General features: G+C 42.7%; 3 protein-coding genes across 4 annotated transcripts in view; 1 reads left to right on the top strand and 2 right to left on the bottom strand.

Moving 5' to 3' along the window:
- Nucleotides 1–13,529: 13,529 nt before the first annotated feature.
- LOC147906061 (uncharacterized) lies at nt 13,530–16,193 on the bottom strand. The gene is made up of 3 exons (XM_087376367.1): nt 14,905–16,193; nt 14,425–14,823; nt 13,530–14,334 (listed from the first exon to the last, which is right to left on the bottom strand). Exons 1-3 carry the CDS (start codon nt 15,622–15,624, stop codon nt 13,873–13,875), a joined length of 1,581 nt encoding a protein of 526 aa, XP_087232493.1. The 5' UTR covers nt 15,625–16,193; the 3' UTR covers nt 13,530–13,872.
- Nucleotides 16,194–37,945: 21,752 nt separating this feature from the next.
- LOC147906060 (DNAse I-like superfamily protein) lies at nt 37,946–112,876 on the top strand. Of its 2 annotated transcripts, none has more exons than XM_087382908.1 (9): nt 37,946–38,314; nt 57,058–57,150; nt 61,135–61,279; nt 69,336–69,540; nt 69,691–69,769; nt 80,362–80,423; nt 82,114–82,200; nt 108,931–109,034; nt 112,508–112,876. In XM_087382908.1, the coding sequence occupies exons 1-9, from the start codon at nt 38,087–38,089 to the stop codon at nt 112,558–112,560; spliced, it is 1,056 nt and encodes a 351-aa protein (XP_087239034.1). In that variant the 5' UTR covers nt 37,946–38,086; the 3' UTR covers nt 112,561–112,876. The 2 variants fall into 2 exon arrangements, with proteins under 2 accessions (XP_087239034.1, XP_087239044.1); XM_087382918.1 differs by lacking the exon at nt 37,946–38,314 and adding an exon at nt 39,034–39,087.
- A 28,747-nt stretch (nt 112,877–141,623) lies between these two features.
- The window catches only part of LOC147906059 (pentatricopeptide repeat-containing protein At1g11290, chloroplastic-like), a 2,932-nt gene continuing 376 nt past the window's right edge, over nt 141,624–144,179 (bottom strand). Inside the window, exons 1-2 of the mRNA XM_087376362.1 lie at nt 144,013–144,179; nt 141,624–143,925 (exon numbers count right to left, since the gene is read on the bottom strand). The exon at nt 144,013–144,179 is cut by the window's right edge and continues 376 nt beyond it. Of these exons, the coding sequence (XP_087232488.1) occupies nt 142,274–143,925; nt 144,013–144,100 (1,740 nt within the window). The 5' untranslated portion in view covers nt 144,101–144,179 and the 3' untranslated portion in view covers nt 141,624–142,273. The remainder of the gene's footprint in view (nt 143,926–144,012) is intronic.

The raw sequence follows: 144,179 nt of genomic DNA, 5'->3' as shown, positions 1-144,179 counted from the left end.
GCTTTCTATTAAAGGCAACATGAGAACATAGATATCAAAGACAAGATCACTTAAATGAAAATGAGTTACTCAAATCAAATGAGAGCAGAGATACCAAAAGACAAGATTACTCAGCTTCATATTCTCATTTGCCTCTAGATCCATGTCCTTCCAAAGGAAGATGCTTCTCTCTACGATATCTTTTGGTCTTCTTTTCTCCTCCTCCCTTTTTTTAATCTGTTCAAACTTAAGGTCTCTTTGAATCTTCATGAATGTCTCGTTATCGATGTCATAGTCTCCCATACATTTCTGTGTTTCTTCAAAACACATGGATAGACATTCATGTGAGTTGAATTTGTCTTCCATGTCATGGAAAGGGTCATCCTCCGCAATAGTCTTAGAATGCAAATGGCAGGCTTGGGTAATCATTGCCAATGCGTAATCCTCCCTAAAGTCAAATATTACTTAAATGTCATGAAGAATAATATACTCTATATCTCCAATTTGGAAAGTGGGAAGCAATGGCAAAGCATGGATGTAGCTTTCAATGTCAAAGCCTTCAATACTTATTGGCCCGTTCAGTGTATCTGACCTTAGTGCCACAAGGTCAAGTGGAGCAGCTTTCTCCAAGGAAAGGACATCATCACATGTCCTTGGAAGGTTCCAAGTCAAGAGAAGAAAGCAAATCATGTGATGAACTGCTTTTTGACTTCCTTCATAAGTGCAATGCCCAGCATGGAGGGCATGGTTTGTACTGCAAATAAGTATTACATCCACATCAAGGATTTAGTGATAGATAACAAGCTAAGGACTTCAATTTATGAAAAAATATGACCGCTTACCAAAGCATGTTAATACAAAGTGAACATTAAAAAGTTCCACCTTCTGGAGGAATGTTTGGTGTTTGTACTGTACTTGAACTATCACCAGGTTGACACTAAGGGAGGCTTGGAGACACTAAGGAAGGCTTGGAGATGCAAGAGGATGAGGAAGCAAAGGAGAGGCCCTGGGATCAAGAGCTAGAAGAGCAGGATAAAGAGGAACTCCAAGAGGAGAAGGAAGTATCAGAGAAGAAGGATGAAGAGGAGGTGATAGATGTAGTCAAGGAGAAATTCCAGCTGCTCTATAGGTGAGCATTGTTTTGCACACCTGGATACTTAGACAGGTCAACAAAAACAATGATTGGCATGCATACATTATTTTTACAATTCTTGTAGCAATTCCTGGACGTAAAGATCGTTGAACTTCTACAAATAGCTTGGCTCTGTATGTCTCTGTCACACTATTATGAGGCATTGGCCAATCTATCATATTGGCAAAATATCTTTTTCCAAAACACATCATGAGGGTTTGCTTTGTCCAACAATTCATAAAAATCGTCATAGAAGAAGGTACCTGTCTGAACTGATTGAGTTACAAATCTACCTTGACATTGTAATTCTCCTATTGCTCCATGTAAGACATACCAATAATCCCAAAATGCACTCCATTGGTTGCCATTCATCACATGATGATAGATACAAAATTGAAAACCAAAACATGTTTTAGTTTACATAGAAAGTAGCAATGTTTCAAAATTCAAAGTTTAAAACTCATAATTGGGCCTGTGCTGTGGAAGATAATCAGGATAATCACACAGCACAAGTTCATTGTACATATATGCATGCTTGACTAGTATTTCCTTAATACGTTTCTTACCATCTATTGTTTTGAAATCTTTGACCCTACCTTTCCAAGAGGCCAAAAATATATTATTTGACCGTGATTTTTTCCTCCTCGTTGGCTACATTAGCACCCAATTTCCTTTCGACAAAACCATATTTTGCCAGCGACCATCTGCATTCACCCTATTGGCAAGCTCTATAGATGATATGCATGTTATAGGTCATCGACAAACAACTCTCACCCTTATGTCAAGGTCTTCTACATTATGAGTTACACACCGATTCGCATTGGGATTCCCTGGGTTGCCTATTGACATGCAGGTTTGTGAAAGAGAACCAAACTTGCAAATGGGTGAAATGCAAGCGAGAGAACTAGGAGGAAAAGCAAGAATGCAAGCAACAAAGTCCGTTTAGGCAAGAAAGACACCCTAGGTTGCCTATTGCCATGGATGGAAAGTGCAAGCAGGAGAACTAGGAGGAAAAGCAAGAGAATCCTAGACTCGAGAAAGAACATTTGAATCTTTGATTTGTAGAATTGGGAAAAATAGTTTAGGAGGGAAATCACATTTGAGTCCGTGATCTTTTTTGAAAATGACTCCTTCTTAGGTTTATACAGCTGTACATCCGTAAAGTTTTGTTTCTTTCTCTTATTATGTGAAATTATTTGGTATTTTCTTAATTTTTCCAACATTAAGTTGGCCCTCTTGTGATTGGTGGAGGGATTTTTCATTTTGGCCAAAAGGTCCCAAAATGAATTCCCCTTTTTCCTAATGCAAGTATTTATGGGTTATGGAAGACACAGTTGAAGAGTCACTCTCAGGTATGCCATGATTATAAAGTATTGGATATAAGCTATTGGTCACATTCGTATGGATAGAATAATGTGAGGCCTTTATTGGAAGGCCTTCCTCCAAGCTATTGGTGGAATTTCTACAGACAGTATAATGTCGGCATGCATGTGAAACCCTCATGTGGAGATAAATCACAGCCCCCATTCTAATAGCCCCAAATTGGGAGATTTAACTCATGAAAACACTTACAGTTCCAAATATGCAATTAAGAGAATACTATGCTAGGCCGGTGAATAGAAGAAGGACTACCCAGTCTATTTTCTAACAAATAGCTAAATGATGCAAAAGTCACCCACACCACCACAAAAATGAAGCGCTAGTAATGGTCTACAATCTAAAGAAATTTAAACATTATATATTGTCCATTGACTTTGTATTCTATATTGACCAATCAAGCCTTGTTATCACCTTTAATTGGACATGCACCATAGGTAGGATAAATATTGGCTTCTATTTTGTAATTTTTTAATTTAAAAATACTAGTGCAAAAGGGATTGCAACACTACATTAGAGCAGGTCAAGTGTGAGGTCAAGTGTGACCATATCAAAAGAGCTAGCTAGACTAGAATATGACTTACCCAATGCTACCTTGTTCCAAATAGATGATGTGCTCGAATGGCATGTAGACATCATTGGATATCTAAGACCTAACGTTGAGAAGAACATCATGCTACATGAGATCATACAAACTGTCTAAGACTTTTGAGAGGGCATGGGCGGTGGATGCTTTGCTAGTGAACTACAATAAGAAAAATCCTCTTGGGTGGTAGGATATTGGTGGACCACCATCACAATGCAAGGACACATATGAGCATGTGAAAAAAGGGATGTATGCCAAACCCTAACACAAAGGTTTTGACCCCCAAACAGTAATAGTAGCAAATAACCGATTTGAAAAATGAGGGATTGACTTTGTGGGACTATGCATCCCAGTGCAGATAAATTTGAGCTTTCAATTCATTCTCCCTAAGACCTTGTAGGGGTGGTTTGACGCTACATGTTGCTAGGTGGTGGCGGCTTTAGGAGCTAAGTCCACATGTGAGCACTATCACCAACATATCCCAAGTGGTACTCGAGCTCACAATGTGTACGAGAAGACCATTTATTAATATCATGAAAATCACAATCCCCATGAATATTGGATATTTATGAGCTTTTATGTGATGACATGCTTCATTTGGGATCAAAATTTGATAGAGTGTGTGAATTACTGCTCATTCTACATCAACTTTTTAGTTTTTCAATACTACTTAGAGATAATATGGCTCCTTAGCTTTGGGAGAATTGCATAAAATGTTTGTGTCCTTGACAATGTGTAAAGCATGCTACCTAAAAGTGGATGATATTGATAAAAGATCCTACAAAGTGAACCTATTGTCATTAAATTGGTGAATCAAAAACTTTCTACATTAAATAAATATAAGTAGATATATTATTTATATGGAATATTTTAAGTGCTACCTAATTTTAAGGATTTAACTAGAGTTTGGTCTCGAGCATCATTTTGCAATTCATATAGCATAAAAACTTTGTTGAGCAAATTTGGATCCTTGAAACAACTTCACATTACAAATAGAATAGGGAACAAGGCATAATATTCAATAATTTTGTCATTTCTATGGAGTGTTATCCTAAAAGGTTCTAGTAGTTTGCATTGTATATTTGAGTCCAATTTACGAACTCCAGTAAGAATTTTGTCTTTGGGTCACAGTTCATTGTATATGGCATCATTAGAGTTACCTATAGATGTTCCACATAATCACAAGGAGACCTATGATGTTCTTTTATAAGACCTCTATAAACATGTATTTTGGTGCTTCAAAGTGCTTTAGAACATCAATGTAAAATATGGTTACACGCTAAATAGATAGTAAGTAGTAGAAACATGCCTTCATCCAACCCAGCATCTCTTCCATCATTAATTTCTACAAAAAAAGCTTCTATTTCATCATCCAAGGCCACTATCTTAGTCACCTCAACTTGCACCATCTTTGTTTCTATTGTCTTTACTATTTCTTACATCACCCTTTTGCCTCCTACATTTTTGTATCTCATCTTCTCTTGTTTACTCCCTCCTACCTTGTGCAAACATGAGTAGTTGCCAATGAGATCTCCCTTTGCATTTTTGAGTTCTCTGATGATGTCTAGCATCTCTATACCTTGGATCTCCAAAACGTTCCACACAATCCCTACCCCATATTGTGTACCCTTTTTTAAGGAGACATAGACGCGAAGATCTGCCATGTCTCCCTAAATGGTCATATGTCTCCATAAACCAAACAAAAGGATTTCGTGTTTTCGTTGCAAGCACCCACCAAATCCACTTTATCTGACAAAGTCAAGCTTGGTGGTGTGTACTTTTTTCTTTGGTGAAGTAGACCACATTAATGAAGCTTACATTTTCTCTTTGGTGAAGTAGACCACATTAATGATGATGAGATGCTTGACGTGCCTACAAATACCACGTAAATCAAAACCTTGTTAGTAAAACATACATGTAGTGCCAACAAACAAATCATAGAGCTTACGTTAAATGCATGCCAAGTGCCTATCAACTATTGAGGGCCCACCACAAACAATCAAGGTATAAATATTTTCTTAATTGTCTTTTAAAAAACAACAATGAATATCTTCTCTCATAGAATAGCTACATGTGATTTCTTGCATACGAATGGAGTTCTTAATTAATAGCACACAAAACTTAACCTCAAGAAGCCGCTTAGAGCATAACAAGAAAAGGTCAAATGGAGAAACACATAAATAGCTTGCAAGGCCTATACCACAAATTACTGGGAGCAATTGATGAGATCAAAACAAAAGTTGAGAAAAGTAGCTCAATTCAATGCATCCTCTACTCGACGTGTGATTGAAGGATCCATTCAATGAATCCTCTACTTACTTTCTCCATACCATTTATCTGGACTGACGTTGGGGTACAATCAAACCAGCAAGATCTATATCCGTCAGCTCATTATGGTATAATATGCTTTCCATGGGACCCAAACCTCTGATCTGGTCCATGGGTGAGGGAGGAAATACGATGTAAGAGTTTCATCAAGGAGTGGCAGACCCCGTTTTTATTCCATTCATATTTCAACTCTACCTAGAGGCTAAAATCTAATGTAGGTCAAGAAAATCAAACAATTGGCCACTACTTAAGATGCTTCTTCATGATGAATGTTAAAACAACTCTAGCAAAAAGTGGAGAGCCCAAGAGTAGTTGCCACTTCCAAAGTGGCCATCAAATAGTTGGATCAAAGATACCATCGATGAAACTACTACAAGTCACCATCAATTTTATGAGCTGCCATACCAAAAAATTACGGGTCAAGATTGATAATTTGACACCACTCATGGGACAATTGAAAGGCCCACAGTTGAAAATTCCCCGAAAGAAAAGGTTTGCAAACCCCATACCTCACCAAGTTTTTTTTATTGGGAAGGTCCTCCCTAGGGCCTTTCGCTCATATCTAGAGTGCAGCCTCTTCGCCCACCCAAATGTAAGGCATAAGATGCAAGGAGCCGAGTCTATTAGGAAGATCTAAGAAATAATTCTTAGAAACTTTCATGTGGATGAGGTGCCTAAGAAACAATTCTTGCTTAATACTCTGAATATTGCACAGATATATAAGACTTTAAGAGGCGGTAACTAGTATGCTTCGCCAGGATGGGCAAATAAGATAGAATGAACTGAATCGTGTATGTGTACGCTACTCAGTGCATTATGAAACTGATCGTTTCAATGTTTTTGAAGTGCACATCGTTTGGATTATTTCTTTGATGTATCCCAGTAGATACATATATTTTAAGTACGATACTCTAGACAAAATCACGCGAAAGCACTTGAAATAAATTAATAAGACACATAGGGAATTGAACTCGTTAGTTGTGTCATGAGAGATAAATGGGCTTGAAATTCCACATCGTCAACAATGCTAAAGTTTTTGAGAGCTCAAAAAAAGATTACCCCTTTATTCAAGTTGCAAAGCTACGTTTGCTTCATAAGAACATTCTATTCGAATTGCAACATAGGTAAAAGATTGTGTGTTGCATACCTCTCCAAAAATATATTCAATCCAACAATGAGCTCCTGTCGAACTTGTTGACCCTACCAAAGATAAAATGTTCAGATAGCTTGCTATGTGACTCTAAAAATATATATAAACACGTATAAGCATGGGGTGTTGATGGGAGTTCGTGCATAAGAAAAAAAGCCCATATATAATGTATGGCGAAGAGTCGGCACAACTCTCTTCGTAAATTGATTATCGTAGGGAAATGTGCCTTTTCCCCGTTTAGTAAAAGATCGCCTCCAGTGTTGGAGACGTAGTACATAAAAGCACATCAATTTTGTGATGTGTTGTACAAAAACATAGGGTGTTGCAATATCATACTTACGTGCAGAGTCAACTGCGTCACTTTGGGCGCCCGGTTCGGTTTGTTTATTTGCTATGGGATCCACACTAACTGCCAAGAATATATAATTAAAACGTCAACTACTTGATCACATGAAAAAAATTCCATCCAAATGCGGGCATTCACTACTTTTGAGACATCATGAAGAAACAATCATTTAATGATGGTGAGGTCACTTAGCATGCCCAGGTTTACATAAAGGCATTGATGACATTATAAAGCTAGACCATTCCCATGCCGCCACAACTCAACCTAAACGAGGGAGGCACAAAAGATATAAAGCCAAAGGCTTAGAGAAGAGGTGAAGAAAGAGGACCAAGACAAAGGCAAACTTTTCAATGTGGGAACCAAGAAAATGCAAGTGTTCAAAATCTTGAGTAAAAGATGTTAGCTAGGGAGAGTTTCCGAAGACGATCCTCACTCTTTCCAAACTAGAAGGTAAGGGAGAACTTCCTTCACTAAGTACACTTCTCCACCATGGTGGCTATGGCATGCTCGTCTTCCTCTTCACCCTTTCATTCACTGCAGGTCATTCGAAATCTTCCTCCCTTTGCTGCATGCATTTATTTCCACACACTTTTCATGCACATTGGTGTGGGTGAGCTTTTCCTGAGCTCGCTCTCATATAACGGCTACTTTTTGTCATCGTCCCCTCCAAAGACCTTGCTTGCCTCACATGCTTTCTCTTCTCTGCGTTTCCGAGGGATGGCTCACCTTCCCCATCTCTGATCAAACGTATTCAGAAGTTGTGACTTTGATCCTGACTGGCCCCTCATCAACATAACATCATCTAACGCAAGCTGTAACAAAGCAGTCAAGCAAGCGGATGCTGATATGGTCAAGATTGACATAGATAATATCTACGATCTCTTGCGCAATGCAAACTCATCCTCTCGCATCCGGGTACTCTTCGAATGGCCAGCCTAATTCACAATCTAGCCACTTTGCCTTGCCTTTGCAGAAGGCCTTCTTCTCCGCCACCGCAGCTGATCAATCATGAGGGGAAGGTGCTGAAGACTCTGCTAGCTTCTCGTCCTACCTCCTGGCACTTCCTTCGCCGATGTAGAAGGTGATGCCTGATTTGCAATCGTCAGCTGGACCATGATTGTAATTTTCTAACTAGATCGAAGTTTGAAGAGCTATTCGATCGTAATTGAGGCGTGCAAGGATTTACGTAGATAACGAATGTCAAATTTACGATAAGCGTTTTGGAGGAGCAAATTATCTAACATAGGAACTTTTCCATGTTCTGAATGCGGCAATGGGGGATCACAAGTCTCTTCACGGAAGGCTGCAAAATTATTATCTTCAAGTAGCTGGGAAGGTGCAGATCCTGACGAAGTTATCTATGTTATCATGCATCCTACAATGAGAACACACATGCAACAAATTCTGGACATGAAACCCAGAAAACAAGTGGATTCGCATTGAAGCTTGAGGAGTTCAAAAAGGGCACTGCGAATGAGATGGAAGGGCTTCAAATTTGGGCTAGAGGCAACAAAAATTGTTAGCTGAAGTCTGTTGGTTGTGCATTCAGAGAAGAATCGTTCACAGAGAGTTAAAGAAATAGTGGGAATTAGAGAAGTTGCAACAGTGAAGCACTAAAAATCTGTTGACGATTGGCTACTTTGAATCCAAGCACAAACAACGATTGATGATCTAATAAATGAGTTGAAGGAAAGTAAGGAAGTAGAAGCAAACCTGATGGTGATGATGAACAAACAGCAACACACTTGAAATTACAATGTTTTTTTATGTATTTACTTTGCCAGACGAGGGAGGTAGTTTTTTGACTGGACGTTCGGTAATTTTGGACGAGGGAGGTTGTTTTAAGACTTGAGATCTAACGCTGTGCATGGGATTTTAGAATGTGGAGAAACCCTCTAGTGCTGGCCAAGTAAAGATGCAGAGAGGTCGGTAAAGTTAAGCGATCGCCTCAGGCAGGATTCCTGTGCTTGAGATGATGACACTTGACGTGCTACTTGCAGATACTCTGAGCAGAACGAACGCAGCTAAGAGGAAGGGTCTCTCATACGGTACAACACTTTGGAGTGCAGAGTCGTGATCTTGTTTTAGAAGCTCCCAGTATAGTTTGCCTTCTAGTACGCTATGGAAAATACTTCTCATTCTCGGAGGGAACAATTTGAGCATGTATCTTCTGCGACAAAACTCTAGAGAAACCGCGTCTTGCTGATAATCCGCCTTCTAAATGTATGTTCAAGCTATCCGGTTTCGAACTTCCCAAGGAAAAGAGGACACTACGTCAGGAACTGCCCTGACAAGGGTAAGCTTGATAAGGTAGCCAGGGAGTTGAAATTGAAGTGCATGTTATGCCTATACAAATCTTAAGAATGAGCAGTCGGAGTCACCAGATGGTGCGATGGGGATTCCCAAATCCGACCAGGAGGGAACTCGCTCGAAATCATCTGCCATGTAAATCATTGGAGCAGAAGCGATGGGTTTCCATCGTCAGTCTATTGAAGGGAAGTACAGCGGACTGGTGTTAAGGAGCAAACGCGAGATTTTGAGGATGAGGAGCTCGCGAAAGCGGGAGTTGAACAAAGACGAGCCAGGAAAGGCTCTCCATGCGAATGCTCCTAATGATTGTAAGGACTAAACTAACTATGGAGATTGGTCAAGGAAATATAAAAGGTCGATCATGGCGAGGATTTCAAACTTGACAACAAGAAAGGTCTCATTGTAAATCTGATAAGCTGGCGTGGTTCTATGCACTCAATGGCTCAGGTTGGTGATGGGGGCTCCAGTGTATCGCAGATTGCTTTGTCACACCTGGATTATGATAAGGTTAGTTAACTAGTTGGAAATCAAGAGTTGATCTCTGTGATTGTCAATCGATTGATTCGAGGCATCAATCAACCACTTGAATGATGGTGTGCATGAGGGTAGCTTAACTCATCAATTGACCATTTGAATGATGGACCTGTGCAGGAGGGGAGCTTAACTCATTAGACAAGCTCGAATGTCAGTGGGATGTAGGACGGTGGCAAGAATTGCTAGACAATTGCTTATCAAGTGGGGGTTTTCATTGCCGCTACAAAGTGGGCAAGCCAAGGATCTCCCAATTGAATTCATCTAGCAAATGAATTTGTACGTGTGAAGATTGAGCGTCTTGGAGGAATGCTACATTGAAGGTAGCAGATCCAGCAGCTAGGCAGTAGGTCGGTTTGCCTCCCATTAGAACCGCAGTACAAGAGGAGAAATCCGGAGTCAGCCAGCTCCATCGCAGGTAAGATGCTGGTTAAGCCAGGTTATAAAAGCGTTAAGACGGACAGGTTTTTAGAGGATATTAATGCAAGTTGATCAAGCTGTTTCCTGGATTTTAATATAAGTAGATCAAGCTGTTTCCCAAGAGGCCTAGAGTACAGGTGGTTGACGGAGGCAGGGTTCAGACTAGGCCGGCGGAAGACATCCAAAAGGAATGTTGAAGGGGCATTGTCCCACGTTGCAGGCCCGGATGCTCAAAGGGAAAAAAGTTGTCCAATGTAAGGAGGCCACCCAAGCACAGGATTTCTGAAAACGTTGAACCACGAATGAATTTTATTGGGTATTGAACTTGGGTAGCAGGGTCTACACCCATCTCCTCATCCACCAAGCCAATCAACTATCGTTGAAATTAAATGCTCAACTGTATTTTATGTCTTTTCTGCCGGGTGGTGTGAACCACCACACAAGCAGTCGTCCTTTTTCAAAACCTTGAGGCCTTCCACCGGCCTAGTCTGAACCAGGCCTGAGAGGCCCATGACTATGTTGGAACCCACAAGAAGGCTTGGTCCACACAGCAGAACTATTCCTGGTCTGCCACCATTGGGCCCCCTGGAGTGATTTAAACCGGCCTAGTCACGTTTTTTACCAGTACCAGTTGCAGCCGTTACTACACAGTCAAAGGCCAAAGCTATAGCATTGGGAATAAGAGAGATTTGTCAGTGATACAAGTGCAGTGACACTTCATAAACATTTCAAATGTTCAGTTCTGCAGATTATACTAGGATAAGTAAACAGCATCGCTTCTTTTTTGGCCTCTACTGGATAAATCTTATACCCCCCTAGGTGGGACTATTTGCTAAAGGTTCTTGACAAACTTGGGTTTGGAGAACATTTTCTGAGGATAACCTGCGTCATAATGGCCACCAATAGAGCCATTGTTTGCTTGACTGGAGGAGCCTCGAATCCCCCTTGGCGCTACAATTCTTTCATCACAACCGTGCTTCTGGTAGACTTTATGGAGCATAAGGGTTGACAGAGGAAGTGAAACTGCCAAATAGTAAGGAACTGTGGCTTTACTAGACCTTATATTGGTATGGAACTTTCCAGTAATGTTTGCTGATGATACTGCAATCATTTCAGCTGCATTGATAGAGCATTATTTCAACGCAATCTTCGGAAGAGCTTTGCAGTATGCATTTGAGTCTAGGATACACGAGGATGGACCAATTAATGGAACCCTGGTTGTTTAGCATTCAGGTATCTTCAGAGCCCCCTACGTGTGGAGGATAAAGTACAACAGTTCTCATCCAAAATTGAAGATGCTCAGAATTTAGTGTGTGAGAACTCTAGGTTGCAATGCAAGTCCATTGATCATTAAGAATATCTTGGCTGCCTAGAAGGGGCCTGGTTGGCAAGTTTTCTATCATGTGAATTAAGAACATTGCAGAGGAAACCCATAGCCTCCTGCTTGCAATTTTACAATACGAGTAAAAGTAACTGCTTGGGACTTAGTAAATTCAGTGGAGAGCCCATTCAGAACATGTTTTGCAGAATTATAAGCTCACGTCAAAAAAGCATGACTTTGTGTGAATTCTCTTCTGTTCATATCAAAACTTGTCTATAAATACAGAAGTAAAATCTGAAGTCAAGAGGGCCATCTGCACTTGGTTACAGTATTAGAGAACAGTATTTCTTTTCCTCAGGCCATCAAGGGGTATAGACAGGTAGTTTGAAAATTAAAGTGTGTAATATGATTTAACTATAAGGCCACGGAGACTATATATATTAATATGTAACTGTTTTTTAAAAAAATTAAAAAAATATAACTGTGAAGGGTGACAATCATGGTCTTTATTCAATGACCCACAGTAAAGAAATTCATCACATTTCACTTCATACAGTGAGAACTAGCTTCTACTGTACCCGCTTCCCCAAACCCCGTGGGTCTATAATATAATCAGTGTTCAATGATGGGAGACCCATTCGCATTTCAATTAGCCCAAAAAACATCAGAACACTAGCTGTGGGTGTAAGCACTGTGGTCACATGACCTCGTGTAAAATCCACATGCCCCAGAAGCAAAATCAAAATTCAGTATTCCAGTTTGAATGTCAGCCAGAGCTCCTAAAGACAAAACCGTGCACATAGCCACTGTGACATCACATGCTCGCATGTGCAACACCACAAATCCCACAAACAATCAAAACTTATATTCAACATTCAATAAGAGAGTCAATCAAAGACTTAGCAAAGGGCTGACCCATTACAACAGTCTGTCTAAAATAGATATGTTAACCATAGAAATACTTTCCTGCTAAGGAAAGCAAACCTTGGGGACCTTGCACATAAGGGACTAGCATGTGTTTAGGATATTAATCTATTGATCATCATAACTCTGATCTTAGACCAAGTATACTAGGATAGGTTTAGGACATGAATGGTCACTTCTCCACCATTCCTGGACCACAACCTCAAGACCTTGGGAACCGAAATGATTTTGGGGATTAGGAGGCATTGGATGATGGCATGTGTCCTTGTCCACACCTAAACCAATGAAATTATGACTTGGAAAATACTAATTCTGCAAAATTACATCTGTCAGTCAGTCCAGAAACCTGCCTCACTCATTGTATTAACACAAGACACTGCAATTGTAGCCTCAAGATACAACCCATACCTCGAAATTTGCCTAGAAATTCAAGAGCACCACCCCGTCCACAAGTGACTCAATTAGAAGTTAGGATAAGATAAACACTAGATATTCAGCAACTAAACCGAATTTTCTTTATTGGGTTTACAGGTGATGGTGAAGATAGGATCCTACCTCATTTGGGTTTACAGTTGATGGTGAAGATAGGATCCTACCTCGTTTGGATTTCTACAGCAGAGGATCGATGAGTGCTGGCAAGAACCAAGAAACAGCTTACTAAATCAATATTTGCCAGTCTTTTCCTATAAAGGAATTATCAAGTGCTTATGCAAAACAGCTGTACATGCATATTGCAGGAAGGTCACTGTCTACAACCCATTACAACAATTAGCTGGGCTTCAGCACTTGCTTCTATACACTGCTTCTACCATTCACTTCAGGACCCAGGTTTTCGCGTTGCCCTTGCAAAACACATTACCTTCACAAGAATAAACTGTACATACCATACTGTGGCAGCCAGCAGAAGGGGCTTGATTATCTACAGTACATTAGATGTACATTAACATTCCCGATCACAATTAACCAAAAGAAAACCTAGGAACCCTACAGTAATAGAAAACGTTGAGCACCCGAGACCCAAATGCTAAACAAGGAAAACAAACAAACCAGATCTTGTTATTTCTACTCTCTACTGAAAAGAGTAAGTTAATGATCCCTTCAAGAACTTTTTTTAAAATATGGGACCATGGGATGAGAATCCTTAAAAAGGAGCTATTCTTTCATCTCTTGTAGAAAGAACATCACTTGGTACAATCCAACACATTGAGAATGTGCAGAGAAAAAGTTCTCAATACACTAAAAGGAACCTTTTTGACATAACCGCAAGCTGCTCCTAAATCAGGAAAACCAACACGGCTCATTACATAAGACGAGATTTACATCAAGAGAAAATTGTGTGACGAAGAGGAAGATAACTTACTTCAACTCTGCACAACATGTCTAATAATAATTAGTGGCTGAAGGAAATTATGATCCTACTGTACTGTCAGTGCAGCTCCCACAATAACTGCAGTCAGTTTGTCAGTATCTACGCATAGACAAGACCACATGATAGGTACATCAAAAGCACGGCTGCCTCCTCTTCATCCTTTGCGATCACTCTACTTACAGCAGTTCTGTGTTCCTCCACAGCAGCCAAATGTTCAAACTCAGACGAGTCAAATTTTCTTGAAGAGGCCGACCGTGGTGAGGGAGAATTAAACGTTCCCTCTGTGCGTTGAGCAACCTCCCTCTTCACCATAAACTTAGGCCATCTACTTCTTTTCTGATGTTGAAAGCAAACTTCAGCTGCTGCAATTTCTGACCCTGAATCTCGGGGCCAATGACCTTCGCAAGCAAGGAGGGTCTCTTGCTTGCGTTTCAAAGGTCTAGATGAAGTCTTGGTGGCATCCGGGCTTGCTAAAGGAGAAGCCAGGAGATCAGAGCCCTCACTTTGACCCGAGCATCTTTTGGATTTCTTGAATCGGATCCCACACGCATTGCACAGTGACTGTGACGACAGAAAACAGCACATTAATATCGATAAATATAAATGCAGCCAACACAAAAGCTGTATTTGGAACATGACCTTGTGACTTACTTTTGGGCCATGCGGACCACTTCTCCAGAGAGGCGTTTTTGTCGTTCCACACAGGGAGCAGGTTCTTAGAGCACTGTTGCGCATGGCGTTTGCATCTTCTGAGCTCGTTTCACGGTTGCTGGATGGAAAATCCTCCCTGCAAAGATCAGGATTTTCAACTCCTTTTGCAGATCTACCTTTTAACGCAGAAGCCATTGAAGACATCCAGCCATTGCAAAGAGCCTTCCCATCTACAGGCCTCCCCCTTTTCTCCTGTAAAAGAGTTCTAGCACCTCGAACTGGGCTTCTAAAGTATTCAAAGTTCCCTGCGTCCGTGCCTGAGTCGCTATTCTCGACCTCTAAGCTGTGACTCTCCAGAGGACTATTGCCCAAGTCCTTCGAAAAGTCAATACTCTCTTTCTGCATATCAAATAAGCCTCAAGGTCAGACCCAAATCAATTAAACTAAATGCAAATCCATACCGCACCAGATAATGCTCACCTGAGGGATGTTGCAAGGGACATCTTCGTCTCCTAAGACAAGAGAATCCTCTTTCAACGTGAAAGAGAAATCACGACCACTGGTATAGCTAGTCGCTGGATGTGAAGTTCTAGGTGGCTCCACACTAGTTGCTTTGGCAGACTCAGCTTCGTGGAAAGCGCTCTCAGCAAGATCTAGTTCCGAACGTGGAGAATCCAGATCTTCAGAAGGAGAGCCACAGCGAGAAGATGAGGCGGATAGATCGCTTTCACTAAGAGGAGCCTTGAAGGGATTGCAATCTACCTCCCCGGCATCGAGCGGATCGTTTTCTTTAGTGTTACCGGGAGAGAGGTCTGGAGTAGAGGGCCGTAGAGATCGGTAGCTGTGATCCGAACGAAGAGGGGGACTAAAAGACTCTGCACAAGTAACGAGGCTAGCATGATGTCTACCAGCCGCTGAAACACCACTGTAGCCACCTGCAAGCAGAGGACGAACAGGCCGGGGAGTGGGAGAGGCTCCGGTGAGTAAGCTCCTTGAACTGGGGCTACTTGAGCTCCTCTGAGGACTTTGCTTACTGTCGGGACCTTTTCCGGAAGAACTAGGAACAGGACGAGAGGACGAAGCTAGAAGAGCACTCTTGTTCTCACACGCCTGGCTTTCGTTCTGCGTCTGCATGAGCCAAAACTTCTTAATGTGACTATGTCCACACACTCTGGACAGATGGGAGGGAGCTTGCAACATGATTGCCGTTTCTTGCTTGCAGATCTTCACAAGATGGTCTCACGAAGCGGCGCTGGCAGCGACTTTGAGCGTTCCACCAAGAGCTTTGCCTGAAAAGCTCTCAATCTCCCGAAAGCAAGAGAGAAAGGGATAACAGAATACCTCAGCGGCGCGGACTACGACAGAGAGATTCCGAGCAAGCCACCATGGAAGGAGAGGAATGCGGTACGCCAGCGGAAAGGCGAGGCACAGAGGAGGAGGAGGAGGGAGGGGGGCATCCGGAGAAAGATACCCTGGATGAGAGGTAATATTTTCTCACGGACACGTTTTCTGGGGGAGGGAGGGAGAAATCTCCTCATGGATCTAAGGGAAGAGGGAAAGGAGGAGGAGGAAGGGAGGAATTTTGGGAAGGAGGAGGGAGAGAGGGAGGAGAGGTGGCTATGGCGGAGAGGAGAGGAGAGAGATCTGGCTATGGCGGAGAAAGAAAAGGGGGATGAGTTCAAGCTCCTGGCTATGGCGGAGGAGGAGCAGCAGCAGCAGCAGCTGAGGAGGAAGAAGACGATGAAGCAAACACAGCGTGAATGAAAAATGGGGGGAATTGATGACCTACCACCAAAAGTGGCTTGTGCCGCCGCTACATTTGGCGGTCCCCGCCTTATTCTTCAGAGCACCGCTAAACTAGCGGCGAATCGCGCTTCCCGTGTGCCTGTAAATGATGGAAGAAATGATCAGAAGGGCTTTGTGTTGCTGACGTGGCTAGCAGTACATTTAGATCGTGCGATAGCGACGGGCTGCCTTTTTTTTTTCCCTCCTCTCTCTCCATCTAGCCGAGGTCAAACGCCGCCGCTAAATCTGGAGGCGGCGCCAGGAGCGCCTGCTTACTATATTTCGCTGCCTTGCGCTCCGCGTCTTCTATATCCAGCCCCGCCAAAGCTGGCGGCGAAACGCCAAATCTAGCGCAGCCGCTAAATGTAAAGCCCCCATTCTGCATTTCAAAATATATATACATTTCACGTGTGGCTAAATGGGGGTTTAGGATATTTCTCGCTTATTTTCCCCCCTCCTTTTTTTTTGAAATTAAAAAAAAATGGCCTTTATTTTTTATTTCCTTTTTTTGGCTTCACGGGTTTTCTCCAGAAGGGCTGACCGCCTTTATTCTCAATGGCGGCGCCTCCACCTTGTATTGCCCTCCGTCCCTCTCCGCCGTCCGATCCCCCTTCGCCCCTCCTTCGCCGTCGATCTCATCGCCTGACTCTCCCACCCTCGCATCCCCGCCGTCCATCCCCCATCCACCCCCCCCATCCGACGGCCCCCCTCCCCCAGCCAACCATAGCCCTCCGTTTTAGGGTTTCTTCTTCCCCCGTTAAATTTTTTATATTATTCAATAACCACCCGCCGTCAATCGGCGCTAAGTGATTAAATATTCTGCCTTTGTGCCTTGCGTGGAACTCATGAAACATTAAAATATAAACCTTCTTTCTTTAATTTCATTTTTTGTTCCCCTTCATTACATTTTTTTGTCACCGCACCTCCTCCTTTTCGAGCTAAAATCCTAGGCGACATATTCGTCATAGTATGACTTCAAAATGTTCCCCCGTTTGTTAATTCTCTCAGATTTTCTTTAGACATTGCCTGTGACCTTCTATAGGTATCTTCCAAATCGTACTATAATCGTATGATTAAAAACAAATTTCAGTACCATTCACTCTGTCTCTAACTAACATTTTGTTACATCAATGGGAAGTACTCTGCTAGCAACTTTCAACCTTTAGAGCAACATAGAATCAAATGAGTTTACTCATGTGTTGTGTGTGCACGCGCACGCATGCACATTCGTGTGTGTGTGTAAACTACAAGAGAACTTGTGTCACATTTTATATAAATCTTTAAGAAACATTAAAACACACCATACTATACTTCATCACCGCACTCTTACTCAAGAGAACTTGTGTCACATTTTATATAAATCTTTAAGAAACATTAAAACACACCATACTATACTTCATCACCACACTCTTTACTCATAGAAAAGAATCTTCACTCTTCGATCCCAAGGTCAAGTCACCTTCTCAGCTGTTTCTTTTGAAATTGAACTTTGGTCTAAAGTAAGGAATATGTTTCTTATCTAAAAGGAGAAGCTTGTTGCACCCACTAGGACTTTATTTATTCTTCCAAAAAACACCCTCTAATAGGGAGACATCGAGAGACATCTTGGTGAATTTTTATGTGTATGGTGCCAAAAAGGACGAAGAGTTGAAGGTGCAAACCTACAAAGCAAGGATGGAGAGTTAAACATGCAAACCTACAAGGAAAGGAGTCTCGCCCTTGATGTATTGTCTTGTCAACTTTACTAGAGTCTATTTGACCCTACTTTACCCATAATTTCAAGATATAGTAGATTGTCTTTTATGGTTTATAAAAAATGTTTTATGCAAATGCACCTGAAACAATGCCCGACAATTGTGCATGCATCAACATAAAAATGCCCCTTATTTAATGATGTTGTAGTTCAAACTATGTTGTCAAAATCTACTACATCAAAAGGCACATAGAAAAAAAGTACACCAGGTGCCTTACACGTGGAGCTTTATCATACAAGGCATTTTAAAAGAAAGCATCAATGGATGATTCCACCTAGATTCTAACAAAATACTTCTTTTTGACAGTGCTTCATCACATTTAAAATATATTTTGGTAACAAAAATTTTAAATGATTGCATAACTTTGTTTCATAAAAACTTACTAGCATAAAATTAAACATGATAATGCATCAATCGTATGTTCTATTCTTTATATACTTCCCCGCTCAAAAACCTCTTTGTGCCTCTAGACCTTTCGACATAAGTTTGATGTTTGTTTTCCATTGTAATCAAGGTCACTTCTCCTTTGACCTACATAAATATCTGGTTTTCCTTGTAGCGCCTTTTGGTAACACTATGGTTGGTTTCCATGTAGGCACTTTACTAATGACATCTAGAAAAGAAGAGCCATAAAAAAACGAAACGCCAAGCATACATGCAAATTTTTTTATTTTTATCTAACCTATATAATGTGTCTTATAATTCTTGATTTTACGACTACCAACATTGAGAAAAGTTGTTCATACTTCCTCCCTACCATAAACTATTAACACTCTAGTATAGTATCTATGAACTTGTTCCCTTACGTATGACCATATTCACCAACATTTTATCATTAAGAATCTCACACGTATTGTGAGTACTTATGCATAGAGTTTGCTTTTATAGTCTCCTTCAAAAAACCATGTCTTTCATCTTACAAAACTTTATATCCACCTCAAGGCCTAATACAAGATTTCCATTTACCTTGACATCCTCATTGAAGGCGAGCCAACCTTGTACATTATGGGATGTAGGTAGTGCAAGTGAAGTTAGGCCTAACACGCATTAACAGTCTACTTCATAATCATCTACACACTCCCTTCAATTGTCCTACAAAGTCTTTCAATTTATGGTTGCATATATGAAGTCTTCTAGAAATAACACCTAATGATAGAAGCAAGAGGAGATGCAAGTCAATCTTTCCCTCCGAGCAAACAAATGTGGGAATCTTATGGCAATAAATAGAAAGTATATTTGATGATTTTGCATAGTAGACAAGACTTTATTATTTTCAAGGTAGCATGATATCCATAGAACATAAAAAATGTGCTCTTCAAAATGCTTCAAACACTCCAATAAAGTTCAATACAAATTCCAAAGCAATAATTGAACACACATAACCAACAATGAAAGTTCTACCATAGATATTTGAATATGAGCTAAAATGATAATCTTGTGGAACTTTTCCATCTTTGAACGGATGGTATGTCTTTTATACTTTTCATAATGTTTTTATTATAATTGAGGAGGTAAAATGGGTGTAACATAACATTGGTTCCCAAAGGAATCCCTTAGGATTGGGCAATGAGGTATGCCTATATCTTGATATGATCCAATGGATATGCTTAGAGAATTGTAGTGAGATAAATATTCCTAAACCCAAAACGTGTTCTTCATTGTATGTAAGGAAATTCTTAGAGCACTTGTTGAATATATGTGTATGTTTGCTACCAATTTCATGCATTGACTTATTATTATCGAGACATGCCATTTTTCACAAATTTAGATTTTAATGAGGTATGCCTATATCTTGATATGATTGGGCAATGAGGTATGCCTATATCTTGATATGATCCAATGGATATGCTTAAAGAATTGTAGTGAGATAAATATTCCTAAACCCAAAACGTGTTCTTCATTGTATGTAAGGAAATTCTTAGAGCACTTGTTGAATATATGTGTATGTTTGCTACCAATTTCATGCATTGACTTATTATTATCGAGACATGCCATTTTTCACAAATTTAGATTTTAATGACACGTTATATAGCTTATTAATAGCTCTAATACAGTAAATCAATTTTAATGTGGACATATCAAGATTTTTATTCTAGTATGGGCTTTGTTAATTTATCATAAGTGCAAGTTTGAAGTAGGTTTTATATTAGAACTGGACTTAATATATCAAATTTACGATAGAACACATTACAAGTCAATTCCTTGAAACAAATGTTAGTGCAAGCTTGCATGCCCTTAGAACAACTTTTTGCATTAGATTTACCAAATGTATCTATTGAATATCTTATCTCAAGATCAAACCTGTGAAAAAGAGAATCCCAATGTTTGAGTTATGGAGTATTCTATCCCAAAATGCAACCTTTAGATTGGATTTGGGATCAGCCAAAATAACGTGTTTGGACCAAAATATATCCTCTTGCATTTTCTAAAAACAAACATAAATTCAAGCCTCAAGTTTAGACTTACACGACTACAATTATAGTCTCAAGAATACCTGAGTGCCTTTTTTTTTTATAGCGGTTTTTTATATTAAGAGGCTGGTCAGGCCAATCTAGACCAAGTACAAAATTTGGCCAACTACAAGGGGGGATACCCACGGCCTATGCTGATAGTGCAAGGAAGCAAAGATTGTTTTCTCCTATGGAAGATCACCAACCATTGGTTGCTGGTCCGTGGTTCGTTTGGTCCTGCCCGGTTACCACGGAGGTCTGGTTCAAAGTTGAAGCAGCAATTAGAAAGGCAAGGGTTATGGCTCACTTCTACATCAAAGGTAGATGGAGGATGGTTCTTCTTGAGGAACTTTTAGGCAGTATGTTCCCGCGGCGGCATTCAAGGTTCAAATCGCACTCAGCCACAGGGAGTTTGCCATCATGGCTATGGTCAAAGCTAACTTCAGAGACATAGGTTGGATGTTAGGGGAGAAATCCTCAGTGGTCAGTCACTGTCTTCTCAGTATAGGTTCCCTTTTGTAAGTACTTGAGTTCCTTATTAGCATTGTGCTCTCATGAATTAGTCTAACTATACCATTTCTCTTTCTCAACATTGTCAATAGTTTTTATGTCTTATTGAATTTCCTTATGCCAAGAAAGCTTTCACTTTTTTCCTTTTGCTAAAAATTGATATTCTGTTTTGGAAGTAGTATGATCTAATAGTACCAAACATGCTAAACATGCTTTTTTTTATTAATATATCCTTTTGTTATTGTATCTATTAGGTTGTGATTTGTCATACTTTTTAAAACATCTAGATTTTACTTCCTTTGTAACTTGCAAGCTACTCAAAACTTATACGAATAAAAGTCGAATGTTGGATTGTTGAAGTGTGTACATCAATCGGGCTCCCACTTCAATTGCAGTTATTTCTATGCATTATTAGGCCCAAATGATGCTCTCTCACATCCTAGAGCTCGTAACACAAATTGATGGCACCCTATTTATAAGGTTAGCTTTTCTACTAATGGATTTATACCTATCACCTTCTTATGATCTAATCGTATTTATCCTTACAAGCCTTACAAGGGAAGTAGATGTTGAGGCATATCAATCTAGCTTATAAAGTCCTAAAGGGTTTGTACTTGTCACCTTCTTTAAGAGCTACGTATATTGATCACACAAGGAAAAAGAAAATTGATGTGTGTCAAGTGAGGGCCCCTTTATATCCATTCTAATGTGGCATTATGGAGATGCCCTTATCTTATTAATCCCCACGATAGCAATAGTGATGTATGTATTCTAAAATAGAAGGCTCTTGGTGGATAACATGAATTATAAGGGTAAGGAGGAGGGCAAGGTTCATTCTTCATATCAAGGATAATGGGCGTGATGCCTTACATCACTTGTCCTCACTCCATGTTCTCATTCTTTCATTTACAAAATTATTGGCTCAAAAAGGGGCCTTTTTATATAGTTATTCAAACAATTATAATCTAGATATTGCAGAAAGGCAACCCAACATTTCAACTGGATTTCAACTGGAAACCTTTGCCCAATTATAGGAAATTAGATTTATCTTAGGTTTGGTTCAAAAAATGGCCTTGTAGAAACTTATCAAACTACTAGAAGGCTGGATATGGACATGAGGAAGCATCTGATGGAATTTAGGTATATGGAAAGCTCTAAAGAAAAGGCTTTTGAATTTGAGTCATTTGAGTCCAATTGTATGTGAATGAGATGTATTAAGAAAACCTTATTGAAGAACTCCATGGTGCTTTCCTTTAAAAAATTCCCTGAACGGGGGCTTCAAAAGTGGGCTTTGTCGGACCTTGTCAAGCCACCTTTTCAGGGCTCGAAAAGGGGACAAGGTTGAGAGAGCTATCCAGTAGTTCCAGGGTTTAGAGAGGGTTGCAGGTTAGGTGGGGGAGTCCCCGCAAGGGATGGAATGGGATGAGAGGAGTTAGGTAGGCGATAAAGGTAGCCCCAAAGGAGGGAGAGGTGGAAAGTGTGAGGGGAGCAATCGTGATGATCGTTGGGGTGTGGAGAGGTAGCCCAAGAGAGGTTGAGGGAGATACTAGGAGGAGGTCATAGGCAGGGCTAGTAGAGAGCAAAGGTGAGGGAGCAGCTACTACACGAGGGGATAAAATAGGATTGAGTGGCAAGGAGAGTGTAAATCTAGAGAGGGGGTGTGAGAGAAGATGTAGAGAGGAGGGTGATAATTATATGGGTGGTGATGGGAAGAGAGAAGGTGAAGGGGAGGTGAAAGAGGGTGCATGAGAGAAAGAAGAGGGGTAGGGTTGAGAGCAGGATGGAGAGAGAAAAAAAGGAGAGAGAGAGAGAGAGAGAGAGAGAGAGGGGGGCGGGGGGGGGGAGAAGTTACAGGAGCATGGGAGGAGGAATAGAAGGGGCAAATACAATTCACAAGGGGGCTTAGTTCCCTCCAAAAAATGAGACATATGAAGAGACCCTTGAATCCCATCAACCACACAAATTCTATGAGTCTCCATTGCAATGTGACCCACAATGATGAAATCTTGAGCATTTACATTCGGGGAGGACTAAAAAAGAGAAAGAGAACATGGGGAAAAGTGAGGTATTGCACAAAAGGAAAGGGAGGTGAGGCATGCTAGAAAAGGGGAGGGGAGGGAAAGAGGGTACAAGAGGAGGGAGGAGAGGTCATGGTGGAGAGAAAGGGGGCATCAATTAACAAGCAAATGTTACGAGAGGCTAATGGGAGAGGAAGTGTATGTGTCTTTGCTTGGGTAGCTTTCTTTTACCGCCAATGTTAACATCAATAAATAGGACTCCCAACTAGCCTAAAATTATTGAATGTGCTGGTTTTTCTAGAAGTGTAGGTGAGAGATACATATATGGCATCATGCTTTTAGCATGCTCTATGAGTACTGCTATATAAGCATTTGCATGCTCTATGAGTACTGCTATATAAGCACTTTGTATCAATCGCATCGTGTGTACATTTGAGTCTCAATCATTGCTTGGCTATTACTCTATTGATCAATAATTGTTTTTTTCCTTAAAGAAGTTCCACATTGATCTCCCCATAAGGAGCTTCCTTTTGTTGTCATGGTTAAAGATTTTAAATGGCTACTAGCATAGGGAAATTTTCCCAAATTTCCACCTATGTTCCTCGGTTGTTCTCACCCATTAAAACTTCCTCAATAGAGATGAGACCACATCTCTTTCAAATCGAGTATGGCTTTGCTAACCCATGTAGTAGAGAAAGCTTGTGAGAATCAACTTGAAGGAGTTAGGAAAGAAAAATCAATTAATCTAATGTGCAATATGTTATCTTCTCGGCTTTGCAGATGGAACAATCTTACAACTATGCCTAAAGCATGAGATTCTCACATGAAATAACACTTGACTGCATGAAATGACATTACGAGAATAAAATTACAACGAGAATTGGAAAGCAAACAATCTTTATTGCCGTGATTGTCTCCCTAAAGCTTCTGTTCACCCCAACTAGGTTTTTTGTAGAGCTTTACAACATCAAAGACTACTAGCGACCCTGCGGACTCAAACCCAAAACTATGGCAAGCTTGCCTACTACAAAACACTCTGTCTACTAGTCACGACTCTAGAGACCCTATAAGGCTCAAACAAAGAGAGACTTCAAGATGCAAGTTATATCTATTTGTAGAAGAAGCCATCCACGTCCATAATTGCCTTCAAGCTACATCCATAATCATCTTAAGCTGCTTTTGTAGAAGGTCATATTTCCTAGAAACTCCACGTAGAGATCAAACACCAAGTCTCCTCCATGCATTGGCCAGCCAACACATGCCTTCAATCACCTCTTGATTCCATGGATGCAACAATCAGATCAAATGTCCAACCATCATTGACCATTCGAGCCAATCAACACACAATGATCTTCTAAAACATAAGGGCCCCATTCAGATTTAGCCCTAACATTCCCCCCTTGTGAATCTGAATGGAGACAAATCAGGAAAACATATGGAAGAATTACACTCACAAAGCTTGAAATTGATATATAGTTAGCTGTCCAAAATTATCCAGCTGAAAAATGAATAAGCATAGTCCCCGCTTCCAAAGAGCCAAGCTTGCCAAAAAACCTGTACAAGTCTACTCACTATGAAACAACATTGGACAAGCAATAAAATTTTCATAATTGCCCACAAAGACTAGCCACATTAAAATATATGAATTGAACACCCACAAAGAGCCATAACGATTCCAAAACAATCAGATCCAGCACCCTCAAAGAGCCCGATTGATCCCACAATTCATTGCAAGTCTCCTAGGAAGGATATCTAGTTGCCAACTTTGCAGCTGCATTAAAATTTATTGCATCTCACAAGCTTTAGTCATTTTGATTTTTAAGAATCTCAACTATGTCTTCAAAAAATGAGAAAATATTTCACGAAACATATATCCTCCCAAGTGGGTATATACTATAGTGCTAGTACCACACCAAAAGAAGCACCATTTAATTTAGTAGTAGCACCAATTTACCTCAGGCCGTATGCTTCTCCATATGAAGAATAAAAAATATAAGCAAAATGAGGTTCATAGCCCTCCCCATAACCACTACCTCGAGCTTTATTTTCAGAATTCTTGAGCTTTGCACATAGCTTTTCCACTCTATGGCCATAGAAACAAGATTCTTCGAGGATTATTCTCGAGAAACTTCTATGCCAAAGTCTAAATAAAGCGTTGTATTTATCATCATGTAGGACTTGGAATGCACAAAAAACGTCTCCTATTGCATGCATAGTATGCACTTTGAGTCATCCATTGAGAGCTGTTAAAAAATCTTCTATAATGTATTGGGATCGCTCAATTGCTACTCTAATACCAATGTTATCTTCTCGACTTTGCAGATGGAACAATCTTACAACTACGCCTGGAGCATGAAAATTCTCACATGAAATAACACTTCACTGCATGAAATGACATTGCGAATAAAATTACAATGAGAATTGGAAATCAAACAATCTTTATTGTCGTGACTATAGACTCCATGAAAATTTTGCTCACCTCGACTAGGTTTTTTGTAGAGCTTTACAACATCAAAGACAGTACTATCGACTATGCAAACTCAAACCGAAACTATGGCAAGCTTGCCTTCTACAAAACACTCTCTCTACTACTCAACTCTCATATAGAGAGATGAGGACACACAAGAGGAAGATTCAAAGAGCCTATAAGGCTCGGACAAAGAGAGACTTCAAGATTCAAGAGAAGCCATCCGTGTCCATAACCACCTTCAAGCCACGTCCATAACCACCTTAAGTTGCCTTTGTAGAAGGTCACATTTCTTAGAAACTCCATAGAGATCAAACACCAAGTCTCCTCCATGCATTTGCCAGCCAACACATGCCTCCAATCACCTCTTGGTTCCATGCATGCACCAATCGGATTATATGTCCAACCATCATTGACCATTTGAGCCAATCAGCCCACAATGATCTTCTAAAACATAAGGCCCCATTCAGATTTAGCCAACACAATAGATGTAGAAAGTCACCAAATAGATGTTCAAGTATACATGAAAAAACTCAACAAACCACACATACACACCTATGTGTGTGTATGTGTGTGCATGCATGTGTGTGTGTGTGTGGAGACCACCCTACACTTGGGTCCACCCATCTTGAAAAGGTTCTAAAGTGCAATGGGTCCCCATAATTTTAGGTGTGGGACCCATTACCAAAGTATAATAAATATAGTAGATTAAATTGTTCTCCATTTGGAGGAAGATAAGCATAACCTAATAGGATTACTTTTAATGTATAGTAGCTAATTCCCTAATACAAAGTGAGAATCAAGAGTTCCTTACTCCATGTTATCGGTTTCAATATATTTGATGCATTTATGTAAACACTTATGTTTCAAGAAGCATTTAAAAAAACTATTCAAGGACATAGATTGTAGCAAGGAAAGGATCAAAAGTCGAGTAGCATACCAAGTGGATCTGACCAAGGATTGCATTTAGGCTTTGAGACCTTGGTTTATCACTTTTAGCCTTAATAAGGCTCGTGATAGGAAAAGGGAGTTATTATTTTCTCCATGCAAAGTTATATTGAAAAGAGCCATTAAAGAGGGGTAATAAATGCAAATCAAAGTGTAAAACGGTGATAGCAACAATGAAGTTTTCCTTATGTACCCATGACAAAATGTCGAGTGGATATATCCAAAAAGGTTATTGTCAACCCTTAAAGCTAAAAGATTTAAAAATCTCAATATAAGAGAATTATTCAAGACAATGATGTCATCGATAAATTTCAATGATTTGGAAAAATGTCTTAACAAGATAGCTGATACTAGCTTAGCAAAGTAGGAAATAAATTGAAATTCATACATTGCAATATACCATGATGGACAAGAGTATCCCATGGGGGATGCCCTTACATTGATGGTAAGTATACTTACCAACCTAGAAGCAATAATTGTCCAAAACTCATTCAATGAGGAAAATTAACTTTTTGAAACCAAAGGACAACGGAAAGGATAGGGATGACTTCTTACACTACAAGGCTTTGCTATTCCTAGTTTGTAATAACATAAAACCAAGTTTGGTTTGGTTTAAGAAAACTAATTTGCAAATAGAAGAGATATTGTCAAGAAGACTATCATTTTCTTTTAATGAACTCATACATTTATTGGTACAAAGAGATATGACATATACTTGAAAAACTTATAGGAAAGTCAAGAAAGGAATTACAAATCCAAAGAGCTGATGTATGAGATGTAAGGAGAAGATAATTTGATCCTTTTGTTGCATTAGCACTTCAAAGTTGAGTATTAGTGTTGAGGGATGTAATTAGATTTGTATTTTTAAGAGAAAGACACTTTGAGGCAATTGTAATCCACATAAATGTGTTCTTATGTGTTATATATCATGTAAAAAGAAAAGTTAGCGTTTTAAGAAAAGGATTGATTCCAATTTCATCAAGACCAACTATACTCAACAAGTCTAGGGCTTCTATTGGATGATACTAAGGGGAATAATGTCAAGTTTAGTAGCCCTTTCCAAGTCTAGGATAAGGGCTACTTTTTTTCAAAGGAAGGAACGGTTATTTCTAGTCTTGTTAATTTCGAAGGTATATAATGTAATTGTAATAAATTTAATTTAAGCTTTCATCCTATCATTCACCCAGAGTGCTGTGACCTAGGTGAGAATCTTTTAAGAGAATTACCTTTGCATAGAAAGATTCTTCTAATTTGTTGTGTAATATTTTGTTTTTCTAGGTTTGAAAAACCAAGATATCCATAACATGAGTCCCAAACCAATTAATAATTATGATAAGGCTATATTGATATTTAATGAATTACATGGATTGATGCTTTATTAATTTTAATGGATTACATGGAATGTGATTCAGTCCCATGGACAAAATTTTTCTTGTTTTGGGGTTAAACCAATGGTACATACATCTTGACCATGGGAGCCAAAGTTCTTTAAAAAGATTTTGCATCTAAAAATTATAAAAATAGTTTTGATAAAAGCTATCACACACAATACTTTTTAAATTATAGAAATATTTTGACCAAATCTATCACAAAAATGTCAAAAATATTTATAAAGAAAGTGTTTCATATTTTCTACCAAATTGCTTTCTTGTTTTGTAAAATGCCCTCTTTGAAAATTAATAGCCTAGTCATGCTATCCTTCACGATATCTATTAAAGATCACAATCTCATAAATGAGCCCCCAGATGAGGAGGACAGTGAGGCATGTGATAGATCCATATTCCAAGAAGTCCTATCAAGGGAATCAGAATGATGCCAATCAAGATTACTACCACCAGGGAGAAACAACTCAAGGATGTACTTTATGTCCTAGATCTACGCAAGAAACTACTCTCCATGAGTCAAGCTAGTGCATTGATGGTGCTGGACAATGAAGATGCCTCAAGACTAGGGCATGAGGGATTTGGTAATGCTAAATATTTGTTCTTGGAAGCCATGCAAAGATGTAGAATGGTTGGTGGGCTCCCCCAATTCATAAATTAACATCAAGTCTATCAAGTTTGTATGGAAAGAAAGAAATGTCAAGATTCTTCAGTATGGTAGGGCCACAAAACCTTTGCAATTCATTCACTCAAACATTTTTGGGCCAATGCCTATGAGTTCACAAGTTAAAGCAAGGTAATTCCTCATGTTCATCAGTGACTATAGTCGAATGAAATGGATATATAGCCTTCCATGAAGTCTGTGACCTTTGATAAATCCAAGAAAGGCTTAGCCCCATGTCAATAATCACTTATTTCTTTCATTTTGTCATGCCTTTTTGTTGGGATGTCTTGGCTATTGTCAATAGCCTGTGTATTCTGGTCTCCCTATGGTATCCATCTAATTGAATTGATGTAATTCTCCCCCTTTGCTTGTATGAAGTGTCTTCAGCTTCTTCTCCATGTTGAGAAAGGAGAATCTTCAACATTCATTATAGGACTTTAGGTATTTGATGTTCATGCTTAGATCCATGTCCATAGCAACATGAGGACTAAGCTGAATTCAAGGAGCCACAAATCCATCTTCATCGATTACAATGAAGAATCCAAGGCCTACAGGATGTATAATTTTGTTGAATGAAAGCTGATGATCAACTTGGATTTGTTCTTCTAATAGATCTGTTCCCAAGATAGCACAATATCCCTGGGGTCACACTCTAGTGAAGAAATAAAGCCCAATCTAGCATAAAATTAGGTGATGGAAAGTCTGATCTCGATTGAGAACCTAAGAAGGGAGAAATTCCAACAAAGGATATTTGCTACAAGAATACACAAGAAGAGTCCAGGAGTGCTAACATCTCAAAGACAAGTTCTAAGGGGGTACAAAGGTGAAGGCTCAACTTTGACGCGTACCAATAGTGAGCTGCAATTTGAGCTGCAATTTGAAGGCTTAAATCAAGTTGATTAAATAGCTGAGGTCCCTTGAAAAGGTAAAGGAAGATTAGGATTGGCAATCCCAATGGAAACCGACATGGAATCCATTGAGAGGAATTGGACATGGGATCAAGCACAAGCTCATAAGGACCAATCGGAAACATAATGTCAAGTACAAGTTTGACAAGATGCTTAACAAGTGTATGGTTCAACTAGTGCCCTGCACAGACCAAAGGGCTCCATTACAAAGACATGTTCACTTCAATAGCACGAATGGAGATGATTCAAATGATGGTCGCATTGGTAGCCCATTCATAGTGGTATATCTTTGAGGATTTTGTGTGAAGGGGAATCTCAGAGAAGAGGGGGTCTACATGTAGCCACCTAGATTTCACATCAAGTGTCATAAAGTGTACAGAAATTGTAAGGCATTGTATGGGCTAAAATATGGGATGATTACTTTGGAAGAATCAATCTACTCGAGATTTCATGAAATGCAAACTTTTATCTCCATTCAAAAAGAGAGAGGAAATTGATGGTGATTTTGGTCACTGATGATCTCATCATAATAGGGGATCACAAAGAGAAGATTGAAGAGATGAAGACTCTGTTGAAGATAGATTTTTGTATTACCAACCTTGGTTTGCTTGGTTTCTTTCTCAGCATCAAAATTGGCAAGATCAAAGTAACACTTTTATATTATAAAAGAAATATTGCCTAAAGACAGTGAAGTGATGCATACATTTGTGTGGGCTAACCCCCCACTATGGAAATGTCATCTATCCCATAACCCATAGATTATCTTTTAATGTTATATCCTTGAAATCTAAGTGTATGCCTTGAAATGCATTTTTCAATCCTTGAAATAGTTCATAACATTGCTAACATGTGGTAGGGCCCACACAAATCATGGCCTATGTTTTTGATGGATGCAAGTAATAGGCCCTTTCCTTGAAGCTATCTCTTGGAAGACCATGGAATTATCCAAGAGGATCATCCTTTATTGAATTCCACTCTTTTTGAATTTATATATAATTGATTGAAATGTGAATTTATTGATATGTCAATGGTACTTATGTTTTGTCACGTGAATTTGTTGAACGGCATATTTTTGTAGATTTAGAACACAAGCAAATGCATGCCTACACACGCACATGCACATGCATGTGCAAACACATATATTTATTGTTTGTACAAACACACACACACACGCACATACACACACTCACACACACAAGCATGCATGTACACAGTTACCACACCTACACCCACCCACCCACCCGCCCTCTCCCCCCCCCCCCCACACACACACACAAGCTACCCTTATATCTGCTCATGTTCAATTAATAGTACATTCTCTTATTTGCTCATCACTTGAGTATTTGGAAAAGCTTATTCATACTCACTAATATCAACGAGCATCTTTGAATTCATTTGTAATCAATCCTTCAATATGTTAAGAATCGTGTGAATTGCACCCATACAGAAAGGTATAAAGAGGACCCTAATAGGTGACATGTGGAAACCTTAATCCTAACCCTAAAGGGTGTGTTCTCTTTATTATGGGTTTCTATGGTGTCCCCTCTCACACCATCTATCTTTCTCCTCTCCAGTTTCACATGGTATTAAATCCCAAACACCAATGGGAATTCCCCTCTCACACCATTGGTCTTTCTCCTCTCCACTTTCACATGGTAATAGAGCTCAAACACCAATGGGAAATATACTCTTAATGAATGTTAGAAGGCATTGTGGAAGAAGTCATTTTGTACGTGTTTATTTCCATTAGGGATTAGGCTTTCACACTTTGGCCTAATATGTATGTCTTTGCCTGCTCCATTTTGACTCAACAAGCTTCTCATTTGTTATAGCTTGAGATATGCAATTTCAAAGGTTCATCTTATGCATAGAGCTTTGCATTCATATTGTAAGGAGAATTCATGTATAGGAGTATTGAGAGAGAGAGAGAGAGATTAAGTTTCATGGAAAGTAGAGTAGTAATAAGCAAATGTAGACACACAATAGTGCAAGCAAACTAAGCACTCCTCATACAATAGCACCAGTAGACATGCAAGAAAGGCACACACTCTAGTGGCAAACAGGTGTACAAAAAACTCAATATAGCCATGCATCACTTAAACAAGCAATACACAGTTAGCACCAAACAATATAGCCATGCATCATTTGAACAAGCAATACACATAGTTAGCACTACACAAAAAAGCAACACAAGTAACACAACATGGTAGCACACAAAGAGCAATGACAAGGATAGTAAGTAGACTCAAAAAAATAAATAAATAAATTAATTATATATATATATATATAGATAGATAGATAGAGAGAGAGGGAGAGAGAGAGAGAGAGAGAGAGAGAGAGAGAGAGAGAGATGACATGTGGTAGATAGCTTGCCACATCACTCTCCACAAAATCATGACACATGCCAAAGATAAGACTTGATGATGGTCAGGTCAATATGGCCATGATCAGTGAAACCTTAGCCACTCTTAGTTGTATCTTGAGGTTTAACTAAGGTATACTTACCACAATTCTAGTAACCATAGGTCAAGACAGCCTAGCTTCAAATTCCACCTCATCATAGAATATAATTTTGAAATAGTGTTAAAGAAAAAGTCCAATCACATTTTCAAATAGCTACATCATGGAGAGAGGCTTCTAGGATGAGGATGGAGATGGAGATGGAGATGGAGATGGTGACGGCTTTAATGGAGATGGCCAAGCTAGTTACCATCGCTACCCTTCCTTCCCCCATCTAGATTCAAATGCACATTCTAGCCTGCATGGTACTGTTGATGATCTCGAGGCTCAAAGAGAAGGTTAAGTCAGCGCACGGCCTAGGCAAGCTAAAGATTTGCTACTGCTTTCGTTGAATTTGAGTTCTTAAATGAACAAGATTTTCCTACACTAGTCAAGGAGCAAAGCCTATCTGTTGATGCTACTGATGCACACTTCATCACGTAATGGAGCAACATAGTCAGGGAGGTAGAGGAGGAGGACTGGCTTGTCCCTTCTACTCCCATGTAGCTCAGAAGCCACGGGGGGTTAGCCTCCCCCCGAGAATGCATTTTATTGCTAGCTTTGCCCATCCAGATGGGTCCCTAGCTTCTGGATTCTTACACCAAGCCCTGCCCATCAGCTCTCCCCAATTCAAAAGAGGAGTTAGTATCTCCTTTAAAGAGAGAGAATGAGCTCTTGCAAGTACCTTTGTCAATGCCACCCAAGCCTCCCTTGTTGAAGGTGAAGGAGGATAAGGTAGAAGAGATGGTTCCACATCTAGCAGTGGACAACTCTAGAGTGCGATTAATGGAAGAAAATCCAATAATAAAGAGGGAACTAGAGGTGGGGACAACAGTCAAGGTGGAGATGGAGGAACCACAAGAAGCAATGCCACGAACAAGTGGCACCATGACAAATGATGAACATGCAAGAGGATGAAGAGTTGATTACTTCAAATGAGTAGGGGGCACCCATAACTAGTGAGATGAAAGAGAATGTATCAGCACCCGAAGACGATCAGACAACGGGTACTCATTCGCAATCAACTGCTAGAGGAGCATGCCAAGCTACAAGTTAGGGTGAACAACATGATTTTGGTAGGTCAATCATGGCCTTCCTAGATGACAGACCCCCAATGGCCTTTATTGAGACTTGGATCAGGGCAAATTGGGTAAGGAAGGGCATGAATGTATTGAATGTAAGATTTTTTAAGAAAGGCTTTTTTGTCTTCTTATTTGAAAAACCTGAGATGGCAACAAGGACCCTCTAGCATGGTCTTTGGACCATTAGAAATCAACCATTGTACTTGGAATGGTGGTCCAAGTTGCCCCTAGATCCACTAGGATTCCAATATGGGTAGAGATGCATGATCTTCCCCTTTATATGTGCAATCAATTACCTTTCTTATGTTGTGGATTAGTAGAAGTGCTTGGGGCTGCATGAAAATTTTAATAATCCTAGAGGGAACCCCAAGGTGTGTATTAAGATGGACATTGCAGAGGAAATGCTTGAGACCCTCATAATTCTTAATAGAAATGGTAGTACCTTTAGGGAGCAGCCTCTGGTGTATAAGAATTTTCCCAATTCTTGTTTCTTGTGTGGATTATCTACACATGTGGTGAAAATTTGTCCCTCCAAAAGGGGAAAGCCCGAAGAAGCTGCTTCTACTACTTTGAAGCAGGTTGTTCATGTAGAGAGATGGGTCCCTAAGAGTTCTTCAGTGCCCATTAGTACTCAGTAGGAGGGTCAAACCTCTAAGAGTGGTGCTAAAAAACTTGCTCTCTTAAGACAAAGACTTTCTCCTCTCTAAGTCTTTCCAACCACAAGTTAGTCTTTCTTTGCTGTGACTTTGGGTCTAGACATAGAGGAAATTCGTGGTTTAAAATAGAATCAAAACTTTTTGCTTTGAAGGGTGTCCAAGCCACGATAAATATAGTTTGGGATAATGCCTTTGTTGAGTGCACATTTGTTGTGCAGATGCTTGGGCTGTTGCAGTTGAGAATAATCAAAAACTTCTCAAGATAGCTCTAGAAAGATTGGAGCCAAAATTAGGGCTCAGAGAATGGATAGGATTCAGAGCAGGATTAAGAGATTAGAGCAACATGCTAGATTGGGAGATCTAGATGCCCAAAGTGATTTGTGAACTGCTAAAAAAGAGCTCAAAAAATAGAAACAAATTACATTGAATGACAGTAAGGTGTATTAAAGAGACTGGTGGGAAGGCAAGATTGATAGGCCAACCAAGGAAACTTTTAAGTTTATTAGAAGAAAAAGAGTTAATGAGGACATCGTTTTGTTGAAAAAATTTGATGGCACTTTGGTCTCATCCACAGAGGAGAATATCAATTTGATACACTGTCATTTCTAGGCACTCCTCTCTCCCGTAGTAACTCCAGATGAAGAGGTCCAAAGAGACTGAGAGTTGTGCCAAGTTGTAAGAGGCAAAGTAATAGAGAGGCTTGACATGGTTTATTTAGAGAATCGTTTTACCATTGAAGAGCTAAAGGAAGCAATCATATTGATGGAGATGGAAAAACTCTAGGAGAGGATGGTCTTCCTATTGAATTTTATAAGGTCTTTTGGGACATAGTTGGATCTTACTTGTTGCTACTGTGGCAAGAAAGTATATCCAAGGGTGCCTTACCCTCTCATGTTAATGGTCAAGCTCATCTGAAAGAAGGCTCTAGGGAAGAGCTTAGGAATTAGAGACCTCTCACAATGCTTAACTTTAGTTTTAAGATATTTGCTAAGGCTTTGGCTCTCAAAATTCAAAGAAAGATGAAAGATTGGATTCTTCATCAACAAAAAGGCTTCATAAAAGGGTGTCACCTATTGGAGGCAATCATAAATGTTTGGGAGGGGTGTGAATATGCTAAGGAAACTAAACAAGATATATGCTTAAAGAGTCATAGAGATGGACATACAAAAGCAACTTTGCTATCATTGGCAAAATCATTGAGATAGATGAAGCTACATGCTTCAAAGAAGCACTGTAATGCCCAAAATGGCAATGTGCGCGGATGAGCAATGCAAGGTCCTGATAAAATCAAGCATAGCCATATAGATCTATTGTCTGTCAACAAGCCCTTGCTAAAAATCTATGAAAATTAGATGGAATCAATGGCCATCAATTCACCTTGGCCTATTCAACTTGCAATTACTTAGCTGCATCCCAAGTTCTTCAAATGGCCTTGAGTAGATCACCTCCACTTAATCTAGTAGGTTGTTAATGTAACAATGCAAGAGCTACTAGGAAACCTTTCCATTTGTCATATAATTTTGGCTGAATGTTGTGAATGTTTGTAGCTAGAAGGATAGTAGAAATATCATCTAGCTTCTCAAAAATGTGGAGGATCCACTCGGTTGCCAATGTGTTGGCTGCTTGTTGGATGTGAACTGCTCCAAACCCTCCTTGACTTTTACTAGTTATGCAAAATGCCCAAGGAGATCTTCTCTTTATCCTTATCTCCTTGCCGTAAAAAATTTCAACAAAGTGAAATAATAATTTTTTACTCATTGTGCAAAGGTCCCATCCAGCATGAAAGATAAAAGATGGACACAAAGTAGATACAAGAATTTAACACTTAGTTTTCTCCAAACAAAGTCAACCTAGTCTTCTTCCAACTAAGTTAAATTGATGTTCCATCCATCTTTCTAGTTTCTTCTTGAACATACTGATAAACCAATCTCTTAGATATTGTAACTCTAAATCCCATTGGAATTCAAAAGATACTAGATATTTATCCCATTGGAATTCAAAAGATACTAAATATTTATCCCTTGCAAATCATCATACAACCCCTCTAATCCAATAAAGGTACATCGTGCAATATGTTCACACAAAACCTTGTAATGTTGTGACTGATGATGGATCCAAATGCATCACAAAAAGTTTTAAGGCACTCCGTCACCATTCTAATATCCTCATCTCTATTTCTTTGAGTGAGATTGCTATCATCTACAAATTCTTGACTAACCACCTATATGCCATCCAATATTCCAACAATACCCTCGAGGTTCTTAGCTATTGCTTCAAGATGGATGGCCATTCAAGAGCATCAATTACTATCCCAAAAAGCAAGGAGAAATGGGACACCCTTGTCCAATAGACCTTTGAAATTGAAAGGCTTCAAACTGACACATACCTTAGCATTTGCATGATTGAGTAGTAGAGCAATGCATTTTTGAAATTGAAATCCAAAACCCATATCTTGAAGAGACTATATAATGAAATCCTAATCAAATATGTCATAACGCAAATCACAGTCAACCTTGATAAATAGCTATCTTGTCTTATATCCTTGGCATATTCAACCTCGTCCCACATATTAGTTATGGCATCCCAAATGTGTATCCCTTTAAGTAAACCTTTATGCTCTTCTTGAATCCACAATTTCATTTTGTCCTTTAATTGATTTAGCAAATATATTTTAGTTTCAGCTCAACATAATCAAGGGTCCCCAATGATTAAAGAGGTCCTAGCCACCTTCCTTTAGAATAAGTTTTATCACTCCATAATTCATGTGGATTCGTAAGAAATGTAGTTCTTGTTCTCATTCTAGTCCTCTATTACTTGAGTCCCAGCAAACTCTATAAGTTTTGTAAAATTCACAATCCATTCCATCAATTGCTAGGGTCTTACCATCTACCGTGGCACTAGCACTTTGTCTAATTATTTTAAAGTAAGAGGCTTATTTGCCCTTGAGCCTCGAAAGTGGACATGGCTTTGAAGTTGACTTTAGATCAATAACTCTTTTTCATCCCAACTATTCAACAAAATGCCTATAAATTTTGTTTCTAAAGGTCCTAGCCTCTCGTCTTCTTTTGCAACTAAGGGGAGATATTTAGGTGGGTCCTTAGTAGTTGCACTTACAAGACGAACCAACATTAAACTCTTCCACATCAATTTGGTCCTATTTGAGCAAATCTACAATAAAGGCTTCCTACCATACTAGCTCTTCCATCTGCATTTTACCTTTTTCAAGGGCAAGATCAACATCTACTAATGAACTATTTATCCAATGAACATTCTCGCCATGAACTAATGACCTATCTATCCAATGAACATTCTCTCCATTGTTATCCTCTTCCTTCCCCTATATAGTTGGGGTAAAATGTAGAAGCTATTTTTGAGTTTGATGGCATCATTGTTCCTATTCTTGGATCTTCCTCTAACTCTACATCATTATCAGGCTTTATTAGAGGAGATTAGAGTATTCCCACTCATGACGTTTTCGGGATCCTTGTTAATGGTGTGTTGTTCAAATTCTTTGTGCCAACCATAGCCACATGAGCATTGTTTTCAACATCATTGCTCAAAATTTTTGCTTTATCTTATATAAGTCTCCACACTTGTTTGGCGACTTCTCCTTTCTCTTAGTCTCACCTTTGTTCTGACCTTTTTTATGGACAGTCTTTGAGCAAATGCCATGTTCTAGCATAAAGAAGACAATAATTTGGGGCATTCCTTCATAGGATAGGTTGGAATACGGGGAACTTTATTTTCATGGAATAGATGACAAGTGTCTATAGTAGTTCCTTGTCCTATACAAGTCTCCACGCTTGTTGGGCTCTCCTTTTTCTTGAACACACTGTCTTGAGCTTTCTTCTCATATTTTTAAAAGCAAATGCCCTATTCTAGCACAACAAATACACGAGTTTGGAACATTCCTTTAGAGGATAGGTTGGAAAACATCTTGGTGTTGGATTCTCTGTTATGGAAAAGAAATATATTGGGAGAAAGGATGATAAGAACATGATGTAAATAATGCAATCTTTCCATGTGCATTATGAATTGGGTCTTATGCTTGATTTGTAGCTGGTCAATGAGCTAGGCATTGTAAGGAATCAAGAAGTAGCATAAAGGCCAAGCTATGCTTGATTTGTAGCTAGTCAATGAGCTAGGCATTGTAAGGAATCAAGAAGTAGCATAAAGGCCAAGTCATAATCCTTAGGGAAATCTTGTAGCAAGTAGAAGGATTGCAACTTCACCATAATGCCCCAGAACTCCTAGCTCATAATCCCTAAGAAAATTACACTATAGGAGACTTATATATTTTAACTTGTTTGAAGTGGTAATTGTAGGGGAGAGGAGAGAGAGAGAGAGATTTTAACATCAATTGTTCTGAAAGCCAGCCACTTCGAACCACACAACCATGTTCGGTTGATTGTCTTTTTTTATTTTGTTTTGTTTACGTTGTACTGAAATTGAAAGTGCCCACATCGCCAATGGGGGTGAAGAAGATAGGCAAATGTGAAGTTTCAATCCACAGGCCATCAGCACTCTCAAGCAAAGCAAATGAAGCGATTCTTCCCAACGTTGGAGCGCGATGGCTCCTCCAAGAAGCTAAACTCTCCTCTCCCTCCTCAAGATGACGATCCCTCCACCAGAGATTCGCCCCCCAAGAAGGATCCTCTAGTTTTCATGTCTTGGAATGCCAACAGCCTCATCCTTAGGCTCAAGAACAACCTCGAGGAGCTCACCGGCTTTTTGGAACGTGTAGATCCCGACGTAATTGCAATTCAGGTCTGTTTGTTGTGTTGGCCAATTTCGGCAACTTTGGCGATTCAGTTCATAAGCTTACCCAGTTATGTGCTGCACAATAGTTTGCAACAGTAGAACAGATCCCATAGTTCCTCTAGGAACCCTCCTCTCATGGAGACAGGTCTCCCTTAGCATCTACAGCATTGCCTCAGTCATAGCATTGGCCATGGACATCTCATAGCGTCAACGCAGCCGTTAGTGGGACTCAGATGCATGCCCTCTTCAAGGAGGGGACCACCAGCTGCACAGAGGGGTATTACTGGCCATTGCCAGGCCCCAACACAAGGAATGAAGATAGTAGTTAGTATAACCATGATGTCCATAGTCCACATATGATATGGAAGAAAAACAAAAAACATGAAGGGAAAAAAAATAATGGGTCCTTAAGAATAAATAGGGATGGGAGGCCCTGAGGATTGGTGTGGAATATAGATGGAATCAGTAAAGAAACCCATACCCGAAGTTTGGTATCTGAGACAAGAAAATATATATGTTGCGTTGTTGCTGCTGCTGCAGAGAAAACCCAAATGTACGAGGCAAGGATGGGAGGCCCTTGGATGGTGGCCAACAAATCAGCTACCCATCCGGATGACAAAACCTATGTATGCTGTCTTGGGACCAACACCACCGATTGGCTGAGGATAGACAAGATGAGCTTGTTTGATAGTGGCTTTGGATTTGGTGACGGCTGGTGTCGTTAAGGGAGAAATCGGTGATGGATCGCTGCTGTTGATCAACATGCATAGATTATCCAGGTCCTTTCCTCCTACTCTGTAGCCTCCGAGAGGAAGCTGGACGTATGACAAATGCTATCGTCACTCCCGCGGTCTGTCTCCCCACATCAAAGAGTAGAGAGGAGATGTCTGCAAAGTGTCCACCCGAGGTCAAGTCTGTCAAGTCGTACAGTCTAGGTCTTGATTACGCCTAGTCCCATGCTGTCCCTGGTTCGGGTCGTCCGGGAAAGAGTCCATGATTGTCCTTTGATTGGTCTCTAACGGCCCCTCCTGTGCTCTCCTTTGCGGTTGTATTATGTCTCTAGGCCTGGAGGAGAAAAAAGGGTATGCATCGCTAATCAAGGTGTGTTGAAAATTGTCTTAGTGGTCCAAAACCGCTGCTGAAAATATAATGATGCCATCCACGGATCCCATCATACACAAGCCATTTGAATGCAAATTTCTCCTTTGACCGGGCCTCACATAAAGTGCAGATCCGTCTCTATGTGTGAAAATTCCTGGAAGTGTCCAATTGAGATTCAATGCATGTGGGAGATGAATCTCTGTGTAGCCAGCAGGTTCATTAATTCCCTCCTTTGAGAACCGTAAGCAGGAATCTCTGTGGAAGTTGAGTTTTGCCAAAAGCTCAGCCAAGTCTTGTACGTGTAGAGTTGCTAGATTTTCTCTGATAACTTGGTTCACCTAGTGGTAGGTGAGCGGAATGGATGGAGCCTCAAGGTATATTGAAATGGTGGTAGTTTGTCCATCTATAATCCCAAGCCTGAAAACCATCTGCGGGTTTGAGCATACCAGCTCCTCTGATCTCCCTTTGCCTTCGAGGCCATAGATGAAGTCAAGGCTAGCCATGATAATCTGCATTGGCTGGATGTTGTGGTACCAAAGTCTCTTAGCTCTATGGAGATAATTGACAACCTGGAAGATTGCAGTAGCCCCAAAGTCTGCCAATATGATATGATGTGGAACCAATGTCTAAAATGGAATGTTGTACATTCCAACTGGACGAATAAGTGAATCGAAGAGAAGAGACTTGGTGCTGGGGGCCTGGAAATGCGAGGGAAAGCATTAGTGCGACATTTCTTTGCTCAAGCAAGCATGCATGGCTGGCCAAATCGTGAAGATTGGGCTTGAGATGAGACCGGTATGTATGGGATGCAACAATTTCCATTGGTGCCCCGTCAAAGGTAAACTTCTTTCGATGTGTGGCCGTCCCGAAGATGTGTTGAAGGTCTCACAGAAAGGTTGGAGTGCATCCAAATGCTACCGGAGACCCTCAGCTTGAGTAGAGCCACATAAGAAACGAGCTAAGAGTGAACCTACTTCTCCTAATGTCGTGATAAAGGACTGGAGCTTGTCGATGTGTAGGCCAAACATGTTTGGTGACAAAGGACAACCTTGTTTGACCCCAATCGTGTCCAGACTAACCAAATGATGTCTTGAGCGTATCCTAGATTCTGTAGTCGTCGGAATAGTTGGGCTTGTGGAATTGTGTCGAAGATTTTGTGGAAATCCACAAAGCAACAGTGCATTCGTTGCTTTTGTGCACGGACCTTCTCAACGACGGCTCTTAGAGTGAAAATGTGGTCCAGCGTAGCATGATACTCAAACCTGCCTGTCCCATAGATCTCAACTTCACACTTTGCAAACTAGCTGACTTGATGATGCATAAATCTTGGAGGTAACATGTCCGATCGGGATGGTCCTATAGTTTTCCAGACTCAATGGGATCCCCTGTCTTATGGATCATAATAATGCTGTTGAGGGTCCAAGTGTGAGGAAACCGGTGCAAAATTGCTTCGTTGAATATCTTTGCTAGGATCGGGGCGGTTTTTGGCTCGGCCATTATGTAGTGTGTGTTTGATATCACTGGTGGTGAAGAGTGAGCAAGAGGTGGAACGAGTAGTTGTGGGAGTTGTGGTCTAGATTAGTGGGAGATGTCGTAAAGGGTGCGTGCATAAGTGCGAGATGATCGGGTCTATGAGAGGGGGTGTGGACCTCCGCTCATGACACTTTCGCTAGGAGTCCTTGGATTTATTACTAAAAAAAATGCTTAGTAATTCTTCCTCATTTTGTTAGATAAAGTATCTCAAGCTCTAGAGAACTCGATGAGCTTTGACAGAGAAATGGGTGAAAACTCAATCCCAGGGCCTCTATGGCTAGCTCAGTCAAACCCCAGTCCCCCACTCCTTCAACTATGGCCTCACAACTCAGAGAACCAATATCCAACATAATGGGAAGGTTTGGGCGATCTAACCTAACATGGTAAATCCATTTGCAAGGCACACAAGAGTGCTAGAGGAGCCGCAAGGCCCTCCAACGCCATCCGTACCAGTAACCATGCGGAGTATTCCCATTCCCACCATACTGGTGAATTCAGCGGAACCATGTGTGTGATTCTATAAGGGAGAACCATTCTGGGAGTGACTCTTGTCACACATTTGTACTTCTTCCAAGAAATAAATAGAAATCTTTTATATCAACCTTGGTCAAAGAAAGTTGACTCTAGGTAACTAAAATTAGTTTCATTTTCCTTTACGAGGACGCCCACAAGGGACTATGGATAGTCCAAGATTTAGAATGCATGCATTTGACTTACCTTTAATGGGTCAAAGTGTTGGATTTTGTTTGTGCAAGGCGTAGGACTTTGGTGGACAGTGCTTAATTCCCCACTTTTTAAGGAGAAAAGCACAAGATAAGTGGCGCTCCATGTAATGAAGGGCGCATTTGCATCGCACCTATTTTTCGAAAAAGCCCATGTTTTTTGAGAAGGCCTAGCTTTCTAGGAAAAATCGTCCATGCTAGGCAAGAAAGCAAGCCCAGCTTTTTGAAAGCACATGCTTTCAAGCTGGCTGTCCTAGTCTTTAAAATAAGGGTCTTTAGGTTCTCAATGGTATTGGGAACTGTACCCAGACTCTGCTCCCTCGTGAGCTACCTTGTACAAAGAGATTTCTATTGCTTCGGGGGGTGGTGGTGGTGGGGCGGGGGGCAGCCCTTATTTCTGGCCTCTAGTGCTGAGTTTTTATTCTCTCTCTCCCTCTCCTACTCTCTCGCACTACAAAGATTTATTTTACAGCCCCATCGTTGAGCTTCCCATGTGCTGCTCGGAGTTTTCAGCTTTCAGCTTTCAAACAGAGTTCATCCCATATGCGATTTGCCCCAAGATGCTGTGAATTGATTTCCCTTGCTGCAATTTGAGTTCCAGCCAGTTCTTGGGCCCTTTCTTAAGTGCAAAATTAACTAGGCTGTTTTGAATTGACTATGGGAGTTGAGTTTTGAACTTTGTCATAGTAGCTAGTCCCTGCTATGCGTGATGGAGTTTATGGTTTTCAACCTTGTGAGTGACTATCATGAGATTGAAACTACTATGTTGTGTTCTTCGAGGAAGAGTTTGGGAATGTTCCTGGATTCATCTAGGTATATATATTTGGTTTAAGTTACAGTGGTATTAGAGCACAATCTTGCCACTTTCCTTGGTGGCAGCGATCCAAAGAATCGTCAAATTGAGCAATCAGCGATTGGAAGAGTAAGTGAGAGTTTGGAGCTGCCATCTACTATATTTACCATTGTTGGCCCAATACTTTGGCCCTGAATCCCAAAGTATTGGTTGAATCATACAACCAAAAGCTACTCCCAGCCTTCCTTCATTATGCATCAGGCCAGCTCCTATCTTCACCCGTTACGCGCTTATTTCCTCGAGAGGAGTGGGGCTTTGCAATTGGCTATTTTTTGCTCAGCAAAGCTTTTAGTCAATTTGGGTTTGATTTTTCATTTGGCACATCATGATTTCGGAACATGGCAGTTCAGCTTCTTGACGGCCCAATCAGAAGGGGCCTGTAGAACCTGACGATGATCTTGATGAAGATTTTGTAAAGACCAAAATCCATGGTTGAAAGCTTTGAAGAAGATTCGAAGATTTCAGCATCTTTTTGAGGGCCCACATTTGACTAAGCAAGTGACTGTTCCTAGGGAAGTAAGCTGGTGCCGTCTCCGAGTCTAGTATATTCTTAATACGGTCATAGTTCAAGGAAAGGCGTAGGTGTCCACGCCCAAGAGGAAAGTGAAGAAGACAATCTCCAATCTCTAGCTCATCATCTTCTAGCAGCTCTTCTTCCTTAGGATCCCACATGGTTGAAAAAGTCTAAAGAAGGTGAAAAAGCTTTACAATTCATCCGCTAGTTTGACATAGCTTTTAAGACATGGCATTATCAAGAGAAGTCAAAGCTGAAGATAGCAAGTTTACTTCTTACAAGCAGTGCAAGTGCATGGTGGGGAGCCCTCCTTGTGCACCAGAGCAGTGGAAAGACGTCAAGAAATCGTTCTATGAGCAATTCTTTCCCATAGGTTTCTATGATGATGTTTATTCAACGTGGGAGAGCTTAAGCATATAGCTTCAGATACTGCCAAGACTTACAACAATGAGTTTTGGTTAGCTCATCTCCAGATTACCCTCTTCAAAGATGTTTTTGTTAGCTATTCATTATTATGGGTGATTAAGGTTAGAGAGGGGTCTTATTACTGCAATCTTATTGGTCGTGATGAAGTGTTTTGAGGTAGTGTGATTGGTCTATTGGTAAGTCCACGTGAGCTTATGCATGGAGGACTACGTGGACTACCTTACATGAATTTAGCTTCAGATACTGCCAAGACTTACAACAACGAGTTTTGGTTAGCTTATCTCCAGATTACTCTTCAAAGATGTTTTTGTTAGCTATTCATTATTATGGGTGATTAAGGTTAGAGAGGGGTCTTATTACTGCAATCTTATTGGTCGTGATGAAGTGTTTTGAGGTAGTGTGATTGGTCTATTGGTAAGTCCACGTGAGCTTATGCATGGAGGAATACGTGGACTACCTTACATGAATTTGGCTAGGTAATAGGAGGTCATGGAGTGTCACCTCGGTTTTTGCTATCTCTAGAAGGCGGTTTGAGAGTCGACTCCCGCGAGCTCAGGAAGGAGGCGTATCCCTTGGCTCTATGCAGGGTTGAGGGCCGGATAGCTTGCTGGAGGTCATGACCACGTGAGGTGGCAAGTCTCTGGTGGTGCTAGTAACCATAACGATCTTTAAGAGGTTGATTGTGTGTGTGAGTTGTAGTTGTGTGTTGCGCTTTGTGGCTTTCTCTAAAGCATTGTAATGAGCAACAAGCCGTGTAGGGATGAGCTCAGTGTTTGAGAATAATTAAATGAGAGTTATTGAAATCGGCCTTCAATTAACTAAAGGGCAGTAAACCGCAACTATCTTAGCATTCACACCTTTTACAGCCACATTGCATCATTCCCAATCACTTCCATTAATTAATTGCCACTGAAAAACACTTAGAAATAAATTGAGAATAACTGGGATGGAGGCTAGAATGCCCCTGCTCAATGAAACATCACATGAGACACCCACTGGCCCCAAATGCCTCGGTGCCCCTTTTGGTATTTATTTAATTCTTTTGAAAATGGTCTTAACCTGCATCCAATTTCCAAGTACACACACTAGCTCCCAACTGCCATGGCAAGGCTAAGGCATCTCCCCACTATTTGTGTCCACTGCAAAGAGGTACAGGCATTCCACAAGGCATCCAGTTTGCTTCATAGGGTTTGGCAGTCCCACAAGTCAATGTCCAGCCTCTCAGGGTGACATCACATCAACACAGATCCCAAACTGCACACGTGACCTCAAAGCAAGAAGAAATCCACACATTGCCCCTTTGGCATAAATCTAGGTACACCCTTTGTAACTGGTGTCAGTCCAAATTCAGAATCCACGCACTTCTCCTCTGGCATAAATCTAGGCACACCCTCTGTAACTGGGTGTCTGTCCACAGCCTGAATGGCCAAAGGGGAAACTTTGAGCAACAAAATGCACAACAAGCTTCCAAAAATGATAGAATGGAAAGTAAAAGAGGGTAAGAACGACCATACCCGCTGTCCTTGGAAGAGGGGCGAGCTCTACCCTCGCACCTATCCCCTGTCCAGGCTCCCGCGGTGCACAGTGACCCTCAACCATGAACAAGAGTAACAAATGAAGAAGGATTCACCTCCTGAGGGCAGCAGATCCCAGAGCACAGGCCAACAGGAGAAATGGGCAGCTAGGAGAGTGAAAATGAGAAATGCTTTGGAACCAGAGAGAGAGAAAGAGAGCAAGCGGATCATGGGTAGGAGAGGAAGAGCGATCAGCCAGCAATCTGCTTCGGGGTGTGAGCAAGGGACTTGTATGATCAGCTATACCACAATCTGTGCCATCCAGGAAATCTATCCGTACAACCACCAAAAGGTCTGCACATGAGCGGTGAAGACACCTGGGGTGGCGTGCCATTCACCCGTACAATCAATACGGGGACTTGAGCCAAGAATCATACTGAAATCTCACTCGTTTCAATTGCTGTCCGGACTTGGCTGTAAGCTGTCTGGAGGTCTCTCACAAACTGATCAGCTGCAAATATTTCATCCTTGGTCCTCAGCATAGGTGGCAGAATTACCTTCCCATAAATGACCTCAAAGGGGGCTTTCCCTGTAGAGCTATGTACTGTATTATTGTAAGCAAACTCTACCAATGGTAGGTATTTTTCCCAGTCTGAACCTTGGTCACCCATGTAGCATTTCAGCATATCCAATGCTATAGAATTTGCTACTTCACTTTGACCATCTGTTTGGGGATGGAAAGAAGAAGAAAAATTCAAATTCGTCCCCATATTATCAAATAAAGCTCTTCAGAATAGACTGGTCATTTGGGGATCTCAATCACTGACAATGGACTTAGGCATACCATGGTGCTTAAAGATCTGTGCCATGAAAAGCTTAGCCATATGATCTGCCTTTATGGTTTTGCAAACTGGAATGAAATGAGCTTGCTTGTTGAATCTATCAGTGATAGTCCAAATCCCATCATTCGTTGACTTTGATCTTGGCAAATCAAAAATAAAGTCCATTGCAATACTTTCCCACAGTGCCTGAGGCACGGGAAGAGGCATAAGTAGGCCAGGTGCCTTTCGTCTATCATACTTAACTTTCTGACACATAAGGCATTCAGTATCAAACTGATGTATATCTTTCCGCATCCCTGGCCAAGAGAAATACCTCTCTAGTGCTTGAGTTGTTGCTGTAATTCCTCTATGTCCAGCATAGGGAGGTGCATGGCATTCCTCCAAAATCTTTTTCCTCAGCTCTCGAGTGATGCACAGGCAATCATCTTTCATAAGATACCCATCTTTCAGGGAATAGTGACTGGTGGATTGCCCCTCTTGCATTTGCTGTAAAATCTCACCAAAATCTGCATCATTAGCATATTGCTCCCTCATATCTTCCAGGTCCTGATGATAAGCAATAGTTACATTTTGACCTGGGGTCTTTGGGACAAGGCATCTGCCACTCTGTTCCGAACTCCTAGAGTATGGACAATCTGAAAATGGTACATTGACAGCATGTTTGCCCATTTCATATGCTTCTTGGAAAGTTTTGTCTGAGGCAAAAGGTATCTCAGACTTTGGTGATCTGTTTTAACTATAAAATCTGCACCCAAAAGATAATGCTTCCATGTATGGATGGCATGGATTACAGCCAACAACTCTTTCTCATAGATTCCTAGATATCTCTCTGCATCTCGGAGTCTCCTGCTCTCATAGGCCACTACATGACCATTCTGATGCAATGCAGCCACAACACATTCCCCACAAGCATCACAATCCACATCAAATGGCTGATACAAATCTGGAACTATTAAGATTGGCTCTGTAGTCAGCTTCTCTTTGAGTGTGGTAAAGGCTGTCTTTTGAGAAATTCCCCATCTGAAAGCTGCATTTTCTTGCAAAATGCCTGATAAATCTTTTGTAGTAAGAACACAGGCCTAGGAAACTTCGAACTTCATGCACGGTTTTCAGCTCTGGCCATTCCTGAATGGCACGGATTTTTGCTGGATCCATCCGTATCCCATCTTTGGATATTATATGCCCCAAGTAATGGATTTCATCCGGGAAGAATTCACTTTTCTTGCTGTTTGCATAGAGCTAATGATTTCTGAGCTCTTGAAACACTATAGCAAGATGTTCCTTGTGCTCTTCTTCGGACAAGAAGGTACCAGTGAACTGTTTGTAAGGTTGGAAGATACGAACCATCATCCTATTGAAAGTAGCTAGGGCATTTGTCAATCCGAAAGGCATCACCAAATATTCATACAATCCAAAAGTAGTGCGGAACGCTGTCTTGTGCACATCCTGAGGCTGTATCCTCACTTGTGATAGCCACTCTTTAAGTCTATCTTGCTGAAAACTGAAGCTCCATTTAACTGATCCAGCACATCATCAATGAGGGGAATAGGGAATCTATTCTTGATGGTCATTTTGTTCAGTGAGCGGTAATCGGCGCACATATGGAATGAGCCATCTTTCTTTGGTACTAGCAGTACAGTGGAACAAAAAGGAGAAAAATTGGGCTGAATCAGCCCCTTGGACAAGTCTTGCACCTGAGTCATAATCTCTTCTCGCTGAGTTACACTAACTCTGTATGGGGGTCTATTGGGTGGCTCGTTGCCAGGAATGAGTTCTATGCCATGATCCTTAGGTCTCTCAGGGGGTAGCTCCCTTGGCAAAGCGTCAGAAAGCAATCTTTAAAATTTTCAAGAAATTGAAATTTATTCTGATCTGCCTCACTTATTTCAGCATGTATTTCCACCTCTCTCTCTTTTACTAAAATCATGTAAGGTGAAACTGTAGACTTTATTTCTTTCCCAACAAAACCATTTGATACAATGGGAATAGTTTCCCCTCTATTCCTAGCAACCACACGATTTTTGTAGCAAGCAGCTCTACGCTGAACTTTTGTAACAGCTTTCTCTCTTCAAGAAATAAAAACCTTCGAGGGGGTCCAGCTCGACATTTTGTCCTAGGCCCTAGTGTATCTGTTGAGAGAGGGAGAAAGGGGGAGAAAAAGAGAGTGTCTTTGCTGTCTTTTACGAAGTGGGATTTCATTGGTATCAGAGCGATTGGCTCACCCTCTTCCTTAAGAAGGTGACGATTCAAGCGAAGGAGTACGTTGGCCTGTGGAGAGCAGTGGGCTAACATGGCGTTTCGAGCGTTGGCAACTATTAGTCAGACCCGCTGTGTCTATAACTGATGAAGAGCCAACCGGGAGAAGTGTGTACGCCGTCTGCCTGCTCCATTGCGTAGGCGCACGACAAAGATAAAATTGTAATTACATATGCTGAGGAAGGAGACGGGGCACCTCGTATGGACCCTAAAGGCCCGAGGGAAGCTTTGTTGACGGGACCATAGGCCCTACACGAAAGCTTCGTGGCAAGCAGGTGAAAGCACCGATGCCACCACGCTTACTTGAGAAGCTGGCACGGGATCTTCAGAGTCAAAGAAGAAAAGAAGAAGAAGAAGAACAAGAAGAAGTCCAGTAGGAAGGCAGAGACTAAAGAATTCCAGGACGGTGGGAAGTCAATAAGATTTGCCACTTACAATGGCCAATATGGCCAAGCTGAAAAGGCTATGCAGTTCATAAGGCAGTTTGATGCTACCTTAGCTTGGAAAAGTTCAATGAGCCCTCAAAGCTTCGTATGGTTGGTTTACACTTGACTGGTACAGCCAGTGCATGGTGGATAGCTAAAACAGCCAACTATGTAGCCCCTTGGAAATGGAAGGACTTCAAGAAAGCTTTCTATAAACAGTTTATTCCCAAACAGTTTCAGGATCATGTCCTTCTGGGTTGGGAGAGCATTCATATGGAAGCACATGATACATTTGAGTCTTACAACCAGAAATTTTGGGACGCATACTTGCAAGTTTCGCCTTTCAATAATATTTCTGACAAGACTCAACTCAAGAAGTACAGGGCAGGACTCACTCCAAAGATACGGGCCCAAGTGAACACCAAAGATATTAAAGAAATATCAGATCTCATGCATTCAGCCAAAGTGGCTAGTCTCATGTACATGCAGGATCCTATTGGTGTGCCTTCACTACAGGCAGGGTTACCAAGGGATAAAAAGCCAACGACCCCCAAGTTTGAAACAAGAGAGTTTCCCAAGGCTCAAAAGAGGGGATTTCAGCCTCAGAAGCTGAATTACAAGAGCTTCAAGCTCATTTCAAATTGGCAACATGCCACTTGTCTAAAATCTAGACTAAGTCCTATTACATGCCACTAAGGGCAACTCTGGAGTCTTCGAAGCACTTGGTCACGCGAACCGCCTCCTAGATGCTTGTTAGGCTCCCGTAGCGCTTAGGAAAATAACTCTTCCTAGTACCTGCAACAATTAATGAAAGCGCACCACCATGGTACTCATTAATTGTTAGCGCTTTGCATGCAAATAACACACTGTGGACTAATTCTAGTCACAGTGGGCGGCCCCACTGAACACATGTGCATACATAACAAATATAAAAATATATATTTATTCTCTGGTTGACTGAAGTCAACGCTCTTGATCATAATTAAAGGGGCTTTGACCTAGGGTCGAGGCACCTTAATTATAGTCAAGTCTCTCCAACGGAAGTTGGCACATCTTGGTTAACTGTAGTTAACCCTCTTGGCGCATGCCAAGTCTCGTTGACCGAAGTCAACACTCTCTGACCGTAGTCAGCTCTGTGGTTCTCTGGTTAACCGCAGTTAATCCTCTTGGTAATAAACCAAGTCTCCCCGACTAAAGTCAGGTTTACTTGACCAGAGTCAAATATCTTTGACCGTAGTCAATTCTTTGACCATTAAAAGAACTCTTTGACCATAATTAACACATATGAAAACTTTTTAATTATGATTAGATAAATGGTCAACTGTACTTTGACTTAGGATATTTACATTGTGGTGACACGTACACAGCAACAAATGCCTCAGGAAACACGTAAGGAGTTCCGTACACCCCGTACGGAAAGCCATATAGTCTGTACGGAAAGCAGCCAAGGAGATAATCGGGATGCATGTAGCCTTACTTTGCGAGCCAGCTGCCTCGGGGTGTGTGACGTAGACTTCCGTACGTTTTTCCTTCATGTAGATCTCCAAGGTGCCACAAGGTCTAAGGGCAGAGAGAAAAACCAGGTAGAGAGAGAAAGGTCACACTTGCCATCACATGCACACTTGGGACTGCCACGTGGCTCATTAAAGCCCCTAACCCTCTTACCAATGACACACTTTGGGTTCCCTTGGGCCCAACTTCATGACCCCTCTAAACCTTGCCTTGCTCCTAGCATTTGGGCCTAATGGGTGCACCTAGGTATTAGTGGGAAGCACCTTAGGGGTTTTTCAATGTCCACGGGTTTATTTGCACAATACAAATCACGTCCCTGTGACAGTTATTATGGCATTTGATATCTCGGTTTCTCTCCAGTCGTGAATTATGTTGCTTTTGTAAAATTCATTGCATGCATCGATTTGTTTAAGGCAATAGCCATAACGACAAAGCTTTGGAAGTACAGGGCTGGTTTACAACCTAAGTATTCATGCCCAATTGAGTATTGATTCCAAGACAAAACTTCGAGATTTGATGCATTTAACTTCAGTAGCAAGTTAATGAAAGAAGATTTACTATGGGCACCAGCAGCATAAAAAAGCAAGAACGGAGACACCATCAATAAGACTATTGTATCTGCACAAATTCAAAGGGAGTTTCAGTCACAAGAGCCAAGGGGTGAACCAAAGCTTTATAAAGGAAAGTCAAAATTCACCCCGGAATAGATTGAGACCTTCCAAAAGGAGGGGAAGTGTTTTGGATGTGGGACAACAGGACACTTGGCAGTCAACTGCCTCAAAAGATCCACGAATTCAATGGATTAGGAAAAACCAAGAGAACCTCCAAAGACTTTGGTGGGAGCAATCCTTGACGTACTAGGGAGGGTGGCCGATCCAAAGGTTCGAGAACTTTGTCTCTCTTGAGGCAAAGTCAGAGATCATAACGATTTGATTTTGTTTGATATTGGAGCAAAAGATAACTTTATTTCTTATGACCGAGCCATGCGGTTAGGAATTAAGGCCGAAGAGCTAGGGTAGTCTCTTGGTCAAATCTTCTCGGGACAGTCCAGTACCGGTGACACCGCGCATTGGGAAGCTTAGAATCCATATTCATGATTATGTGGATCACAAGGACTATATGGTTTCACCTTTGGAACAATACGATGTAGTTTTTGGGGATGCCTTGGTTCTATCGGAAAGAAGTGCATCTCATGATGCCCAAAGATGCCCGAAAAGACACTTGTTTTCAATCATAGATTGAGAGAAAATCGTATTGTTGCTAAGGGAAAAAGAGAAACTATTCCTGTTGTATTTGGTGTTTCCATTGGAAAATTAATAAAGTCTTCAATTTCAGCTTACATGATCATGTCAAAGAAAAAGAGAATGAAACAAAAGTTGAGTGGACTTTCTAGGTCATGAAAAATTTCAGTTTCTAGATGCAAAGACTGTTTTTCAGCTTCGTTGCAAGGGGAGTTATATCCAGAGCGGCTAGAGAACCATGTCATCAAGCTCATTCCAGGGAGTGAGCCTCCCAATCGACAAATTTATCGGGTGAGTGCAGCCCAGACTGAGGGGATGATTGCTCAAGTATAGGATTTGTTCTCCAACAAACTAGTCCAACCTAGTTCTTCTCCTTTTTGCTCACTTGTGCCATTAGTTTACAAGAACAATTGGTCTTATAGAATGTGTGTGGACTATGAGGCCCTCAACAACATGACTGTCAAGAACAGGTTTCCAATTCCATGCATTGATGATGTGTTAGACTAACTAAAGGGAGCCACTATTTTCAGCAGGATTGGGCTATTATCAGATCAAGATTCATCCTTGGGACATCGTTAGACGACCTTTTGAACAACTTTTGGGTTATACGAGTTCTTGGTCATGCCTTTTGGCTTAACAAATGCTCCTACTAGTTTCAATAAAATGATGGACCGGATTTTCTGACCTCATAGAGTGTACACTTTTCATGCACTTTCTTTGATGACATTCTTGTATTGTCTAGGTTAGAAGAGGTGCATAAAAGACATGTAGCCACAGTGTTTCAAGAACTTAGAGACAACAAGCTCTTCATCAATGGGGAAAAAATGAATTCTTTTTGGATGAAATCCATTATCTTGGCCACATTATTTCCAAGGATGGCATATGGATGGACCTTGCGAAGATCAAATCCATCCTAGAATGCCCCCAGTTGCGAATGGTGCATGACGTGCACAGTTTCTTTTGGGGCTATGTTCCTACTGCAGGAGGTTCATCACACACTTCGCTGATATTGCAGCCCCATTGCATGAAATTTGCTGTATTCCGATGGGAGAGACAAAGGACAGCTTTCATCACTCTCAAGCAGAAGTTAATCACGGAGCCGATCCTTATTTTTCCTGATTCACACCAGCCCTTCTATGTGGACTGTGATGCTTGTGGAGAGTGTGTTGGAGCTGCTCTTCATCATTAGGGACATGTGGTCACTGGTTGCCTACGAAAGGAGGAGGTTGCAAGATGCTGAGAGACATATGGGAACATATGAGAAAGAGATGTTAGCAGTAATTCATGCTGTTTCTATTTGAATACACTATCTTTGGGGGGCCGATTTCACGGTCAAGGTAGATCACCAAGGTCTCAGGTACTTCTTGACTTAGACCAGACCCAGACCAGCTCTCAGAAAAACAGTTGAGACGGGCAAACTTTCTGTCCATATTCCATTTTCAGATTGTTGATACCTCGAGCACAGAACCGAATAGCAAATGCCTTTTAAAGGAAGCCCCAAGTCAACATTGCTCATCATATGGACCTTGAAAACATAAAAGAGCACTATTTGCAGGACCAAGACTTTGGGAAGACATGGAAAATATTCAGCAAGGCCAATCAACCAGCCAGTATTCCCTCAAGGATGGGTATCTTATGAAGGACGATCATCTATGCGTAACCCATGACATGCGGATGAGGAATCTCATACACCGCCCTTGTTGGAAAAGCCACCTCCCCATTTGTAAGCCCCCATATGAGGAGAGCAAGGGGGAGGTGGAGTTGGGTATGATGTGGCTGCCACATGGGCAGCACATTGGCTGCCATGTGGGCAACATACAAGCAAAGAAAGCATAAAGATGGGGCTGCCACATGGGCAACACACAGGCTGCCATGTGGGAGCACACAAGACAAGTACATGGCAGTATTGGAGCTCTCATGGAGGCCTAGGATTGTATGGAATTGCCACGTAATAGTCCGGGAATGTACGGGGCAGAAGAGTGCGGATCTAGAAGCGTGGAAAGTACACCAGCAGCCCGGGATCTTGCAGAGATCGTCCGGAATGGGAGGTGCCTGTGTACAGGCCTGTACGGAGGATTGGAGCAGAATATGCGAAGTTGTGGCAGGTTTCCGTGGTCAAGAACATGTCTATGTAGATGGCAGGCCACTAGGAGAGGAAATGCGACTGGCTAGAGCAGAGTTTAGGCCAGGGAAAGGGCCTAGAGAAAGTTGGGGCAGAGGCAGGAAAGCTTGGGCCCAGTGCCTGCCTGCCATGTGGTCAGGTGGGACCAACAAGACAACAAATAAGCTGCCCAAAGATCAGTTTTACAGCCCAGGGGGTTCTGCTGGCTGGGTCGGCCGACGTGGCTGAACCAGTCGGCTGTTTTGGGGAGCTATCAGCCTCTATAAAAGGGAGCCATTTGGGGCTAACAATTCATCCAATGGAGCAGCCTTTTAGCAGCAGTTTGGAGCAGCAGAGGGCCAAATTCCAGGAGGACTTGCAAACATAGCTTAGAGGGAGGCTTCACCCTTGGGTGTCTATCAGGGCAGCAAGGTGTATGGATCAAAGGAGCATTCACTGCCTCACACATGGCTATCCGGAAGGGATAGCTTGGAGGTTCTTTGCAGGCACTGTAACAAAGCCACCAACTCAAGCTCTATGGGAGCATGCAGGCTAAGGGATCCAGAAGTGCGACGGAGAGGACATCACATTTTGTTCAGGACAGAGGATCACGTTTTGGTGGGACTTTCGACTTGTTTTGTATTGTGTCCATCTCCTGGGCGGAAATATATCTACTGCTGGTTTACTATGAGATCAGAGGATGATTTTATTGACTATTTAGAGTTAGCTCCGGGTTGTTATCACGATTCCTCTTTTTTCGAAACTAGAGGTGCCTGGTCGCGCTCATCCATGAGGCAGTTAGGCATCCGTAAGTGTCTACTCCGATCTTAGAGACAGGAGGAGCGTACCTTGGTAGACTCTTATCAGAGCATGATCACGGAGTTCTTCCAGCCGGAACACATAGACTCCCCTCCTACAGGCCCTAGGCATGATTGGGACCTAGAGCCACTGACGCAGTAGATTAGGCAGAGGATTGATGCACATATTACACTAGGGGACATTCCCTCCATGTTCATAGAGGGAGCACGACCGATTGGGGTGACTGTCGCCCTTGTTAGACGTAGAGCTATGACCTGGAGACAGCATAGGATTGCATCCACAGGGAGCCGACAACACTCTATATCTGATTTCATGCTATCGCTCCTTCACCATTTGACAAGGGGGGGGCGAGAGTGACCTTGAGCACACTCCACTTTGTATTATGATGATAGTCGCTCTGATGATCATGTTGACGATAGTGATGCTGTAGATGACTACTATTTTGATATGACTATGTAGGATATAGTTTTTTGCTTTTGTATGGGTGTGGATGCTCGATTAGTAGCTCCACCCTTTCAACTGGCTTGTATCAGGTTTCTCACAGTCTCATAGACCCATCGGTCTTCTGAAGACTGTAATAAACTTTCATTCATTCATTCATTCTTTCTCATGAGCATTTAACGATTTACTTTTGTGGAGTACACTAAGTAAAGAAGTTTTGGATTCTATCTAAGCACCATTGTGTGAGTTCCTGGGCTACTCATATCTATCTTTTGCTACGCACACCCTCTGTTGTGGTTATTTCTAACAGTCCTATGCAGTTCATGAGATATCCTCATCACAAACGAAAAAGCTATTAAAAGGTACTTCTTTTGGCCGAGTATGCGGAAGGACATCCACAAGTTTGTGACAGAATGCCTTGCCAAAAAGGAAAGTATGACAGACAAAAGATCCTAGGGCTCTTGATGCCACTTCAGGTGCCTCAAGCTTCATGGGAAAGCATAGCCATGGACATCATCTTTGATCTATCGAGATCAAAGAGTGGAAATGATGGGATTCATACTATTATTGACAGATTCAATAAGCGAGCTCACTTCATTCCTGTCAAGAAGACCATCACAGCGGATCACATGGCAGTGTTGTTTATTGCATAGATTTTCAAGCACCATGGGCTGCCTAAGTCAATTGTAATTGACCAAGATCCCTTTTCGCCTTATCTAAATAAGAGATGCTTGGTGACTCTCATCCATGAGGCCGTTTGACACAAAAAGCATTTGCTCAGGACACATAGGAAAGATGAGGTTGTACAACCAGACTCCACTTAGAGCATGATCATTGAGTTTTTCCAGCCAAACAGCACGGACCCGCAAGCCCCAAGGAGACGGTAGAGCCGAGGTCTAGAGCGAGAGACATGACAGTCTCGCCAGTTGATGCACAGTTGAGGCTTGGCGACCTTCCTTCTAGATTGACTAGATTGGAGGCTCGGTAGACTCGGGTAATAGTGGCACTTGTCCGATGCAAGGCCACAACTAGGAGACCACAGTGGACCACACATATTGACCATCACTAGCACTCTATCGTAGGTTTTATGCCACGGGCAAGCCTCGCACATTGCCGGGCTCCCTCTTGTGGTTGACTCCTCCACCATCTCTACACCATAGTTTCCATCCTCTCCATGGGCTTAAGACATTTTTATGTATCTGTGTTTCTATCATTAAGTCGTATTTGTCTTGGATGTTCATGCCCGCTTAGAGGCTCCACCCATTCAGCTCATTGTATCAGGTTCTTTCAGTCTCATAGACCCTTCAGTCTTTTGAAGACTTTTAATAACTCTCTCTCTCTCTCTCTCTCTCTCTCTCTCTCTCTCTCTCCATGCTTCGGCACTCTGGGAGTTAGGATTGGCACAATTAATGATGTAATATTCTAGTCACCTTGCCCGTTGGTGGCTGGTCGGCTGGTCTACATGCAAGATGGCCCCCTCTAGGGCCTCTAAAAGGTAGGGGTTGTACTCCACTCTCCATATCAAATCCCTATTTCAGTTTTCTACTCCTTTCCATAAATTGGAAGGAGCACGAGGCAGGCTACTGGCCTTCCATTGGAGAGCATGGTTTTAGAGAGTTTGCTGTAGCCTTCAGCCTGACTTGAAGCAGCATCTTGTATGAGATCTCCTTTGTTCATCTTCATCTTTGTGAACTACTTTCGCATGTTCATGCGTATATGGTGAATGGAGGGGAATGTGTATAGAGGGTAGAGAAGTTGGGGCTTTTGGAGGAGATTGCCATGTGGCATAGGTAGAGTTATCCCACATGATGATCCTTGGAGCAGTGGCCAGCAAAGTACTTAAAGCATCTCTCCTTTGGCATCTAACATGTTTACTTGAGTCAACTGTTTTATTGAGTCTGCTTGTATTTGGTCTTTGTGCTCCCACTAGAGCTCTACCCTAGGCCTTATGACACTCAAAATGAGTCTGTTCTCCTCTGCATTGTTTGTGCACTCTTCTCAATGTTTCATGCCAATCTCCATCGCTGAACAGCAAAATTTCACTGTATTGCTTTGGCCTGTCTCTTCATATTTCCTCTGTCTTTAAATGATACAAGTCTGGAAAAACGTGTTTGCCAAAGCAGGCACCTATGTTATCCCAAGCGGCCGCTAAATTGCATCAGCATTTTGGTTTCCATTTGGAGCACTTAGGCCATACATTCGAAATTTTGAAAGTAAAGTGATGAAATGCTATTCTAATGCGGTACTCAGGCTCCCAAGGTATCGTGGGTCAAATGTCACTCTCATTCGTTATAGTGTCTTGGGAAATACTCTAGCTTGAGTGCCTTAATAATTTTAATATATATACATGCTGCATAGTTTTGTGAAAGTAGCCTGTTCTGCTCATACAATTATAAAAGAAGTGTATTGTAGAACCACTTGACTAGTCCATGCTAATAACTGTGTGTAGGAGGTACGCCTTCCAGCTGCTGGCCGAAAGGGTGAGCCAAAAAACCAAGGGGAGATGAAGGATGATACGAGTGCTGCAAGAGAGGACAAACAGGTCAATGAATAATTTTGTTTAATCCCATGCTGTGTGCATCTTTTTTTGCATTGATTAGGTTGCACGGAGTTTGCCTTGGAAGACTATTTCATTAAAGTCAGCTTGAGCTTCATCTTTGTACAAAAAGAATCCTAGAATATGGCTCATAGCAGTTCATCTTTAATGTGCAGTGTTCAATTCTCATGCATTTGATTGTCAATAGTTGGAGTGCAGTTTTACATTCCTTTGCATGTAAATGTTAATCATCCATGCAGTTTGTATAAATGTCATCCTTAATATCGCATGTCGCTCCTTAATATCCTTAAATGTCTCTCCTTGGTATAGTTCTGCTGCCCATAAGCCCCTGCTGCCTCCCCCCTGCCTTGCTGCCTCTCTGATGCAGATTGGGCTAGGGTAGAGTGACTCTAGGTGCTCATGTTATCGTGCATGATACGTAGTAAGCCATTAGTTCCCTATCAGATCATTCAGGCATCTCTGTTGCAGCTTGATGTGGCATTTCAAGTCATCACATACTTATACCGTGTTAGAGGGTATGGTGGCTCCACCTCAGGGCGACGTAGACTACCATGGCTAGCACTATCCTCCTCTATGGCCCTAGTAGCTGAGGGTGATCAGAGATGCTGGTATGCGGATCCTTTGGGGACCTCCCACTTATGTATCTAATGTATCTAACCAAACTTGGCATTGGATCTGATCTGATCTGATGATGATGATGATGTTATGACTAAGCAGTACTTAGTATTGAGCATGGGTGAGGATGCTTGTTTAGTAGCTCGACCTTTCAGCTTATTCTATCAGGCTCAGAGTCTCATAGACCCATCGCTCTTCCGAAGACTTTATTTCGCCCTACGCCATTAGGGGAGATTTGGGATAAAAAATGGCCCTTTACTTAAGGTGCTTTTTCAGTGGCTTAATCTTTGATTAGGCTCTAGACGAATGAGAGGGCTAGCGCTTTGAAAGAATGTTGGATTCTCTTCATCCCACCTTACCAAAGTAAAAGTCATTGTAATCCCTTGAAATAATTTTTGATTGGATCATGGGCGAGATCGATGGTGGAGCAATACAATCAATTCCAAGGGCCATCATTGCCCAGCAATGAGATCCATTGGATCTCATTTGATCTAAGGGCCACGGCAGACTGTTGCAATCATTAGAGCTGGCCTCTACGCTGCGAGCACCAGCAGACTGTGCGCAATTCCACGCCATTGGATCTTCTTTTCCATCGGTCGGTGGGAATGCAACACTAATTGTGGAGTGTCGATCTAGGAGCAAGGTAACGGCCATGATCGATTGTATATTCAGGCATGTGTTGCTCTGAACAAACGGTGTGAGACATGCGCAGTTGCCACATGTGCATATAAGGCGCCGTTAGATGGAGGGTCGATCCTATGGCCATAAAAGGCCAATGCACGTGTACCGTTAGATGGGAGAGTCGATCCTATGGCTATAAACCCTTAGATCAAATGAACCTTTGATTGAGGCCATTCAAAAAAAGATCACCTCATCGATCTAGTCAAAACCACACATTTAAGGTAGCTTACCACGTCCTTTTAAGCTTTGGATTAGCAAAATCACCCCTCCCTTAATCAAATACTTATGAGGCCCTTTTTTATGACCCCAAATCTCCCTTGGAGACTGAAGGAGGAGGTGGAATATGGAGTGGGAGGAGGAGGTGGCACAAAGGGGAGGCGAGGAGGTAGGGTGAGGAGCAGAGGATGGGAGGCAACAGTGCAGGGGAGAGGCAACAGGGCGGGGGGAGGAACAGCAAGGCTGTGGGAATGGTCATCTCCCCATCTGTAAGCCCCCATATGAGGAGAGCATGGGGGGGGTGAACTTAGGAAAAGAGAGAGGGAGGGGGCTGCCACCTCACACAAAGAAAGGAGAGTACCTAGCAGAAGGAAGCTTGCCTCAAGGGCAGATCTGGCAAAGAATGGCCAGATGACTGTCAAGGACATAGCTGAGCAGATCTGCGCAGCATCTCCATCCAGGAACGAAGGCGCGATGATGTCAGCCAATGTACGGATCTGTATGGGCTGCTGAAGGTCTGTGTACGGAAGATGTACGGCTGCAGTATGGCGGGGATCTGTGGCAGGTATACAGCCTGCAATAGAGTCTCCAGCAGTAGAAAAGGACAGCCTAGCAGCAGCCCAAAAGGGGCTGGCTAGGGCCCTTATATAGAGCTGGTTGAACCAGCCAACCAGGCCGACCAGCAGGTTGGCTGGTTAGGGTTGGGCCAGCCAACCAAGTCGCCCAGAGGGGGTTGGTTTATCCCCCTGCTGGGTCGGCCATTCTTCAAGGCCCTTTGGGCCTATAAAAGGGGGCATTTGGGCCTCCATTACATATCCAACTTCAGCAGGAAAGGAGCTGACAGGAGCAGCTAGAAGCCACTCCCTTGAGCCTCACACTGGGGGTGAAGGAGAGTGGAAGGTGTGCTGCAGAATGAGTTCCCTAGAGGCTGGACCTTGGCTATCTTCTTGGGCAGCAAGGTGTTGTGATCATCATCTTCTGGAGCAGCAAAAGACTAGCAGTTAGGAGCGGCAGGAGACCTACTCTTGGAGCCTATTCCCGGAGGTCACAATTTGCCTGACTCGCTCTTGTTCTTGTGTCGAATAGGAGACGTCAGATGGCCATCCGCACATGGATTGAGACACTTTATGTTGCTGATTGGGCATTAGATAGAGGTGGCTCAATTTGCATTTCACCAAGGGTTTCTACCTCTCGGATCACTTTTTGGTGCTTTTGATAGTTTCTAAGTCTCACTCGAGAGCCCGTGCTGCCAATATCAGGATTCCAGCTCCTTTGCATGCAGAGGAGGGCCTCATAGAGCCAATGTTGAAGATTTTGGTTTCTCATATGTCGGGCAAAGTGCCTTCTCCTTTGCTTGTGGCAGTAGTCCTCTTTGGTATTAGTGATTTTTATCATTCTATTGCTAGTACCAAGAGGCATGAAATTTTCAGATGGGAGGTTGGCCTTCATTACTAGTTTTAGCAACCCTACAGAGGGAAGAGCAGAAGCGGTCTACTGATCCTGGGTTTAGGCACATCTTGTTGCAGCAAGGGCTCATCATGTCGGCACATTGACCCTTGTCCCTTAGTGCATGTTATTGATCATGTGGTTTAATGGAATATGCAAGCCAAAATGCCTCATGGAAGCGCTGCATTATACGTGGATTCGGGGGCTATAGTCACGTATACAAAGTGGTAAAGAGTTGATCCTATGATATATGAAGTTTATGGAACCCCCTCCTCTCATCCCGATAGCCTTTATTGGTGTATAAAGGCATGTAGGGATATGGGGTAGAGGTGTGCACCCGCATCTTGGTGTTGGCACGTGGCCCTTCTGGTTATTGACATGGTATCAAGGCAATTTGAAATAGTGAGCTGGGAGAGTTGGATTGTGCATGTTGCGGCGGCAAATTGGACTATGCGGCAGACGTTGTATGGCATGGCATGGACTAACTGCACGCTTTGATTGGGGCTGCACTGTGGGATGTGACTACCCATGGGCACCTGGCGGTTGCACGACCTATTTTGAGTCCTTGCATGTTGTGTCGGCCTGTTGTGTGTGGACACATTGTCTTGTATTTGGACGGAGACTATGCACCTTGACAGTCGTTTGGGTGAGCATGCAGGAGTCTTGCTAGGTGGCTTCTGTCAGAAGTACTGTTTTTATCAAAGAGTGAAGTAGCTCCCCATCTTTCTCGGAGTCCTTTACAAGTTTGAGGTAGCACTTTAAGTCCCAACCTTGGAGTTTTCCTAGCTCTCTTGTATGAGGATGTTATTTTCCCTGTTAGGGTATTTGGCTTCTCAAGCTTTGCATGATGTACTTCTTCCATGAGCTTTGCTCTTGGAGCCTACCTTCTCTTTTGAAAGAAATCTTAAAAGAACATGGTTTGTAAGCTTTGATATTGGATATTCTAAGCTTTTTTCTGCTAGCAATGAGAGTTCCACTTTCTAATATTTTAGCTTGTCATGAATTGGGCAGATTATGTTGCGTATCCTGTCACGTCCACCTTTTTCCAGCTACAAAGCTTGGTGGTCCTTAGCAGATACAAAATATGGAGGCACAGCGCTATTTGTGAAACAATGTTTGACGCCATTGAATGTCACGTTCTCATTAGACAATCCTGGTAACTTGCTGCACTATGGTATCTGTTCAATAAATCAATAACCGGCCAAACGTTTTCTCACCAGAATTTATGTGGTGGTAAAAAATACAGCATCACTGTGCCTTAAGAATGATCCGGACTAGAAGGTTTGATGGTTTCTATTTGACTGTTACTTTACCCCTGGTTGAACCTTCTGCATGCCCTTGGTGCATAGGCTTGCGATATACCTTCCTTTTTCTACTACTATGGATCAGACTGCCTGTTTAATTAAAAATTTGACTTTATTTCTGCAGCAAGGTGGCTCCAAGCCCCATGGACCAGGCTGTGCCAATACTCCATTGTGCTCAACCAATTGTTTCTTGGCCCTTGACATGAAACTGTACGAATAATGGACTTCGAGGTGCAATGATGCTTGATCTCCTCTCGACCTGTCGAAATACGACTCTGCACCCTCATCAAACTTTGCATCATGTAGGACCCCTTCTTGGTAATGGTGGTCTCCATGAAGATCCACTTGTCAGAAGGTTGCCACTGCACTGCCCTCCTGTCTTTGTGGTGTTTTGGAGTAGGCTGTACTGTAGAAGCAGCATTCATGGCTCCAAACTTCAGGTGAGGCCTTGTACAATAAGCTTGATTAGAATGGCTTGGCTCCCTCGAAATGAAGCAAGATCAACATTTGCCAAGTCACCCTAATGGTGGTATCTCGTGTGCCATCTAATCTTGCCCAAAAGAGCTACGCACCAAGTGTTTGAGCTCATCCATGCAACCTATGTGAAAGCACAATGAACATGGGATGTACAAGTCTGTGGCAAGTGGAACTTGGCTAACTACAAATGCTATGCCCGCAAGAGAGAGTTTGGAGGAGCTCCATTTGTGGAATTACGGTGCACGCTCTTTGGGGCAGCCACTTGTTGATGCTCCATAGGAATATCGATCCCAACACGGTACCCAAGGTGAAAGAAAGAAAAGAAAGAAAGAAAGTTTATTAAAGTCTTCGGAAGACCGATGGGTCTATGAGACTGTGAAAAACTTGGTACAAACGAGCTGTGGTGGTGGAGCTACTAAAACGAGCATCCACACCAATGCAAATGCAAAAAATGCAGAATGTCAGTTCTAAATCCTAAGTACAACATAGTCATGGCGGTAGTTGACTATCTCATCATCATCAACATTAGGACATCAGGGTGGATGAGGCGATGGGGGCATGAATCGGCGATAGAGTGTTGTTGGCCACTCAAAGGTGCAGCCCTGGCATGTCTCCTGGTCATAGCTCTACGTCTAACCAGGGCTACTGTGACCCTCGTCGGGCGAGACCCGACTCTAAACAGGGAGGGGATGTCCCCAAGTGTGATTTGTGTATTAACTCTTTGTCTGAGTTGTCGGGTCACAGGCTCCGGGTCACGGTCATGTCGAGGCTTTGTCCCGTGGGTGTCCATGTGATCTGGTTGGAAAAACTCCGTGATAGAGCTCTGAGGGGGATCAACTAAGAAAAAAGTTTGCTCCTGTCTCCGTGCTCGCAGTATCCTCTCGCGGTGTCTAAGTGTCTCATGAACAAAACTTGCCAAACATCGTTGGTCTGGGTAGGAGATGAATCGGGCCAAAATCCCATAGTTGTCTCTGAAGAGGCAATAGAAACGTCCGCGGATCTCATAGTAAACAGGACACCTGAAGATCAAGTGCTCCTCTGTCTCAACCTCCTGCATGTCACACAAAGTGCATATGCGCCTCTCCCTGGGTAGTTGCTCTGTTCTACCGCTCTCGATACGAAGTCTATGTGAAGAGACTCGGAACTGCGCAAGAGAGATCCTTAGTGAGTGGGGTAAGTAAATCTGCGTGTACCTTGGTGGGTCAATGAAACCCTCTGCTGTGATATGTAAGAAGTGATCTCTGTAGAATCCTAGCTTCACTGGAAGATCACTCGGGCCCAACCAGGTCCGGAATGTGTGTAGCTGTGATAGATCCTCACGGATAAGTTGGTTGACCTCGTGTGATAGGAGGGGAGAAAATGGAGCATCCATGCTGTATTGGAATGGAGGTAGTCTGTCCATGTGGAGCCCCAGTACCTTAAACCATCTCTTTGTGCGTGCATACCAGCACACCTCTGGTCCCCTCCTGTTGCAAGTGCCATAGAAGAGGACAGTGCTAGCCATGGTAGCCTGCTATGCCCAGAGGTGGAATCCCCATACTCCCTGACTCGGTACAGATACGTGATGACGTGAAATGCAACATCTAGCTGTAATGGGGGTGACCCAAACCTCGCCCGAATGATCTGGTGAGGAACGGATGGCTTACCACAGATCATCCGTGATAACATGAGAACCTGTAGCCGCTCCACCCTAGCCCACTGTGTATCCAACAAGTTTGGTCCCCAGCATGGACTGCCATACATCCCCGCTGGATGGACCAAGGAGTTAAAAAGCAACCCTTTGGTCCGTGGATCCTGAAAGTGAGAGTGGAAGCACTACCTCTCTAGTCTGGCCAATGAAGCATATCCTTTGCTCAAGCATGCCTGGACTCCTGAAAGTTGAAAGCCAAACCTTTGGGACTCATGAAAAAACTGAGGTCTCCGCGCCAGAGAGAGAGAGAGAGAGAGAGAGAGAGAGAGAGAGAGAGAGTCAGTCTATTAACGTCCATGGAAGACCAAAGGTCTATGGGACAATAAAAGACCATCCAATACAACAGCTTATGGAGGGCACATGGCAACTCCCAAGGAGTACATAAAGCAACTCCAATTATTTAGAGTACCTAAATTCTTCCTAACCTATATATAATTGGCCGTACATCATTTTAAGACTGAGAGTCTTTTTGTTTTGATTTTATCCTTAATGGGTGCTATTTCTCCGTGGTACACTGCCCACTTTCCATCCATCCTGACAGCCTTAACTTTGGCTAACTCCATTGCTTTATCCTTCAATTGAGCTCTCATAAGTTCGTCAACTATCCATAGCTTAGTTCCTTTCAGCTTGTAGGATTGTCATAGAATCGTGAGCCTTAAATCTCGCGAGTTAAATGTAATAACAGCATGGCCTTTACGATGACTAATATGGACTGCTGAAGCTTCACCATCTTCCTCAGAGTTATCAGGCTTGTCATCCTCATCTGCTGTCCAGTCAATGTTAGGCATTGCTGCCTTAACATGTGCTAAAGTATCACTGAATGAATCCTCCTCATTGTACCATCCATCTGGGAGTCCCCCAATTCTGATTTTTAATGCATTCTCCTGTCTAATTTCATGTTCTGTAATCTCTTCTTGGATATCAGCTTTATTCGCCTTCGCTTGAAACTCCACAATTACCTCTTGCTTCTTTATCTGCGTTTCAGTTTGAACCAGATCCTTGACTGTGGAGACTAACCAGGCGGTAGGTGGGGAATCCTTGCAAGACTCTTTAGCCTTATGAATTACCTCCTGCTTACCAGGTCCTGGATTCTAGCTACAGCATCTGCCAGTTGTGTCCTCAGCTCTCTTACCTGATCTTGTAAGAACATAATATGTTCATGATATCCAATAATGGGGTGGCCGAAAAGACCTCCTCTCTCATATATATGTGCATAAGGAGAGGGTGTTCGAGCTGCAACTGTGGCATATTTCGCCCTGCTGAAAGCTGTTGGAGTCGATGGGGTTTTGGAGGAAGAGGAGGGGGAAGAGAGGTTGGGCCATTCTTTACTGGCCGTGTCTCCTGCAACCCCTTGCTGAGCTAACCCCCCAACTGGGCTAGGGGTTTCAGCCCAGCTCGGGGTTAGGTGACGAAGGACAGGCTGCTACTGCCGGACTTGCGCTGCTGTCAGACGACCTTACGCTGCTGATGAGTTTTTGACGAAACTTGCGCTGCTGCTGACGGGCCTTACGCCATTACAGCAGCAGGCCTTACGCCATTAATGGGCTGTTGATTGGCTGCTAATGGGCTGGTGGGCTGTGGGCTGTAACGGGCTAACGAGCTAATGGGCTGGTGAACTGTAAGGGGCCAACGGGCCACAGAGAGAGAGAGAGAGAGAGAGAGAGAGAGAGAGAGAGAGAGAGAGGTGACGAAGATTTTACTCAGTATGTTCAGTACTGTGCAGAAGTTTTTGCTTCAGGCTCAAGGGATGGCAGTATAGCCTTATGAGATGTTGAGTCCCTAAGTTTCTTTTCTCGATAGATTGGAAGATTGTCCCAATCAGCCTTGTCCCTTATGATAGGAGAATGTATTTTGAAGCCTTTGCTGTAAAGAGGAGCAAGAAGGGGGACCAACAATGAATATGTTGTATCAACAAGTAGTTGATCTTCTTATCAATTATTTTCGGGAGAACAATTTTGTTATCATGTTTTCAAATAGAGAAGGCTCCGTTATTTACTCAACTCCATGGTTATTTGATTATGGAAGAAACTAAAAGGCAAATTGAGAAATTAAATAGTCTGGATGGCACAACCCTTTAGCTAAATACAGAAAACAATATTCTAAACCTTGATTTGGTTGTAAACCAAAACAACATGATAGTTCTATGTCAACACAATGATAAGAATAGTCATGAACTTTATATAAATGACCTGAGAAGAAGGATCCTTGCTATTATTGTGAGAAGCTTGGTGAGTTTGCTTTTGAGTGTAGGAAGAAAAAGGTGGATATGGATAAAGGTGAGTTCAAACCAGACAGTAAACAACACTAAGCAAATCTTGCAACACACTCGACTTTAAAAACCAAAACAACCTTAACGATTGAAAACCAAATAAGAGTCTGGACACTGATGAGTCATGGATCATCGACTTATGAGCTTCTATAGCATTTCACTTAGGACAAAGATGTTGGAAAATACACCTACACTTGCCTGTAGCACAGCATAGCTTATACAATGTGTAGATTGATAAATGTCCTTGCAATCACCGTCTAAGAAAGCAAGATATCTATTGCTGAAGATATGCCACAATACAACACCCAGTTATCTTGCTTCTAGATTTGTGCAGATACAAGAAGGTATGGAGAAAGAAAGAAAGAAAGAAAGTTTATTAAAGTCTTTGGAAGACCGATGGGTCTATGAGACTGTGAAAATCCTGATGATACAACCTGTGGTAGTGGAGCTACTAAACGAGCATCCATACCAATGCAGAATGCAAAAATGCAGAATGGCAGTACTAAGTCCTAAGTACAACAACGTCATGTCGATGGCCAACTATATATCAATCTTAGCATCATCATCAATATCATCATCATCCTCGGCAATAGCAAGATATCAGGATGGATGAGGCAGTGGAGGCATAAAGTCGGCAATAGAGTGCTATCGGCCACTCAGAGGTGCGGTCTTGGCACTTCTCCTGGTCGTAGCTCTGCGTCTAACCAGGGCTACTGTGACCCCCTTCGGTCGGGCTCCGACTCTAAACAAGGAGGGGATGTCTCCAAGTGTGATCTGTGTGTCGACCCTCTGTCTGAGCTGTCGGGTCACGGGCATGTCGAGGCCTTGTCTCGTTGGGGTCCATGTGATCTAGCTGAAAGAACTCCGTGATAGAGCTCTGAGAGGGATCAACCGAGGAAGAAGTCTGCTCGTGTCTCCGTGCTCGGAGTATCCTCTCGCGGTGTCTAAGTGCCTCATGAATGAAACCTGCCAAACACCGCTGGTTTGGGTAGGAGAGGAAACGGGCTAAAATCCCATAACTATCCCTGAAGAGGCAGTGGAAGCGTCCTAGATCTCATAGTACACAGGACACCTGAAGATGAAATGCTTCTTTGTCTCAACCTCGTGTATGTCACACAGTGTGCATATGCGCCGCTCCCTGGGTAGTCGCTCTGCTCTGCCGCTCTCGATACGAAGTTTGTGTGAAGAGACCCGGAACTGCCCAAGAGAGATCCTCAGTGAGTGGGGTAGGTGAATCTGTGTGTATCTTGGTGGGTCAATGAAACCCTTCACTGTGATATGTATCTTTCAGATTAGAGAAAGAATATGCTGATTTACAGCTAAAATAGATCTCATTTAATCCATACAAAAGGATCTCCAAAAGTATCCCAACATGTGCAGCAAACATCCGCTGAGGTATGGCACCAACATAAGCTTTGTTTGCTGAACCCTCTGCTGTAGAATCCCTCCTGGATCACAACATGACTCTCGTAGGCTTCAGTAGCTTGCTCTAGGATGAGCTCTGCATGCTGCTCCTCCTGCACCCACATCTTGCAGAGTCCAGTACTGGCTCAGGGCTGCTTCTACACTGAATGTAGGGCTGCCCTCCATTGGAAGCCCTTTCTCTAGCCGACCAAACCTATTGACTAAAATCTAAATGATTTAGAGAAGTAGTTGATGAATAAGCAGGCAGACATAATATGATTATATCAAAGTCTGCTCCAGACCCCTCAGGATCTATGGGATTTTTGACTACTATGAACCAATACTAGTCTTGTACATCCAGTGAAAGAAAACTTTACAAAGCTTGCTATGTTGTGTGTTCTTGCTTAGCTAGCTTGTGCGCTAGTCTGAGTACTTTGCTAAGTGCTGTTCCAAGACTTCCTTTAGGTAGCTTCCTAGCTTTTTGGCTGGTTATTCCAACAGATTTTTCAGGTTGTCCGTATTATCATTGTATTTCTCTCTGATGTGTGCATAGGCTTGACTAAGATGTCGAGCACTTGTTGTTCATGTTCTACCTCTCCTGTGGGGCAGAGGTTGCAGATTCTTTCCTCTCTTGGGATCCTAGGTCTTGTCCACCTGCCCCTCTCCACCTCTAGGTCATGTGAGCTGGTCCTTATTTTGCAGGTTAAATGCCTTTTGATGAGATGTATCATACCAGTCTCAGACAATAGAATAAGGTAGGGTGTCTGTACCTTGATCCCCTAGTCCTTCTATGAGAAATCGTTTATGTAGTGTTTCTATTCTATTCCAATAAGTTCTAGAGAGCACGGGTGCCCATGCTGGGCACCTCTAGAGGATCACTGTTTGCACAAGCATGGTATATAGAAATTTCTCATGCAGTTCCATAGGTGTCAGCCCTCCCAGTATTCTATTTTCTACGCATGCATTCCACTTGTAGTTATCCTCAATTCCATCCCAAAATATTTATATGTGCTGACTCCCCTTCAAAAGTGAAGTCCATCTGTTTATTTCGAGTCCTGATCGCAATTACTTTTGTCTTGGCTATGTTTGATGTGCATGCCTAGTGTTTGCAGAACTTGCCCAATGCATACAAGTGTGCTTCCATGTCGTTCTTGTTTTATGCAAAGAAGACTACGTTATCCGAGTAGTTGAGCAATAGTGGGGCAGACCCTGTAACCTGGATTCTCTTCTCTGTTGTGTATTCTTATCCAGTCTTCCAATTGATCAATGAAAAGACCAAAAATACTATGCGAGAGGGGATTTCTTGACCCCTATGTCGCTACTTATGATGGCCTTTCCTTTGGAGCAGGATCCATCTACTAGTGGCTGCGCTAACTTGGCTAATGCTCTCTTGTGTAGTCGGTATGTGGCCTCTCTGAGTTCTTGAGGGACTTCCCCCAGAGACAGAACGAGGGCAGGCTAAGAGGGTTGGATGCAATAAGAAAGGGTTGCGGACATAGTCAGAGGGTAACAGGTCGATTGTAGCAATCAAAGGGAGCACAAAGAGATTGGAGTGGAGGGCAGAGAGAAATCAGCAAGTGATGGAGAGGAAGAGGAGAAGCTGTAGCAAGTGATTGAGAGGAAGGGAAGACATGGTAGCAGGGAAAGGGAGGGGAGTGGCATTAGGGGGAACAGCAATGGAGGAGAGGAAGTGAACTGTCAAGAAGGGGGCAACCAGTGAGTGGAAGGAGCAGAGGGCAGTGGTCAAGCTTATGAGGGAAGGAAAGAAGCAAACGTTAGGTCTACAGCTCCTGCAACTCTGCAAGAAGAGAGACTTGGATGTTTCTTTGGGTTTATAGACTAGAAAGGTTGTTTGACATGGCATTGAAGATGCATTGTTCTTTCCATTCTGTTCTATCTTCCTAGAGTTCTCTACTACCTTCTTATTTTTTGAATATGTACATGCATTGTTTGTGCTCTTACCTGTAGTACTGTCAATCTGAACTTTTCATCATTGCATGTTCATCATGGAACAACAAATGAGCATTTTGATGTGCTGATATTTGAAGTTTTTTGTTGGCGTGAACAGACACAAGGAAGCATGAAACCGATGGAAGGGTAATCTTGGTTGAATTCAATGATTTTTGCTTGCTCAATACATATGCTCCCAATAATGGGTGGAAAGAAGAAGAGCTGTCCTTCCACAGGAGGAGAAAATGGGATCAAAGGCTTTTGGATTTTGTTTCAAAGCCTTTTGACAAGCCTCTAGTCTGGTGTGGAGATCTGAATGTGAGGTAAGAAGCTATCCTACCCTTATATCAGTGTACATAGTGTGCCTTGAATAGGATTGTAATGATAACTTAAATTGGCTGAAATGTGCAGTGTGTTGGTGATGAAACAGAGATAATGCCCTCAAATTTTTACCTCCTTTGTTGGTGCTGCAGCCATGAGGACATCGATGTAAGCCATCCAGAGTTTTTTAGGAACGCAAAGCTCCAAGGTTATGTACCTCCAAGAACTGAGGTATTTCAATGTTGCTTTTCTCGTTTATTTTTCCTTTCAATTTTCTCACAAGTAGTAAGACCAAACAACTGGAGGTGTGGTACTAATTTAAGAGCTCATGTGACTTCTTGCAGACCCTGAGATCCTTTTTGGGGGGTGACCTCTGACCTGATGAGGTAATATGAGGGCAGCATGTGAATGCAAAAGATACCCTCATAGACACAGACCTTCAAGAGACCAAAATGTTGAGCAGCTTCATAGTTTTTTCCATACGTTACCATACGCATACGTCATACGAGTATGGAAGTATGATTGGAGTATGGTTCAGCCCCGAGGGTTGAAACATACGTGACCCTAATTTTACTCAAAAACATTTAGAAAGATATACATTGTACACATTACATTGACATAGAGTTACAAACTTTCTCTAGAGACCAGAGTCATTTGGAATCTGGATTCTGATACATAGTGTCAATGATAGATCAATACTACACCAAACATCATGATCTAAGGTAGTAGGTAGTAGAAACTTGGAAGTAGGTACTACACCAAAACATCATAGAAGAAAAGGCTGCCACAGCCCGGAAATAAAGCTGAAAATTGAAATGCATCACGATTCACAACCGATGAGGCTCAAGCCTCAAGCTGCAGCTTGCATCCTCATCCTCATCCTCATTCTCTTGCTCATCCTCATCCTCATCATCATCTGCATTAGTGCCATCCTCCTCCTCATCCCTCTGCTCCTTGAGACCATCCTTGAGGCCAACCACAGCCAAAGTTGGCCAATAGTGTACGGAGTATGGATTAGCAACGTACGGATTAGAATGGTGCTAAAAATGTGTTTTCCAAGGTTTTGGCTAGGCACAAAATCGATCCCCCCTCCCAAACAAAACAAACCCCCCCAAGCCCCCCCCCCCCCCCCCCCCCCCCCCACACACACACACACACACAACAAAAAAACCAAACCACACCCAAAAAAAAAAAGAGTACAGAAAGCCGTACGGACGTCCGTACGGAACGTGTAGGAAAAAAATGTCCGTACGCGTACAGATGCAACTAAGCAGGTTCTCCTTGCTTCGCCTCCTCCTAGCTTGCTCTTCTCTCCTCCTTCCTTCCTTCCTCCCTTGCACCCTTTCTACCTGCTCCCCCCTTCTCTGCCTGTGTTCTCTCCCTCCCCAGCCTGTCTTGGGCCTGTTTGTAGCCTGTTTTGGGCTGTCTACTTAGGGGCATTCGGCCCCTTTCCCATCAGCGTTTGGGCTGGTGCAAGGCTGAGGTTAGGTCTTGCTCCCGTGCTGCTTTGCATGGGGCCAATTTGGCTCCTCCACACCTCTCCAAGGGCTCTTTTGTTTGCCTCTCCAAAGGGCTCTTCCAGCCTTTCTGCCATCTGGGACTACCATTGTAGCTTGCAAAGGGCTTTTGCAGCCCTCGTCAGCCCTTTGCAAGCCCCTCATGGCCTGCCATAAGGTCCCAGACCCCGTTACACCCCTGTAGGTTGCCTATAGACAGCCAAGAAGGTTTCTTGGGGTGCATAGGCTCTAGGCCTCCCTTTCCCTGTCCTTTTCTCTCTTTCGCCCCCTCTTTTCTATGCCCCCTTGGTCTCCTTCCCTTTGTTCTCCCAAGCTAGTGTCATGACAAGTGAAATGATTATTTAGTTAATTAATAGTCAGTAGAACCTTATTATTGCTAGGCGCCAATTTGATGGTGCGGTTATATGTTTGTATTTATGATTGATCAAGCGGTGTAAATAGTACCGCCAAAACTATGTAACATTGGCCAATGATTAGTAATAAAGATGTGCACACACGTGTCTAGGTCTTGGGGGCAATAGGAAAGGGAAAAGGTGCATTAGAGTGCATTGAATGGTAGGTGCATGGGTCATAGGATAAGGGTAGGTGTAAATGGGAAGATGGAACTTGAGTGATCTCAAGGGACATTAATGAAAGGGTATCACCCTTTCATTGTAAATTTCAGGTAGCATTCTCTCTACCACATTGCATTCATCCTCCATCTCTCTCCCACCTTGCATGTAGGTCGAAATAGAAACAAGTACTCTCACGAGGGCGCTCTTCCCCATTGGAGGGCCAATTGGCATTCAAATTCTGCATGCATTGCACACATTTGCATTCTCGAAAAGTCTGGTTTTTCACAGCTAGCAGGTGATGGTCTTAGACTCAGGGATTTAGATCCAAAAGGCGATCACTTGGTCTGGACAAAGGTGCTGACATGGCAACAGCTAGATTTTCCTATCCTTAGAGGACAAACAACAGGTGCAGAAAGCTATTCCTTGTCTTCAAGATTGAGTAGTCGTGGGGTGCTGTTGTAGATATTCAAGTTCAAGCCATTCCAACCATGTGCAAGTGTGTCCCCGGCCTGGTGACATGGTGACAACCATGTTACAACTATGTCGCCATGTTGGCTAGGTGACAACTATGTCGCCATGTCGACTAGGTTACAACTATGTTGGCGAGCTGACAAGGTGACAACTATGTTGCCATGTCGACCAGGTGACAACTATGTTGGCGAGTTGACAAGGTGACAACTATGTCAACTGGAGATAACCATGGTCACTCGTTTATGGCAGCAAGATCTCACAAGTCCACCTAAGCGATCATGTTAGAACTATGTGAATGGTGGTGCAGAGGGGCAGCAAGGAGCTGCACATGGAGAAGATAAATGCGCACCGACAGGAGTCAGAGGGCTAAGCGGCGCACAATGGACCACAGAGAGCTGAGGTAATTATATCATCAACTGGGAGAGGCTGGCAAGTCAGGAAGTGGTTGAAGCCATGAAGAATCCGAGGGGTGGAGCAGTAAGCGAGATAGAGCCACCTGCAATGGGGAGAACGTGATAAGATTCTCAGCTAGAGAAGGGGACCCTCCACGGGCAGCGGGGGGGATGAAGGTGTGGGAAAAGGAGGGGAAGGGACATTCGATGATTGTAAGGGGAACAAGAGACTGACAAGAAGGCTTGAGTTAGGAGCTCGCCTAGTGTATCAATGTGGTGTCCTTTTGGTGTACTTCTCTTCTACTCTCAATACCATGCTTCTCTCCATCTCTATTCACAACTCTAGCTCCCCTTCATCTCGTGTATTTCCCTCTTCATCCCCCTTTACTTGGTATAATGGACCCTGTGTCATGTGGCTTGAGTTCTCTTGTGTTCATGTTGAAGGATGGCTCTTGTAACTTTGTTTCGCTTGGCTTGCATCACTTTTGCACTCGTATCGCTCACACCCTTGGTGACACCATTGTCCTCACGCGTCCCGTCATCGACACCATTGTCCAACACTCTCATCACGCACCATTGGCACTTTCCTACTTGCTCCTCGCACCAGTGGCCCCAGGCCTCCCGTAACACTTTCCTACTTGCTCCTTGCACTAGTGGCCCTAGGCCCGGTAACACTTCCGGAATTGGTAGGAATTCCCCCCCAGATAGTGTATGGCGATCACGGTGGGACATTGGTGGTATTGAGTGGGACGAGTGATAAGCAAGAATGTTTTATATTCCATATTGTTAGAGCTATATATAACTTGCCCTAAGTGATCAGCCTAGTTCTCAACTATATATATGCCTATGATCTATGAATAGAATCACTTTCTTGGGAGCAACTCTTGTGTCGGTCTTTCTCCTCTTTCTCTTCTCAACACAACTCTTGTGTCTATCTCTCTCCTCTTTCTCTTCCTCTCAACATGGTATTAGAGCCTCTGGCTTCGCTCTAGCGTGACTGTGAGGAGAAAGCGATATGTTTTTTGTCAATCTGACAACACGATCATTCATAGAACGTCCTTTCTGATCATTTCGACTACTTGATTGCTACCAAACCCGGTACAAAAAGCATTACATGCGACGGAAGTTCACAGAGTCCTCAGGGCGAGCACAAAGTGAGCCCATTAGAGCAGTAGCCAGAGCAAGTAACTTCACCGACACTCTCATTGACTTGGATCAACGGTACCCCTGGTCAGATCGAGACTCCGGAGGAGAAGAAGTACAAAGCGAAGAGTGGGTGAAAGAGGAAGGTACGAAGGACAAAGGCTCCTCAGGATCTCAAGACAGCCCCTCTCTTCCTCTTGCACCTGTCTTTATCAACAACCACCTCTGTGGAAGTGGTGGTGACTCCTCCTGCTCCCACTCGACACCTATGGTCAAGCTGCTATCTCATCCGTTATACATAGCCCCGGGTTTCTAGCAAACCTTAGTTCCACATCCATCCCACTCGGGGGTACTTTTGCTCCGGCCATGCCTTTACTTGCCATGAAAGTTTCATCTCCCTTTCCATCTACACCTATGGTGCCTTTTCCACTACCTCCTTCCTTTCCTACTGCCTACTCATCCAACATGACTTCAATTCCGTCCCCCTCTTTCCCAACTGCTCTCCCATGCTCTCACCCTTACACTGAGGCCCTCCGCGTATGTAGTACCATCTGTGCACACTTCCTCTATGGCTATATCTATAGTGACTTCCCCATTGCGGTTCTCCGCAGGAGCTGTTGTCTCATCCTCCTTAGCACCCACACTCATTATTGCTCCATCGGGAGGCCCTCCAACTCTTGCACCTACTTCAGCCTCTGGGGTGGGGATGGCGGTTCTCAGTCTTGTAGAAAGACCTAGACTTCTCGAGTTACTCAATAAGGTCCATGTGAAGACTCAAAAGTTCAAGGGCCACCTCCATGAGGATGCGGAAGCTCATGTGAGGAAATTCCTCACGGCATGTAGAGCTAAAGGTGTGGAGAACGAGCATGCCTTCCTTCACATTTTCCCTCGTCATTGGAGGATGCCGCTGATGTATGATATAGATAGTTTCCCCTTGACCATTTCCAGACTTGGACAGACCTAAGGGAGGAATTCTTATGCACTTTCAAGTTGGAAAAGTTCGAACATATGATTGTCCAAGAGTTGTCCACTGATACCATGAAGCCTGGCGAAAGCGTCTCGGAGATGTACACAAGGATGAGGATCCTGGCCGCGAAGATTTCTATGCCACCCAATGATGCCGTCATGAAGGGGTGGTTTTTTTAAGGCGTTACCTTTCACCATTGCTATAAGGCTGGTCAACAAACTCCCTGAGCATGTCTCACTACAAGACTTTCTAAGGGAAGCGATGAAGATGGAACGGTCCTAGTTAAGTTTTGCCTCATCACACACTTCGACTGCCAAGCTGCCAAGAGAAGAGGGCTCACCAGCATGGTAACAACTCAAGAAGGAGTTAGAATAAATCAAAGAAGGTCCGAAAGACAGAACAAGGGTGTATGGATAGTCACCCTTTGAAGCTCAGATAAGAAGTGGTCTCTGGTGCACCGAGTGCAAGGGTTCTGGCCGTGGGGCTACTGGGAATGTCCCTTGAAGCATAAGGTACCCACTTCGACCTCCTTTTGCACATTTTGTGAAATTCATGGACATGATGCCTCCGAGTGTAGGTATCTTAAGGGGTTGAGGAGGCTTCTACCACAGTATCCGACTGGGGAACCCTGGGTGGCTACATTGAACAGAGTTGCATCGACCACTTCGGGCTCGGTACCCGTAGTTCGTGCCCCTGTGAAGGCATATGAACCACCTACCTCTCCTACCATTCCGCCTCCACTACTTCCTAATCCTCCTTTGCTTCAAGCTCCTTCTCCCAATCCGATTTGGGCTCCATACTTCTATCCTCCGCCCTACTATGCACAGTATCAACCACCTATATCAGGGGGTGGATATGGATCCCCTTATCAACGCGGTCGATGAGGTGGTTTCTGAGGCTGATGTGGAGGTGCAGGCAGAGGTACCACCTTCCGAAGACCCATCATGCAAGGGAGCAATCTATGCCTTCAAAGTACTAGGAGATAATTAAGAGTGTCACCAAACATCTTCAATCTAGTTCTGAAGATGAAGGCAACACACCTCAGTTTCCTTCCCACAAGTCCTGAACAGTAAGGTTTGCAACGGAGGTGACAACTCTAGGACAGAAGTGTAAAGAGGCACAACCAAGCCCATACACTTTCTCCCCAGGAAGCATACTAGACAGTGATTCAGAAATAAGAGTTACATACTCTTCCTCACGTGAGCTTCGACCCTCGGCGAGAAGCTCGACGGATGAAGGTGAAATTAGCCTTCAATAAACCAAAGGGCAGTAAACCGTAACTAGCTTAGCATCCATGTCATTTATAACCACATTGCATCGCTTTCAACCACTTCCTTAAACACAAAAACACTTAGAAATAACTTTGAAAAAGAAACCGGATGGAGGATAGAATGCCCCTGCTCATTGAACTAAACATGAAACACGACTGGCTCCAAATACCTTGGTGCCCCTTTCGGTATTTATTTAATTCTTCGAAAGTGGAATTCTGCTTTACAACAAGGGCGCACGCTTATACTGTTCTCCTTTTATTTTCCACTACTACAACCAACACTTGGCCTCTGCCTGCATCCTATTCAGTGCACCACTAGTACTCCAATGCTAGGGTCAAAACTAAGGCATATCTCAACAAATGTGTCACCTAACTGTAACAAGGCATCAAAGCAAATCCCTAAAAGTGCTTAAATAGCCTCAAAGCTCAAACTGCAACCAATGTGTTCCTCTGGCACCCACCAAGTATACCCTCTGTGAGTGGATTTCTACCTACAACCTGTAATGTCTAGAAAGAACTCCAAACAACGAAATGCAAAGCAACAAACTTCCAAGATAGCAAAAGCAAACCAAAAGGAAGTCAGAATATCCATACCCACTACCATTCAAGATTGGTCAAGTGATGAAGCTCGGTTTCCCTTGGAGTTGGTCTACATTGAGATTGGACAACTTGGAGGAACCGAGGGACGTATCACATGAATCCTAACTATGGCAAGGCTGTCCAAGCTGATATTCAAAAGATGGAACAAGTGGGGTTGATCTACCCTATTGACTACTCTGATTGGGTCAGTGGAATTGTAGTGGTGCCCAAAAGAGAGACTGGCAAACTCTGTGTTTGTATCGACTATAGGAGTTTGAATGCAGCCACATGCTGAGATAGGTTCCCTCTAACCTTCACTGATAGGGTGCTGGAAACCGTAGCTGGTCATGCTCTATACTCCTTAATGGATGGATACAGTGGGTACAACCAGGCTTGGGTCAGAGAGTAAGATCAGCTGAAGACCATCTTTGTCACCCAATGGGGGACGTATGCTTACTGGATGATGCCCTTGATGCCCTTTGGTTTGTGCGATGCGCTAGCAATGTTTCAATGCCTTGTCACCAAACTTTTCCAGTAGAACATCGAGAAGTTTCAGGAGGTATTCTTGGATGACTTCTCTACTTTCAATGGTAAGAATGTCTCTCACCTCGAACCTACTGTTCAAACCAATCACATCAATAAGTTGAGGTGGTTTTTGGACAAGTGTAGAGAAGCCAGGGTGTACTTAAATGCTGACAAATGCTTCTTCCTCGCCTTGCAAGGTGTTGTCCTTGGCCACATTGTCTCGGCTGAGGGAATGACCACGGACCTAGTGAAGGTGGAGGTGATACTGACCTTGCCTATCCCTCGCACATCCTGAGAAGTCAAGTCGTTTTGGGACAAGTGGGTCATTATAGAAGATTTATCCGGTTCTATGCCGACATAGCGGTGGCTCTGATAGAACTCCTTTGCCATGAACAAACCTTCACTTGGTCCACACCCCAACAACTGGCGTTCGACAATCTCAAGGACCATCTAGTAAAGGTGCCCATATTACGGCAACCCCAATGGGATGTCATATTCCACGTACATGTAGATGCAAGTGGACTGGCAATTGGTGCGATATTGGTCCAATGGGATGAGGAGCACAAATCGGACCTCCCTATGTACTTCACGAGTAGGCAACTCAATGGAGCAGAAAGAAATTATAGCACCACTGAACGTGAGGGTCTGGGCATGGTTTATGCCATGACAAAGTACTGGCACTATCTCTTGGGGAGTAAGTTTGTTATCATTACTGATCATCAGGCTCTCAAATATTTGTTGAACAAACCCACCCTTTAGACTAAATAGGTGGATACTTCTTTTTCAAGAGTTTGACTTTATGTCCTAGTGAGAGCAGGCCGATGGCATCAACCTGTAGATCATTTGTCGTGGATCTCTTTGTGTGAAGCAGCCACATGGGTTGAGGATGACCTGCTGGATGTGGGTCTCTTCGGTGTCGGTGTCAGAGTACTAAGAGATGATTGCTTGTTTGCTGTCAACTGCTTTCCACCATGGTATGCAAACATTGTACATTTGTGGTCCACAGGTGAGTTCCCGAAAGGGCTAACTTCAGCACAAAAGCAGAGACAGATTGTTCAGGCTGCTCCTTTCAAACTGATTGTAGGACAGTTGTATAGGAAAGACCACATCTTGAGGCGGTGCGTGCTCCCTCATGAAACACAAGCCATCCTTGAAGAGGCTCACTTAGGAATGGGGGGTGGTCATATGGCATTGGAGGCCACTGCAGCACTGCTAGAAAGATAATGCGCACGGGGTTGTGGTGGCCAAAGTCAAGATCTATGTCGGGTGACAAAGATAGGCTTGCGTTGCCTCACCATGTGCGTTCGCGTGTAGGCGTTGTTCAACGAGGTGATTTCTGTCGCTAGTACGTCATATAGTGTAGGATTTGTGCGTGAAGGTCACCCAACGCTGGAGCTCCCCGTCGTCGGCCATCACCTCATTGCGTCATCTGACTCTGTCAATCCGACGAACTACTTTTGTATAAATTTTCATATGAGCCCTTGATTTTCCTTCACCGCTCATGTCAGGTGGATTCCCATAGGAGTTTCCCTCAAGCGTTGGAAAACCATTTATCACACGCAATCTCTGGTGGTCCCGTTCTATCAGATTTGTAGCGCCACACCACATGTGAAGGTCACGCTTGTTCTTCAACCATCGTGTGGTCTTCCTCTGCTCTTGGAGCTTCGCCTGCATGCTCAACAATAGCACCGTTCCTTGATCGCTCCCGCCATGGAAGGCAAGGAGATCCTAAATCTCTGATACCAATGCAATCTTTTGCTTTTGAAAAGGTCAAATTACATCTCTCTCTCTCTCTCCATTTCTCCCCCTCTCTCACACAACACACTAGGGCCCAGGACAATCTTGTCGGGTTGGGACCCCCCGAAGGTTTTTATTCATGATAGAAATTCTGAATACGTAGTTCAGCGTAGAGCTGTGTTACAAGAATTCCGAAATGTGAAGAAATTTACAAGAGCTTCAAGCTTATTCATTTGGCAACATGCCAAGTGTCAAAAATCTAATCTACTTTCCTAATTACATGCCACTAGGGGCAACTCTGGAGTCTTCGAGGCACTTGGTCGTGCGAGTGATCTCTGAAGCGCTCGCCCAGCTCCAAATTACTTGATTCTTCAATCTTTCTTAGTACCTGCAACCAATAGCTAAAGTGCACAACCATGGCACTCATTAATGGTTAGCGCTTTGCATGCGAATAATAATCCATAGACTATTCCTAGTCACTGTGGGAGTCCCCACCAAGCAAAACATGTGAACAAAACATAGGACACAATTCTTAGTCGATCGAGGTCAACCCTCTTGGTCGTAATTAAGGGACTTGACTATTAGTCAGAGCGCCTTAATTATGGCCAAGTCTCTCCAACCGAAGTTGGCGCACTTTGGTGGCATGATCCAACTCTCGTTGACCGAAGTCAACACTCTTGGACCGAAGTTAGCGCTTTGGTTCCTTGGTTTACCATGGTTAACCGTCTTGGCCGAAGCCGAGTCTCCCTAACCAAGGTTAGGCTTACTTAACCGAGGTTAAGTTTCTTTGACCAAAGTCAAGGCTTTGACCAAATGAAAGTAACTCTTTGAACATAATTAAAATAAATGAAGAACTCATTAATTATGATCAATAAATGGTCAACTTATACTTTGACTTTAGAATATTTACAGCTTGGTGACATTTACACTCATTTTTTTCTCATCTTTGGGTGCTGAATGAATTATTTCACCTGGGCAACCCTAGCGGGAGAATTTCCAACCTTTTGTTAAAAAAAATGGAGCTGAACATTTAAACCTCTAGCTTCAACACAACCAGACCATTAGTATTCCATCACCTATTGACTAGCCATCAAAGGAAACCAGTCCTGTAGCAACTACAGCCGTGAATCTACAATAGAAAATCAAAAGCTTTGGAAGAAGAGCAGCATGGGACAAATACAGGTTTGAAAATACTCAAATTGCATTAAATGTTCCAACTGGTCAACTTTGAAACTGTATAACATACGTTTTTTTTGCTTTGAGTTCTCTTGGCATACTTCATAGAAGTCTATTTCAACAGCCCCCCCCCAAAAGAAAACTGTAGAGCAGACATGTTGCCAGTTTCCTCAAGATTACTATGCATCTGTGAACCTCAAAGTCTTACACTAGTAATATCTTTTGAAGCCTCTTTTTGATTTGTTTTGCAAGCAGATCTTTCAAACAAGCATCTGTTAGAAGCTTAATTTACAAGTATGGGTGCTGTATAGGCCTTGAGCCAGCATTTAAGTGTTGCAGTTGAAATCTCTTTACAGTTTCTATTCATGTTCATGTTCACTTCATTGCCTTCTTTGCTGCTTAATTGCTTGAGTGGTTTAACTATATTTGCTCAACTCCTTCTACATCGATTTTGGCCTTTAACAGTAACTTCTTGGGTTGCAATACTTGCAGGACTATGGACAGCCAGGATTTACTTTAGCTGAGAGACAACGATTTGCAAATATTATCAAAGAGTATGCCAACGCACTTGCTTGTTTGATTTTAGGCATGAACACTTATTGAAGTCTTGAACCTTTACTATTGATGAAATCACGTTCAGATAGGAACATGGGTGGGGATGACAATAGAACGAGGATGAATGTTGAAACAGGGAACACAATGCTACATTCACACAGTAATCATTTACTGAAAATCGGATTTGAGCTAAGCACTTTGATTACACTGTAAGCTGCGTAAAGGGAAATGGGCCAAAAATGTTTCTCTTCAGAGGGATGAATGGAAGCTTGCATGTAGATTGAAAATGTGTTTCATGACTGGCTGACAAAGCTAGGACAACGGCAAGAAATACAAGATATTCAGTACAAAAACCTAGTCTACTTCCTCACCTAGAATTCAAGTGGAGCCAGGCCCGGGGTTGTCATCATTTGTACTATTTTTTGGCAGACTGCAGCGATCCTGTCCAATCAAGAATATGACTTTCCATTGTACTTTTCAAATAGCTTAAGTCCCCTTCCCTTCCCTCGTCTCCCAGGTGAATAGCTTGGCTTTTTTGATTCTCAATATGCACAAAATGCTTCATCCAAAAGCAATATGTCTCTCTCCCTTGTACCTGACTAACATTGTACACCTCAGCCAATCTGCTCTAATATGTCCTGATACTATGTTGTTTTTTTAACATAAGTGGAGGAAGTATTTAGTCTGTCCCTTCTAGCTTTTCACATATCACACTGTACTTTGTCTCATAGACAATTTGGCTGCATTATTTTGTAGTTTGTCTCATATATGTTGTGGGTCTTTGAAAATATTTCTATATATTTTTTCAATTTTAAAAACCCATTTTATCTTCTCTACCTCCTTTTTATTCTTCCATTTTTCCCTTTATTTTTCAATAGTTCTCTTTTTGTAAGGTTGACTAATTTTTCAAATGCACATTTATCCTAACAGAGGCATTTTATAGAGAGAATGTTACAGAATTAAGAAAACCAATGTCGTCTTAGTATGTGCTTGAGGTTGATCAAATATAGTGTGCACACTCTATTTACTACTTGAATGCATTTTTTTGCACAGTGACTGATAAATTTATTACAGGGTTAGGAAACCAATTATTGTCTTAGTACGCACTTGAGGTTGATCAAATATAGTGTGCACACTCTATTTACTACTCGAATGCAAGTTTTGCACAGTGACTGATAATTTTATTACAGGGTTAGGAAACCAATGATTGTCTCAGTAGGGTACTCGAGGTTGATCAAATATAGTGTACAGCTTTTTTACTAGAATGCAATTTTCACATTGGCTGATAATTTTATTACAGGTTTAGGAAACCAACGATTGTCTTAATTTGTACTCAAGGTTGATAAAATATAGTGTGCACACTCTTTTTACTACTTGAATGCAAGTTTTGCACGTTGACTGATAGTTTTGTGATATAATTGTTTTTTGTTCATGGGATTTAATTCAAAGATGGACAATCCTTTCATGTTATATCTCTTTTGTTTTTTGTTTTTGTAGTAGTCAAGTTTGGCATAGAATGTGCCTTACTGTTTGGGAGTGTATCTAAATTTAGGAAACATAGGGTCATCATGGGTTAAGATTGGGCTTGCAGTGAGATGAGAACACATGGGGACAAAAATGACCATTTTGATGGATGAATTTAATGAACAAACACATTGTAGAGCTAAAGATGTTACCTTTCTGTTGTAGAGGAGATCTAATTGATACTTATCGGTGGCTACACCAGCAAAATGATATGGATGGAGGCTTCACTTGGTCTGGTCACCCGATTGGCAAGTATGTTGATGCTTGTTTGCTGGTTTTGTCATAGTTCCTATAGTGGTCAATTCTAAACATTGGTTTTGTATTGTGACACGGCTCAAACTAAATGAGATGAATCTCTCAAGTGTTTGTATGAAAAACATTTTAAGGTAGTGTGCAATGCTGGTATGGAATTGCAGATCTATGGTCTATATAGGAATGCTCATCAATCAAGTGCTCCATCTAGTGTTCTCCATGACTCTTTTGAGCTGCTGGTGCGATGTGCATGTTCGTCTCTTTGTTGTTGCACATTTCTTGCCTGTGCCACTCTGCTCTTCACTGCCAGTGCTTAGCTTGGTTGCTGCTTATCTTTTTGCACATTTCTTGCCTGTGCCACTCTGCTCTTCACTGCCAGTGCTTAGCTTGGTTGCTGCTTATCTTTTTGCCTTTGTATGCCAAATCCACTCTTCCTCTCATGGGCAACGGGCACTAGGGCAGGCAGGATTTGGGAGACGGCATTCCACCCTAGGCCACATCTTCACCCTGAGGGCTATCATTGAGGGGGTGAGGTCGAGACGTCAGAAAGTCTACGCTTGCTTTACACAGCTCTTGAAAGACAATAGCAAGGTGTTTCCTGTGCTCTTCTTCAGCCTTTGGAAAGATAATAATATCATCGAAGAAGGTACCTATAAAATACCTATAACGACGGAAGATACAATCTATCATTCTGTTAAACGTTAGTAGGGGCATTTTGTCAAGCCAAATGGCATCGCCAAGGCCAAATCTAGTGCAAAATGCGGTCTTGTGCACATCTTGTGGTTGTTTGTGGACTTGATGATAGTCACTTTTCAAGTCTATCGTGCTGAATACTGAAGCTCCACTTAACTGATCCAACACATCGTCTATGCGTGGAATAGGAAAGCTATTCTTAATAATCATTTTATTGAGTGCATGGTAGTCAATAGACATGCGGAAGGAACCATCCTTCTTCTGAATCAGAAGTGCAGGGTAACAGAAAGGAGAGGAGCTGTGCTGAATTAGCACTTTGGACAACAAGTCGTGGACCTAGGCCATGATTTCCTCTCTGTGCGTAGCACTAACCGTGTCAGTCGGTCTACTAGGTGGCTCATTGCTGCATAAGTTCTATCTGATGATCTTCTGGTCTCTTAGGGGGCAACCCCCCGGGCAAAGCATCTGAGAAGCAATATTTAAAACTCGAAAGAAACTGAAATTTTTCTATATTAGAAGCATTTATCTCAGGATGCATTTCTAATTTTTTTTCCTTAATGAAAACCATATACGCGGAAACATCAAACTTTATTACTTTTCTAGCAGAAGTATTAGATACAATGGGAATAGTGACCCCTCTATTCTTCGCAACAATCCACTGGGCTTTTCCTTTATATACAAAATCCAACACCCTCTCTAGGGGAGGGATAACTTCACTCCCCTACGATGAAACCAAGGCATACCAAGTACAACATCATGATGCTTGAGGGGCGAAATGAAAAATTATTCCTGGTCTACATAGTTATGTATATGAAAATGGAGCTTCCCAGTCAAGGGAGTAATAGGCACAAGGTCCCCATGAAACATTTGATCAGCATCTATGGCCTTGCCCAACCCTTAAGTCACTACCCAATTTGAGGGCTAGATCCTTTGATATAAAATTATCCGTTGCCCTTGGGTCAAACACTATTAGTGCCTATCGGTCTTTGATCTTTTCCCAATCAAGGCATAACTCTCTCTTCAGGATCACTGACTCATCCCAATACATCCGGGACGACTCCTGCCATTGGCTTGGCAGTCCTTGCGGCCTCTTCTACTTCCTTGAGGACATAGGCCTCTTAGGGCACTTGGAAGCCACACACCCCTCATTTCCACATCAAAAATACTTCCTGTCTTTGTTGAATATGACAATCTACTCGGGGGTAAATTGAAACTTTCCTTTATAAGGTCTTGGCATTTGAATGCCCCTCTGCTTTTGAGATTGAACCTCTTTCATTTTTACATTGGGGTACTCCCTCTTTTCAAAGGTGGCTGGAGAAGTTGTCCCTGCTTGAAATGATGGCACAATAGTAGTAGGGTCTTGCATATGCATCAGACTAGCCACAGATGGTTTCTTCTGTTTTGTTGTCCCTGCTTGAATTGATGGCACAATAGTAGTAGGGTCCTGCATATGCATGACGCTAGCCACAGAGGCGGAGTGCATTGCAACAACACTCTTTTGCAATTAAAAATTCTTCTCTTTCCACTCTCATACGTACATTAGGGCCCTGGAAGAACAAGCTAGAGCCCCCCGAAAGGAATTTTATTCAATGAAGAAAATATGAGTACAAAGCTTTTCAGGTCGAGGCTGTTCATCCAAAAAACAAGAATCTGAAATTACTAGAGAGAATGGATAGAACCAACTATCTAAAATCGACAGTTGCCACTTGTCACAATCCTAGCTACTTTCCTAGGTACATGCCATGGAATGGCATGTTTGGAGCCCTCCGAGTCCCTTGGTCACATGTGGGCGTAGGCTTCTGCTAGGATGTACCTATGCTCCATAAAAATAGGGCCAAACCCATCTTGCTACTTACACTATCAATTAAAGGCAATCAACCATAGCACCCATCAATTGTTAGCGCTTACACGCAATATAAAACTCTAGACTAATCCTAATCTCTGTGGGCGTCCTCACAATGCAAACCAATGCACACAGGTTAATACTCTGGTTGACCAAGGTCAACCCCTCTTTGACCGTGGTGGTTAACGACCTTATCCGAGATCAAAATATTTAACTCTAGGCAAATCTCTCTGATCGTAGTCAACACAAATGCTTTGGTTGACAGAAGTCAACCCTCCTTGGCCGAAACCAAGACTCCTTGACTGAAGTCAAGCCTCATTATTTGACCATAGTTAAAGAAATTTTCATTTCTTTTAATTATGGTCAAAGAGTTTTTCTATTTGGTCAAAGTATTTGTATTTAGTCGGAGTGTTTTCAACTTGGTGACATGGGATCCTCTCCTCGAAAACACTGGATCACCTTATCCCTGCTGTATTAGATGAAAGCCCGTCTTTTAGTCAAGCGACGGGAGACCCGCTGTGCCTCAAATGGCGTAAGGTACCCCAAAGCTCGCTCATGTGTGAGGTGAGATCTCATATTCCATCACTCATCATCAAACCATGGGTTTTGGGGCATCTTCGCAACTGGTGGCTGTAGATCGGGTCTTGGGGAAGGATCTGGCCACACTGATACAAGAGTGCATGAGGCAAGGGTGAGGTTTGCATCATCTCTAAGGAAGGTCGGTAGCTCATGGGACAGGCAGCTCATATAAATTGCATCAAGGGCATGGTCAGATTAGGAGAGATCCTCTCCACATCTCGGACCCTGCACCTATGGGGGCTTTTGACATTCGATTCTGGTGGGTACTATTAGGATGTGGCTAGAGCAGATTTGCACACTAACACACGACAGGTTTTGGCTATAGCCCCGGCTCCTCTACCACTTACAGATCTTGAGGGGCCTTCTCTTGTCCTGGAGGCTGGACCTTGCCCTTGTCGGGACTTGTGAGGTTTAGGTTCTGGTTGTGACTAGTGATACTCGTGTCTCTTCTTAGGTTACGAAAGAGTTTCTCTAGATTCAGTCTTGGATAGGGCCAATGTTGTTGTCCTTGCAAATCTTCCTCATTGTCCTGGTCCCTCATCCAATCAGCCCCCCCCCTCAGCTACTCTTCGGTCCCATTCATTGATCGAGGGAAGGGGGTTGCGTCTTCACCCTTTTCGCGTGTGGGGATCTTGCGCCCCCTTTTGCATCTTCACCCTTTTCGAGTGAGGGGATTCTGCGTGCCTCGGTGCCAAGATTGTTTAAGAAGAATTCTTTTTTTGCCTTGGAGGATTTTGGTGATGAGAAGTTTGTGACCTCTACTTTTGGTGAGCTGGTTATTAGTATTCCTTCTGACAAGGCGTCTCCTTCTTTAGGCATTGGGGCTCTGTCCCTTGTGGATTTCCCTCCTCTTTATAGATCTTATGGCAGGAGGTCTCTTTTCTAGGAGAGAGTTTCTGCCACTAGGTTGGGTAAGGTGTCCCACCTTGCTTCCTCTTGCCTATAAGGATTGTCAATTGGAACATATAGGGCTTGGTGGTGTGCCTCATCTCCGCCGTAGGTAGGTGATTCGTAATCACCTTCATCCAAGTGCCACTGGGGGATCTATTGGCATTCTTTTTATCTAATGGCACAAATTGAATGTTAGAGATTGTGCAAAAACTGCTTTCTAGTCACAACTTTTGGTTGACTGCTTTGGGCACTAGGAGAGGTATTTGTATTTCAGTTTCAGATACTTTTCTTCCCGTTTCATCATACTCTCTAGAGCATAGTGGGCCATTCTTTTGATTGGGGGGCGTAAGTTTGGTTTCCTCAACCTTTATGCTCCCGGCAATAGACGATATCGTGTGCTTTTGTAGAAGGAGCTTCTCTCTTGGCTCCCATTGCAGATTCATGGGTCTGGAGGTGACTTTAACATGGTAGAGCTGCCTTCTCATAAGAAGGGAGGTAGAGAGGGTGGCATTAACTCTCTAGAGAGAGCATCTTGGGATGCCTTTTTCAGTTCAGTGGCAGAGATGTTTGGTTTGATAGTGCCTTTGACACTCGGTCTTAGTCACTTTTGTATTCGTGATCGAACAGGAGAATGCACATGCCTATTCATGCACGCAGATAGATTTTATGTTGATGATTTGGCATTGGATAGAGGTGGCTCGGTATTCATTGCCCTAGGGGTTTCCACCTCAAACCATTTGCCGGTGGTTTTGACGGTTTCTGAGTCTCACTTGAGAAGACACTCTATGAGTATCGTGATTCCGGATGCCTTTTATGTAGAGAAGGATCTCACAGAGGCAGCTTTGTAGATTTATATGCAGGGGGAGTGCCCTCTCCCTCATTTGTGGCAGCAGCCCTTTCTGATATTAGTGATTTCTATCGTTTGATCTCTAGTACTAGGAGACGTGAGATTCTCAGAAAGGAGGTTAGTATTTTCCAGCAATTGGCAGTCCTACAGAGGGAGGATAAAAAATAGCCTATTGATGCTTGAATTCAGGAGCGTTTGTTGCAACAAGGGCTTAATAGTAGATACTGTTAGATCTGAAAGCAGAGTATGCCTTTCATTCACAAGAGTCATTTTGGACTTAGATGGAAAGTAGAGTTGTGATAAACACTTTTTCTCTACTTTGGGCCCAAGACATAGGAGAGAGAGTGTTTCACAGCTGATTTTACAGTCAGATCCTGATGTTTTCTTGTGCATAGCTAATGATTTTTTATGCCCCCCTACTCTCAGCAGATCGTGACATAGTGGCTAATATGCCATTCAGGACTGCACTCTTTCCCCTTCATAAGAGCAAGTGCCCGGATTCAGATGGGCTTACACCTTTCTTCTTTATTGCTTTTTGGGATAAGCTCGGTGACCATGTTACCTCACCCTTGCAGGGCATTTGGGACTCTGGAGTTATGTTAGAGAGGGTCTCATACATCTTATTCCGCTGGAAGGTTGCAGAAATTTGGGGTTACAATGGAAGCCAATCACTCTTTTGGGCACTTGCTACAAAATTTTGGCTAAGGCAATCGGCTTGTGTTTGCAGCCCATTTTTCTGGATCTTATTCATGATACACAAACATGCTTTTTGCATGGCAGAAGATATATTATCATTTTAGGACTGATTGGGCCATACAGAGCAGCGAGGCTCGCCGTTCTACTCATGGATTTGAGAAACCATATGATAGGGTAGACTGGAATTTCTTAGCGGGCATCCTTCTTTGTTTTTGGATTTTCAGATGCATGGATTAGAGGGGTTTCCTCTCTATACCGATCATCCCACTGCCATGTGCTTATTAGAGGAGTAAGGGGAGAGAGATTTGAGATTTGCAAGTCAGTCCGTTAGGGATGCCCTTTAGCACCTTGTCTTTTTGTTTGTGGCTGAAGCTATGCGTGCCTTTATTAGATCTCAAGCTGCTGATACTTCCCTCGAGACACGAAGAAGAGCACTTAGACTGTGAGTTAGTGGATAACATTGCAGTTTTCTTGGACACCACTCCTCAGACTGTCACGTCTTTTAGGAAAGCCTTTGGATTTACTTTGTATTGTAGTAGGTGCACACATTATCTAGAACAAATCCAATGGCTTTTGGATTAGTGACGAGGACACTCCTGATTGAGGAGTTGATATTGGTTTCACTTCGATTTAGAGGGGTGTCACTGCTAGATACTTGGGATGCCAGATCGGTATGGGTATCTTTCTAACATAACAGTTTGCTCTCGTTGTGGAGAGTATCAAGAGGACGCTTGTTTTTTGGAGTTAAGCCAAACTTGACCTTGCTTCCAGAGTGGTGGTTGTTACCAAGTTCCACTTGCCTGTGGTGCCACTCTAGGGATTGCATCACTTAGCTTAAGAGGCCTATAAGGAATTTTCTTTGGAGTAGACTAGATGCTATAGTAGATGCTTTAGCCAGGGTGGCTTGGGAGACCTCGATCCTTCCCACGTGGAATGGCGTCTCAATATCATAGATCCATATTTGCAGTGTAGGGACTTGCTTTGCAAAATTGTTGTAAGGGGACTTATGCCTGGGTAAGAGCCATGGAAGGATTTCTTTACGGGGACATGTATTCCGATTCAGGTCATTGCACTACGATAGGAAAATGAGTTTTCTTTCAGCTTGTCAGGATCTTAGGTTATGTGGAGAATGGATTTGATTCACAGTGACACCTAGACCCGGACCTACTTCTTCTCTCCTTGGGCTCATGGAGGATATGGCTATATGGAGTGGCCGCAATAAAGTCTTTATAGTGGGACCCCAGATGACGGAGAGTGGGAGTGGATTAATGCAGGGCATCGAGAGAAGAGCATTCCCTTCTATTGTTTCATAGTCAATAATGCCAGGAGATTTCAGCTAAATTGCAAAGGATGGAGGTCCTCCAGAGCTCCTAATTGGGAGAATTTTCAGATTTCTGTTGATTTGTAGAAAGTTTTTTGGAGGAGACTCTGGAAATCCCTCAATAATAGAAAAATCACTCTTTTATTTTGGCTTTCTTTTCATGGAGGGGTTGTAGGTCTAGGTTTGGAGCGACTCCACTTATCCTCGTTGTCGTTCTGTGATGGAGACTATTTAACATTGCTTATGGGATTGGAGACAGGCAAGGATCTCTTTCGGGGCCTCAGGTTTTCTATGAGGGGCTTGACTCATCTTGGGCTCTCTCAACACGATTACATGTAGTTGAGTCGTGCTTTTTGAATGCCCAAAAAGGCCCTTGTATATAGGGCTTCTTGTCGAAATGGCGAATCAAAGAGGAGTGATTTCGCATTTGCATGTTGCAAGCGTGCTTGGAAACATTGTCTCTCTAGTCTGACAAGGAAGTATGCCCTTTGGTGAATCATGCCTATGCTATCGGTTTCATGGTAAACTTGGGCCTATGAAAATGTGCCCTTAGTATACATAAGATGTGGCTGTCTCAACCGACTCCTTTTGAAGACTTATTTTGAATTTGGGCCTCATTAGTGTTGAAGATAACTACCTTGGTTTAATCCAGGTTGATCTTCATATCTTGGTCCTCACAAAAAAGGATGTACAGCTATCACGTGCATCTGTAGTCCGTACGTTGTTTGAATACTACATTATCCACTTATGGTAGGATGGATATGATACATTGTGCCAAAATCGATCCTTGACCCCCTACTACATCCACAAAGGAGGCCAGCTCATCTATGTAAAGGCCGAAGAGGGTGGGAGAGAGGGCCTTCTTGCTTCACCTTGATGATGGTGTAGCCTCGTCGGACATCCCCTTTGTGGTGTACACTCTACCAGTAACCCTCTCATAGAAGACCATGACCGCACATATAACGTTGTGTGCCGTATTCAAGGCTCGGAGTCTTGCTATGATCAGGGATCGTGGTAGAGAGTCAAAGGCCTTCCAAAAATCTACAAAGCAGCAGTATACTCTCTGTTTCTGAAATCATACCTCCTCTATGATGGCTCTCAAGGTGAAATTGTGGTCTAATGTGCTAGTGAAATACTTAGTTAACATATAAAGTTGAAATACCCATGGAACTGAAAATAGATTTAAACCACTCAGTCTTAAAATCCATCACACAATATGTTTAGAGGGGCTGAATAAAGAAATGAGCAACATTGCTTGGGTTGCAAATGAGGACCACCCCCTCAGTAATATATCCTTGCATGTTTCTTTATTCATTGATGCTTGACTTTTAAATACAGTGATATTTTTATGATTTTGATGGAAATCCAAATCTAGAAATCTTAATACACATAGTAATTGTGCTGAAATTTCACCAAAGGTACTCAACTTGAACGTGGAGCAGTTGCTGGCAGCTAGACATGTATTTTAAGCAAGGCAAGCACATGGAACATGGTAGGGAGCAAACTAGACAGGATGGGAGTAGAAAAGGAGCAAGAAGATGGCTCCAAATTGATGGAGGAAGATCAATAATGAAGGAAAAGAGACTAAACTAAGAGGCTTGGTTGTAGGCCATCCTCTAGTGGTTCTAGTGTTGCCCTATAGGCCATGGTATGTGTCTTGTAGGCATAAATAAAGACATTTATAGTGTTAGTGTCTTTTAGGCCACATAGGACACTTGTCCTATGTGACACCTAGGACACTTAGTCCTAGGTCTAGGTACTTGTACCTTGTACTCATTTGTTTTTGGTTTATCCAAGATTTGACGTGACGGCTAACTCATTGCTTCTTTAGCTACTTGCACTCTCTCTCTCCTATCCGATCCTACAGTGGTATCAGAGCCACGTTTAGATTCGTCACCTGCACCCGCTCCTTCATCCGTACAGTCGTACGGTACACCTCCGTACCTATTTTTGACTGCACTACGTACGTCCCTTGTACCTGTGCCATACAATCGTACGGTTCCGTACTGCTTCGCTTCGTGCTTCTCCGTACTACGTGCCTGCACCACACAACCGTTGTACTCACTCGTAGTACTTGCTACAGCCGTACGCTCTTCTCCGTGCCAGTGATTTCATACACCAGACGTCCGTACATCGTAACTACGCTATATACCGTACATTGGATCTGCTTCGTACAACCGCACACAGCAGCTGTCCGTACAACGTACTTGTTCCGCACGTCACCGTACAGTGTTTCGTACCTTCATCGTACATTCCGTATAGCTGTACTTGCACTCCGTATAGGCACAATACCTATTCGGTACCTGCTTTCGTACAAGCATCGTACCTTTTTTTGGTATTGTACTTGTGTACATTCACTGTACAGTGCTCCGTATAGTGTGTCAGAATCTGTACTAGCTAGCATTGGCTGTGAATACGGACATTGGCAGTTCTTGGGGCTTCCAATTCTTTCCACCTTCTTTGGTTGCAATTTCTTGCAAGAACATTGGGGCTTTGGAGTTTGGTCTGCAATCTCTTGTTTGTTTGCAATACATTGGGTCAGATTGCAGGACATTGAGTCACTTTTGCAGGACATTGAGTCTGATTTGCATACATTGGGTCACATTTGCAAAAATTTCAGCAAAATTTGGGGCTTTTCTGCATTTGCCCTCAATAAATTTGGGTTTTGCCAGATTTGCTATTTTTGCAGTGAACATTGCCTGCCACAGTCACATTTGGGTCAGATCTGCATTTGCCCTTTGATTTGGGTCGGAAATTTGCAGATATTTGCAGTCATTTTTGGACAGCCAGCTTTTTGCAGTGATAGCCTTGAGGCTTTTGGGTTTTCAGGTCTTTTTTAGGGTATCACATTTGCTATGGCTGGGAACAATCAAGATTTATTTGGAGTTCTTCGTGAAGATGATAAGTTGGATGGCACCAACTATCCGATGTGGTCTTATCTCATGAAACATATTCTTGTTGCAAAACATTTATGGAATATTGTTTTCGGGGCTAATCTGAGGCCAACCAATGCTACAGTGGTTGCCTCTACTACTGGTCCTTCTGCAGGGGGCACTCCTCCTGATTCCTCTTCCTCTAGCACTCCTGTTGCTGCTCTTCCAACTCAAGAACAGTCAAGATGGGATGCAAGAGATGCAAATGCACATTCATGCATTGCTTTATCATGCAAGAGAATCATTATTCCACACATTCGGTCTTTCAAGACAGCAAAGGATGCTTGGGATAAATTGGCTTCTCTCTATCATATTCGCAATGAAGCTCGTGTTGCATATTTGAGAAGGCAATTACAGGAAGTTAGTATGAATGAAGGTGAGTCTATGGATGCATACCTGACAAAGGTCAAGGACCTCATGGAACATCTTGCCAAGATTGATGAGGTGGTGCCAAATTCACAGCTTGTCAGTACCACATTGAATGGACTGCCAGATACATATCAAGGGTTTGCTACAACCCTTCGATTAGTGGCCATGGGTAATCCAGACCACTATTCTTTTGATCAGCTAGTGACTTTGCTTTTGCAGGAAGAGCAAAGTAGAGCTAATAGACAAGCCATTATTCCTGATCATGCATTTGCTTCATAGCAGACAGGAAGAGGCAAGGCTTCCAAGCCTATGGGCAAGCCAAAATCTGTGCATAGCAGCTGCAATTCCTCCCATGCATCTAAAAATACAGCAGATAAGTCAAATAAGAAAAGATGCAACTATTGTCGCAAGCAGCTGCAATTCCTCCCATGCATCTAAAAATACAGCAGATAAGTCAAATAAGACATGACATTTCAGAATGCAGGAAGCGCATTGCTTTGGAGAAAAAGAAAGCAGGATTGACAGTTAATGCCTCACATGCTATTGAATCCCATGAGCCAAAAGATGCTTCACATGCACATGCTCTTCAGGATGATTGGGCATGGGCTGTCCATTGCTCATTTGATCCCTCCAAAGTTGATGCATTCTTTACTGCTAATGATGCTCAGTCCTGGTACTTTGATAGTGGTGCTTCCAAGCATGTCACATCTTGCAGATAGTTGTTTCATTCTTTAGCTGATGCACCTCGAGGGGGGACTGTCACATGTGCTGATAATGCTTCATATGCTGTTAAAGGAATTGGAGATGTGCAGCTCACATCCATTTCAAGCCATCCTGTTACTCTGACAAATGTTCTTTTTGTGCCTGGAATTGAAGTCAACTTGATTTCAATTCCAGCAATTGCCACTTCAGGTTTCAGAGTTATTTTTGATGGCTGCATATGCCTAGTTTATGATCTTCGTGATGACAATGCCATAGTTCTTATTGGCACTATACAAAAAGAGCTTTATCACCTTGATCATCATTCAGCTGCACTTTCTATTGAAGCATTGGCTATTTCAGATTTACAGCTTGCTGAAACTCATCTTTGGAATGAGAGAATGGGCCATCTCAATTATAGAGCTCTTGCAAAGCTACATTCACAGTAGATGGCAAATGATGTACCTCAAACTCACACAGTTTCCAAACATGTGTGTGAGGGTTGTCTTTTGGGTAAGATGCATCGGTTTCTTTTTCAAAAGAATTATCCAAAACTCTCACAAAGGAAATTGCGTGCTAGTACACAGTGATGTCTGTGGCCCAATGAGGAAAAATGCCATTGGGGGTAATAAGTATTTCATGACTCTCATTGATGATTTCACAAGATATTGCTGGGTATATCCTTTAAAAGCCAAATCTGAAGTTTTCTTATGCTTTCAGAGATGGCTGAATATGGTTGAGAATGAATCAGGATGCAAGCTTGTCACCCTCAACACAGATAGGAGGGGAGAGTATATGTCAAAGGAGTTTGATGCATTTCTGTCTTCACGGGGCATTATTCACTCATGCACTACTCCTTACACTCCTCAGCAGAATCCTGTTTCTGAAAGGAAAAACAGGTCCACAATGGAGATGGCTAGATGCATGCTTAAGGCCAAGTCTTTGCCCAATAAATTTTGGCTTGATGCAGTAATGTGTGCCAACTATGTGCTGAATAGATCACCTACACGGGCATTGAAGACTGTTACACCTTATGAAGCATGGAAAGGCAGGAAGCCTTCACTTTCACACATGAGAGTTTTTGGGTCTCTTGCATATGTTAATGTACCATCTCAGCTGAGACATAAGCTTGATGACAAGGCAATCAAATGCATATTTATTGGTTACAGCCAGGAGAGCAGAGGGTATCGGTTATATCAACCAAATACTGGGAAGATTATTGTCAGTAGAGATGTAATCTTTGCTGAACATTCAGCTTCTCCTCTTGTGGATTGCAAAGCAAAGCCAGATGTTGACATGTTTGATGCCTTTGAATCTTGGTTTTCTCTGCCATCATTAGAAGAGGCTTTTGACCAGCAACATGAGCCTCCTGCAGGCCCTCCACTAAGCAATAATCAGCCACAACCTCATGCTGATTTGCAGGTTTCTCTTCCGGCACAAAATGATCCCACTATTCATGATGCAGTCATTGAAGAAAGAGCTGTCAATAGACAGGAAAGGCAAGTTCCCAGATGGCTTCTTGTTACATTGAGGGACAAAAAACTAGATCAGCCTTTTGCTGCCCGGACAAGATCAGGGAATAGACAGCATGGTCACTTTCTTGAGTGTGCACTCCTTGCTACAGCTTGCAATGGAGAGCCTCTGTGCCATAAAGATGCTTTTGACAGCAAGGAGTGGATGGATGCAATGAGAGCTGAGTTACAATCTATTGCCGAAAATGACACTAGTAGATCTCCCTCTTGGCAAGCATGCCATCGGAACACGGTGGGTCTATAAATTAAAAAGGAAATCTGATGGCAACATAGATCGATACAAAGCGTGTCTTGTTGCAAAAGGGTATGCCCAACAACAAGGCATTGACTTTGAGGAGACATTTGCTCCCACATCCAGGATTACTACCATTAGATGTGTCATTGCCATTGCAGCCCATCATCATTGGCAAGTGCACCAGCTTGACATCAAAACTGCTTTTCTTCATGGGGATCTGGAGGAAGAAGTCTATGTCACACAACCTCCTGGCTTTGAGGGTGTTAATTCTGAAAGGTATGCCGGCTTAGAAAAGCCCTTTATGGTTTGAAGCAGGCACCCAGGGCATGGTATGCCAAAATTCATGCACACTTACTATCCCTTGGTTTTTAGAATAGTCCCACAGAACCCACTCTTTATGTCCGTGGGAGTGGATCTGATTTTTTAGTGCTGATTTTATATGTGGATGATATGCTCATCACGGGCCCAAATACTCAGCAAATTGCAGCTTTCAAGGCTGATTTGCAGCAGATTTTTGACATGTCAGACATGGGACGGCTCCATTATTATTTGGGCATTCAGTTTGCTCATGTTGAGGGGGGTATCATGATGTCTCAGTCCAAGTATATTGGACAGCTCCTTGATCATTTTCAGTTTGAGGATTGCAAGCCAATCTCTACTCCAGTGGACCCTGGCTTCAAATTCTCAACTCATGATGGGAGCCCACCATGCGATATCACTCTTTATCAGCAGGCTGTTGGATGCCTTATTTATTTATGTCACACCAGACCTGACTTGCAGTATGCAGTATCTGAGCTCAGCAGATTCATGCACATGCCCAGTTCACAGCATTGGCAGGCAGTGAAGAGAGTCTTCAGATATCTCAGAGGCACTCAGGATTTAGCCCTCTTCTATGGTGATCAGGATTCACTTACCATGCATGCTCACACGGATAGTGACTGGGCAAGATGTTCCGACACCAGAGTGTCACATACTAGCAATTGTTTTTTGCTTAGCAATTCTTGTATCTCTTGGCTCTGCAAGAAGCAACCAACAGTTGCCACGTCTAGCTGTGAGGCTGAGTATAGGGCAGCTTTCACCGCTACAGTAGAGTGTGTTTGGCTTCGATAGTTACTTACAGATCTTGGTATTCGCCAGACATCCTCCACTATTGTCTACACTGACAGCCAGAGTGCTTTGGCCATTGCGTGTAACCCAATGTTTCATGCGCGTACCAAGCATATTGAAGTTCACTATCATTATGTTCGGGAGCGGTTGTCAGCAGGAGACATAGAGTTGTCCTATCTTCCCACAGAGGACAACATAGCAGATATGTTTACAAAGGCACTTCCTCGTCCCAAGTTCGAAGTCTTTCGACAGGCTTTACACTTGGTTCCCTTTGTTACATGATCTGACATCCCTTGTACATTCATAGGTGGCTATATCCTTTTAGCTGAACATATTCGCCAGACATCCTCCACTATTGTCTACACTGACAACCAGAGTGCTTTGGCCATTGCGCGTAACCCAATGTTTCATGCGCGTACCAAGCATATTGAAGTTTACTATCATTATGTTCGGCAGTGGTTGTCAGCAAGAGACATAGAGTTGTCCTATCTTCCCACAGAGGACAACATAGCAAATATGTTTACAAAGGCACTTCCTCGTCCCAAGTTCGAAGTCTTTCGATGATGAACATGTGCCTGTTAGAATTATTGCTATAATTTAGCAGTGACCAATGTAATGTAATAAGTACGTTAGGGGCACTTTTCCCTCACTTAGAGGTTTTTCCCCCTAACCACAGTTAGTTCACTAACTATGGTTAGTGAAGGATAAGGTTTTGTCACTTAGACAAAACCTATCACTCCATTCAATTGTAACACTCCCATCTAATTGCAACTACGTTTTTCAGCTCACTCTCTCTCCTGTTTCTTGCTCTCACTATTGCTCTCTCCCCTTCTCACATTTGGTATCAGAGCAGGTTGATCTTGCTTCCTGCTCCTTTCTTCTTGTCCTCCAGCTCCAGCCCATAAGCTCCCATGCCAGCTCGCCGTATCGTCCGTACAGATCTACTACGGATTGATTCCGTACAGTTTGTACTGTACCTGCGACGCCTGTACCAGCACCTCTTGCATCATCGCCGTACAGACTCTACTTGTGCCGTACTACATGTTCCATACGCACCTGCGCCATACTACCCGTTCCGTACAGACCTGCGCCGTACTGCAGGTCCTACGCAGCACTTGTCCGTATGTTCGCCGTACATTCCGTACAGCTCATGCGAAAGGTTCGTCCGTACCGCACGTGTGGCGCCGTACATCTGCAGTTCGTTCGTACATCCCGTCCGTAAAGCGCCGTACAACCCGTACCTTTTGGTTGCTATTCTTTACGACCGTACAATCCAGTCGCAGGTTGTTCCGTACAGTTCCGTACAAAATACTGTACAGCCGGACTGACAGTTCCGTACTGTTAGTCCGTACAGTTTAAAGGTGGGCTTGGAAAGTCACATTTTTGCAGGATTTGCTTTGCAGGAGGATATTGGAAAGGTTTTTTTTGGTCAGGCTGTTGTGCATACAACCATTGTTTGGCTGTATTTTTGGGAACACATTTGGAGCTTTGGCAGACACATTACAATTTTGTGGCTTTTGTAAAAATTTTGGCACACATTGCAAGCAAATTGCAAGGATTGGCCAAGAAATTGGGGCTTTTGCAGGAGATTAGCTATTTGGGTAAAATTTGGCTCAATTTCAACTCGAAATTTGGGGCTTTTGCAGTTCTAATCTGAAATTTGGGGCTTTTGTTCAAAAATTGCAGATTTGGGGCTTTTAGTAAATTTGCCCCTTTCTGGTTGCAATTTCAAGCCACAAATTGGGGCTTTTGTGTTGGAAGAGCAATTTTGCAGGTTTCAGTTCACACTGCCTTCCTATGAGTGCTTTGAAGCGCTTTTGGCTGGTTTTGGGAGAGATTGAATGCTCTGACAGATTACTGACAGAGACATTATAGAGATTTGAGTTGCATTTTTAAGCCAGTGTTTGGCTGTGTTTTTTGGGATTTGTGCACTCCATTCCCAGCAAGGGAATTCAGATTTGCATTTGCTGTATTTTCTTTCTCATACATGGCTCAGCAAAATCAGAATGATTTCGGTTTCAATGGTCTCTCACAAGAGGATAAGCTGGATGGTACCAACTACTCCCTCTGGAGTTTTATGGCACGCAATATTCTGATTTCTCGTAATTTATGAGACTATGTAAGTGGGGATGAGCTCCGGCCAGCAAATGTGGCACCTAATACCCCTCCCCAACAAGGAGGAGGCAGAGGTCGTGCACAGGGTACAGTTGCAGCACAAGTTATTGGTGCAGTTATACCTACCACTCTAGAGCAGAAGAGATGGGATTCGCGTGATGCTTTAGCTTTGTTGTGTATTTCTCTTTAAGTGAAAAGATTCATCATTTCGCATATCCGGTCGTGTAAGACCTCAAAGGCAGCATGGGATATTTTGGAGAGCATGTATGCAGCTCGGAATGATGCCATGGTGTCTTTTTTGAAAAGAGAATTGTCTCATACACATATGGAAGAGGGTGACTCCATGTCAGTGCACCTCACAAAGCTACAGGATTTACGAGAGCAGTTGCTGAATATTGATGAGATCATTCGTGATTCAGAGATGATGACCACTACTTTGAATTCTCTTCTTGAGTCTTATCTCAACTTTCATACCTCGCTGAATTTGTCTTTGAGGGGGGGTGCAAATCCTCTCACTTTTCACGAGTTGATAGGACTTCTGCTGCAGGAAGAGCAGACCAGAAAAACATGGCTTTACGAGCAGGTGAACATGCCATGCTCTCAAAATTCAAGCCTAAAGTAAAGGGACAGGCAAAGACTTCAGCAAATCAGCCTTCCAGTGGTTCAGGACAGCCTTTTCAAAAGGCGAAGGGTGATGCAGGTAAGCCCAAGAAGAAGGGAATATGTCATTACTGCAAAAAGCCAGGTCACTACATTGGAGAATGCAAGAAAAGGCTTGCAAAAGAAAAGAAAAACAGCTCCGGTATGGCTGTCTCAGATTCAGCTCCTCATGCATCTGACAATGAGCAAGCTACAGCCAACTTTGTGGAGCACGACTATGCCTTCTTGTCTTGTATTTCAGACTCTCAGTTGGCTGCTTGGGATAGTACAGCCACTTGTAATGATGACACTTATGCTTTTCTGACATGCAGTTATGATTCTTCCAGGGATGCATCAGCTTTCAGTGTCAATGAGACACATAATACATGGTATTTTGACAGCGGTGCCTCAAAGCATATCACTTCTAGGAAGTGTCTCTTCACATCTCTGCATCCACCACCTGTTGGTAAAAAGGTCACATGTGCCAACAACTCCTCCTATTCAGTCCGTGGTACAGGAGAAGTTGAACTTACAGCCATTGATGGCTCAACATTCAGAATTTCTGATGTCTTGTATGTGCCTGGTATCACAAAAAATCTACTTTGAGTGTCCACTCTTAATAGAGCTGGATTTCATGTCATTTTTGAAGACGACAAGTGTGCAGTCCATGATAGAGAGCATGACTATGCCTTGAGATTGTCTGGCACTCTGCTGCGTGGTCTTTTTCAGCTTGACATGTATGAGAAAAGACCAGCACATGCTCTTACAGTTTCCACTCCTACTGCTGCTATGCAGAATGCAGAGTTATGGCATGCGAGATATGGACACATGCATTATGGCAGCTTGATGACGCTTCAAAAACATGCCATGGTTGATGCATTGCCTCCTCTTGAAACACCTCCTCCACATGCCTGTGAAGGGTACATTCTTGGTAAAATGCACAGATCTCCTTTTAAGAAGGATGGATTAGTTAAAGCTGTTCGAAAATTACAGCTTATCCATAGTGATGTCTGTGGTCCCATGAGGACTCCATCATTGGGTGGTCATCTTTACTTTGTCACTTTTATAGATGACTACTTCAACTACACTTGGGTTTATGGGCTGAAATGCAAATCAGGAGTGTTTATGGTCTTCAAACACTTTGCAGCCATGGTTGAGAATGAATCCGGACTCAAGATACAGACATTACTACGCACAGATAGAGGAGGGGTACTTGTTTGCGGATTTTGATGCTTTTTTGAAAGACAAGGGCATTGTACATCAGCTTACAATGAGGCTAACTCCTCAGCAAAATGGGAAAGCTGAGAAAAAATTGTACTCTTATGGAGATGGATAGATGTATGCTGAAAAGCAAAAAATTGCCTCACAAATTTTGGCTTGAAGGTCTCATGTGTGCCAATTATGTTTTGAATCGGGCACCCACAAAAGCTTTGAAGACCAAGACTCCCTATGAAGTTTGGCAAGGAAGAAAGCCTTCTGTGAATGCGTTTTTGTTGGGTACAGTGCAGAGAGCAAGGGCTACCGTCTCTACAATCCTGTCACACGCAAGATCATTGTCAGTAGAGATGTAATATTTTCAGAAAATTCAGCTCACACTCAAGCTGAATTTGATATGCCTTCTTCTTCCGGTGATGTCTTTGAAGGGTTACTACCCATTGCCTTGGGTTCCCCTGCTGATATATCTGATGAAAATCAGAATTTTCAGATACCTCCACATGCTTCGATTCAGCCACAGGATGCCATACGACCTCCACAAGCCGTGGAAGAGGTTGTTCAGCAAGAAATTGCAGATATACATGCAGCAAAAACAGTCCCAAATTGGCTGTTACAGACTCTCAGGGAGAGTAAAATTGATGCTCCATTACTTGGCAGAACTCGGAGTGCAGTAAGGCATGGGGGAGGTGCTCTTTCAGTTGAATTAGCTTATGCAGGTACTCTTCTTGATGAGGAGGAACCTGAGACATTTGAAGAGGCACAGGATAATGTGCATTGGATGAATGCCATGCACAATGTCGATTTGCCACTAGGTAAACATGCCATAGGTATACGGTGGGTTTTCAAAGTTAAAAGAAAGCCCGATGGCACCATTGACAAGTACAAGGCAAGGCTGGTCGCAAAAGGATATGCTCAGAAAAAGGGCATAGACTATGAGGAGACTTTTGCTCCTACATCCAGAATGACAACCATCCGGTCAGTTATTGCAATGGCTGCAAATTTTCAGTGCAATGTTCATCAGTTGGACAAAAAAACAGCCTTCCTTAATGGAGACTTGTTGGAAGAGGTTTATGCCAATCCAGGCTTTGAAATTTCAGGAAATGCACTTCAGGTATGCAAGCTGAATAAAGCTTTGTATGGGCTGAAACAGGCCCCACGTGCATGGTATGCAAAGATTCATGCCTTTCTAACCAGCAAGGGGCTGCACAACAGTCCAACTGAAAGCACCCTCTACATCAAGAAGGATGGGGGGGATATTTTAGTCATCATTCTTTACGTAGATGACTTACTGCTCACAGGGTCAAATGAAGATAATATTGCAGATTTTAAAGCTGAATTGCAGACCACTTTTGACATGTCAGATTTGGGGCTGCTACACTTTTATTTGGGGATCCAGTTCACTCAAGAGCAAAGTGGCATCGGTATGTCTCAATCCAAGTATGTGCAAAAACTCTTGGACAGATTCAACATGGAGGATTGTAAGCCCATAGCTACTCCCATGGAGCCGGGGCTGAAGCTTACAATGCATGAAGCAGGTGAATCATTTGATGTCACACTCTACAGTCAGGCTGTTGGATGCCTCATTTATCTCTGCAATACACGACTTGACATTCAGTTTGCAGTTTCTCAAGTGAGCAGATATTTGCACAGCCCAAAGACTATGCATTGGCAGGCTGTAAAACGCATCTTCCGTTATTTGGAAGGTACCAAGTCTTTTGGCTTGATGTTTCCCAGGGGGGGTGACTTGCAGATGCATGCCTACAGTGACTCAGATTGAGCTGGAGATTATGACACTAGGCAGTCCACAAGTGGCAATTGTTTCTTTTTGGGTAAAGCTTGTATTTCTTGGTTGAGCAAGAAACAATCTACAGTGGCTATCTCTTCATGTGAAGCTGAGTACAGGGCAGCTTTCACAGCGACAGTTGAATGTGTTTGGCTGCGTCGTTTATTTGCTGATCTTCATCTTTCATTGGAGGATCCTTCTCCAATTCTCATTGATAGTCAGAGTGCTATTGCAGTGGCAAAGAATCCTGTGTTTCATGCTCGCACGAAGCACATTGAGGTTCACTATCACTACGTCAGAGAGAAGTTGCATGCAGGAGAGATCAGCATGATCTATGTGTCAACACATGACAATGTTGCAGACATTTTCACCAAAGCACTTCCACGTGAAAAGTTTGAGGCATTTCGTAGTGGCCTGAACTTATCTGCTTTTGGTGATTGATCTTTTCCTTGTACATGACATTGGCACTGCAGGGGGGTGTTAGAATTATTGCTATAATTTAGCAGTGACCAATGTAATGTAATAAGTAGGTTAGGGGCACTTTTCCCTCACTTAGAGGTTTTTCCCCCTAACCACAGTTAGTTCACTAACTATGGTTAGTGAAGGATAAGGTTTTGTCACTTAGACAAAACCTATCACTCCATTTAGTTGTAACACTCTCATCTAATTGCAACTATGTTTTTCAGCTCACTCTCTCTCCTGTTTCTTGCTCTCACTGTTGCTCTCTCCCCTTCTCACAGTGCCACCATGACTAGAAAATACCAAGTATTCTGAGACATTTCCAGAGTACTTCAGCCCCATGGAGGGGGGTTTGTAGGCCATCCTCTGGTGGTTCTAGTGATGTCCTATAGGCCATGGTATGTGCCTTGTAGGCATAAATAAAGACACTTATAGTGTTAGTGTCTTTTAGGCCACATAGGACACTTAAGTCCTATGTGACACCTAGGACACTTAGTCCTAGGTCTAGGTACTTGTACCTTGTACTCATTTGTTTTTGGTTTATCCAAGATTTGACGTGACGGCTAAGTCATCTACCTGCACTCTCTCCTCACTGGAGCCATTTCCATTGAGAGGAAGGACACACACTCCCGATTCATGTGGATCCGGATCCGACGCACAGACACTCGTGACCTTTTCATAGCAATATGCTACTTCCCACCAGACACATCCCACTTCGCCAAAGTGGCACGAGAAGAGGGTGAGACATCTCCATATGCACCCTTACATCAGGATATCCCAGGCATTTCAGCCCGCAGGGAAGTTCTCCTTGTTGGGGACTTCAACACCACCACTCTTGGACTTCCGAGACGACTCTATCATGCTTCCAGACATGGACCTAGACGGAGCAGGTATGACTAGGACCTCATCGGACTGACACGGGCTTGTTACACCATATGGACACGCGCTCCTTGATTTGGACAGGATGCATGATCTCATCATCTACAATGGCCTCGACCTATGGCCCTCCTCAGGCGGTTTTACTTGCTTCCCACATGGGGGGGGCACTAGTGTAGTAGATTACATCATGGGATCCCCTACCTTCATTTCATGTATCACCGACTTCACCGTAGCACCACTCCCTCCAAGAGCTGATCACACATACCTATTCTTCACTATCGCCACCCCATGCTTAGCCACACCACACACACCACATAGGAAGCACGACACCTACCACGACATACACTTTGATCACAGCCTCTCACCGGCCTACTCTGGATGCCTAAACAGACTCCTAACCTACATTGATCACATGCCACTCATAGAGGACCGTGCTGTCCTAATTAGTCGCATACTCCACGAGGCTGCCCTCCAAATCTTTCCCCACACCACACGGTCCACTAGACCACCACCTCTTGGTTTTGTACCCTGCAACAATTGGTACGATGCGGAGTGCAAGGCTTATCGTTGACAGCTCCGACTTGAAACCATATGTCACCTCCCGAACACACCAGACACGGTACGCAAGTACTGACGTCTCGTACGTCGGAAGAAGTAGGCTTTTTTTCGTCAAAATGAGGAGGAGCTGCTGCACATCTTGTACAGCAACAACTCTAAGGATTTTTTGCGGAGATTCCTTGAGCGTAGGTCCCCATCACCCCTCACCGACACAAGAGTCTGGCACATGTATGCACACCATCTATATGATGTCCCACACCAGCCCACTCCAGACCTCATACACACACCTCGTCCCACCACTTGCACGTTGTTCACCAGAGGGGGAGTCAAGGACGCAACATTGAAACTGCACAATGGCCGAGCTAAGGATCACGAGGGGCTATGCACTGAGTTTATTGCATATGGGATCGACACGTTAGCCCCGATCCTAGCAAAGCTATTCAATGACGCTGTTTGCCTTGGCTTCACCCGCACTTGGACACTCAACACCATCACCCCCATCCACAAGGTAGGGGATCCCATGGACCCGAGTAACTACAGGACTATCATGATTGGACATGTGATATCCAAGATCTATGCAGCTGTATTGGATGCATTGGTCAGCCTGTTCGTAGAGATGAGAGGGCTCAGAGCAGAGGGTCAGGCCGGTTTCAGGCGAGACCATGGGACTATGGATCACATACTCACACTCAGGAGTGTCATTGAGGAGGCCAGATCACGGAAGGAGAGGGTATACTGTTGCTTCGTGGATTTCCACAAAGCCTTTGACACAGTATCTCGAGCTCGTCTTATCACACGCCTACAGACATTGGGATTTAATTAGGAGATCATCTGGGCAGTCATGGCACTGTATGAGAGAGTCTCAGGCTGAGTTCGTATAGGTGCAGGTTGGACAGATGAGATCCTGAGTACCATAGGGGTCAAACAGGGTTGTCCCTTATCACCGACCCTGTTTGGCCTCTACATCGATGAGCTTGAGACTTTCATGGGGACGTTTGGAGGGACCGGTTGCTCACTTGCCGGGATCATCATCAGGATTCTTCTTGATGCAGATGCACCTGAGGGGCTCCAGCGACACCTGGATGCACTGCAGGCTTTTTGTTTATCCCATGATTTGGAGGTCAACCTTGGCAAGACCAAGGTCATGATCTTTAACATCTCTCGAGCAAACATGTATGGAAACAATTTACTTTTACTTTGGGTGGGTCACCAGTTGAGATCGTATCCTCATACACTTACTTGGGGGTGATCTTCTCCGGCCCGATCTTCACGATGAGACCAGCGATGCAGGCCAGACTCAGCAGGGGATACGCCTCACTGGCTCGGCTAGAGAGAGAGTGCTTTCACTCCCACTTCAAGGACCCTCGGACCAAGGCTCTTCTCTTCGACTCCTTCGTCCGACCAGCCGGTATGTATGGCAGCCCTTGTTGGGGGCCTGACATGTCAGAGATAGAGTGGACACGGGTGGAGCGCTTGCAGATCCTCATGCTCTCACAAATGATCTGGGGGAAACTGTCTGTACCACATCACATCATTCAGGCCGAGTTTGGTGCCTCTCCACTCCAGCTAGATGCAGCCTTTCAGACCATCACATATCTACATCGGGTTAGATCATATGGGGACTGCACATCAGGGAGATAGAGGTTGCCATGGTTGGCTCTTGATTCCTCCAGATGCTGGTATGCACGGACTCATAGATGGTTTGTGAGACTAGGGTTCCACATCGATAGGATACCTCCTTTTCAGTACAGTTTAGATGCCCCTCCGGTACTCCCACCCACCATCCCGATTGGGCCACATACCAACCAGGTCATTCGAGAGGATCTCCTGCAGCTACACACCTTTAGGACCTGGTTGGAGCCGAGGGAGCTTCCAGTGAAGCTGAGTTTCTACAGAGATTACTGTCTTTGCATTTCGAGGAGGGATTCATCATACCACCGGGGTACACTAAGCTTCATTTGGCTCACTCACTATGGATCTCCTTCGGACATTTTCGGGTATCATCACACCGCCTCCGCATAGAGAGCGGCAGAGCAGAGGGGATTCCTAGGGAGCATCGCTTATGCATATTGTGCGACTGTCAGGAGGTTGAGTCGGAGGAGCATTTTATTTTCAGGTGCCCAGTGTACTACGAGATCCGAGGTCGCTGCCACTGTCTCTTCAGAGACGGCTCCGGGCTCCTTTCCAGATTCCTCGCCTACCCAGATGAGAGATGCCTCGCGGCCTTAATTCACGAGGGAATCCGACATAGAGAGTACTTACTCAGGCGACGGGCCTTGGCCACATCATCAGACACCTCTCAGAGCAGGATCACAGAGTTCTTCCCATCGAGTGACATTGATCGTCCAGTCTCTAGCCGTCGACGTGACTGAGACTTCGACTCGAAGATCGCAGCACAACACACGAGACATCGAGGGGACACACAAATCACTCTGGGGGACCTCCCGTCATTGTTTAGACCCGGGATACGTCCCACGGGAGTCACGGTGGCTCTGGTCTTGCGTCGAGCCTCGTCCAGGAAATCGAGACGCACGGCACCCCTTGACGGGCACCAGCGTCCCATCACTGGCTATGCACCAGCCAGGGGGACATGACATACGGAGGATTCCACTCCGCTCCAGTCCTTTTCTTTTCATTGTTACATCCAGATGTATTTGATTATCTATGATCAGACTTAGGATTCAGCACGGGTGATGATGCTCATTTCATTAGCTCCACCCTTACTGTGATTTGTATCAGGTTTTCTTTCAGTCTCATAGACATGTCTTCCGAAGACTCTAATAAAATTTCTTTCTTTCTTTCTTTCTTTCTCTGTCCTATTTGATCCTACATTGGTGAAAGAAGTTACGAAAAATGGAAAAGTTATGAAACATTCAAAGAAGAGCTAGAGCAGTGATTTTCATTGAAGCATAAGGTGAACTAACATATAGAGCTGATATAATTCATACAATATCGACAGTGGGTACCTGATTATAGAGGATAGGTATATCTATGGTATGGTAGTGCTGCCATTTCCATTTAGAGAGTGCAAAGCATAGGTTAAAAAAGAAACAAACAGAGAAAAGGAACTTCTATTAATGCTGAAATCCAACCATACAAATTGGCAAAACCGGAAAGGTGCCAATCGTGGCCAAAACAAAAAACAAAAACCTGCCTGTTGCCAGAGATCCCAGCTCACTGCCTAGGGATTCTCTGTAACAGGGGCTAACAACCACTGTGGTGGACTATACAGCCAGCGAATCCCTCGCGGCGTGAAATCATAGAATACACCTGCAGGCCAAGCCTTGCAAAAGCGTGCGTGCCTAGCGTCGGTAGCTCGAGAATCTGGAATGCCACGCTCCCAAATGGATCGCAGCGTATAAATGATATCCTGCCAAATGGCAACGAGTGTAGCCGTCAGAGGAACATGGTGCCAGCTGCAACGGGCCACCCAGATGTTCCAGGATGTGACGCTGGCCACCGTCTCCCAGACACTATCCTCTCTCGACTGAGGGGGATGGTGAGAAGGGGGGGGAGTAGCCATGTGAAGCTCAATGTTGTGAATGCTCCAACCCTGTATCCGGTAGGCTGGCGAGACCGTGTCTATGGAGAAGGCATGGCCCCCCTCAGTAAGCCACGCTGCCATACCCCACGTGAAATCTTTCTGCGAACTTTGAAGCCGTGCCACGATCCGAAGCGCTCCGAGCCAGATCCTCTAAGCTGCTGGGCAGCTCCATAAGCAGTGAGGAATAGTCTTCATAGGTCCGATTGTACATCTATGGCAGCTGCCATCCACCTGTATCTGCTCAAGCCACGGGCCCACTGGGAGGCCTCCGTGTGCAAGCATCCAGAAGAAATAGGATATCTTCCGTGGTCGCAGGCTAGACCATAGGCGGGCCCAAAATCGGGATCTAACCTCCTCGGGCACCTAAGAGAACATCATTCATCGATGCCCCTTCTATGATTGTTGGAACTCCACAATGTTGTGCACCAAGTTTGTCAATTTTATGAGAGAGAGTTGCATTAAGTGGAATTTCAGATGGTTGGGAAGCTTCAAACTCGTCTACTCCAAAGACAACAGCAATCATTGACACAACTGGAAAAGTTCTTTCATTGAGTTTGTCAATAAACATGAGCTCAGCCATGCCTAATAAAACATCACTGTTAGAATATTTTCTTTTGTCTATGTGCATGAATTCATCCACTCTAGATAAGGCATCAATTCTGTGCATAAATTCATCCACTCTGGATAAGGTTTCACTTTTGAAATCATCCAAATTCTCAAATTGATATTTTGCCATATGGTAGTATATGTTGTTTCTATCAATGAAAGCCACTCTGTCTCTGCCGCGAAGGGGTGCAGGCCATTGCGTCCATCCGGATGCGACGTCCTATCTGCGTGGTGTATGAGAAGAAATGCACGTCCTCCACTCTCTCTGAGAGACTTGCTCTGATCGGCCATAACCACTCTCCGGGGTCCCAGTGTATCTCGTTGAGAGGGCATCCCTCCCATAACCATAGTCTCCACAACCATTACTACATGAGGCTGATTTTTGATTGGACATTCTCAACTATAGGTGACTAGAGACCGACAGTCAACTATTAAGCTATCTCCTTGTTTCAATGATGTTTTGCATACTCCCGTTCTCATACATTCATCCTTGCTTGCTTCTGTGGTGGTTTTTAATAGGCAATCATTCTCCATCATATCTCTTTAGAGGATCTGGTGTACCTATTGTAGATAGGTCATTAGAGAAGGGCTGAAGGAGGAGAAATAACTATTATCACTGATCTAGCAAAACTTACTCTAAGGAGTCATAGGGACAAATGCAGTATAGACTTTCAAGCAGCTTGAGAATGCCCTCAAGGTGTTTGTGAAAATGTATTGTTCCCCTCCCGATTGGTTGTTTTGTGATGATATATAGCGCATTCATGACCCATTTTTAAATCTCCCAACTTAATACTTACATCATTGGGTTGAGTTTTACATATTCTCATGATGCATATACTTGGTCACGAGACAAGCTACTTAAGGCTTTCTCATATTTTGGTTTTTTGGGAGGCAGGTACAAAAATAGAATGTAATATTTACTTCCTCAGGACACCTTCCTATATGACCTCAAATTTTATTGGCACTTTCATTCCGAGTCAAACCAAGTTTTGTGCTCCAGTTTTTGATTTGCTTGCATTTCCTTCAATGTACGTGGCTAGTCTTATGTCTTCCTTCTGGGAAAAAATCGTGGCTAGTCTTTTGCATGCACTTATTGTTATTTCTCTAGGATGGATCTTCACTACTAAGGTTTTTTGACATGCAAAGGCTAATTGTATTATTTTATTTCATGTCTGCCTTGGATACAGGTATCGTGGCAAGAGAATGAGGATAGACTATTTTCTGATTTCAAGGAAGCTTCTTCATAGGCTCACAAAGAGTGACATACATGGTCATGGTATTGAAATGGAAGGTAATGTCGCACAAGCTTTCTTTTGCTTTTGGTCTTGTGTAGGTTTTGCTTTGTGAGCTCAAATATCTATTGTATGTGCACAAAAAAGTATATGCAGCTTCTGACTTGATCTCAGTTTGTATGCAATTAGACTCTCTCCGAATTATCAATGAATACCCAGCACAATCAAACAAAAAGACTGCAGTTTTTAAATGTGGCAGCATAGAACCCTTTGTTTTTTTTCAATAAGAGAAGAAGATAAGATGGAGACTTGTGACAGGGGCAAGTATGTGGCCTCAAGGCAACACGACAAGTGAAATGATGCAGACTCTCCACAGCCCCTGTTGCTCACATTATCTTTGTGAGAATCTGCATGATTAATTCTTGTATCCTGATGGCAGACCTAGATTAATGGAGGATGTCACTGTGGGTGGAGTTCAATGGCACTATTTCTATTCTCCATAACTCCAAAAGGGGAGAATGGCACTACTGCCATTCACCATAACCCCATGATGGAGAATGACGCTAGTGCCATTTAGCATATTCCTCTTGGGTTATGGAGAATGACACTATTGCCATTCTCCTCTATAGTTCCTATTGAGTCCTACAACTATGGAGAATGACACTATTGCCATTCTCCTCTATAGTTCCTATTGGGTCCTACAACTATGATGGCCAACTTCCAAATGGGCCTTCAATAAACATCAAGGTCACAAAGCAAGTTGACTACGTGAATTTTGCAACGTCTACTGAGTTGTACTCCCAAACCTGAAGAGGGAGAGATAGCAGCAAAAGATGGGGCCTTCAGCTCTTAATACGCTGAGTAGAGCATTGACAAAACAAGTCCTTGCCAATGTTTTATAAAACTGAAAGGCTGTCATCCATGGAGAGCAATGCAGTTGATAGGAAGCTCTAATTAGAGCTGGACTTAGCCAAACTTTTGAACTAACATCTAAGACCCTACACAGGCTTATAGATTACGCTAACATACCTTATCCAGCACTGTGGTGAATGCATAAATTACAAAGTCATGATTCGTAAGTTCAGCAATGATTTTTACAAGCATTAGGTTCTGGTGTCCTTGCTGCACCAATATCCACACAGCGTGCTTCATTACTTTTTTTATCTTGAACAACTGAGGCTTCTCTGTGAAGCACGTTGAGTGTGTCCATAGTAATGGGCAGTCCAGATTGCTTGTCGAAGATATACACTTTTTATTTAGATGGCTATCTTAGGACCCCCACTTTCTCTGGAAGGTTATGAGTCTTACATTGAAGGGATGTGTTGCGGTGTCTGCTAGTTGAAGCTCAACTTGCACAATTTCTTTTGCACACTCAAGGTCTCCGACAACCTTTCCGGTCATCAAATTCTTTTCTTCCACTTGTGGTTGGACAAGGTATCATTAGACCCACTAGAGCAAGTGATTCGCACTATTTTATAGCATCTAGGTGAAGGCAGAAAGCTTCTAAAAGCTGAGAATATTAGAAAAGGCAGCTTTGGAAAGCTGTAAAAAGCTTAAAAGATGATTTCTAATATCTTAGTTTGTAATTGTAATATTTGATTAGTTATTCTAAGTTAGAGTAGTATTTAGAAGTTAGTTTAATCTTTTAATTAGGTTTTAAAAAAAAGTTTGCCCAGCACACAATCAATTAAATTAGTAGGCCTAGAACAAATGCAATCCTGGGTTTGCTAGGCTCATAACTTGACCTAGACAACTGAGAATTTAACCAATCTGAAGTGATTCTTTAGCCTCGATGTGTGCTTACTAATGTGCAACTGAGTGATTAAGTGTCAGGAATAAACCATAGGTATTGTAGACCCAATGGATGTTAGGAAACCCTTGCAGATTGTGAAGAGACATCAGTCTCATATGACATGTAATAATTTAATCAGGTGGAGGGTGATCCGGTAGAAAATAGTCAATCAACTGGTAGCTTCACTAATGTGAAGTCCACCTCATGCACGAGCTTCCAACATCCTATCACTGGAGGTGACTAACGATAGCCCATCACCCTACTGTAGATGGTGTAAACAAGACCGTTTTGAAGATGATACCGAAGATGCTAAAAGTCATATTGAAGATTACAAATCACAATCAAGGTGATAGATCACTCTGAAGGTGATAGAGTCACATGTAAGGTCACATGGTCACACTGAAGGTGACAAGAGCTATACTGAAGATAGCATATATGGTGATCAACTGTGATAAGAGCATGCTTCTATATTGTAAAATAGCCAGATAGCATATATGGTGATTAACTGTGATAAGAGCATGCTTCTATATTGTACAATATCCATGTGCACAGGATTTGTAGAAGATAGCCGGCCTGGGTGTAAAGTCCTGTCACAAGAACTCGCACGAAGAAACATTGTGTGGTCAGTAAACATATGGTCATAAGAAATAGGACCCAATAATGATCCATAAATGTAGAGAAAAGTAGGTATGTTACAACCATGGATTATGATACACATGTTCTAGCAAAGTCGAGAGCGTGAGCACTCTTTTTACAGAATGAAATACACCACCACTTTCCACAACTACCATAATCTCTGTGTTACCTCTAGAAGATCAGGGTATTTGCTTCATGACAGCCCCTCATCAACCCTTCATATCCATAATCCATGCTTGAAAATTTGAGGACACCTACGAACATTTTATGGAGACTTGGAATTAAAAGTAACAAACAAAATGTTTGGTATGTCCTCTGTAGTGCCACTTGATGGTGTGGGAGTGGGGTTGTTTGCATATTAGCTTGTATGATCTGCTAATTGCCAAGTTGCATGGCTACCATGTTGGATGCAAATCTACCAATGTTGCAATATTGTCAATTAGTGCAGGTTCGAAATAATGCGTGACTAACCATGTGCCCTTATGAAACCTTTCAAGGTACACTAAGCTAGAACTTGTTAGCTTATGAGGGTGGAAGTAAGGATAACTTTCAGAATTAGCAGTTCATTTCTAGGATGATCTTTTTCAAATGGATGTTTTTATTTCTATGATGCAAATATGACTAATATAACAAGGAAGTTGCCTTAAAGTTGGAGCACACATCCATGCATGCACATGTGCGCGTGTGCACATGTGCAAGTGAGAATGACTAAGAAAATGCATATGTGCATGCAAGGTAGTATAACAGGGAATACACACGCAGGCATGCACACACGCACATGCATATAGGGTCGGAAGTAGGGAGAGCAGACTTCTTTTGCAAGCTAGAATGAAGAAGTTTGCATTCTATTCCTTTTCACTCTTGATTTATGAAAACAAATAAAGGGAGAATAGAGATGGTGGAAGCAAGGATAATTTTCAAAACAAAAGCTGTGATGCTCTTCTAATGTACGTCCTCATTAAGTGCTTCTATGTGAAACTCTATCCCATTATCATGTATGCATTGTTTTGTGAATCTTGGATATACAATGATTTTGTTACTTGTTGGGTATGAAGGTACTTATGTTTGCTTTAACAACATTTTTTTTCTTGTGGCTTCCAATAGGGTTCTACGGAAGTGATCATTGCCCTATTACCATGGAGTTATCCTTGGAGTAGTCATGCGAACGATCCTTGACTTTTATAGGTTAATGGGATCAACATTTTTTGGGGAGTTTGATCAATCTCTCCTTACCTTGCCGTACTTCAATGTTGTCAAATATGATATTAGAATATAACACTCATCCAGGTTATTAAAACTTGCAACTAGCATATTGGCCTAGAAGGATTGCCAAAGCTCTCTTTCAGGCATTTTGTAACTCAATTTATTGAGGACTGTAAGTAACATGTTGGCCTGACGGATGGCCAAACTCTCATGCAAGCCTACTAGTCCCTTTTGATTCAAGGTCTTTCATCTATACATCCCTTTTCTTTATCTTTAAATACCCCCTCCCCTTGGTTTCTCTCTCTTTATACATTCTATTACATCAATAATGTTTTTTGTACTTTTAATTCAATGACAACGATTTTTTCGACATGCATCATATCTCTCAAGCATCCTTGTGTTCTTTCATAAAGGCTATGATGTGTTTGAATGGCATGTGTAAATTAAACCTAAAGCAAACTTCCACTATACAAAAAATATGAAATTTTCATGACTATCGCATAGGTGGAAAAGTAATTGCAAATCCTTTTGCAAGAAGTTTGGCTTTGTATCTTCCAAGGGGATGTAAATTTGTTTAGAGCTATTTTGCTTTTGTTATTTGTTGAATTCTATATTCCCTTTTAATACTATCGTATGATGCACCTGTTTCTTCATTCATTGATGTTTTCCATGTGGGGGAATTGATTTGCAATATTGTTATAAATTAGTTGTTCTCTCTTCATGAGTGTTACACCTCCCTATCTTGCTTTGACCTTTTCTATTAATTAATTTCTCCCCCACAATTAATCTAAAGTAAAAAAGGACCAACATTAAACTGTTAATCGCAAACATTAATTGCGCCGCCTTCATCGTTGCCCTCGCCTCCGCTCGCCTTTTGACCCTTCCCTTTGCGCTGTTCTCTCTCTTCGCTCGAACCCCCTCTCTCCCCCTTCCTCCCCTTTATTCCTCCTTTCTTCACTGCTGCCCATCACAGTCCTTGGGAGGCTTTCATAGCCCCCTTGTCCTCTACTTCAGCCTGTCCTAGTCTCTATACCAGCCTGCAGCTCTTTTTGGAGAGCAGTAGCTCGCGCGGCTTTTGGATTCGAAGCTTCTTGACTTCATTTCTTAATCGCTATTTCGTGCCATTGCCTTACGTTAATCGATTTCACACTTTCGTTAATTGACCATTCGCACCCGCCTGCCATCGCAACTAATTGGTCCCGAATTCTCGCGCTATTTGTCATCAAGAGAAAACTGGTAGGTTCTTCTAATTGTTTTTGATAGGTAGGCCCTAAGGTTGACTGTAGTTGTAACTCATCTTGTACTTCCTATTGATGTCTTTAGGTTTCCTTGATTTTAGTTGGTCTGAGTGGTGGTGATACTAACCTTTGTATTTGCCAACCACAATTTTCTTAATAAAAAATTACATGTTTTAAAATAGATTTTTAGGCAAGCAGCATAGTGGAACCAAACCCGCTTTCTATCCTCTTGTTGAGCCACGTGGCATGCTATAAAAAGCAACCCCAAACCCAAGCAGCACAGTGGCTTGGAACGATATTCTACTCGCCTAGCCTGACACCGTTCACTACTGCTTGCCCAGTTCTAGTTAAAAATTAGTTCGAATAAGTTGTAAGCTACCTTACTTTGATCATGTTAGTCAGGGATAATACATTTTGTTCACTGGCATCAATTTTCTTGGCTTCATCGATATCAATATATGCTATGGTTTGAAAGCCCAAAGATCGTGGATGGTTGAACTAGTTTGATCGATAACTAGTTCAATCCATAATTTGCTTTATATTTCACATGGCTTAGTACTCTTTGAGATTGTCTTGTTCTTTCTATGTTTCGGTGTGGTGCATCAACATCAGTTGATTGTCTTTTGATTCCATTGTCCTTGCAAAAAGTAAAGAAATAAGTTGACACGTATTCTTGTTTGTCTATCCTTAGCATCTTATCCTTCTGTTACTTAGTTTTAAACTACTGCTTTGAATTTCTTGAATTTCTCAAATATATTTGCTTTCTCCTTGAAGAAACATGTCCACCATTATCTATTATAACCATAAATAAATATGACATAGGGAAGTGAAACACTTATGCATCATATATTGGCTATATTTGATTGTATCAAATCTAAAAGTGTTGGGCTATAGTATTTTCAAATGTAGCTGTAGCTTGTTTTCCAAAATACCATGCATAACAGATCGTTGAGGTTTATTAACCTAATGTTCCTACTCCACTGAATTCCTACTTCACTGAATTCCACTAGAGAGGGCGATTATTCTAATAAAATGAAATATTTAAAATATAAGAAATCCACCAATCTAATGAGGAAGATAATATCATAAAACTTTGTATCTAGCATATTTAGAAATATGAGAGCTCTTGGAGGTCCATTTGGAGGTGTGGTTTGAGTCTTGCAATGCTTGACAAGTAGTGTTGGCGTGCCCATTAGCTAGTAAAAAAATAGCAATATCATTAGATTGCAAGGTTTGCAACCACTAGTTGAGATGTAGGTTGGCATGCCTCTTAATTACCTCGCTCCAAGATTTTACAGGTTTACATATTTGAGCCACAATTCCAAATGGAGTCATGTAAGATAGGAAATGACAAAGTTAGCTCTACACATTTACCTTACTCATTGGATTCCTTGATCTTTTATAAGTTTGATATTCCATTTTTAAGGCTTCACACCACCATCTTAATGTAGGATTTGGCACACTACAGGCTATAGCTAAATCTTAGGTTTAATGTCTCATAGTTGATCATAGAGAATATAGAATTTATAAAAATCTCTATAAAACCAATGAAAACAAGATTGTCATAAATGTGTAGAGCCTTTCCATGCCATTTAGTAATCCATATGGATTTGTAGTTTAAAAAATTAAGCCTACAACATCGTGTAGCCGTCTACTTGAGGGGCACAGTGACATGCTCACTATATAAGTCATTTTATGACTTTGCAATTTCATGAACTTACAATTTCCTAACGTAAACAACTTGAGGCATGTGGGTGTGCCTCTCAGGTAGGTTTACTTTAAGGCATTGCAAGTAAAGTTCTTCTCACACACAACTTCTAAATCGGGTTCTAAATCGGGTCTTATAAGATATTATATACAATGGTATCAGAAGACATACACATTTATCATATTTTCTTGTTTGTTGGATTCTCAGAGCCCTTATATTTCTTGATATTTAAGTTTTAAATAAATGAAGCAACATCTAGACCTAGGATTTTGCATCTTCCAAGTGACATGCTACAATTTACAACTAACTTTGAGATAATAAAACAATGTATCAATTTTTATAAGATCCCTACAAAAAAAAGAAAAGAGAAGGTCATAAATGTGTAGAGGATTTCATTCTATTCAATTCACTATCTTTTAGGAGTTTATCTAAATTTGCGGTGGAAAAGATGCAAACTTACCAAATTGTGGATTGACCCACTACTGGGGCATGTTGGCATTCCCCTGAATTAGGATATTGCAAGTGTCGGATCCACTTGCTGGCTTGTTGATAACAGACCTAGTTGGCAAGATTTGGGTCTTAGAGGGAGAGGGTTGTGGCTTTGAATGGGGTGAAGAAGTAGTATCATGAAAAACTGGTGGTGTCGGAGAAGGTGGGTTAGAGATGGTATCGGGGGAGTATACTGGTGTGGGGTTAATGGTCATTGTGCCTTTACCCCGGTTATGTATAATACTCAAACACATATATATATGAATGAAAAAGAAGATTAGGGTGTTCTGCACCCACCAAAACTTGTGTGGCTCTCTCTTTCTCTCTCTCCCTCTTCCATTCTTGCTTCCGTTGAGAGCACTCTAACTTGGTATCAGAGCTTGGGTGATCTAGCTGAGCGTGCGTGAATGCCTGGAAGCTCAATAGCTCTGTGGGAGGAAGGAGAAGCTTTGTGGGAAGCATTGTGGGTGATTTTACTTGCATCCGAGTGCGTAGAGACCTTGAAGGAACCTTTGGAAAGTCACTTTGGTTTTGTGAAGTGGTTTTCAGCGCCTGTTAAGTGTTTTCAAAGAAAAAATCATTTTAAAAAGCTTTTCCCTGTTCCGTTTGACAACAAAGACTCCGTATTGACTTATAGAGGCAACTATTGCTTGCTTTTGGTGTCCATTTTACTTTAGGAGCTTGGAAACACCTTCATTCTTGAATTCGGGATCATTTCATTGGATTTCTGACTCACTGTGTCAGTTTCTACGTTTTTCTGCCCGGGTGTTGGAACTCAAATTTGCTTTTCTGCCTGGGTGTTGGAACTCAAATTTGGAGCAACCATTTGCAGATTTGTCAGTTCCGGTGGACTCAGGAGGTCTTAAAACTTCTATGTTCTCATCATTCACACTCCGGTGGAGTTTACAAACAGTTATGTTTCCAAAAACGTTTTCCAGTCTGTGTGTTGGACCTAGTGATTGAGACCATGGTTTTCAAAACCCTTTGTCCCATTACGTTCCGGATGCCTAAAAACCCCTACCTGTCAGCTCTTGCACGATTCGATGGAGTATTTTCAGAGTTATAGATCTTTGTGTATTGGATTTCGTCTCTCTGTTATGCACTTTTTCATTCTCAGGTTTTGAAACCTTAGATTTATGCCACATGGCAGTGGATAAGTGTTGACTCCCATTTCTCACTCATTGGTTGGGATTTTGGAGTTCCAGCAGAAGAGAGATATTTGTAGATTTTCTTGCTGAGTCCGATTATGCAATGGCGCCCATATTTTGAGACATCTCAGGTTCTATTTTCAGTAGCGGTCATTGTTGTGGGACGCTTTGCACATGGATGCTATTTTATGCTGAGGGACAGCTTTGACACATTGCAGGTAATGCACTGATAGTGTTATGCTCTCTTGGATGAGATATTGTTGATGTATATGCCCATGGATGGTGTTTATGCTTGAACCATTTGGCACTTATTGGCACTTTGGATTGCCATTGCAGTTAGCATTTTCTTTTGGGCTAGATTTGCTCATATGGATGCATAGTATATGCACATGAGTTAGATGCGTTTTTTGATGCTTTGAGCCTTGAGTTTTGGTGACATTATCCTTCATTAAAGTAGACATATTGGGTGCACCGGGTATTTGGTGTGATTCTCTCTTGCAGGCACTAGCATTGGGATTTTGCTTCATTTGCATCATGGCATCCTCTTCCATGTCTGAAAAGGAGTTTTTCAGCATTAAAAAGTTTAATGGGACAAAATTTTCTTTGTGGAAAGAACAAATAAGGGATATGCTTATTCAAAAGAAGTAGATTAAACCCTTGGCAGGTATTGAAGCTAAGCTTGCAGATATGTCTGAGGATGATGGGAATGAGTTGGATGCATTAGCAAAGTCTATTATTAGACTTCATCTTGCAGAGTCACTTTATTTCACAGTAGTAAATGAGTATACTATAGAAGATTTGTGGAAGAAATTGTGTGCCACTTATGAGAAGGAAACTGCCTCTAATAAAGTTTACCTCATGAAGAGGTTGTTTGAGCTGCAAATGAAGGAAGGAGTCTCCATTGCTTCTCACTTGAATGAATTCAATATTATTTTCAGCCAGCTTCAGGCTTAGAAGATGAATTTTGATGCGAAGACTAAGGCAATCTTATGTTCATTGTTTGCAAAAGAAAACTTTATGTCACCTACTCCCACTATGTCACATGCATAGTCATTTCCAAGATGCACACAACCTGTCTTTCCACTATCATAAGTGGAGAACCATTCCCATGGGGAGTAACATGGAATGAAGCACTAGAATCCAAAATCCAATCCTGAAAATATGCATCATCTGAACTGGTAAGCAACTTTGCAGATAAACTAGACATGAAGAGAATGTCATTGTCACTATCATGTGTGACTGCATTAATCTCCTCGATCTTCACTTTTCCTTTGTCCTCCCTTGGACTCTCTTCCTTCTGATTTGCACCCCAATTTGCATTCTTCTTCTTATCCTTTTGCTCTCTTTTCAACTTGTAGCAATCTTTTTTCGTATGGCCCTTCTTGCCCTAGTGGTAACACTCAATGTTCCGTGCCGTGGACTAGCTACGAGACTTTTCTCTTTCTTAGGACTTTCCCATGAACTGTGATCTACCCCTTTGCACATTTAAGGCTACATCCTGCTTGTTGCCATCCATAGACTTCCGTCTAATCTTCTCGGCCAATAAGCTACCCACAACATCATCAAATTTCAGTACTCCACCAGGTGCAGAGTTACTAGCAGCTGTACGGAAGGTATCCCATGAGAAGTAGATTCTTAAACTGTTGTTCGACATCCTCATCAAACTTGCTGGTTGTGAGGAGAACAGAAAGGGCTGCATCTCTCTCTATCAAATCAAAGGAGAAAGAAGAAGCATCTTGAAGGAGAATAGCATACTCACAGAAAGAGAGAGGGACATTATCCATAGCCATACCTAGAGTCTTCTTGAAGTTAGCACTCTTGTTAAGAGAGCTCTAAATATCCACTGGGACTGTTTGGTGAGGGGAGATAGCAGTCATGACAGATTGCCCAACCATGGATAAGTCTATTGACAAACTGAAAAGAGGGGTTATCAATAGGAATGAAATATCTCAAGTGTTATTCAAGATGGAGTAGATTGCAAAAGATAGGATAAATTTGGTTTGCTAAGGCATGGGAATGTGTTGATGAAATAAAGTGGTCAAAGGATTCTCTAGGGGAAGCCATGAGTGTGGGAGGAAGCTAGGGAGGACAAATATAAAGGCTGTGGAAAGCAGGGTTATGTAGGAGTGTGAATACTAACAATGTGAAAATGACACTTAGTAATGCACTTTATAAAGGGGAAATTGCCCTAATAATAATTTAATTTAAAAATGTTCGAAAATAGAAAATAAAAACAATAAAGATCTCTCTCTCTCTCTCTCTCTCTCTCCCTCCCCTCCCTCTCTCTCCCCCTCCCCCCCCTCTCTCTCTCTCTCTCTCTCTCTCTCTCTCTCTCTCTCTCTCTCTCCCCCTCCCCCCCTTCTCTCTCTCTCTCTCTCTCTCTCTCTCTCTCCCTCCGTCCCTCCGTCCCTCCGTCCCTCTCTCTCTCTCTCTCTCTCTCTCTCTCTCTCTCTCTCCCCCCCCGCCCCTTTCTCCCTCTCTCCCTCTCTCCCCCTCTCTCCACCCCGCCCCTCAAATGTGGCCTTACTGGCTGAAAAAGCTCATGTTGACAAAACCCTTGCTGAATTTAAAAAGCAAGGAGGGAAAATACAAGAAGAGTGGAGGAAGGAAAAGGCCAAGAAAGAGGACTGGGAACAAGAGAAAACTGATATGATGTGAGATATGGACATGAAAAGTAGTTTTCTTACATCTAAGGTAGAGAGCTTGGAAGCTCAGATGAGGGCAAATACACATGGAGATGAAGGGGAGCTTCAGTCATACCTACACGAGGAGATGAACACCATTAGGGAACAAATGAAGCAAATCAAGGTGGAAAAGGGAACTTCAGAAGAAGGATGCAAGATCATAGATGAACTGAAATGTGAGAACGAAAAACTCAGAAAAGACTTGGCATTCTTGCAAGACACTATGAAGGGTAAACATGCTGAATTCACCTAGGAAATCAAGAAAGGAGAGGCTGCAATTTTGGAATGGAGCGATGTGGTCAAGAAAGGTACTGCTGTTCCCAAGAAAGAGTTCATTTCAGATGCTCTAGAGGAGGACAAAAGGAGAAACAATAAACCCCCCCCCCCCTCTCTCTCTCTCTCTCTCTCTCTCATATTGATCCTCATTAAGTCTATATGGTGTGTAGTTTATAAACACAAAAGGCCTTCATTTCATTTTTACAACTTCTCAATTACTTCTCTCTCTCTCTCTCTCTCTCTCTCTCTCTCTCTCAGTCTCTCAGTCTCTCTCTCTCTCGCAACAGCAAGCTTATATGGTACGTAGTCCGTAAAGACACCTATATTTTATTTTTAGAGCTTTCGCTTCTGGATGCCAATTTGGACTTAAATTTTTTACTTTAAATCCTTCTCTCTCTCTCTCTCTCACCTTGATGATTTGTCTTTTGGGCAAACTTTATAGCCCAACAAGGCTTCTAGAGAAGATATGGAATTTCATGAAATTAACAAGAGAAATGAGCTCATTTGATGTGTTCTAATTGTTTTAATACCAAACATGACTAAGTTTGAACATTTCTCGCAAAACTTGTGAAACTTTTGTTAGCCCAAACTGGTGGGGAGATAGACAGATAGAAAAGAAATCAAAGAAATTTTTTAAAGCCCAAATTGGCATCCAAAGGAGGGCGATGGCGTTCTCCTCTTGATGCCAATTTAGGCTTTAAAAGAATTTCACAACTTTTGCTAAAAATGTCCAAATATGGTCATGTTTGGTATCGAAACGATTGGAATACATCAAATGAGCTCATTTCTCTTATTATTTTCATGGAATTCCATCTCTAGTATAATTTTGTGCATGCTAGCTCTCCTTTGGAAGCCTTTTTGCGCTAAAGAATTTGCCCAAACTGGTGGGAAAAAAAAGATAAATTAGCACGAAGAGAGAGAGAGAGAGAGAGAGAGAGAGAGAGAGAGAGAGAGAGAGAGAGAGAGAGAGAGAGAGATGTGATAAGTGGAATAGGTGGAACAAAACACATTGGTTGCCAAAAAAACTCGCTCCAAAATTCGCTCAAAAAACTCGCTCCTTGCACACACTCTACCACCACCATAGTACCAATACACAAGGCAAGTGACCCTATGGATTTTGGGAACTATCGCACTCTCATGATTAGCCACATGCTGGCCAAGATCTATGGATCGATACTGGAGAGGGAGATCAGCAGTAGCCATATAGAGACACATGGGTAGCGTGCTCTAGGGCAGGCAGGTTTTCGGAGATAGCACTCCACTCTAGACCACATCTTCACCCTGAGGACTATTATTGAGGAGGCGAGGTCGAGAAGCTAGAAAGTCTACGCTTGTTTTATAGACTTTCAAAAGGCCTTCAACACTCGCATGATCAGGAGACTACAGGATACGCAGATTCTAGAGGTTCTAATCTGGGGAGTGGTGAGCCTATACAAGTCCATCAGAGGGAGAGTTCATGTCCCAGGAGGCCTATTAGATTCATTTGAGAGTACAATCATACAATAAAGCAACAATGCCATCTCTCACTGACTCTGTTCGGGTTCTACATTGATAAGATTGCATCTTTCGTAGACCATCTAGGAGGCGAGGGAGCACCACTAGCAGACTTGATAATACAGATTCTACTATACGTGGACGCCATAGTCCTCGTGTCATCTTTGGTGGAGGGACTACAGAGACAATAGATGCCCTAGAGGTGTTTTGTATAGAAAGAGACTTGATGGTTAACCTTGGGAAGACCAAGGTCATGATCTTCAATACCTCTTACATAGTGCTCCACCGACATAGCTTTACATACTAGAGTCATCGAGTGGAGATTATGCAGTCCTACACATATTTGGGTGTAGTTTTCACAAGGTTAGTTTTCATAATGACCCACATAGCCAGAGCATGACTCACATGAGGGCATGGTGCTTTCGCCCGACTAGAGTGACAATGCTTCCAGGCGCACTTCCAAGATCCACCGACGAAGTGTTGGCTTTTCGACACTCTAGTGAGGCCAATTGCCATGTATGCGGCACCTTTTTGGGGGTGTGATATTTCAACAATAGAATAGAGGAGATTTGAGTGGCCATAGATGATTACAGGCTCTAGGATGATTCGGAATAAGCCCTCGGTCCCCCATCAGATAGTACAGGCAAAGTTTGCCATGACCCCCCTCTAGGTTGATGCCATCTTTCAGATAGGGACTTTCGTCCCTAGAGTTTGGGAGCTACCTCGTGAGAGACTTCCGAGGCTGGCACTAGAGTCCTCCATACGACTAGTAGAGAGTGGGTAGATACAGCATGGTTTGCATGCATCACCGCATGGTTTGCTAGTCATGACATTTAGATGGTCAAGCAGAATGTGCAAGATGTCATGCTAGGACAGCTCAACACAGTCAAGACATGGACAGGAGCATGGGATATGTTCACAGCTCTCTACGAGTCTAAGAACACATCTAAGATTCTCACCTTGAGAAACCATATCAACCAGAGTTTCCGCAACAGCAGCAAAACTGGTCATGCTTATGTACTTCGCATAAAAGACTACAACAATCAACTTGCAGTAGCAGGAGAGACTATGAACCCCACAAAAATGGTTCAAGTCATTCTGAATGGACTAGGAGAGGGATATGAGAATCTAGTTCAGAGTATTGCCATCCAACGGCAAATTCCGACACTAGAAGAACTTCGGTTAGTTCTACTTGGTGAAGAACTTAGAACTCAAGCTATTCAAGCTCGAAAAGGTCATTCTAATGATCAAGCGTTCATAGCTTCAGACAGAAGCAGAGGCAAAGGCAGAGGCAGAGGTAGATCATATCAAAAAAGTGGTCATCATCAACAACAAAATCAAAGTCAGCATCAGCATCAGCATCATCCTCAACAACATCAGAATCAGCAAAGAGGAGCTTGGCGAGGCTATGCAGCTACTGCATGCTGGTGTTTTTTTTGCAAGCCGGAGCTAAGGGCAGAGGACATAGGTGGTAGCAAGGTGACGAATTTGTAGCAACAACCAAGGAAGATTTCAAGGACGAGGGAATGCATCCACCAACGTGTCAAACATTCAGTGCCACTTCTGTCACAAGTTTGGACACTATGAAAGAGATTGCCGCAAGAAGCAGTATGACCAAGGTAGTCAATCCAATAGTAATCGAGGGAATTCCCGAGGCAGAGTAACGGTAAGAAGATTTTGAATTACCTCCTTTGCTTATGTTGAACATGCATTTGAGGTTCTTGAGGTCCGTTGTGCCATATGTCAATCAACTTGGAAATCGCCCTTGCCTTTAAAATAAAATAAGATTTGGTGGTTCTCTATCTTTACCTTCCATTGAGAAATGAAACTCTATTGAAGCATCAAGATATAATAAATGAAATCAAGGGCAATATATTTTAAAAATGAAAGTTCACTCTTACCTCAAATGCTCCCAACCACCAAATGTGCTTCTCTGATTACACACTGAAATGCTTTTCTTTTGTGATTGATGTATCAAGTGCCCTATTCATAAGTGTGATGGTCACTCTTTCAATCTTTTTCTCTTTAACAATTTCACATTCATCCAACTTTATGACAAATATAAGCCGTCCTTGACACTCTTCAAATGTGATTTTGTAGAATTCAACCATTTTTTTTGTAATTGTTAAACCCTAAACCCTAAACCCTGAACCCTAAATCCTAAACCCTGTTGGGGACAAAACTTCACACGCCTCTTAGGCTACCCTAGATGTACATCCACGTAAGATTTGGTCTCCAACTGATTTGGTTTGCGCCACATAGAAGCAATCCCTACTAGCACGACTAAACCCTAAACCCTAAACCCTGAACCCTAAATCCTAAACCCTGTTGGGGACGAAACTTCACACGCCTCTTAGGCTACCCTAGACGTACATCCACGCAATATTTGGTCTCCAACTGATTTGGTATGCGCCACGTGGAAGGTATAATGCGTACATTTTTACAATCCCTACTAGCACGACTAAACCCTAAACCCTAAACCCTGAACCCTAAATCCTAAACCCTGTTGGGGACAAAACTTCACACGCCTCTTAGGCTACCCTAGACGTACATCCACACAAGATTTGGTCTCCAACTGATTTGGTATGCGCCACGTGTATAATGCGTACATTTTTACAATCCCTACTAGCATGACTAAACCCTAAACCCTAAACCCTGAACCCTAAATCCTAAACCCTGTTGGGGACGAAACTTCACATGCCTCTTAGGCTACCCTAGACGTACATCCATGCAAGATTTGGTCTCCAACTGATTTGGTATGCGCCATGTGGAAGGTATAATGCGTACATTTTTATAATCCCTACTAGCACGACTAAACCCTAACCCCTGTGGGGGTTAAAGGTCACTGTGCCTTAACCCCAGTTATGTACAATACTCAAACACATATATAAATGAATGAAAAAGAAGATTAGGGTGGTTCTGCACCCACCAAAACTTGTGTGGCTCTCTGTCTCTCTCTCTCGCTCTCTCTCCTTCTTCCATTCTTGCTTCCGTTGAGAGCACTCTCAACTGGTATCAGAGCCCGGGTGATCTAGCTGAGCGTGCGTGAATGCTTGAAGCTCAGCAGCTCTGTGGGAGGAAGGAGAAGCTTTGTGGGTGACTTTACTTGCATCCGAGTGTGCAGAGACCTTGGAGGAACCTTTGGAAAAGTCACTTTGGCTTTGCGAAGTGGTTTTGAGAGCCTGTTAAGAGCTTTCAAAGAAAAAGTCGTTTTTTGAGCTTTTCCCTGTTCCGTTCGATGACAGAGACTCCGTATTGACTTGTGGAGGCAACTATTGCTTGCTTTTGGTGTCCACATTACTTCAGGAGCTTGAAAACACCTTCATTCTTGAATCTGAGATCATTTTAGTGGATTTCTGACTCACTGTGTCAATTCCTGCGTTTTTTGCCCGGGTGTTGGAACTCAAGTTTGGAGCAACCATTTGCAGATCTGTCAGTTCCGGTGGACTCAGGAGGTCCTAAAACTTCTATGTTGCTCATCATTCGCACTCCGGTGGAGTTTACAGATAGCTCTGTTTCCAAAAACGTTTTTCAGTCCGTGTGTTGGACCCAGTGATTGAGGCCACGGTTTCTAAAACCGTCTGTCCCATTGTGTTTCGGATGCCCAAAAACCCCTACCTATCAGTTCTTGCGTGATTCGGTGGAGGATTTTCAGAGTTATAAATCTCTGTGTATTCGATTTCGTCTCTCTGTTATGCATTTTTCATACTAAGGTTTTGAAACCTTAGATTTATGCCACATGGCAGTGGATAAGTATTGACTCCCATTTCTCACTCATCGGTTGGGATTTTGGAGTTCTGGCAGAAGAGAGATATTTGCAGGTTTTCTTGCTGGTTCCGATTATGCAATGGCGCCCATGTTTTGAGGCATCTCAGGTTCTATTTTCAGTAGCGCTCATTACCGTGGGACTATGATTTCTTGAGCATACCTTATGCAGATCACTCTGGTTGCAGTTTGAGCAGTGTGCGCTCATTTGTGGTATGCATTGGGTTGCAGTGGATGATTTATAGGCCATTTGGATGCATTGCGGTCCTTGTTGGATGCGCTAATAGGCCCAAATTGCCTTGTGGGATGCTATTTTTTTATGGATGCTTTGCACATGGATGCTATTTTAAGCTGACGGACAGCTTTGACACATTGCAGGTGATGCACTGATAGTGCTATGCTCTCTTGGATGAGACATTATTGATGCATATGCCAGTGGACAGTGTTTATGCTTGAGTCATTTGGCACTTATTGGCATTTTCTTTTGGGCCAGATTTGCTCATATGGATGCATAGTATATGCACATGAGTCAGATGCATCTTTTGATGCTTTGAGCTTTGAGTTTTTTGTGATATTTCAGTCTATTGTGGCATACCCATTTGGGTGCACCTGGTATTTGGTGTGATTCTCTGTTGCAGGCACTAGCATTTGGGATTTTGCTTTATTTGCATCATGGCATCCTCTTCCATGCCTGAAAAGGAGTTTTTCAGCATTAAAAAGTTTGATGGGACAAACTTTTCTTTGTGGAAAGAACAGATAAGGGATGTGCTTATTCAAAAGAAGCAGATTAAACCCTTGGCAGGGATTGAAGCTAAGCCTGCAAATATGTCTGAGGATGATTGGAATGAGTTGGATGCATTAGCAAAGTCTACTATTAGACTTCATCTTGCAGAGTCAGTTTATTTCACAGTAGTAAATGAGCAGACTACGGAAGATTTGTGGAAGAAACTGTGTGCCACTTATGAGAAGGAAACTGCCTCTAATAAAGTTTACCTCATGAAGAGGTTGTTTGAGCTGCAGATGAAGGAAGGGGTCTCCATTGCTTCTCACTTGAATGAATTCAATATTATTTTCAGCCAGCTTCAGGCTCAAAAAATGAATTTTGATGCAGAGACTAAGGCAATATTTCTCTTATGTTCATTGCCATCCTCATGGGATACCTTCCGTACAGCTGTCAGTAACTCTGCACCTGGTGGAGTACTGAAATTTGATGATGTTGTGGGTAGCTTGTTGGCCGAGGAGATTAGACGGAAGTCTATGGATGGCAACAAGCAGGATGCAGCCTTAAATGTGCAAAGGGGCAGACCACAGTTCAGGGGGAAGTCCCAAGAAAGAGGGAAGTCTCGTAGCAAATCCAGGGCACGGAACATTGAGTGTTACCATTGTGGCAAGAAGGGCCATATGAAAAAGGATTGCTACAAGCTGAAAAGAGAGCAAAAGGATAAGAAAAAGAATGCAAATTGGGGTGCAAATCAAAAGGAAGAGAGTCCAAGGGAGGACAAAGGAAAAGTGAAGATCGAGGAGATCAATGCAGTCACACGTGATAGTGACAATGATGTTCTCTTCATGTCTAGTTTATCTGCAGAGTTGCTTACCACTTCAGATGATGCATATTCCCAGGATTGGATTTTGGATTCTGGTGCTTCATTCCATGTTACTCCCCATAGGGAATGGTTCTCCACTTATGATAGTGGAAAGACAGGTTGTGTGCATCTTGGAAATGACTATGCATGTGACATAGTGGGAGCAGGTGACATAAAGTTTTCTTTTGCAAATGGGTCTGCATTTGTTTTGAAACATGTGAGACATGTGCCTAAGCTGACCAAGAGTCTTATTTCAGTGGGTCAGCTAGATGATGCTGGTTTTCACACCACTTTTGGCTTTCAAAGTTGGAAAATTCAGAAGGGCTCTATGCTTTTGGCTAGGGGTGCCAAGTGTGGGACTTTGTATCCCTTACATGTATCAGGGGTATTTGATCATGTTGTTGCAATAACCGAGCAGCCAAGCACTTCTTTGTGGCATTGCAGGTTGGGGCACATGAGCCAGAATGGAATGAAACTCTTATGCCATTTGGGTTATGTACCGCATTTGAGTTTCTCTGATTTTGAATTTTGTGAGCACTGTCTCTATGGGAAGCAGACTAAATCAGCCCATAAAAGAAGGGGAAAGAAAGAGTTTGAAATGCTTGGTTTGGTGCATTCAGACGTATGTGGTCCCATGCCTACACGGTCATTAGGCGGGGCTGAATACTATGTGACATTCATTGATGATGCAACTAGGAAAGTGTGGGCTTATGCTATAGCTCGGAAGAGTGATGTGTTCCAGGTATTTCAGAAATGGCTGGCCTTGGTTGAGAATCAGTCAGGTAGAACGCTTAAATGCCTACGGACTGACAATGGTGGAGAGTATCTCTCTCATGACTTTCAGCATTTTTGTGATACTCGTGGGATTAAGAGGGAGCTTACATCCCCTCGTACTCCAGAGCAAAATCCAGTTGCAGAAAAGATGAACCGTACCATTCAAGAAAGGTTACAATGCATGCTTTCCAATGCAAGTCTTTCTGGTGGTTTTTGGGCTGAGGCAATGAAGACTGCAGTGCATGTGATCAATAGATCACCTAGTAAGAGTTTGGATGGTGGTATTCCTGAAGAGGCATGGAGTGGCAAGAAGCCCTCTTACTCTCATTTGCGTATATTTGGGTGTGAGGCATATGCACATGTGCCAAAAGAGCTTCGAAAGAAGCTAGATCCTAAGTCTAGAAAATGCATCTTTCTAGGTTATGGTGAAAGTGGAGAGATGGGCTATCGTCTCTGGGATCCAGAAGCAAAGAAGATCATACGCAGCCATGATGTGGTCTTCAATGAGAAGAAGATGCATAAGGCACCCATGAGGGATGTGGAAATGAGGAGAATCACTTTCCAGGATGTGAATCCACCTGCATATGTTGATAGACAGCAAGCTGTCCATGCACCAAATGTGCAAGAAATGGTACCACCAAGTACTCCCACAGGTATACAATCAAGGGTAGATGATGGATCATCTATTGGTGGAAATGATGAGCCAAATGTGGCTGATATGCAAGTGGGACAGCAAGCTGAAATGCCCTTGAGAAGATCATCTAGAGTGTCTAGACCGCCTGACAGGTTTGTTCCAGGGGTAGACTATGTGATGCTTACTGATTGCGGGGAGCCTTCTTGCTACAGAGAGGCTATGATGCGTGAGGATCAACGCAAGTGGGAGTATGCTATGCAATCAGAGATGAGTTCACTTATGAAGAATAAGACTTGGGACTTGGTTTCTTTGCCACATGGAAAGAAAGCATTGCCATGTAAATGGGTCTACAAAATGAAGGTCACAGGTGATGATGTGCCTAGATACAAGGCCCGTTTGGTTGCTAAAGGGTTCAAGCAAGAGAAGGGTGTAGACTTTGATGAGATATTCTCTCCGGTTGTGAAGATGACCACACTTAGATGCATGCTTGGACTAGTGGCAGTAGAGGATATGGAGCTTATGCAAATGGATGTCAAGACAGCTTTCTTGCATGGGGATTTGCATGAGGACATTTACATGGTGCAGCCGGAAGGCTTTGAAGAAAAGGGCAAAGAGCATTTAGTTTGCAAGCTGAAAAAGAGTCTCTATGGTCTTAAGCAAGCGCCTAGAGAATGGTATCAGAAGTTTGATGCTTTCATTCGGTCGCAGGGTTTTAGAAGGAGTGAAATTGATCACTGCCTCTACACTAAAAGGGCTAAGGATAGTAGCCTGATAATCCTGGCACTATATGTGGATGATATGCTATTGGCTAGCAAGAATACTTATGAGCTAGATGCATTAAAGGCCAAGTTGCATGAGGCCTTTGATATGAAGGATTTGGGATTTGCAGGTCATATTCTTGGTATGTGCATCACGCATGATCGGAGTAGGAAACTCCTTTGGCTTTCACAAAAAGAGTATGTTACAAAAGTATTACAGCGTTTCAATATGGAGGGGGGGAAGGCAGTGAGTACTCCATTGCCTCCATATGTGAAACTGAGTCATACAGATAGTCAGATGAGGAGAGGGCCATGATGGCCAAGGTTCCTTATGCATCAGCAGTTGGGAGTCTTATGTATGCTATGATAGCTACTAGACCAGACATTGCATTTGCAGTGGGAGTTGTTAGCCGGTATATGGCTAATCCAGGAAAGAGGCATTGGGAGGCAGTTAAGTGCATCATGAGGTACATGAAGGGTACCAAGGAGATGTGCATTTGCTTTGGTAAAGGAGACATGCGTGTACTTGGGTACACAGATTCAGACTATGCAGGGCATATGGATAGTAGGAGATCCACTTCTGGTTATGTGTTCACCTTTGCAAGTGGTGCAGTGTCGTGGATGTCTCGTGCACAGAAGTGCGTTGCTTTGTCTACCACAGAGGCTGAGTATGTTGCAGCCACAGAGGGTTGCAAGGAGGCTATATGGCTTGATCGGCTAGTGGGAGATTTGGGGATTCATACAGGTGTACCGACATTGCATAGTGATTCCATGAGTGCTATTCAGCTAGCATGGAATCCGGTCTTTCATGCAAAGACCAAACACATTGAAGTCAGGTACCATTTCATAAGGGAGGTACTTGAGGACAAGCGCATAGAGCTTGTCAAGGTTCATACAGATGATAACCCTGCAGATATGCTGACGAAGAGTCTACCTAGTCAGCGGTTTGAGTATTGTCGTGTATTGATGGGCATTGGATAGTATGCTCACTAGTTGTTCTCTCTTAAAGGCACATTGTCCTTTAAGTGGGAGGTTGTGGGGGTTAAAGGTCACTGTGCCTTAACCCCAGTTATGTACAATACTCAAACACATATATAAATGAATGAAAAAGAAGATTAGGGTGGTTCTGCACCCACCAAAACTTGTGTGGCTCTCTGTCTCTCTCTCTCGCTCTCTCTCCTTCTTCCATTCTTGCTTCCGTTGAGAGCACTCTCAAACCCTAAACCCTAAACCCTAAACCCTGAACCCTAAATCCTAAACCCTGTTGGGGACGAAACTTCACACGCCTCTTAGGCTACCCTAGACGTACATTCATGCAAGATTTCGTCTCCAACTGATTTGGTATGTGCCACATGGAAGGTATAATGCGTACATTTTTACAATCCCTACTAGCACCACTAAACCCTAACCCTAAACCCTGAACCCTAAATCCTAAACCCTGTTGGGGACGAAACTTCACACGCCTCTTAGGCTACCCTAGACGTACATCCACGCAAGATTTGATCTCCAACTGATTTGGTATGCGCTACGTGGAAGGTATAATGCGTACATTTTTATAATCCCTACTAGCACGACTAAACCCTAAACCCTAAACCCTGAACCCTAAATCCTAAACCCTGTTGGGGATGAAATTTCACATGGCTCTTAGGCTACCCTAGACGTACATCCACGCAAGATTTGGTCTCCAACTGATCTGGTTTGCGCCACGTGGAAGGTATAATGCATACATTTTTGCAAGCACCTTTTCAATGCTTAATGTTTACAATTACGACACACGGTATTATTTTTAAAATACATTATGTATTAGATGTGTGAATTGAGATATTTGAAATTCAAAATCATACTCTTAATTTTAAATACACACATGGGGATGAAACTTCGCACGGCTCTTAGGTTTAGTGTAATAATTGCAAGCATTGATATATACGAAATTCAATATGATATTCAAAATGATAAAGTTGGAACTTGAACACTTTTTCAATGCTTAATGTTTACAATTACTTCACATGGCATTCTTTTTTAAATATCTTATGTATTAGATGTGTGAATTGAGATATTCGAAATTCAAAATCATACTCCTAATTTTAAATGTTTATGTTACATTTAAACAAACTATAAACTGAGATAAACAAAGTGTGAAGAACATCATGAAAGTACGAAAATGCTCATACATCATAAAAGTGGGAACAATATCATGAAAGTACCAAAATGAATCTGTACATCATCATCATCATGCTGCAGAAGTGCATCCCTATACAAGAAACGTGTGAAGCCTAAATAATCAATCTGAATCCGAATCTGATAGCTCTACATATGATCCTCTAATGGAACGCTGATGTGGCTCTTGTATGACCCGCTGCCCAACCGTCCGCTGTGTGCCCTCAGGCAAAGTCGGCTCAGATGGGCCAGCCTCATCACCTGCATGAGATGGGCCAGCCTCATCCTGATGAAGAGGAGGGCATGCTGCACGTGCCACCACTGCCATCTCTGCCTCCCTCGCTCCTCTATGTATGCGCGTCTCAGCTCCCATAGCCATGCATCTGCGAATACTCGTGCCTCAAATCTAGCGCGAGCAATCGTCTCTACATGTAGAAGACGCTGCCGCCCTAGCTGCTGCTCCACCCACTGCTGCAATGATGTCTGCAGCTCTGCCTCTCGCTCAATCCGGCGTGCCTCCTCTGCTCGTGCCTCGTCACCTGGCATGAAATCACCATACGAAAGGCGTCGTGGAACGCATGCTGCAACCACCGATGTATCAGCACCCTCCTGCATCAGCAACGCTCTCTATGCCTCCTCCCTGTAGTGCTCTGTCAGACTACGCGAGCAAATGGATCAATGGCCTGACGATGACCAGGATATAGATCATCCATGCCTAGTCCTCTGTATGTGGCCACATCAATGTCAGCAAAGCATACAGGGCACACTGATCGTGCCACCATGTGGTGGGTCATGCAATGGAGATGTGCGATGTGGCCGCACCCTAGTCCAAACCACCCTACGGTGTCAAAATCCTCGTGGCAAAGGATGCAAGTGGCAGTAGGAAGCCTGGCTATGACTACTGCGTCTATGGGTGTCCTAGTCGGCACATCTACAAGAGGAGCAGGGTATAGGGCCACGCTGGGGTCGATCCTATGGCGAGATGGATCATGACTAATATGCCTCAACTGCAAAATATAGCGCTCTGCACGATGGTATGCTATGCGTGTCCGAATCCTTTGCTCCTCCAAATCTGTCTGCAACAGTCGTACGCGAGACTCCATCTCCTGACGCAATAGATGTGCCTGCAATGCAAACATGTCGCGTACATGGTGAGAATTAACCAAAAAACTTCAGTTCAAAACACGCTACAAAAAAATAAACTAACATAATCAAAATAACTAACCTCGTCCCTAGACTCGGCCAACAATGCCTCCAACTCTGCAATCCGTGCATCTCGAGCCTCCAACTCGTGCTGAGGCGGTGTAGATGTGGGAGGTGGTGTAGATGTGGGAGGCTCCATCGATGATCAAGGTGGGGGAGGTGGAATCGCAATAGATCTCCATACGGCAGAGACCATGTGCTGCAAGGATGATGCCACTGAATGAACATCCCTCCTAATCTATCCTCCCACCGCTCGCAATGCCGGTGCAGGGATGGTGTGCAACTCTGGTGCCTCGCGTCGACGTCGAGAACACCTGCAATCTGACGCTCCTGACGCCCCATCCTACCATGTCCCGCTCTTGATCCTGGATGGGTACTAAGGTAGTCCACCCGATGACCAAGCACAAACTCAGCGTATGGCAAACGACCTGGCTATCTGACGGTTGTGAGGCAATCGACCACCATTCGCAGCGAGATATCTCGGATAAATGTGTGCTGTTATGATGGGGTGCCTACAACTTAAAATATGCAAGGGGAGCCCTGATCGTGGTTGCATCGCCTCGGTGTGACCATCCCAAAACATATCCTCTAAGGCCTGCCTGTGATGTGACTCATGCTCAAACAACGAATGGCTCTCCAATCCAAGCCACTACCAGTGATCTCCGCCTCAGCCTGTGCCTGAAAGCTATCCACAACGTCCTCAACTGTGTCCAATCGACTCAGAGCCTCAATTACTGAATCTAGACTCGCAACCAAGTGAGGGGGTGCCCTAGCATCCTGTAGTGCCCTCATCTCAGCTCTCAGCATCTCTATCTGCATACGAATAGTGGTGCTAGAACCTGTGCGCTGGCTGGCACATGCACAAAAAAAACACATGGAAATTAATATTCTATTTGGGTAATGAAAATAATATTCTATTCAATATGACTTATAATCTATTTACATAATGAAAACTATTTGTACGTACTCCTTGATGAGGTAGAATGTCGTTGGGATCATCCTATGCACCTACCGGTAGATGGGCCAAATGTGTGGCTCAATATTAATCAATATTATTAAAAATTCTTAATTTTGATTAGAATTTTTTCAAACTCTAGTTGTTGCATTTTTAAACTTAGATGTCTCAAATATTTTTTCCTTATATGTTTCCCTTTTTTCACTTTTTATCCAATATGAAACTTTTCCACATGTGGTGTAAGGACCACATTGTCCACTTATGGCCCCTATACTAAGGACAGATAGTGGAGAGGTTTGGTTAATAAGACCTTCTTTGAATGCTTTACTGCCTTGGGTTTGCAATAGATATGGAGGAGATAGAAGGATACCTAATACATTACTTTGAACGATACACAAGCAAGGCGCATCTAGTATTTCTCGGACTACACATTAAAAAAGAGAGCGGGTTCACACTACAGACCTTTGAAAGCGTGAACTTTGAGAAAATAATTAAGCCTTTTCAATATTATATTTTGGTTGGGCAATCCACCTCAACTAGTGGCCATTCCTATAGATCATCACTTGGTTCCCATGCTTGGGGAGAGAGGAGACCTTTGGACAATCATAAATTACGTATGTGTTTTCGATGCGCTGGTGCATTTACAAGATCCAATTAGCCATATGCTTATGCATCTAACCACTCTAGTGTTGGGGTCTTTGCCCATGTGGTGTGGTGTTTTAGGGATAATGCCCATGTGGTGTTTTATACAGCCTACTTACTCTACCTAAATTATGAAACAACTCTTAACCAACTATATAATCTATAATATTCCACATAAACGATGATTTTTTAAAAGATGGTTTTGAAGACTAAAATTTAAACGTTTTTTTATTTAAATAAAAATAGCACCAATTTTAAAAATAGCATAGAACCTACTTTAATCTCTCTTTTTCTTGTTCTTGTTTTCTTGTTTTCTTGTTTTTAATACATGATTTTCTTATTTTAACAAAATTCTTATTTTCTTGTTCTTGATACATGATTTCTAAAAACAAAATTTAAACGTTATATTAAATTCAAAACTTCAGTAATTTGTAAACTTCACTTATAAACTTTTTTTAATAGATTATTTTAAAAAATAAATTATATACTTTTTGACATTTAAATACAAACTTCACTAACTTAAACTCTTATTTTATTTTTTTTTAAAGATCATCTTTAAAAATAAAATTTAAACGTTTTATTTCAATATAAATAACACTAATAAAAAAAATATCTTTAATCTCTTTTTTTTAAAAGATGATTTCAAAAAACAAAATATATACATTTTCAGGCTTTAAATAAAAAATTACGTAATTCCAAAAATAATTAAAAAAACTTTAAAATGCATTTCAAATTTAGAAATATTTTATAATTATTCCTATAAACTAAAATTTAAACGTTTCTTTATTTAAATAAAAATAGCACTAATTTAAAAAATAACTTTAATCTCTTTTTTTTAAAAGATGATTTTAAAAACAAAATCTTTACATTTTCACATTTTAAATAAATAATTACGTAATTCCAAAAATAATTTAAAAAAACTTTAAAATGCATTTTAATTTTAAAAATATTTTATAATTATTCCTATAAACTAAGATTTAAACGTTTTTTATTTCAATAATTATTCTTATGAGCTAAAATTTAAACTTTTTTTAAAAAAAATAACTTTAATCTCTTTTTTTTCAAAGATGATTTTAAAAAACAGAATTTTTACATTTTCACATTTTGAATTAAAAATGTCGTAATTCAAAAATTTAAAAAAAACTTGTAAATGCATTTCAAATTTAAAAATATTTTATAATTATTCCTGTGAACTAAAATTTAAATGTTTTTTATTTAATTAAAAATAACTCTAATTAAAAAAATAACTTTAATCTCTTTTTTTTCAAAGATGATTTTAAAAAATAGAATTTTTACATTTTCACATTTTGAATAAAAAATGCCTCATTAAACGTTTTTTAAATTTAAAATTTTCACATTTTAAATTATAAATGTCGTAATTGAAAAATTTAAAAAAATTTTATAAATGCATTTCAAATTTATAAATATTTTATAATTATTCCTATGAACGTTTTTTAATTTAATAAAAATAGCTCTATTTTTTTTTTTCATTTTTACATTTTAAATAAAAAATGTCGTAATTCATGAATTTCAAAAAAACATTAAAATGCATTTGAAATTTAGAAATTTTTTATAATTTTTCTTATAAACGAAAATTTAATTAAATTTTACCAAAAAGAAAATGCTACATAAAAAAAACCCTACCTGGACTCTCCCGCTCCGTCCATCTCCGTCGATGTGCGTCAATCGCTCTCCATCGCTCGCGCAATTCCGTCGACGTCCCGCAAATCCGAATCGGTGGATGAGGAGGAGCTCGATCGAGGTATGCGGAATGAGGGGGGTCGCTCTCCTTTTATAAGAAAATTTAGGGTTTCTCTACCTCAATCGAGGTATTCCACATGCATGCCACGATACCTCGATCGAGGTATTGTGACATGCCCATACATCTCGGTACATCTACCTCGATCGAGGTATTGACATGCCACGATACCTCGATCGAGGTATTGTGACATGCCCATACATCTCGGTACATCCACGTCGATGGAGGTATTGACATGCCACGATACCTCGATCGAGGTATTGTGACATGCCCATACATCTCGGTACATCTACCTTGATCGAGGTATTTACATGCCACGATACCTCGATCGAGGTATGTCGGCAGCAGCTGGATGTCACATGTCTCGATTGACATATTCGACATGCGGCCAAGTCATCGGTCCAGCATACCTCGATCGAGGTATGTCGGCTGCCCTGTCGGATGGCACATACCTCGATCGAGGTATGCTGCCACCTTACCTCGATCGAGGTTGAGCTGGATTGCCAGGATACCTCGAACAAGGTAGATGTGGCATGTATAGGTGGCATGCCAGCAAACCTCGATCGAGGTAGAGGCTCGGTCCCGTGAAAAAAGCCCAGCACCTCGATCGAGGTATTGGCTTGGCTCGGTTGTCCTCGTGTGTGATTTTCATTGGAGCTAATACCTCGATCGAGGTATTGGAGACCGAAGCAAAACCTTTGTATTTTCACTCGAGCGGGTGTCACACTCACCCGAAAGTGGTCCGGAAGTGGACACCCTTAGCTTGCTACCACCCTTGACTCTTTCCTGAACATGTCCAATCTTTTTGTAAAGAGAGGCTTGGACATTCTGCCAACTCTTTCTCATTGTTGACATTTCTTTGCTTAAATCAAGCACCAGTAGTTTGCAATAATTCACAGGATTACAAATTTCACATGTCGTGCAAATTTTAATTTAAGTGTCCAAGGAATAGCTTAACCTTCAAGATACATGGAATCTAGATATCTGCAACCATATGGAGGAAAACCCATGTACATGGATCATCTCAGCAGATATCATGAAAGGCTCCAAAAGTGTATCCCAGATTCCCAATCTTTCACAAGTATCAGACAATGACAAGTCATTTCAAAGTTCTTCTCTTATAGTGCAACAGGAAAAGGCTTGTGCTAAAATCATTCAAACACCACTCCATCACAATCTCGCTTGAACCTATGATACCTGTGCCCATCCCACTTGCATAGTAGGACAATTTATTCGCTTCAATCTATTTCCGATTTCAGCCAAGTCAGTTAGCTAAGTGATGGTGGGGTAAAAATGAATTTCCCTGGTAGGACTTGGATCACCTGAAACTCGCCCCTGGGTAAAAACGAATTTCCTTGGCAGGCTCTGGATCACCTGAAACTGGCCCCTGGGTAAAAATCGATTTTCCTGGCAAGCTCTGGATCACCTGAAACTGACCCTTGGGTAAAAACGAATTTCCCTGGTAGGCTCTAGAACCTTCTGGTAAAAAACGATTTGACTCTAGCAACACCAAAACACTTCCCAATGGGTTACCTCAATCGATAGCCTCCCTGGCCACTGACTCTAGCAGCACCTGGAAAAACGATTTGACTCTAGTAGCTCCAAACTGATGATCTGGCTCCTCTGGAATTGATTTAGCCAACTGCCTCTAAAAGAAGGGCTCCCTCCCCCCCCCCCTTCCCCCCTTTTAACGCCCTACACTCCAAAAAGCAGTGTTTTTTTAATTGCACCACTCTTTTGGCCCCTAATAGCAGTTTTTTAATTGCACTCTTTTGGGCTCCCTGTTGCACACTTTGGCCCTAGGAATTAATTGCCTAGTAATTGGGCGCACATTCACTATTTCTAAGGGCCCACTAGGAATTTTAATTACCCAAGTCTTGCCCCATTGCCGGACCGTCGCGCCCCAGAGGCTCAAGGTAGTCACGCGCAAATTACGGGAGTCGCAAATCAAAAGTCCCATAAATTCACGTCCTCCTGATAGCCTCCATGCAGTCGTCTAGTCTTTTTTGCCAAGTGTCCATGCTATGCTGCGCTCTCTAATCACGTAAGACCTGGATCCAGCATGGTCCAATGACCAAGTGTGGCCAACTATGACTAGCCAATCGTTTAGCCACTAACTGTCATTACATCTCCTAGAAGGATCACCCTTCCAAGAGGCTTGTCTTCACTGCTCTCACCATGTTTCTTTTTACTGGCTTTATCTTGCATAAGCATCAGCCACAACTCAAAAGTGAGTGGCTTGGATCGCTCTACTGTAGTAATCAGATCTTTGGAGCTCTTGGGAAGCACATTGACAACTAGCAATGCTAATTAATTACTGTAAACCTTTTGACAAACGTCTACAAGCTGACCCCTAATTACCCTTGACCTTTACTAAATGCTCACTTTCCTCCATCTTCATTGCACACAACTACTTCTGGAGCATGGAATCCTGCCTAGGTTGTTTGCCTCATACGAGTCTTTCAAGACTTCATGAGGAAAGCAGGATGCTCCATTACTAGTTCTAGATCTAAGCCTCCAGGTGTTGCCTAGCACTCTTGCTCTCCTTCTGCTGCGTGCCTCTAAGTGAGGTTTTCAATGGCTTAGGGAGGAGCCCCAAAATCCCTTCAGCACCCGTTCTGCTCCCTGGATTTTGCTCCTTGAAGAGCTCCACATATGCTAAGGCTGCTAGTTATTCTCTGTTTTGTTGATGCCTCTGTTGCACCTTGCAGTGCCCAAGTACTCCTTGGTCCTTGGAATACACCCTGCAAGTGACTGGACTACCTCCTAGGAGGGCTTTATATAGGGCTGAATGCCCCTTTTATCTGGCCAACCAGATTTGTCTGGACTATTGGTCTGCCGATCAATCAGGTTTGTAGAAGTTCACAGACTGCCCTGCTGATCTACCAATAATGGCCAACCACCTGAGCTACCAGGGCCTATAAATGGCCAGTTCATAGGCCATAACCTGCACCCATGCAAGCAATGCTGCAGCTCCATTCTCTCCACCACAAGGGGCGCTATGTAGGCTGCCTTCGAGCCCTATTATAGGGCCCATGTGTTGCCGAGGGATGACCAACGGCATGTGGCTGCCTCATGGACAGATCTGCCCCAATGGATGGATTATAATCTAGCTCAAGAAGGATGTCTTTGTGCTGCCCACATGGCACCCAATGTGCCGCTGTGGCAGCCCCTTTGTCCTTCATCAATCCCTTTCTTTCTATGGGTGTCACTACCCTATGCTCAACTCTACATGTGGGCAGTTGATCCTATTTCTCCGACCCCCCCTCTCAATGAGCCAATGTGAGCTGCAAGCCACTTCTTGAAGCATGTGCTCCTTTTGCTTCCTTGAAAGAACACTCAAGAACACATCAAAGGAATCCTTCGAATCGAGTCACCAATGTCACGAGGACGTGAAATTATGGGACTCTTGATTTGCGACTCTCGTAATTTGCGTGTGACTGCCTTGAGCCTCTGGGGCGCAAGGGTCCGGCCATGGGGAATTAAAATTCCTACTGGGCCCTTGGAGATAGCGAATGTACCCAGTTACTAGGCAATTAATTCCTAGGACCAAAGTGTGCAACAGGGGGTCCAAAAGAGTGCTTTTAGGGGCCAAAAGAGTGGTGCAATTAAAAAACACGGCTTTTTTGAGCCTAGGGCTTTAAAAGGGGGAGGGGGGGAGCCCTTCTTTTAAGGGTAGTTGGCCAAATCAGTTCTAGAGGAGCCAGATTATCAATTTCAGAGCCTGCCAGGGAAATTCGTTTTTACCCAGGGCCCAGTTTCAAGTGATTCATAGCCTGCCAGGGAAATTTGTTTTTACCCAAGGGCTAGTTTTAGGTGATCCAAGGCCTACCAGGGAAATTCGTTTTTACCGAGGGGCTAGTTCCAGGTGGTCCAAGGCCTACTAGAGCAAATCGCAATTGATCCAGGAGCCTTAAGCAGATGGCGATTTCTACCAAGGTGTCTGTTCCAGTTTGTGATTTGCTTTTGGGCTGTTCCAGGTGCCTACGATTGGTTCTAGGGCTGTTCCAAGAGTTCTGGACTTGACCAAGCTGCTGCGGGTGAACTAGGCTTTCAAGCTCTGCAGGAGATTTCGACTTGATCTCTAGAGCTTTCTGGGTGTTGTGGCTGATTTTGGTATCTTACCAGGCATGGGTGTTCTATTCTAGGCTGCTTTTGGGCTGTGCCAAGGCGAAATCAGCTTTCCTCTGCAAGATCTTGGGTTTTCCAGCCAGGGTGACCTTTCTTCTGTGGATTCCGGGTAGCTTTTCTCTGCAGGATCTTGGGTTTTCCAGCCAAGGTGACCTTTCTTCTGTGGATTCCAGGTAGAAGAAGGCTTGTCTTTGCCTGCTTTTGCCGTTCCCTGATTGGTTGCTAGGTAGTTATTGCGTTTGGGTTTCTTTCCTCGCAAAGAAGGGTTGATTTATGCTGTTGGGCAGTGGCCGGGGAGGCTATAGATTGAGGCAGCCCGTTGGGAAGTGTTTGGTTGTTTGATTGCACTAGAGTTCAGCTGTTGGGCCTTGTCTTGCAGTTGTTTAGCTGTTGCTTTGGTTGGCTGAGGATACAGGATTGTCTAGTGATTGGATGTCGTTCACCGTTTGAAATTGAGTAAGGAATTACAAGGTGGGCTGGACAGGGAGTCTATAGGTGTTGGTTTGCCTATAGTGTAGGTTCCCAGAGACCTTTGTAATCAGCCGCTTGGCTTCAAACGAATGTTAAATAAATACCGCAAAGGGTGCCAACGTTTGGGGCCAATCGATGTCCTTGTTTCTGAGTAGGAGCGCTCTAGCTCCCTTGAGATTTGTTCTGTGGTGCATATTTACATGTCAATTTACTATGTATGCTATAATTAAGTGGATCCTACCACCCTTTACGTTGTTGTGGCTGGTTTCAACCAAAATTTGGTATGGTTGAGCTAGACACCATGGCAGGGTGTACATGGCTTGGAAGTCTGCTTCTGTTAGAGAAACTGCGAACACACTTGCCACAAAAACACTGACCTAAACTGAAATCACCTTCATCTTGCAAGGCCTCCACACTCTGAAACAAAGCAAGAACTCCCTGGCTCTGATACCAGAGGACTTGCTTCTAGGCCAAGCCCAAAACCACTATGCACAGCTAAAAATTAATTAATCCACAAGATCACTTACTGACATGGATTCTACTCCTGTATGCACACAAGCTCCACGCTCAGATATGGAAAGAGAGAACCAATTAGTAAATAGGTATGTCCACAAATAGGACCAAACTGAATACAAAAGGTAACTCACAATCTAAACTATCTGGACAGTGGGATGCTGCTCCACTGATGCTGGATCTGAACCTCCAAGTGTTGCTAATCCTTTTCTCTCTCCTGCTGATGTGTGCATCGTGAGGATTTCACTGAAGGCTTAGGGAGGAACCTTCTTATTTCCTTCTTCAGTTACCAATGGTTGCTAGCTCAGATGGTTGAGGTAATCGTCTTGCCCGCAGCTTGCAGGGTCGAGTCTGTGCATGAGTGGAACCTTCTATCCAAAGAACAAAGAAAAATACCGCACATGAAAAGGCATCTCCACATGGATCATGAAGACGTGTTTGGCTTCACTAGGAATCATGTAGCATCCAAAGAGGCATGGAGTTTACTAAGCCATCAGTTAAGTCTTTTATCTTCACAGCATGTGGGTTTACCCATTCATGCACACCCTTTATTCTTTCTTGAACATGTCCAATCTCTTTGTAAAGAAAGGCTTGGACATTCTGCCAACTCTTTCTCATTGTTGACATTTCCTTGCTTAAATCAAGCACTAGTAGTCTGCAATAATTCACAGGATTACAAATTTCACATGCCGTGCAAATTTTATAATTTAAGAGTCCAAGGAATAGCTTAACCTTCAAGATACATGGAATCTAGATATCTGCAGACATATGGAGGAAAACCCACGTACATGGATCATCTCAGCAGATATCATGAAAAGCTCCAAAAGTGTATCCCAATCTTTCACAAGTATCAGACAATGACAAGTCATTTCAAAGTTTCTTCTTCCCTTGTTGTGCAACAGGAAAAGGCTTGTGCTAAAATCCTTCAAACACCACTTCGTCACACTCTCACTCCAGCTTGAACCTATGATACCTGTGCCATCCCATAAGCAAGTTGCAGTAGACTATATAATAACCCTACATTGACTGCAAGTACTGGCATAGTAGGACAGTTTATTCGCTTCAATCTGTTTCCAGCCAAGTCAGTTAGACAATAGGCATTCCTGTATCAGTTGCAAAGCTGAAAGCACTGATGTTGTCAACAAAATGCTGGTATCATAACGAAGCATCACTTCCACTACTTGCATACCTCTATCCTGCTATGAGTTGTTTGGCAGACTCATAATAGGGATGTGCTATTACATGAGAGCCGCTTTGATTGATTGTGCACAAGATTTCAAACCCGTTACCTGTGCTTCAAAGAAATAGGTTCTACAGCATCTTCGTTTGTTGTGCTTATATATTGTCGGGACTTTACTTTCAAAAAAGATGGCATTCCATTTATAACATCATTTACCTCATCCAGCCGCCCTGCCTCAATATAGAGGTCCAAAATGTGCATGCAATGGCCCCAGGTTGGAGTCAGCCCAAAGTCTCTACTCATGGATTCAAAATGTCTCCGGCCTTCATCGACTCGAGCTGAACGATTGCATGCAGCAAGAACACTCATAAAAGTGATCTTATCAGGTGTGACACCTTGTTGATGCATTTTCTCAAACAGGTTGAGGGCCTCTTTGCCATGCCCATATTCACCATAGGCTTCAATCATCGCTGTCCATGAAACTACATTCCGGATGGGCATTCTTTCAAACACACTATGTGCACCATCAACGCAATCGGACTTGCCATACATATTGATAATAGCAGTCCCAACAACAAGGTCCAACTCGAATCCAGCCATTACGGCCTGTGCATGGATTAGTTGACCCTGTGATAGTGCTTTCAAACTAGTGCATCCATCAAGAACACTGGCAAAAGTAGCATTGCTTGGCCTTATGCTGTTTTCGTGCATTTGCTGAAAAAGGTGGATGGCCTCCTCTGGACAACCATGCAGTAAATATGCTCCAATCATTGTATTCCACGAGACAACATTGCGTCTAGGCATCTTGTCAAACATCTTGGCTGCCTCCTCCAGACTTCCACATTTGCTGTACATTTTGATTAGCGTGGTGCCCACAACCAAGCCTGTCTCAAATCCATCATCAGCAAGAAGAGAATGAATAAGCTTGCCATCTGCCAGATCAGAGGGGCTTGCACATGCATTAAGGGCAGTGATGTATGTAATCCTATTTGGCTTCACACTTTCCTTGGGCATTTGTCTAAATAGTTGGAGGGCCTCCTTGCTATGACCATGCTCAGAATACGCTCCTATCATTACAGACCAGGTGATCACATTTCGTGAAGGCATATTGTTGAACATCCACCGTGCAAATATTAGGCTACCACATTTTCCATACATTTTTACAAGGGCAGTACCCACGACCACATTGGCCTCCATCCCACTGGCAACAATATGAGAATGGATCTGCTTACCCTCTTCAAAACCCGCTGGGCTATCACATGCATTAAGGATGCTGACGTAGGCGACTATATCAGGTCTCATGCCTTCCCGTTGCATTTGGCGGAAAAGATTGAAAGCCTCCTCGCTATCTTCACGCTGAACATACGCTGCAATCATCGTAGTCCAGCAGACCACATCTCTTTTAGGCAGATCGTCGAAGATCCTGCGTGCCTCCTCAGTACTACCACACTTTACGTACATATTAACAAGATGAGCCCCCAGTTGTACGCCTAGGCCTGGCCCAGTTCTGAAAATGTGTGCATGAAGCCGCTTGGCCTCTGCCAAAGCTTTCGAGCTGCCGCAGCTTTCTACAACACGCGCATACGTTGCGAAGTCTACCTGTGTTTCCTGAAGGTCTAAACGGTCTAAAACGTCGAGCGCATCCTTCAATCGTCCCTGTGAACTAAGTCGTAAGACCTCCTCGAGTTTAGAATGGGAGGGGAAGAGGGAGGTGCAAAGCCCAGAAGCAGGCAAGCAGCGACGCCGAAAGTGCGAGCCTGATGAGGTCACAAAGCAGTAAAAAGATCAAGGTGGAGGACATGTAAGAGTGTGCAAAGGGCGAATTGAGGGAGAAGGTGACGAACCTTGAGGAAATCGACCTGTGAGGGGGAAACGGGAAACCATAAGCGAGGAGTAAGATGCAAGGTAAGGGGAGAAGGGCAGAAGCCACATCTAAGGAAGCTTTGATCGTCTTGGTGGTAGTGCAGGTACTCTGGAAGCTACTGCGCTAACTGCTTGTCGTTCTTATAGA

Source organism: Dipteris shenzhenensis, chromosome 1 (genome assembly GCF_047967505.1).
Source record: "Dipteris shenzhenensis isolate YYH24624 ecotype China chromosome 1, Dip_SZ_1.0, whole genome shotgun sequence".
In the NCBI taxonomy this organism is placed as follows: Eukaryota; Viridiplantae; Streptophyta; class Polypodiopsida; order Gleicheniales; family Dipteridaceae; genus Dipteris; species Dipteris shenzhenensis.
This window is presented reverse-complemented; position numbering and strand designations above follow the sequence as displayed.

Bases quoted from the DNA above. Each gene is read 5' to 3' on its own strand.
- LOC147906060 (XM_087382908.1), top strand. From the start codon at position 38,087: ATGAAGCGATTCTTCCCAACGTTGGAGCGCGATGGCTCCTCCAAGAAG. The intron at 61,280-69,335 runs GTAACTTGCTGC...TGGCGTGAACAG, and splicing joins GTTCTCATTAGACAATCCTG to ACACAAGGAAGCATGAAACC. The intron at 109,035-112,507 runs GTAATGTCGCAC...GGCTTCCAATAG, and splicing joins TCATGGTATTGAAATGGAAG to GGTTCTACGGAAGTGATCAT.
- LOC147906061 (XM_087376367.1), bottom strand. From the start codon at position 15,624: ATGTTGCAAGCTCCCTCCCATCTGTCCAGAGTGTGTGGACATAGTCAC. The intron at 14,824-14,904 runs GTGAGCATTATC...TTTGATATGCAG, and splicing joins TCCCTTGCAACATCCCTCAG to AAAGAGAGTATTGACTTTTC. The intron at 14,335-14,424 runs GTAAGTCACAAG...CTGTCGTCACAG, and splicing joins GTGGTCCGCATGGCCCAAAA to TCACTGTGCAATGCGTGTGG.